The sequence below is a fragment of the Beta vulgaris genome, chromosome 9 (assembly GCF_026745355.1).
Source record: "Beta vulgaris subsp. vulgaris cultivar EL10 chromosome 9, EL10.2, whole genome shotgun sequence".
NCBI classification, from domain to species: Eukaryota; Viridiplantae; Streptophyta; class Magnoliopsida; order Caryophyllales; family Amaranthaceae; genus Beta; species Beta vulgaris.
This window is the reverse complement of record NC_079210.1, coordinates 54,486,098-54,624,634: the sequence shown is the minus strand read 5'-3', so window position 1 is coordinate 54,624,634 and position 138,537 is coordinate 54,486,098. Positions and strand designations below refer to the sequence as shown.

Here is a 138,537-nt window from a genome sequence, read left to right as displayed (position 1 = left end):
CGGAGCCAGGACTGGGACCCACTCGAAATCACCCATATAGTAAGGTACCCCTGTTTTTTAACCGAAACACCACCCATTCTGATGCAACCCGTTTTGCTCTTAATGATTCGGTATCGAAAGGACCAATTTTAGTGAAACCACTTTCCAAAAACCTAAATTTCTTCACCTTTAGACAACACACCAACTTACAAGATGATGTTTCCTCACTTTGTTAGATCCAAGTCAGATCCTCAATATCTAAATTTTAATACCTACAACAGCTAGAATTTTGAGTTTTGTACGAGGAAAAATAGTAGAGAAGGATCGTGGACAAACTTGATTGAGATAACGTTATCCTCCCACCAAGAGAAAAGTAGACCTTCATTTATCCATCAAGCCTCTTTGAGATCCTCAAAATAACTTTCCCAAAAAGAGTTTGGAGGTAGATTGCCCCCAAGAAGCAAACCCAAATAACTAAGAGGCCACCTCAAATCCACAACTTAGCACCTAACTATAGTTGCATACTTCCCAAGAACACGGGATCAAGATTATCCACTTTTGGGATATGTATCTAAGTATGTCAAGGGATTTTTAGTTTCTTAGTAAAGTCCTACTAGGAATATGTCAATGGAGATGTTACATGGATTCTATTCTATCTTAGGGTTAGTGTTAGCTTTAAATAGCTAGTAGGATTTGACATTCCTAGTTGTCTATAAATATATGCAATGAGAAGGGAATAGTAGTGTTGAATGTTTAGGTGAAACATGGGTTAAGAATCGAGTTAACAGGGTTCTTGAGTGATCAAGAGGATTGAGTTCTAAGGTGATTAGCGTACATCACGGAAGATCTTAGAAGCATTGTAAGTCACCGTGTCATAGACATTATCGAAAGTCCTTTTGCATTTTGTGGTGGTTTTTCTCTTGGAGTGCTAGTTCTCGAGTTCCCACGTTGAATCTCCGTGTGTTTTCTTTATTGTTGTTTCTGGTGTATGTTATTTTTTATTATTGCTTGCAAACACATTGACCACCCTTAACTTAAACGATATTTAGAGAAGTCGGTCTTCAGATATAAACATTTTTAAAATGTCAAAGATAACTCCCAAAAAATAAAAATCTTTTCCCTCCCCATTCTAAAACCTTCAAATTCACCCTTGAACACCCTCTTCTCCAACATTATCCAAAGTAAATCAACTATTGAAGTGAAAACAAAAGGAGAAAGAGGATCCTTCTACCACGACCCTCAAGACGAAGAGAATTACTTGGGAGAACCATCACTCATTGAAAAGTTAGCATTAGGCGAACATCCATGGATCCTACGCCTCCACCGACTATCGGACCCTTTACTCTCAAGTCTCAAGTGCAACGTCAAAAAATTCTAAACTTCAAGATACTTTCCTTCCCAATAGAGCTAAATCTCCTCCCTTAAATGAACTTCCCAATAGAGCAAAATAAACTCTACTATTCCTTTTCTCACTCCATCAGATCAACCTTCTTTTTGTCTTTCCCAACACTTTCTACTTAATTTATCTCTCTACCCATTTCCAAGTTATTAAGTTTTTGGTTATTAATTGTTCTAAATCTTCAAACCCATAATAAGTGTGAAACTTTTCTAGGAATGAAGGGAGTGATATGTATATGACAATACTCACATATAAAGCCACTAAAAGGACACTTAAACTAATGACAAATTGTGTGAAACATAAACAATTAGCAATAGATAGTCATTAAGATCGTTGATATTAGTGAAGAACTTTATTTTGAAGATATATGGATAACCTCTAACTCCTCTAACTCGAGATCAGGTTGCATCCCGGGATGACCAGAAATTGACAAACCAGCTTTGCTGATTTGATCCTTGAAAAACCTCAGTTTTCTTGACATTTCCGCACATCGTTTCACCTGCAATCATAACCCAATAATATGAAATTTTGATTTATGTTGATGACAAAATTTGACAAAATGAAAGCCCGTAAGCTATGTTAGTTCGACATGGGTACAAGTGCTAGGGTCCATGTAATGATATACATATTCAAGAGTTAGAAATTTTTCCATAGGTTTTTCCTCTTACGTATGCATATAGAAAAAGATGCACAAGTTTTTTGTGTTGTGGGTGAAATTTGTAGTGATGGGGAAGGATTCCCTACATTTGTTGGTGTGTTGAATCTCCAACATGAATATGTAGCTATTATGGAATTCAATTGATAACCAACCTCACATACTTTGAAGTCTTTTTTTTTACGGGCACGCGTTTATAAAAATCTACATAGGCAAACAAACAAATTGCCTCAAAACCACATAATTGCGCCTTCCTTTTTACATTTTCCCTCTATTTTGAAGATAATAGCGGTGTCTGGGTGAAAGCTGTAGGAATGCGGAAGGATTTTTACCCTTGTCAGTGTGTTGAGTACTTGAGTCTCTAACATTAATATGTAATTATTAGGAAATTCAATTGATAACCAACCTCACACACTTTTAAAAAAAAAAATTCAACAGGCACGATAAAGTTCTAGATAGACAAAAATAAACAAATTGCCTTACTCCTAGAGATCAGCCTGCCAAGAAATGCAGGTTACAGGATAAACAAATCTTTTCCCAAGCTGTGTCAAAACTCAAATGTCATCTTCTTTATCTACAACTTTCTCACTTCAAATAGGCTCAGTATCGGAAAAGTATGCAATAGAAAAAATTTTAAGGAAACCAGCCACATAGTACTATTCACATTTGAGTTTGGCCAGCATCTGGTGATTTATTGCTTATTTTTGTGGATGGTGATCTACCCTTGAACCAAAAAAATGTTTTTCTTTATACTCCCAAGTCCCCAATTTTTAAGGATGGTGAGTCAATTTTTAAGGTGGCCAATTAACATGCAACAAATCTTCCGAGTAATAAAGGAAGATTTAAGATGAATCAATGGGAAAAGAGCCAAGGAGTGTCTTCCGAAACTTCTTTTTGAAAGAAAGGGAAGAGAAGGCGCTAAAGCAAGTACCAATAGAAGCAGGATAATATACAATGACTTGAGAGGGATCCCTCTTAATCACTTAGAGCTCTTCTAGAATGGGAGAAGTGCTCCTTTCCTTTGTAGCTAGCACCCAACTCAGTTCTAGCTTTAGTTAAAGTAAGAAAAAATAATCAGGTCGCAAAATTGTGAAGAAAATTAGGAAATATGAATTCAGTTTCAGGCATCTACTATGATGGTCATCCCTGCAGAAATACTTCATAAAAGAATTTCATTCTTTACATGTCGGTTTCCTCTCACATTCTCTAGAAGGACTTCTTCTATTGTAACTTGTAATTATACTTCCCTTCTCTAATGACATTCTTTTTCTTAACCGGTTAGAGCGGTGGATTTTTCTCATTGTCGGTTATCTAATGCAACCCTTCTCTATCTAACATTTCCAAACTAAAATGAGGCATTGACATAAATAACATGGTGTATGGTTTTGTAATCGTATCACACAACATCGCCAACAACACATGTCAGCACACATATGCCATCACTTTGAAGTTTGAACTAAACACCAAAGAGAGTAATAAACCTCATATAATAGAGGATACCTTCTTCAAGAGGCCAAAATGCAACTCTTTGACTTTCATTGCATTGTGATGACCTATGTGTGCTGATAAGTTTTGTTTTGCAATGTTATGTGCTAAAGTTGCAAAATCATGCTAATTTTATTTCTGACATCATCTTCTTTTAGTTTGGAAATGTTAGAAAGAGAAAGGTTGCTCTTGAAAAACGTCCCCTCTATGTTATATGGTTTAAAACTCTCTTTGACATTTATTGTAATGTTATGGCCTATGTGTTCTGACAAGTTTTCTTTTGCAATGTTATGTGATATAGTTACAAAATCACTTAAGAGCTCTCTAAACTCAGCACCACGCAATAAACGTTCTTATCCTACTGTATTGAAACATTCATTCCTACAAATAGAGTCTTTTCTTATCCAATCAAGCTTTTTTCCTTCCGAAAAGGAAATAGATAAGTTCATATCAGACTGGCATGTAAACTATACAATAAATTTGGCCTCACATGGTCATGTTTTGGTAAGTACTATAGGAAAAAGTCATTTTTTTTAACTGTCAATTTCTAAAATAAGCTTAAAATGAAAAGGCCTTCAAGTAGGAATGCTCCGTGTTGCTTGCATCTTTTCACACCTTCAATATAGGCATTTCGTAATGGACATCTTCTAAAGTTCATACATAATAACAGAAGAACTACATAGGTCGAACTTTATTTTGAAATGAGGTACCTGATTCACGAATGTTCTCTGGAAAGGGCTCTTATCAGCATTTAGCTGCAAAATAGAAAGCAAATAACATCATTCTTAAACCACCACATAGTATGGAACTTCATCAGTTCAAACTAAAAAGTCAAAACTACTAGCTAAAGAACCATAAATTTGTCCAATTATTATGCATGTAATCTTTATGATGTACTATATCTCTTATTTATTAGTTGCTACCAAGTTGTTTGGCACACTTAGGGATGGCAATCCCCTCTAAAAAATAAGGGATGGCAATCTAGTCCGGATCCGATCCGATCCGATCCTGGTCCAATCCGATCCAAGGAAAAATACGATTCGACTTTGAATAAAATAATTCAAATTCGACACTGTTTAAAAAGTCGGGCTCCAATTTCGGAGAAGGCTCATAGTCAAATGAATCCCATAAAAAAATCTAACTTATTCGGTCCAACTCCGACTTTCAGGCCATTAATCTTTTTCTTCATATTAATGTATTATCAATTATGTATATATACTTTGACTTCGACTTTGAGGCAATTGCATTATAGATTTTTCTATCGAAAAAATGATTGCTAAAAAAATATTAATGATTAGATTATTTGTATTATATAAGATTTACATATGCATGTTAAAATAAATGCTAATGATTAGATTATTTGTATTATATGAGATTTTTCTATTAAATAAATGGGGCGAGGAAAAAAGGTCGGGTTGGTCAGAGTCAGATGTCGAAGTCGAATTTAAAATCCAATTTCTTGTAGGGTTAGAGTCAAGTCCGCCCAACTGCCATCCCTCGGCACATTATTAGAGGAATGTGATAACAAGGTAGATCGACAAATTAGTGAGAATAATTTAAACACACAATAATCTATCGCTCCTCTTATAAATGTTTAAATTATTTCAAATAATTTGTCCATTTACCTTGCTTATCATCCTCCTAAAACTACGTGCCAAACAACTTGGTTCCAACTAATAAATATGGAGGAAGTATGTCATTACTTCCACATATATCCTATCCTCAAAAGAAGTATTCACTCTTTTTCATAACTTCACAATGAATGCAAATTGTGAGCTAAATGCCTTAATCAGCTCATCATAGCCTCACAAACTTGTTTTTAGCAATTGTGATCCATAAACCATTCCTCTATAACACGCAAACATAGCGAGCACTTTAACCATGTCGCTTTCTTAAGCAGCACATCAGAACATCTATATACAAAAATTGCAATGAAGTGAAAATCCTCATGAAACTCCAATTCCATAATAATTGCAAACATCCCAAGCAAATGAATACTCTTTCTCCCTTCTACCACCCATCCTACAACCATCATATACAATTAGATAAAGAGAGCATGGGTGCCTCTCTTTGTATACCAAGTAATGTGCCCAAAAAGGTACAAATCCCAAGAATGTTTATCATATGAACCCCCTTCCCCCCCAAATGTATATGCACAGCATTAACACAAATGCTTTGTTCCACTCAGAGAGGTACTAAGCAATCCGATCTGAAGTAGGGAGAATGTCTATAAGGCTACCTCAGAATTTTAGAAAACTATGTGGAAGTGCCTTATATAGCATCTTAGATGTTCAGTTTGGCATAGCTATGTGTAGTAGTATGTGTTCTTTACATGGTTGCAGCAATTGTTATGTACGAACTTCAATACCTACCTAATTATTGCTGGTCACAAAGTCCTTTACGTAGGTATAACAAATTATTTATAGCTTCCCAATGACATTTGTATCTTGCATTTTGGTAACTAGGCAATCACGAACCCAATGAGTTGTATGCCTTCTGCTATCGAGAAATGCCATCATTGCATGTATATAATGGAAATGTTTTCTATTTAATACTCCCTCCATCCCATAATATAGTGGTTGTTTCAATTTTACAGTCTCCAATATATACCTTTGACCTCCAATATCTTCACTTTTGTATTAATAAAAACCATAAAATGTAATACTATGAAAGCACACATTCATGAATATTTATTTACGGGGACGGAGGAAGGGGTAGTATACAACTTATATTGTGTTGGAGTATACAGTTTTTAGTTATTGTAGTTAGTTAGGTTATTAGATGAAATTCTAGTATTAGTTTTATTACTAATTGTAATTAGTATAAATAAGATAGGTTGTAATATTTCTACTCACTTTTATCAAGATAATACAATGTAGTCTCTAATTTTTCTCTCTTATCCTTCTCTCTAATGTTTCTTCAGTTCCTTTCTCTAAACTCCATTAACGGAGTTCAACCACAAAAAGTAACATATTGTTAATACGAAGAAAAATTTGTTGATACCCGATATAAAGTGAGCGTCCAGGCAATTGGGTTCAGATCTAAACATTAAATATAACTAAAAAAATAGAACCGCATCAAATACAAGTTGGCAATGAATTAGAAGATGAATATAATTGGGATAAAAGCTTGATCTAACAAAGACAAAATAGATTTCATATTCAATGTGATATTGCGATGATTAAAAAAAGGCAATGTATGGATACCTCACGGAATTGGAGGAGGCCAAGTTCGCCGAGGTAAGAAATTGCGCGATGAGCTGATTCCACTGGAATAATTAACTGAACAAACGTCATTTTCTCTGATCTCATCAAATCCATCGCTGGTAGATTGTCTATGTACTCCATCTTCCTATTCACCACTCTTCCACCTTTATAGAAGAGAGACGAATTCGTGGGAAGTTTAGTGATACAATTTCAGAGATGACATATGAGGATTGAGGGAGAGAAGAAAGAGAGTCGGTTTTTTTTTGTTTGATCTAGGGGAGTTTCGGTTTTCATATGCAAGGCCAGGGATACATGAATTGATTTTATTTTTCGAAATGCATAACTATAATATAAGAGGTCGTTTGATTCAAGATATGAAGTGGAAAAAAAAAAGAAATATAGTGACTAGTGAGGGGATTAGATAGTAATGGAATTTTTTATTTTAAACACTTGTTTGTTTTGAAATTTTGGTGATGTAGGAATTGAATCATTGTCCTAGTTAGAGTTGTTAAATAGGTCGTGTCGTGTCTATTTCGTGTTTGTGTCAAAAAGAATTGACACGATTCTAACCTCTAACCTAACTTGTTTAACGAATCGTGTCGAAATCATTTGATAATAATTCAACTTGTGTTAATTAAAGTGGTTATCTGTATGGATCCATTTAACATTATTATTCAAAACCCTTAAAAGAATTTAACAAAAAATTATTGATGTAAAATATTTATCGATCCATGTTTATTTAGGTAAGAACTTCCAGGTATAATAGAAGGATTTTGAAAACTCATTATTATTGTTTTGCCAACTTATACCCTAAATGATGTTTTACATGTTGAATTTTCGTATATGTTTAAGTTAGAAGTGTAAAGTTGTGCCAGATTCGTGTTGAAAATCTCAACACTAGTCCAACCCTCATTTATTAAATGGGAAAATACTTGTTGATCCGTTTAGATAAAACGATTCGAAAAATGACACTAACCCGTTTTTTTCATGTCGTGTTCGTGTCTATTTTCATGTCGTGTCATGTCAACTTTTGACAGCTCTAATGACTAATCCTAGTAACTCCCTTTACTTCATGTTTGGTTGAACTTATTGATAGAATTATGTTTTGATGATATAACTCACTTCTATAAAATCAACATTAAAAATTTAACAAATAAGAAATTGTCAAAAATAAGCTAAACTTTTGGTCGATCTACTCAAAATTGATAATTCGATCTTGAGATTAATTTTAAATAATCAAAGCTGTTGGGTATCAGCTTTAAATGGGTTCAGTAAGTAAACAACATGTTTATTGCAAGTAATATGTCCACATATCTTTTCTATTGGTTTATATTTCCAATTTAAATTGTATTTAAATCCTAAATATTAATTACATTAAAAGAAACTAAAGAAAAACTCATCTTCCTCTCAAAAAAAAAAAAAAACATCTACCCTTCCCACCCAAAACTCTTGAACCCGACTTTATGACACCCAAAACCCCTCTCCACCCCCTCCCCCACCCTGCGACCACCTCTCCCCACACCCAGCGAACACCACCACTCATGAAACCACCTTTACGACCCCCTATGACCATCCCCAACCTGGAAAACAACTCTCCCGCTGCTCTCCTTCACCTTCGTTGACTCCTTGGTATGCTCTATCTCAGACTCGAACTCCGACTCCTTCATCGAGGTTAATGTTGGGTAGAGATGGCAGTGGGTAATGGACCCTACCCGGATTCGTGGATCCAGATCCATTTTTGACGGATCTGGATCCTCAAATTTTGGACCATATGGATCCGGGTAGGATCTGGATCATCCTTGAAAAAAATGGATCTGGACCGGGTCCTAAATTATTGCCCGGATCCAGATTCGTTTACCCGTTTTAATAATGTTATTATAATTTAAGATTATATTTTGATAATATTATAATATTAGTTATTACATGTAAAACGGATTTTCGCTTAAATTTCGGATTATCGTTATAATTAATGTGTGATTTTTGTGCGAATTTACATGATAATTAAGTTCGAAAATTGGGTTGATAACTAATCTACAGTTTGATAATTGAATAGTTGTAAGTAGTTGCAATGGTTATTTTTCAAAAATTAAATGTATTTTTTGGTTTTTATTATTTAAAATCTTTAATTATTGTGAAAATTAGGTTAGTTTGAAGACAATAAGCAAGGATCCATTTTGTATTCGTTTAGGACCCGGATCCATATGGATCTGGATCCTCATTCTTATTGCCCAATGGATCCGGGTAGGATATGGATCCTTGCCTAAAAAACGGATCTGGATCTGGATCCTAGAGGACCCTGTCCAGATCCTACCCATTGCCATCTCTAATGTTGGGTGGTGGCAGTGGCGGAGCTAGAAATTCAAAAATGGGGGTACGGAACAATGAGCAATTAGATTCATAAAATATATCATTTTTCCGTCCCTAATCTTTGGCTATATTTTATTTTTCGGAGCCAAATTTCGCTAACTTTAACCTAAAAATACCATTAATATATAAGAAAAAAATATCATATGATATAAATGCTCTGATACAAGATGTGGATAAAGGTAATGAATTTGAATTCCGAGGAAATTTTGAAAGATAAATTATTATAGAAGAATTCTTTAAAATTTGTTGTTGATATAAGTCACATAATCATGTTAATAGAATAAGGTGAAAAATGGTATTAGAAGATAAAATGATGACTTAATAAGTACATAGAAGTGAGATAATAATAAAAAAAACATAACCCGACAATTTTAATATAAGTTGGCAACTTTCTATAATTCATATTGGTGTATGTATAATAAGAATTGCATATTTAACTTCTACATAAATTATTCCTTTTATTTAGGAGGGCCTGAAAGAGTAAGAGGAAGAAAAAATGTTGCTGAAGAACATTTGGGAAAAAAAGAAAGAGTAAGAAAAAGAAAGAAAGATTCAAAGGTAGATTACAGGAATCAAACATGCAACCTCACACTCTTTTCAATTTCCTCTCCCTTACCACTGAAACAAACACTAGTTTTGTTAAAAGTCTGCATGTGCAAACTATATATATCTACTTTTCTAAATTAATGGGGGTACAGTTTATCCACTCTACCCTTGTGTATCCGCCCATGGGTGGTGGTGACTTAAGAAAGAGGGAGAAAGAGGTGGTGATGTTTTGCCAAAGAAGGAGAAATACTAAAGTAGGTGGTGATGCTGGGTGGTGGTGGTGGCGGCTCGCGAAGGAGGGAGAAAGAGGTGGAGACGTTGGGGTGGTGTAACTAGGTAATTTCGACTAAATTTTCAAGTTATTAGGTGGTAGTGCAGGGGATTTCGAATGGGTTTGAATTAGAGTTGTTCATGGATGGGACGACCTGCTAAGTCCTCCCAGTCCGACCCGCTAAAGATACGGGCTTGGACAACAAACTTTGAAAAAAAATTCTAAATGGGCGGGCCAAGCCCAACCTGCTACTATTAACGGGCGGATCTCAAATATATCGCGGGTCAGCCCGCTCGACCCGTTTATCATAATATTTATTTTCTGTGAAATTTAATTTTTTAATCTATACCAATTTAGTGTTGATTTATCTTTTAGAACATATAGTTTATTTGGACTAATATAGATTTGGATAACATATAATTATTGAAGTCTAATTATGCATAATCTAATCCAAGTCCGACCCGTTGCCATTCCTACTTATTCTAATAATCATATGAAAATCTTATATAGTACAAATAATCTAGATATTACTAATATTTTTAACAATCATTTTTTCAATGGAAAAATCATATGTAATATAATTGGCTGAAAGTCAAAGTCAGATTATACATAAATAATACATTAATATTAATAAGAAAAAAGGATTGATTGACTCAAAGTCGAAGTCGGATTATTTTATGAGATCCGACTCCGACCCCACTCCGACTCGGAGTCAAACTTTTTAAACGGAGTCGGATTACTTTTTTGTCGGAGTCGACTTAGATTTTTTTTTCTTTCGGATCAGAGCGGGTTAGGGTCAGATCCGGACTAAATTGTCATCCCTAGCTTGAAGGAAGGATTAGTGAGTTTTGGAGCGTCCAATTGATGCCTCATTGAAGAGTAAAAAAGAAGAGGGAGTAGAGTTCGTGACTACTGGGAAAATGTAGTACATCGGTAATTATTGATAACTAGTTTTCAGGCTTGGCTATTTTTCAGATAATTATAATTTTTATTTATTAATATTTTACTTTAAAATCATAACACCAAACATTACTTGGTTGGTTTAGTGGTCAAGACTTTAATATATAAATTTGAAGTCATAGGATCAAATCTTGTAATATATTAGTATAAATTCTCTAATTCAATTTGCACTAAAGAAAAGAGAAAACCTCTAATTGTACTGATGATGCTTCCAAGCTTAGTAACTGATAAGTGGACTTTAGGTTCACTTATTTGCATTTAGTTTAGGTCATTTAGATTCATTTTAGGCCATTTAGTTTCCTTTTTCTTTTCCTTTTCCATCATTTCTCATATTCTCATGTTTAGCATTTAGTTTTAGTTCATTTGCATATTATTAGGTTGCATATAGGTCATTTCATCTGCATGTGCATTCTACCCCCCTCCCCATCTAATATGTTCTTGGAGTGTTTTGAAGCAAAGATAAGCAAGGAAGAGGCTCCAAGCAGGGGAGCGGGCGCTCCTGAGGAAGAGGAGCGGGCGCTCCATATTAGACAGAGGCAAATGGCAGTAACATGGAGCGGCCCAAGAGCGACCAAGGAGCTGGCACTCCATGTTAGAAGGAGCGGGCGCTCCGTCGTCGAAGCCTTTCATTAATGGGCGGAAACATTGGAGCGGCCCTGGAGCGAGGCTGGAGCGGGCGCTCCAAGCCTGGAGCGGGCGCTCCATATTGGCAGGAGCGGGCGCTCCAACGCCCAGATATCCCGATTCTTTTTGTTTCGTGTTTTACAACTTTGCCCTTATTTCTACGGGGTATAAAACCAATTTTGTGATAATTCTCAAGTAGCTTTTAATTTCTGAATTAATTAGTCCTAATTAGAGAGAGAGTTCTTAGCTTAATCTAGTGAGAGAAAGTAAAGTTCTAGAGAGAGAAAGTAGATTTCCATGGTTTTGTAGCTTGGATTATGACAAAAATTATGGTTTTTATGCAAGATCTTCCTTTTTCTTCATGGTTTAAGTAATATCTCTCTTCATCTCTCTACTTTTTATACTTTTATCTTTTTATTTATTTAAGTTTTGTCTAAAATTAGTTTAACCCATGTTTAGATTTTATTTTTATCTTAATCTTGATTTAGTTGGTGTGTTGATTGTTTAGTTGTTTATGTTTGTTTCTCTTTCCCCTTTTACTAGTATTATTATGATTACTATGATGATTAGTGAGTAGTTAATTAGTTGGGGGTTGGGGTTAAAAACCCAACCATGATTGATTTTGATGTTTGAACAAGAAGTTAGGGGTTCTTTGGGTTTCTTAATCGATCAATAGCATAACTATTATCTACTTGCATTCTAGAATTAGGATGTTTGTTGATTGATGCTTTAGTCAAGTTGAGAGAGGAGACTAGAGTTGATGTTTATGTTATTTTCTCATTTAATTGCTCATGAGAGTGAGAATTGAGTGAGGGTTTGTTGCTTGATCCTTCCCCCTATATTTCGCATTTCTTACTTCCTAAATCATGATTGGATGGTGTTTATCCCCTTCTCCCAATGTTTTTATCAATCAATTTCTTGCCTAATCATTTAGCATTTTCTTAAGACCTTAGTTAATTACTTAATCTAGTTCTTAGTTTGACAAACCAAACCTTTTGCTAAATCTTCGTCTTAGCTTGCAACAATTAGCAACATTAGTGTTCTTCTTGCTATTCCCTGCGGATTTGACCCTTACTTATCACTTTGCTCAGTCTAGTGATCTAGTTAGGTTTGTTTGATTAGGAGGCTATTGACGACCTAGTTTTTCCTATATCAGTAACCTGAATTAAATGTTCATTAAGATGGCTGATTTCCATGGCAAAAAGAAGTTTCATCTTGATTGGTTAAACTCACTACCATTAGCAACATGAGGTATATTTAGTACTTGTTTGGTTGAATATAGGTAGTGTAAATTCTTTGATTTATTGGTTGAATAATAATTGTCAAGAATAATCAACCTTAATTTGGTCATCTTGCTCAAAACAAGTTATACTTTTGATCAACTCAAAATAATCAAAATTTATGGGGTTATTCGCTTTTAATAGGTTTATAAGATCAAGAGTTATTTGCGGGGATATACCATCTATATACCTCACTAAATTTCTTTTGTGGGGATATATTAACCTAATTTTAAGTTTGGTTAAAAGGTACCAAAAATACTATTCTCGGTGAGGAAGTCAAATTTTCGGCTTTTGAATTGCTCAATTACTCTTTATTAACATCATCTGTAACCCGGTTTAGTGACTATGATTGTAATATATAAACTTTAGTCAGAAAATCGAATCTTGTACATGACATTTTCTTATCTTTTTTATTATATCTTTGTATGTGACTATATGTTGTAAAGCACCTAAAAAAAGTACCAAGTGACCGTTCCACACTTCCATGTTTAAAAACACCTTTTAATATATTTGTATAGATAGATAGATGATGTATCACACCCTCCTATGAAAACTGGTATGTAAGTTAATACTATGTTCTATGTACAACAACTGTACAAGTTACTTTGGGATGGCGGTGTTATTATTTCCATCATACTACTAGCTCCACAAAATAAGCTACTTATAATTCATTCAATAGAGGGCTTTAAAATCTCATTGACATATTAAGAACAATAGTGGGAGGTTTAAACTTTTGCTAATGATAATTGGTGAAAGAAGTATGTATAATTACCAATGTAGTAAAATGACATGAAAATGAAAATAGATTGAAGGAATAAAGCACAACAAAATAATTGAAAGACAAAATTGAGTCATCTTTCATTGAGATTTGAGAGAGTATTGGGACAATTTTCCAAAAATTAAATAAGACTGAAAATAGTACTAATCTTAAAACATTATTTGAACTTTTTGGGTTATTTTCATGGGATTGTACTAGTCTTATCTTCTCTAAGAGCCATGGATGTTCTCCGAGCGAAATCTCTGTGGCTGGGTTTATTGCCGATGGAGTTTGCATCAAAAAAGTTATCCTCTTGCAAACTTATGTAAGAAAAAGGAACACAAGGACACCAATTTTTTTTGTTTTTGATCCATATGAGCCGCGAAGGCACAAGGACGCCAGTATAGCTAGCCTTTCCATATTTTTTTCTTATTTCTTCTACCGTGTCCATTTTGAGATGCTAGAGTAACGGAGTAGATACTCATCCTCATAACTTTATATGATCATTTTGTTTCTTAGACTGTGTAGTGCTGTTGGATAGTGTCGATGTCAAGATTCTTGAGCTTCACAACGGATTCGACATGTCCTTTGAGTGTGTGAAGTTCCCTTAACCTGATATATAACAAGGAATAACCATGATAAGATTATGACTTTATGAAGAGCAAGTAGAGAAGATAAGTTATTATGATAAACCAGCTCCATTGATTGATTGATACTTTATGTTTATTTTGTTTTGTGTCCCTCCTCATATTTTCAAGGGGAAGTTAAATGATCTTCCACTGCTTTCTGCATGAGTGACCTGATGACAGAAAGGTAAAGGAAGGATCATTTTTCTCCCCCTAGACATAAAAGTAATTTTGATTCTTCTTGTTAAGGATTATAGGCTATATATAAATGCAAGTATTTCTTCTTCACTTTGATTCGCAAGGATGTCTTACCTAGCAATCTCAGCGCGTCTCTTAGCCTGCTCAGCAATTTCAGACAACTCGCGATAGCTGTTCTTGTCAGCGAGCAAGTCTGAACTATTATCTGGGGCCTGCAGGCCATGGAGTGTACGTTGAGCAGCAGCCCATTGTGCTTCTCTTTCACCCTTTCCGTAATCCTTCTTGCTTGTAAATGCAGTCTATGAATATTAACAATGTAAGAGAACCAAAACAACACATTTCCAAAAGTTGCAATTTAAGAGTAGTACATATTGAACCCAAAAAAAAATGCATACCTTCCTTTCAAGCAGATTATCCCATGCCTTACCGGTCAAGGCATACCTAATTATATACTTTAAGACATCTAAGGGGAAGTAAGTGATGATACTGAAAAGCCAGATTACACCAGCCCATCCCCATCCAATGCCTTTAACACGTGCAAACCCCCAGCTCGCATAGACAGCAATAAGTGTGGCAATCTGAGAAACCACATATATAGAAGAAGTGAGTATCTCATTCTCCTCATTCTCAGCTCATCTGAGCCTGAGGACATTATAGAATAGTTGTACCAATGCAAGGAATAAGGATAGTACTAATGTTTTGTCTTACTCACCAGTTGCGCTAAGAAAAAGGCTCCAACAAGCATGAGACCAGGGCGTTCAATGAAGGAAAAGCTTCTTGAGCGCGTTACAAATATTAGGGCCTGACTTACTATACTCACTTGGAGGTACAAGGCAGCCATTAGCTCCTGCTCATTACCCCTGATTGATCTCACATGAAATGTGTTCTGTCATTTGTTAAGCATATGGAATTTTTATTAGTGATTATTTATTTAAGATAAGAATAAAATATAGGAATATAGCAATATTAATTATTATTAGAGATGCAAAGAATTCATTACAGAAAAGAAGTCGGTATCATTAACAGCCCAGAAGAATAGGACAGTCATGAGAGCAAGATAGCTGCCAAGGACAACCCCGGTGGCAAAAATCTCCTTGAGTTTCCAAGAGTCCGGTGTAGGAGAAGGCTTGACTCTATCCTTAGAGATGGTCATAATGGTGCCATCATTAAGTACAGCAATGATGAGAACCATGAAGGGAGCGAAATCAAACTTCCAAATGAGAGCGATCAGCAAGAAACCCAATACAATACGAATGGTTATGGAAACTGCATAGATGGTGTAATTTTTCATTCTTTGGAAAATGGCTCGGCTAGTCAAGACAGCACTAATAATCACACTTAGCCCTGGCTCAGTGAGCACAATGTCAGATGCACTTCTGGCTGCATCGGTTGCATCATCAACCGCTATACCAATGTCTGCCCTCTTCAAGGCTGGAGCATCGTTCACTCCATCTCCTGTCATACCACAAATGTGCTTCCTTTCTTGCAATTTCTTTACAATCTCATACTTGTGTTCTGCAAATTACCAATTATTATGTTACTGGTAAAAATTTATCATGAAAGCATATATAGTACAGTCACAGTGTAGTTTCTAGTACCAGGGAAGACACCAGCAAAACCATCTGCCTTCTCAATGAGCTCTTCAACAGGAATGCTGGCTATGCTCTCGTCTTTGTGCTGACCAAGTAAGGAAGATGAAGGGTACATGTTAGTTCCCATGCCAAGTCTACGACCTGTCTCCTTACCAATGGCCAATTGGTCACCAGTAATCATCTTCACATTGACTCCGAGACCTAGTGCACGCCTTATAGTCTCAGCACTATCGTGCCTTGGAGGATCAAAAAGAGGCAATAAGGCAACAAACTTCCATGGTCCTCCTGGGCTATCCTTACTCTTCTCAGGAACTGCCTATTAGAGAGAAAACAGAAAATATAAAAATTTTAATTCCTTAAAATAACATATCTATCATTCAATCTTTGACATACCATTATATTGATATTGATTGAAAGACTTGGGAGTGTACCTGTCTAGCAACACCAAGGGATCGAAGACCTCGATCAGCAAACTTATCAATAATGGCATGGGCTTTGCTCTTTGCATCATGACCAAGGTTGCAAAGATCAATTATCTACAATCATTTTCAAGGTCATAACATTGGAATTGGAATTAGAATTAGAATTTCAATTCATAAACATATATTTTCATCGACTAAGTGTATCATTTACCTGCTCCGGAGCACCCTTGCTAACCCTATGCCAATCCCCCTCTGTGTCAATATAAGTTATTGCTGTACGCTTTTCTACTGGATTGAACGGGAGGAAATGCACCTCTGTAATCCCTGCTCTTGCTTCCCTTGGATCAGCCAACATGCCTACAATGCAGGTATCTATAGCATCTTGGTTTTCAACACGAGAAGCTCTAGCTGCCAGCACGAGTGCAGTATCCTTGTCTATATCAGGGGCGAATATCTGGATCAAATAACAAACTTGTTCCGTCAATGCCTGCATCGTAATTTTAAGCCTTATTTAAAAAAAATCTGACAAAACAAACCTCAATCATGTTCTTGTCCACTGTAAGTTTGTTAAGTGTGAGAGTTCCTGTCTTATCACTACAAAGTACATCCATGCCAGCCATTTCCTCAATGGCTGTCATTCTCTTAGTAATTGCACCCTGCTGAGACAAACGGTGAGATCCAATTGCCATTGTCACTGACAACACCGTTGGCATAGCAATCGGAATACCACCAATGAGTAACACCAACAGATTGTCAATTCCATCTCTATACTTCCTGTCCTGGATCGCATACATCACTATTACCTCAATCAATATACCGAGGACAATGGATACTATGCAGAAGTTTCCAATGGCTGTCAAAACCTGCACCCAATAATTATTCATTAACTTTGTTCAAGAAAATGAACATCATATCATATATATATAGTCATTGTACTAGTATATATATAGTATTTGATTAATATGTTACTATGAGTTACCTTTTGGAAGTGACCAACTTGGTTAGTGCTGTCAACAAGGTGTGCAGCTTTGCCAAAGAAGGTGTGAACTCCAGTGGCTATAACAATAGCTTCGATCTCGCCTTGCTTGCAGGTTGATCCTGAGAATACTTCATCACCTGGACTCTTGTTTACAGGCAAAGATTCACCTGTCAGAGCAGACTGATCGATCTTCAGTGGATCTCCTTCTAATAGACGAGCATCAGCCGGAACAATATCTCCTAGTTTGATGCTGATTATGTCTCCTGGTACCAGAATTTCAGCTTCTTGTTCACCCCATTTCCTGTCTCTAAGGACCTACAAAACCCATTAATTCCACACCCCACATTTACATGTTACATATATATATGTATAATACTACCAAGTACTAACTAGCTAGTACAATATAATTGCATTCGCAAAAACATGAACAAAGTTAATTACCTTGGTCTTAGGAGCAAGTCCTGCCATAAGAGCTGCTGCAGCATTCCCAGCATTGTTTTCTTCGATGAAACTGATTGTGGAGTTGATGAAAAGCAATATAATGATTCCAACAAAATCTTGCCAATCTGGGGGCCTGCCCTGTATTTCATTAAAAATTCCAAAATTATATTTTTCGAAACACGAAATTAAATTTAGACTTAAAGCAATGAGTACAAGGAAGAAGTCATTACTCCTCCATTAGCCAACGCAATAGCCATGACTGCAGCAAATTCCATAACCCATGATAGAGGATTCCACATGAACCCCAAGAACTTAAGAAACTTACTTTCCTGTTGAAATATATTGATTAAAGGGAAAAACAACATTATATGATCAGTATTATTATCTTTTTTAATCATAAAAAATCTCTTAAGTGATAATTAATTTTGGGCTCAAAGAGATATATAGCTAGTTATTGCCTTCTTCTCTTCTAGTTTGTTATATCCAAATAGTACAAGCCTGCGTTTTCCTTCCTCTTCTGACAGTCCTTCTCTTGAACATTTAAGCTGCTCGAACACTTCTTCAACAGGAATGCTCTCCTGCAGTTTATATGCACCATATTCGTCATAAATAATTTCAACATATAAACTTCAAACAAAATTTACTGGCGTCATATTCTCACACATTTCTGTAGTCTAGTACTATAGAATCTAAACCATTCTTTAGTCTCCCATTTCTACCATGCATAAAAAACTTACCAACTCAATATATGAAACTAAAAACTAACTTTCATCTAGGTTGAAGTTGCATGTCAGAATGCGTTTAAGCCAGGTTGAACTCGTTTCATGCAATGCAGATGCATATAACGTATGTTCGTATGTGTACTACTCCTTACGTACTTTTGAAGTGCTTTCTTAATATATATATATATATATATATATATATAGCTCTAGATTTATTTGATTCCTTTTTTTTTCTTTTCAATGAGAAGGATTATTATTATTATTATTATTATTATTATTATTATTATTATTATTATTATTATTATTATTATTATTATTATTATTATTATTATTATTACGAGTAATAAATGAAGGAAACCACATTCTAATTTCACAAAATTTCATTTCGAATTAGAAACTAAGAGTGGAAAAACCAAGTGGACATGCACCATTTTTCTATTAAATAATATTTTTTTAAAAAAATTGGTAAGAAGAAATCCTATGAGCTGCCTCGCACATAGCCCCACCAGAGGCCCATTACAAGCCAGACACCCCAACCCCCTTCCCTCTTAAATCTGATAGAAATTGAACCCTAGACTTTTTTGGAGAAGATGGGAAAGCTCACCACTTCAACTAACCCTAATTCTTTTTTTCTATTAAATATCATGGATGCGTTGTCATATGTGATAATGTACTATGTACAGTTAATATGATCATTTACTACTCTGAATCCACACTTAGTTTGAACAAATAGGCACGGTTAAAACAGGCCTAAGGGCTGCGTTCCTGATATCTTCCAATTAAAAATAAATAATCAACACTTCCAAAAAATTATAAAGAAATAGATGTGATGATCTTACAAGGTCGACATTCTCGTTCTTGATATCTTGTAAGTTATCCATGACTTTTGGATTGGATTCAGTATTGGATCTTGTGACAAAATATTACTCGATGAAGAACAAAAGAGACATTAAAACAAAAAAAGAATTGTTAATGAAGAGAGAAAAGTGAGTAAGAAAGTATGTAAAGTAATCAGTGAATTGAACAAGATGAGTTAATGTGCTTAAGAATGAGTGAGGTGGTATAAGAATGGATTTCTGTTTGACAATAAGTGGTTGAGAGAAAATTTCTCATATTTTGTAACAAACAATGTGGTGAGAGTGTGACTGTGAGTAATGTGCTCCAAGATTAATCTTTAAGTTTAATCTTAGTTTTGAATGACATTTGTCATCAACACTTTGGGTCTCACTATAAATGGGGGGATTGACTTCCTGTTATGTGGCTTTCCATTATTTCAAATGGAACAATTATAGTAATATTCTAATTTTATCATGATATCACTTATCAGTTTCAGTTGCTACTAATTTATGCTTCGATTTACCCCTTCTTTTACTCACTCCTAAGTAAAAAAAAAAAAGTATATGTATATGTATATAGGGGTAAGATTACATGACACTGCTCCTTACATGAAAAATAAGAATAAATCTCAACTACACGATTGGATTAGAGTTACAACACTTTTTCATTAGAATTGTATCTCGCTAAAAGTTTTGAGCCCAAATAAAAAAAAAAAAATTGAATTTTTTTTCTAATATTTTTTTTTTTGAAGTTACATCACTTTTTCATTAGAGTTACATCACTTATTCATAAAAGTTATATCGCGTAAAGTTTATTGTCATGTATGTATGCATTCTCATATGAACTCATTATGTATGTGTGATTTTCTTAACCTATGTCTTGTGGTATAAGATAAAAATCCATATATATATATATATATATATATATATATATATATATATATATATTATAATATATTATTATATATATATATATATAATAAAACAATTGATCGAAAATTATAAAGGAAATATTATATTTTTCGATATTATCTAGTATTTTCTACATTGTGTCCTAATGTTTTTTTCTCACCTTCTAAGTTTTACCCTTAAACATTATACTCAAGTCTATATTTGTTGAATCCCTCCGTTAAGTTACCATAATATTTTATGTGAGTTCCTTACTTCCTTATATTCATTTATGAAGAATTAACATTATTAAAAAAAGAAGATTTCACGCTCTCAAAAAACCATTTCCCAATATTTGTGAATGACTTTGACATATTGTACGTCGAACCATGGGAACAAGGATCTACAAGGCTATCACCTTCTTCTAGCCCGATCTTCCAACCTCTTCAAATACGTGTTTGGATTCTCTAGAATTGTAAAATAATTTTACAATGTAGAGTTTGAGCAATATAAACCATTGAATAAAAAATCAATAGCTCATATATTCTTTTTCCCCTCAAAAAGAAAAAAAATTACCCCTTTCCTTTCGACCAATATGATCCCTTGATTTTAAAATGTGTGGCTCAAATACAACTATATTTTGTAGAGTTTTACTAAAACTCTAAAGGATTCATACTTCACGATTACATATTGTACCTCGAAATATCTTAAATTAAATGAAGAAGGGCTCATTATGCTTCTTAATTAAGCTATAGCGTAGTAGCTTGATTGTCGTTTTCAATTCGCTTCTCTCTCTCATCCGGTGAGTTTTGGAGAAATTCTTCGACGATGAAAGAGTTGGACACAATGGAGCAACAAGGTATAGAATTTGTAGTAAAATGTCGGCATAATGCTAGATGGAAAACTTAACGATAAGTTAATGCAGGGGTACAACATAAAACAAGTAAAAAGATTAGTGGTACAACTTAGAAGAAAAAAAAATTGGGGGTACAACATAGATTATGCTAGAACACATTAGTACCTTGTAGAAAAACTCTATATTTTTTTATAAGATGGAAATATAATAGAAGTGTAATATGTGAGTATATAATGGTGAAAACCATAATGAAAAGATTATAATTCTTGATAATAATATCACATACTTTCTACTATATCATATTCTTATTTACATGGAAATCAGGTGAGAGTCCAATGGTTGGAGCTCCCACCTTCAGGGGGCGGATATACAATTTTTTAGTGGGGTCAGTTGAACCCACTTAAATGTGAAAATTTTAAATTTTCGTTATGGCCTGTTTGGATTCTGGAATTTCATTTGAAATTCTGGAATTGGGCCAAATCACTTGTTTGGATCATCTAAGAATTTGGAATTGTATTTGGCCCAAATCCAAGACTCATAAGAAGTAAGCATAATTGGAGAATTTGAAATCCAACCAAAACACATGTCATTTCAAATCCAAAATAAGTGTTAGTTTATTTCTATCTCCTCTCTCATCACTCCCCCTTCTTCTCTCTCCCACCATTAACAATACCATTAGAAACAAGTTCAAATTATGCATTTGAAATTCCTAATTTTTCCCAAACAAATCATTTGGATTTGAATGTGGGGATTTACAATTCTAGAATTGAAATTCTAGAATTGAAATGAAATCCATGTTCCCAAACACAACCTTACATAATTTAAGATAATCGAAAAATTTTCTTGCAAATTGATTGTTTGAACCCACTAAAATACAATAATTTTATTTCGACCCCACTTAATATTCTAGATCCGCCATTGCCCACTGTCCACCTCCCAACCTCATGGTCGGGAGTTCGACTCTCATCAACCCCACACTTAGGGCGTTTGTGTGGATATTTGATTCTAGGTATAAACTCCCATTTCCAGTCTCTGAAAGTTTCTTTATGGGTTGGGAAAATGGGATATATACTGCTTAGCCTAATTTTCAAGAGTTATGAATCCTTAGGTTGTTACTAACTTGACTACGAGATTGAAGGAAAGTTCATGAACCGAGCTGGGAAACCTGATGAAGGAAAAAAAATCTGAGATCAAATGATCAAAGACGCAAGATAAGAATACCATCGAAGCAAGAAAGTTGTGGAAGTAGAAAGCAAGTATGGATCTCAAGATTCCTGTTGAATGCAAACCAAGCTGTGGTTCTTTTCAATCAACCAAGCAAGCCAATAGGCAAGGATTGATTGGAACCATCCGAGCACACCGAGCTTGTACAATTGTACACCTTGTTGAGTTGTTTGTATGAGTAGTGCATCAAATATTTTTAAATCAATTATGGGGAATATCATATAACCCCATTTGAATTCCGCAATATGCTTGGAGACTAATTAATATATTCGACCACATCTTGTGATTTAGCCCTAAACTCGTTAAGCAAGTGACATGAGACTTTGAATAGACAAACTCGTTGTACCATCATGATTCGTGGGATTGCTCTGGTATCATTTGTAACACCATGGTGAGTTATGTTCACGATGATAAAAACTTAGTCTCAAACATTCCATCAAAGCAAATAACTGTTTCCCTTTTTTTCCTACTAAGATTGGAAATCCTGTAATTTCTTGCTTTAACGGTAGTCCTTGCCCGAGCAACTGTTCATTATGTCTTTTCTTCATTTCCAAGCTTTTGCCCTTCCTTTGTTGTGGGTCGCACACTGCCTTACCAGTTTCCACAAGTATTAATGATATGAATGAGGTCACTATCACTCTCACTACTCCAAGTTAAACGTAAAAAAAAAAAACCTCTACCTACAACTCTCAATTTAGTTGTGACACTTTTAAAATCAAGGACTTCTAGGCAATTTTCAAAGGAGAGACTGAGAGAAAGAAAATAAAATAATCCTATATGATAGGAGATAGATAGAGAGAAATTATTACCCAAATAAAAGTGTCACAACTAAATTGAAACTTTCTAAAATATAAAGTGTCACAACTAAATTGAAATGGAAGAAGTATATTTTTTTTCATTTTTTTTTATTATTGTTAAATTTAGTTTAACAAAATTAATTTAAATTAAATTAACATTAAATCTATTCAATAAAATTAATTTTAATTCAGCTCAAAAAGCAACTTTACTTCTAAAATAGGAAGCTAAAAAGTAAATGGGGCCAACTCTTGTACCTTCAAAAAGAATAGAAAAAACTTGGGCACGCAATGAGGAAAATCACTACCAATTTTCTTAGAAGAAAACGAGCCAAAGTAATGGGTGACTTTAGGTATTGAATAAATCTTGGATCATGTCCAATCAATATCAATATCATTTTTCGAAATGGTTCGAGCTGATAGCAATAATTGTCGATTGAACACAGAACTACCCTCTTTCTAAAAATTAACAACTAGGACTCGGGGAGAGGATAACAGTTACGCATCACAAATAAATCTCAACCTTAAGCCAAAATACAATTTGTAATCGATTAAACCTCATTTACCCGTCGGTCAATTTTCAGACAAAATTATTTGGCTAAATTGCAATTGGCTACAACCATAGCCAAAAAAATGATGTTGCAGCTATTCTGCACCGTCACAAGACTTGCAATAAGTCGCATTCACCTCCTACTGTTGTTTGCTCGTGGCTTGGCTTTAACCTCAGAATCCTTAACACAGAGCAGTACAAGAAGAGAGAAGGGAAACAACAAAATCAGACATGAACGTTTAGTTTCCAGCAATAACACCAAATTTCTTGGAAAATAAACAGGGAAGGTAGAAAGTAGAAAGACACGAAACTACAAAAGTACCTGGGTTAGGTGCAGTAGAATGTAACTCTTGGCAGTTGTTGGGTTATGGTTTTCTGCGCCTTTACTCCAGTCATAACTCACCTGTAATCAGAGAGATGGAGGATTTCAGATTCAGAAACTTGCCATAAGCGTCACTTCACGGATGTCAAAATGTACGAAACCTTGAATGAGTAACTGCTAGCTGAATTGTTTCATTTGGGTTAAACAAAAGCAAAACCTGACTTTTTCAGTTGATAGACACAAAAGAACAGTTTACCATCACCATAAACAAATTCAGATGCATGCATATGAATGTCAGGCATAAATCACCGCCTGAAAATGTGCAAAGATACAGCACACTTCTGCTGGTCACTCAGAGTCAAACTAATTACTTCCAGCAAGCGACACCAATATATATCATCAAAACACACGTCGCACGGGCAAGAATTGCAAGCCACCACATGTCGCTCCCTCTCAAGCACTGACATGGTGCCACGTCACTTTGACATGCATTCTCTTTAGAGATTTGTTTTCACCTATATGAGGAATTCGAATCCGAACCCACTTGCTTATGAAATGATTGTCCAACTACCAAACTATAGTTTTCACTTGCCATAAAAACTCCAAATGCAAGCAATATATAATAAGCTTCCTTAAAAAATATTATTTGAAAAAGGTGAAACTCGATGCCATAGAGATAGGGGAGCGCAAAGTCAACAATGAAGTATATGTCAACTCATCTCCCCACTCCTCTCAACTACCATATGAGCTGATTATTATTTAAGCCTATGACTAGCATATATAGTTACCAATAGGGGTGAGCAGAAAGACTGGGTAGCCGGTTCCAAACCCAGAATCAGCTTGACCCAGTGGGTGTGGAACTGGAACTAGTCCTGCTCAGGACCCGGTTGCAATTGGTTCCAATTCTGGGCAGTAAAATTTTGGACCCGATACCCACTGGGTACCTGGTAAATATAGATACTTGACGAAACCAGGTCTCGGACTAAGTACCTAGTGGAATTTTTTATGTATGATGAATATTATAGTCTTAAAACTTATTAGCTCGTCAATAGAAGTTTGACCGAAATTATATCAAGAGATACTAATACATATATGATATGGTTCTTATTTTAGTCGTTATTAAGCTTAACATAACAATTTAGCTTTGGAATGTCATTGGGTACTGATACCCAATACTAAAATCGGTTCCTACCGATTCCAAGACCAATTCTAGGAAGTCACCTCCAGTCAAAATCGACATTACATCACACTTCCAGAGAACCGGGTACCCGGTGTTGGGACTGGTCCCAACTGGTTCCAAGCCAATTCTAGAAAACGAGGACCTGGTCCAACCAATTCCAATTTTGGTTTCAAATTTCAGGAATTGATTCTCACAAGGTTCAAGTCCAATTCCCAGAATTTTGACGAGGTACCCAGTTGTGCTCACCCCTAGTTACCAATCCAATTAATTTGTCCTTCGTCGGCCAACAATCAAGATAAAGAAGGCATATCTAAGCATTAATAAATCATATGGAATAGAACCAATAGTTGTCATGAATAGTTCAATACTGAAATTTAACACACGGAAATGACCTAGGACATCCTCTAGGACCAATGATAGTTATATTCTAATAATAGAGAAATTCTATATGTGGCTGATGTTAGGTGATGGAAACACAATGTGGGAGATCAAGAAAGGACAGACTTGTAATTTGTAAATAATCTCCCATGTGAATATTCAACTACCATTACAAGAATACCACAAAGTTGAACATGACATTGGCCTGCCAAGAAGTTTAATATGTTTACAGCTAGTCACAAAAGAATGTATTCCTTGTGCCCGTTAAAAATTATCCCACTTTCCATTGTAAATTGTCCCAAATGCATTCACTTCCATTTCAAGTAAACTTTACCTTTTCACTCTCCATCAGATCAGCCTTTAGCCTGTCTATATCATAACACTTCCTCTTTCATTTTGTTCTCTCTACCCACTACCCAATATTTTACTGTGATTTAACCACTATCCTTAATATTTGCGTCAAACCCAAATGTCGATGTTAATAAGGACAGAAGAAGTAGTCTGTAAGAACTTCCTTTTGACGCAAGTTAACTGTCCAGAACGAGACCAAAGCCCTACGCTCAAAAATTGGCCCTTGAATTAAACATTACGATACCCCTAATCAACCACTTCATACAATATATCTTGTCCAGGTCTACTGTCAGCTTTGTGCAAGTAATTAACTAGACTGTTGCGAAGTGCAGGTGCTGTGCATCCGATGTGAGGGTGCCACCAAAAGAGGAAAAGCTATTGGACAAAAAAAAAGAGACTAGGGGGTTGAAAGGAAAGTGCTTTCCTAGAAAACTGTTTTGGAGGGGGAAAATACGGTATGACCTTTATTTTTGAAGGGTGGAAAATAACTTTCCCTCGGGAGGCAGGGGAAGGTGCACTTTCCGTCATCGTCAAACGCTCCATCCATCTCACTTGACAAAATTCTTTTCTCTTTCTTCAATTATGGCGTGAAGATCTCACTCGTCTCCTGTGTTCCACTTATTTGGTTAGCTGTATCTTCTCTCCACACATTTTCCATACTTCCATTGCAACCAAACCAAGAAAAATCAATCTAGAATTGAGTTTTCCCATAGTTTTTATAGAAAACCACTTTCCATAAAATATGGTTTCTGTCTAACTAAGCACACCTAAACAATTATTGTTTAGAATTGACATTGCCATCGGAAACTGTCCCACCTATATTAATAGAATGGTGCTAACACATCCTCCCACGCTCCCACACATTTGCCTCACCTACAGCAAGAGGGCACCCAAGTAATTGCGAGGTTAAAGCAATAATTATGTTTTTCCTTGCTGGGATATGACTGTTGGATTTGATGACTCACTGGTACTTAGTGATAGTCAGAAAATGGGAATTGATTTAGAGAGAGAAAGGGAATCTTTTGTATTTAGTTCTATAAATAGATGGTCAGTAGGTGAGGGAGAGATTGTAGAAAGTTGAAGCTTGTAATTGGAGATATTCAGCCTCTCAAAAGTTGAAGGAAACTTACCCCTTTGTGGGATTATCAATACTACTCTAATTACTCTGCTTGTTTCTTCTCGGGTTACTTCCTATACAGTGAATCCATAATTGGATTTACTGCAAATCGATAGAGTATAGACAGGAATTCAATAGTACCATATTACAAAAAAATGGTGCAGAATTGAAATGGGCAATTCAAGTAGGAAAAGCTGCACTACTTTAATAATTACTAGAACTGAAGACAAACCGAATAAGCAAAGATTGAGCCATCATTGCTGAAAGCACTGCAAGGTATTGGCTGGTTGCACCTCGACATAGCCTGAAAAAAAAGTTAGGAGTAAAACAATCAGAAGAAATCACAGCGATGTCTGGAAATTGCATACTATCATGCATTGCAGAATTTAATCACAATTACAGACTTAGACATTGAGGAAACTTACAAGAATCTAAAAATATAATTCAGGGAAACAAAAAATTTAGACGATAAGTGTACAGAAGCGGCTCACAAACAAACAAAATTACAATGGACATATTTATCAGTAATTGCCATTACAGAAACTCTCAACCATATGTTCTCACTTTACCAGCAAACGAGTGACAGCCAGAAATTTGGGAAAAACCAAATACTGTTATTTGCCGAACTAATGATTCTCCTCCTCCGTTTCCTTTGCTCTACAATGGAATTTGTGAGTTTCTGCAGAAGTAAACTATACACTCTCATGATCTGAAAACGTCTCAACTCTCACAAGATCAAAAATAAATATCACGAGATTAATCTCACGACATACATTCTCAGGAGGTCAGAACTCGTGGAGATATAGTAGTAGTCTTTATATCAAGACAAGAGTAGTTGCACGACGAGAACACTCCGGAATCCAATATCCTGACTTTAATGAATCAAAAAACAGGAGCACTAATGCACGCTTGATACGTTTATTCATGTAGATTCCAGAGTGAAATGCCTAGTGTTCTTGTTTTTACTATCCAAGTCCGGATATTGATTACCAAATTAAAGGCAGATTCCAAAGCTAAGTAATATACTAATATACTTCGTACATCTTATGTGGTTTGGAGGGTCATCAGTTGGGTAACGAGTGCATGAGTCAACTTCGGAGAAACTTTGCTTATAAATTTAACCCAAAGGATTCAGAAAATGGGAGTCGGGGGAAGCCCCCGTTCTTGTGGATTCTGGATTGCTGGAAGTGGTCCAGATGGTAGCCACTTTGAGGTGCCAATCCAAACTGAATTAGTAATTCGGATTGGACTTGAACCATGTTCATATTGGATTTGGATAGAATTTTTCTAAGAATTAGATTTTCAGTTTGTATTCGGGTGATTGGATAACCAAATAGTAAATAAGCTTTGAATTGAATATTTGTATATTAGGGATTGGGCTTAAGTGTTTTGAATAAAATTTATGGATTTGTATGAGTTATTAGTTGTTATTACTGAATTTTTATGGGATGGTAAGAATTACTTTTATTATCGAACACTTCATTTCGATGTTCCTGCCTAAATTATTTCATCAAAAGAATAGAGTTTATAATTTTGGATATTTCATATTGGATCCAATCTAGTGTCTGAAAATTCGGATTGGATTAATTTGGACCAGATTGTAGCCAACTAGCCACTTTGACCTGCGTACTTAGGAATAGAATCATTTCTCAACTAAACTGATTGAGTTTTTCCCCATCCTTCAAATTCAATTCCCCAATTCCCAAGGCATGCGTGCATTAAATTTGGCTTCTGCCTTCTCTTGAAGTTTCTTTGGGAAAGAAGGCGGTATTTCCTATTTAACCTATAAATTCTAATCGAAGTCTGGTACACCAGCCATCTTTCCAAGCTAAGCTCGTCGTGAACATCCATCAGACGAGCTCAGAATATCTAAACTCGAGATCGATTGATTCACATCACCCCAAGTTTTCCATGGAGCAAAATAATGAATCCATGACTTGATGAGTAAAGAGCAACAAAATAAAGATATCATGGTTAGTATAAGATATAGAACTGTACGATAAAACCACGGTCCTCATTTCCAAGTGAAGCTTAATAGGAATAGTGCCAAAAAGAAAACTACAAAAAGAGTCTTATCTAGTGAATCATGTCAAGAGTGTCAAGATAAGCAACATGCATTTATGATTCTCATCAATTAGATCAATACCGGTTTACCACGGAGGTGTAGAGAGAGATAGTTGCCTATTACCGAACTATTACCCAAAAAATTGAGTAGTAATTTCTCCACGCCTCCCTTCTCGTCACATCCATCATTACCTCATTTCATCTATCACAACATCATTCTCTTCATTTTGTCACATATCATCCTCTCAATTGACTACCCCATTTCCAAGTGTGTGTCAATTATCAACTATAGTTCTTAAATCAACGTGCGATATGGTCAAATTTGGATTGCGCTCATACTTTTATTTCTTGAACCTTCACAAATTAAACCAACACAAAAACATCAAAAAATCTTCCAGTGCTTGGCATAGTATTTCCTGTTCTATTGTAATTCGCATCATATCGGAGTGGCACACAAATTAAGGAGCCTGTGTTATGAGGAAAGAGATCGAGTGAGAGATAAAAAGATTGACCCATGTGGTAGGAGAGATATATGAGAGAACCTATTACCAGATAGGTAATGTCGCGATTAACATGAAATTTCCCGAAATGGAAAAATGATGCAATAATAATGTAACGGAGGAAAATCTTCTGAAGACATTGATATCTTATAAATTATGTGGCGGACACAAGATCGAAGAAACTTAAATATGCTCTTCTAGGGCGAAAATGCAAACAAGGCAAAGCAATGCAACACAAAACAAAACCAAGCAATTATCCTCCTAGTGATTAATTATCTATGGCACACACTAGCCGCCATGAAATGACAACATTCAAGCACCACTAATTAAAAAAAAAAATGAATTCGTACATTGAAATAATACACCTACATACCTTGAGCCGTTGTTTGCTATCTTTGTCCCAAAAATTAAACGCACCATCAGATCCAGCTGTTGCAAACGTCTGATGCACCTGTAACACAAAAAAGGCACAAAACTAAAATAACCTAGAACAAGCTGCAATCTATATAGGAAATACAACGAAAGTACTAAACATAAGCGCCAGAATATTTAGAAGATATCAGAAAAGGGAGTATTATTACATTTAAAGCATACAGCACCAGTTTACTACAAAAGAAGTATATGGAGTAATGACAATTGTAATTAAGATATCAAACACAAACTTCGGTTGCTGAAAAATTAAGGGAATGGCAGAAAAATAGTTAAGGAAGAAAGGAACATATGCCATAGGCCAGAATTAGCAGATAATTTCCAAAGCTTTGATCCCAAAGATGAGGTCCACAGAAGAAGATCAGAAATTATCTCATCTGGTTGTCCACACTCCACAAAGATCACTTTCTCCATTTATTTCTAACAAGCACTCTATGCTACTTCTAATACCCTCATAATCCCAAGTTCCCACAAGAAAGGAACATATGCCATAGGCCAGAATTAGCAGATAATTTCCAAAGCTTTGATCCCAAAGATGAGGTCCACAGAAGAAAATCAGAAATTATCTCATTTGGTTGTCCACACTCCACAAAGATCACTTTCTCCATCTATTTCTAACAAGCACTCTATGCTACTTCTAATACCCTCATAATCCCAAGCACTCTATGCTACTTCTAATACCCTCATAATCCCAAGTTCCCACACTTTATTTTCCTTTTGTATGCATCTTGAGGTCAAAGTCAGAAGTTTCGGAACTAAATTAGAAATTTCAGCTAGATCTGGCAATTGGAAAGGGGAGCCCAATGGCTAAAGGGTTACGGTCAAATTTATAGGGATTTTAATGGACACCGCTTTAATGGACAGGATCATCTTGGTCATTCATGGACATTCTTGGACAGGGTCATTATAGTGCTGATAAAAAATCCCATTAATTTTGAAAAATATATTAGATATTGTAAAAATAATTACATGTATGAATCCCTGTTCAATTATACTCACTTCAATTGACCCGACGTGCTAGCGACCCCCTATGAAGTGACCTTTATGACCCGACCCGCGCCGACCCCGGACCGTCCAATGAGGCAATGACCAGGTCTAATTTCAGCTACCTCTTGTTAAAACGCTTGAGGCTCAGTGAGGCACAAGGTAAAGGTGTGCGCATCCCGTAGACGAGCCGCACCTTTGGTGCCAAAGACCTTAAAAATCATTTATAGGATATATTATCTATTCAAAACAACATAATAGTTTTTTGAAAAAAATTATTATGATTGAAAATACGATTTTCTCACCATGTACCCTCTAAGTTTAACACAATGCACCGGTTACCCTTCTTGTTTCAGAAATTGGCTCCATGAAGTTTTATGGATATGCACCAAATGTCATTACTGAATAACGACATCAGTTTGATGTTAGGATGTGCAAACGTTATGCACCAAATACTCTCAGAGTTTTAACAATAATGTACTTGTAACATCTAGTTTTCTCAAATTTCTGGAAAAGTAGTCGTTCAGGCATCATTTTGGCTGCTATTTAAACACCTCCATAATTTGCAGTCTTTTTACCTCTTTTTACCTCTTTTGCCTCTTATACCATCATCTTTTACCATTACTGTTTTTGGTTAAATGCTAGAATGATATACTATTTCTGACAATTTAGGTGCTTCAGTACATATACTATTAGTTTTCAATTACAAACAAAAGCATAACAGATATGACAATGCCTATTTTGATAGCCGCTTGCAAACACTTCTTTGTTGTTTGAATTCCTTCTTTAGTTGCTTTATTTCCTCCTTCATGGCATTTTTTTGCTTCTTATTCTTCTTTTTCAATGCTCCCATCCCTATCCCTATCCCTTACCTCAACGGTGCCAAGTAACCACCTAAATTTGTTGTATTCATCAAACTTATTGTACAATCGTTGGGATTCAGTGAAGATTCCGGGTTACTAATTGCGATTTTTTTTCCTACATTTGCAAGTTCTATTTGGGACTCTAACGTATGAGGACTTAAAATTTGAAGAGGATGTGTGAGATTGTGAGTTCATTAACATCTACTTTCAAAGATTATGGTATAAAAGCTAAAAGAAGTAAAGAAGTTGCAAAATATAATGTCAGAGGTGTTTATATAGCAGCTTGAATCATCGCCCAACGACCACTTTTTCAAATTTTTGAAAAAAATAGTCGATCCAAGTATTTCTTACATTATTGTGAAACCTCAGGGTATTAGGTGCATAACGTTTGCACCCCCTCACGCAAACTGACATTGTTACTTAGTAATGACATTTGGTACATATCTATAAAACATCAGGGGTATTTGGCAGTTCTGAAACAAGAGGGTACATGTTGCATTTTGTTAGTAATGGCATTTTGGTGCAAAAACCGTTAGAAATATATAAGGTGCTAATAATAAACCTACTTGTACCCCATTATCTACCTATGAAATAAATTTAGAGTAACAAATAGTATTTGTATTAGTGTAGCAACAAATCTACAATTCCTATATATTCAAGTATTTGTATAAGAAGAAAAGGATGGAAGAAGGTCAAAAAAAAAAAGATAAAAGGGAAAGAAAAAATGTGACTGCTTCTCACTCTTTGGAAGTGGCGTACAAGTCGAAGAGAGAGAAGGTGAAGAGAGGATCGAAAACGCAAAACGAAAGGAGAGGAGATCGAATAGAAGGAAGGATAGAACGACTAACCTAAAAGCTTGACCATTGTCGAATGCTGCCAATGTGGTGCCCGAAACAACCGCACATTATCATCGGGTACTTCTATCATCAGGTTACCAGCAATTTCCTAAATAGATTTTTAACCATACCCGAAATTTATTTTTTCACTATGTACCCTCGCACTTTTCCAATCTCACCATATACCCCTCCATATATTCAAAATTTATCGTGTGCCCTTGATGACTAATGACCATCATATTTTTGGTCATTAACCCCTAATTCCGTTGACAAACCTAAGTAAACCAAATTCAACCAGTTTACTCCAATATATCTACATTGATGTCGTTTTGTTTACTCTAACTGAACCACTTTTTTTGCTTTGTTTTTTTCATAAAGTCTAAACACATATCTCTTATTTCTCTTGCTTCTTAACCAAAGGTGATCCATGTGGTGCGCGTTGCTCCTTATGAAAGGCGGCCTCAGGCGCGCGTACCCCAGTTCTCATGGCTTGTTGTATGCGTTATGGCTCACGCCTCCAATCACTTGGCTCCTAGGCGCGCTTTTTAAAACTACACAAGTTTTCTCTCTTCATTTGCACCACCCAATCTAGATCTCATAAGTCACATCTTGGTCAACATGATAGTTCCTAAGAAAAGTCAGCCCACGGTACCTAAAACACTCACTTAGCAAGTAATTCATTGGCCCAAGGAACCTAAAACTCAGATTGGCTCAATTCACCGCAAAAAATAACTCTTGTTCAAACTTTTATTGGCCTACCATCATCCTAAGTTCCAACGTAGTTTACCTTTTACATAAGGAGGTGCAAAAGCTACATCTTGACCTATCTACACCAAAATAAGACGAAAAGAATGTATTAAAACAACTGACAAACAAAACATTGGACTTCGATAAGCAAATTCAATTAACACTCTATATTACTCCATCTTCTAGTTACACAAACATTTGGTAAGTCAGCTGTGTTAGCACATGTAATATTTCAAATCGAATGCATATTGTCACATAGTACACCACTACAAAAGAATCCATCAGTCTAATAATATGTGTAAATTTTAAAAGGGTAGATGGTAGCTAAAGGAGTCGGAACCAAAGCAAAATAAGACTGAGCAATATGGAGCTACAGCCACAAAATGCGCAAATCTCCTGTTTCTTTTTCTGATTAAAGACCAAAATAAATACTTACAAAAAACTAGAACATAAACGATTGCAGCTAAATATTTCTAGGACATCAAGCACAAATCATAATATTGAAAATGAGTTCATAAGCATGAAACATGCACAGATGGCCTTGATTACATTAGCATGAAAGCATCTGAACTTCTAGAGTGCTATTAATATAACGACACTATAGGCAGACAAGTAGATAGGTATTACTAAACACTTACAGGATGGAAGTTAACTGAATTGACTGAGTATATTTCATTTCCATCTCTATGACATTTGAAAGTAAAGTTCTTGCTCTGTTGTGCATCATCGAGATGATGTACACCAACCCTCCCTTCAATTGAGCCAACCTGAGAAAAAAAATCACTTTCTAAAACCAGCCATCGTCCACTGCCAATCATATCTCAGCCATACATCAACTAAGGCGACAGAACCGGCAAGTCGGCAACCCAATACCAGAACTTGCCCAATACAGTTAAGACCAGCATTTCCCCAAGCGGTACATCTGTAAACTTCAATTAGATGATCTTGGTGAACAGCAGAAAAATCACTAAATATCTTCGACCAGTATGTCAGGTATGTAACTAATGCATGTTTATCTAAAGGAAAGTTCTCAAAGTATTGGTTGCAATGAAATGAGACTAGCAAAATGAAGATAATTCCACTCATCGGAAATATTAGATGACATGACACATGAGGTCATCGCATGTATATCCCAAAAGGAAAGCTCTTAGAATATTGCCTGCAATAAAGTTAGACTAGAAAAACGGTAAGCAAAATACACTTCGTGCAAATGCTAAATGGTGCTATGAGATGAAAATAACTTCATGAAACAGCTCCATCACATTCATAGAAGAAAATCCAGTACATGAGCCGGTTATCAATGAATGCAAAGAGCATCAAACTTCACATAGCCCCATAGAATATACATAGGTAAGCTAGATCCAAAAACATGTCAAACTGTGTTTGCTTAAATATAGAGCAAACAGAATATTTGAGCTGGTAAAAGTAGACTCAACCTAAACCTAATCCGAAAGGGGTGGGCACCAATAACCCGTTTAATTATACGGGTTGACAATTCTAACCCCCAAAAGAACTGCTTTGAACCATTTAACTCATTATATAATAACATCCCTAATACTTATACAGGTCATAGGGAACTTCGTCAGAACATAAGAGGCTCTAAAGAAAATACCATAATTACTAGAAAGCTCTACCCCAGCAAACCTTTTTTGGTCAAAAATTTAATTTAAGTTCATTAAAAATGAGAAATTTAATGAAGTAATAATAATTGACTAAAAAAAGGGTGGTCATAAGGATAATCGGTTTGATAAGAAGATTAGGTTCGGGTTGTTTTCCAAAATAATTGGTTAGCCTACATGTTCAGGAGCTCTGCGAGATATAGATGAAAGATAAACACTTGGAAATAGTAAAAAAAAAAAGTAATAATTGTCCATACCAAGAAGCCTTGTTTATCAGGAAAGGCTGCAACACATCTCGTTTGATACTTCAAGGGTGACATGATCCTCTTGAACTCTGTCTGCAGATAGAAAATGATTAGGCAAGGGCAGGTTAAACAGTTGGAAGAAAAATTGTAACCAAATTGCACTTTATTTCAGATAAATGAGATTAGCATAGGAATACAAACATCTTAATAAGAAAAAAAAGAGCCAAGGAACTCAGACCTATTCTAGAGTTATTAGAGGATAAAACAATAAAAATGAGAACCACCAAACATATAGATAATACCTGAGGATTCTGCAAATTGAAAACAACAAGGTTTCTGTCCGCTGTACCCACAACCATTAATGGATGCAACACAGAAAGAGCGTAGCAACGATCAGGGAGTTGCTGTGTGTGCACTGGGTTTGACTGTCTGGTATCCCAGTACCTAGCCACAAAACCAAATAAGTTTTTTTGTGGAAAAGCAGAAGCATAAATAACTGAAAAGCATAAGCATTGAAAAACAAGTTCCAAGAATAACAACTGGGTATGGTTGAAAGAATGCAGAAGGAATGAAAGTCCATAAAATAAAAAAATATGGTCTATTGAGAAGTAGAGGTAATTAATATATTGAGTAATGACTTCTTTATCGGACTTGATTATTCCTGTCACTGTAAAAGCTACTCTCAGTCTCTGACTACTCTCATCTTGACTATGATCTCCTTGTTTGAGTGAGGCGAGCAAGAAGGAAGCATTGCTAGCGGAGGTATAAATCCGTAGAGGTTTTCAAGCATACTCAAAAAATCTGCAAAAAGACTTAAACGAATGAGCTAGGTTTTGGTAACTATTTCTTCCATTAGCATCGTTGCTAGTGGGAACATATCTATCCGAATTATGCGGCATGCCCAAAGGACAGAGCAGCAGTGGGACAGAAAAATTATACAGCCTTCTTTGAAGAAAGAAGTAAAAGTTACTTTAAGTAGTTATGTCCTACTTTGATGCAACTAGCACCCTTCTTCGGCAGCAACATTGCCAAAGCCATAATACCAAACGATGGAATCAGTTGCATGACACTAAAAACGTCTCTTGTGGAGGTCCAAAATGATCATCTTCCATTGATTTCTATCTGGTGTATATCATTTTAAAAAACCAAAATTGCATATCCTTTATAAAACCCTCCATCCAAGTCATATTTGGTCTTCCTCAACTCTTTCTAAATTCAATAATCCTAACTCTATAATTACCTTACCCGTGCATCTTATGGCCAACGCCTTACACAAACCAACATAGCCAATTCTCCCTTATCTTATCCTGCAACTCCAACTGGAGAGCATTGTTGCAAAGTCACTCATATGAGCCATACAGATTTTCCAGATAACAACAGTTTATTCACATGCATTGAGCACGTGAACATGGAATGTCATGTTCTCCGCAAGTAGCCATTAAATAAGCTGGGATACAGACTATTAAGCCCAGTATAAAAACATGTCCTTTAAGAAAGTGTTCTTTCACAATTGCAATAGATGAAAGGTTACTTTACAGTCTTGTCCCAGCTTCCTGTAGCTAAAAGATTCATCTCAGGAATCCATGCAACTTCTTTCACAGGTGCATCGTGCATGGCCACAGTCACCGGCTGGCCACCAGACAACAAAGGCCACATTTTGACTTGTTTGTCACATCCACCAGAAAAGACGGTGGTCCCATCATCTTTCCAAGTAGAACATAAAACCTTCAGAAAAAGATTGGTAGGAAAATAAAAAGGCAAATAAGTTATTAGCCTGAGCAAAAAAATAAATGAAACTAGTTTGTTCCAGTTTAATCAGGCAATTACCGGCTGATCATGTGAAATTGATGCTTTAGGGACACTGCCAGTAGTCATACCGTTTTTTGTTATTTCCCAACATCTTACCTACCAGATAAGTCCAACAACATACATCAAATGCAAGGAGAACGGCAAACATGAAAAAAGAAAAACAAAAGACTATATACACATAGTGGGAACCTCCATGGAATCAGTTCCAAAAAGGTCAGCATAAAATCTTGGGAGGTAACTTTTTAAATCTAGCGAGAAAGAAGGTACTCTGAAAACTCTCAAGATCAACAATCCTAGGAGATTCTAGAGGGGGGGGTGTATTTTCATGAACTGGGTTATCTATGTATAGGGCTGCTTTTCTTGGAAGGATGAAAATGAAATTGAAATTCTTGCATTAGATGTGTAAAGAAGGAGAATGAACACACAAAAGCGGGAAGGAAATTGTGCATTGACAGCTAAAGCCAGTAAACAAACCTGGTTATCCCAAGATGTAGCAACAAGAATATTGGCCTTGGGGCTAAAACAAAGACTTGAGACTGAATCCCCTGGAGGACTGATCACCTGCACAGAATCCATTGAAACAATTCCAATACGAACTTAGAACGGGAAAGTTTATCTGAACAGAACAACATCGGAGGACTTCAATCCTTCATTATATAATTACCAATTGCAATAACCCATATGCTTCATGATATAATTACCAATTGCAATAACTCGTATGCTTCATGATATATATAGCCTAAGGCAAAGTATATGAAAAAAGATAACAGGTTAGGTGAACAACTTAGACACTTACAATATAACCTCTGTATATTGAGAAAGGCAACCATAGATAATAGGCCAATTCATAGGGCCTTCAACACTTCTTCACACTTGTAATTGCAGCAATGAATGAATGCAACAAACATCATTTACATACTTTTATAAGCCCAATAATATAAAAATTTGTATACTAAGACAAGAATATATATATATATATATATATATATAATATATAATAATATAATATATAATATATAATATAATTAATATATATATATATATGCGATGAAAAATACCTCGACTGATTTATTAGGGTTATGACTGGTTGTAGAACCAGTAGCTGCCCCGAATGCAGACATTGTTTATTTTGTCCTCGCACCTATCTGTAAAGATATAGGGAATCGGCGAAATTTAAAATTTCAATGTCAAGGAATTGAATGAAGCAAGAGAGTGACTGAAAAGAGATATAATTTTGGTTCTTCTAAATTATGCACCTATGGTAGGTTAGCTATTGTTTTTAGCTTTATTAAGCCAAATGGATAAATACAGGATAGTTAATTAAGGATATTAATCACATAATTGATATCTAATTCCTATTATGAGAACATTAATTTCAATTAACTATGTCATATTATCAATTTTATTGAACAAAGCTAAAAACTAATAGCTCGACCTCGTACGTGACAGTTAATTAAAGATATTATTCTCATAATTGATATCTAATTCCCATTCTGAGAACATTATCTTTAATTAACTATGTCATATTTATCAATTTTCTTGAATACAGCTAAAAACAAATAGCTACACCTATGCACGAGGTGCATAGGTTACAAAGACACATATAGTTCTTTTATCAACCAATAACTTGCACCGGAAATTTGAATAAATCAATAGAATTATATCTCTAATATATATGGAAATTCTTGAGGATTTTGATGTTCACCTGTGATGCATCAACTGAATAGGCCTAACTTACTCACTTACAAGAGGAGAAAGGCTCAAGGGGCAAATCAGTAATTTCGGGAATATGGGAAACAAAATGATTCACTAGGTGACAAAAGTGGTTATGAGTGAGAGTGGGTGTACAGGAGGTATTCTAGAATAAAAGGGGAGTGGAGAGAGAATGTTGGGCAGCGGATCATTTGTGTAGGACTGGGAATTTGGGAGAGAGGAGCCTCTCGAATGCTCGCCATTTTGTAGTCATCTTCTACATATATCCAACATCATCTTCCTCTCATTTATATTTTTTCTTCGTCTTAAATCTTTGCTTATCTCTTGTGTGCTTTTGTTGTGGAATTGTTGTGCTCTGTTTTTGGAGTGGTTTGCTGGATAACAGGTGGAGGTGAACGGAGTTCATCTCAGGTGGTATCAGAGCGGTCGGAACTGGTGACGGAATGGCACCACCCACGTCAAACCAGAGGTTAGATGCCCTGGAAAACCAGATGGCGAATCTCCAGAACACCATCGCTGAGCAAATCTCCAACTCAGTGGGGTTAGCGATGGAAGCAGCCAAACTGACCATTGCTGAGCAAATCTCCTTGAGAATGGAAGAGACAATGCGGAAGAGCAAGGAGGATTTAGAGGTGGCTAATTATCGACTGGAGGGAAGGATTGATCGGACGCGCGAGAACCTTGAAGGAATGCTGACGGTGGCGCGTGGGGAGCAAAGCAAGTTTCAATCGGAGATGAGAGCCACCCTCGAGAAGTTCCGGTCAGTTCCCGTTACCGGGGGCGACCACCAAGGAAGTAGGGGAGTGGGAAATCGCGTGGTTGATCTGGAGAACAGGGGAGACGAATTAGAAGGGGCGAATTTGAGGGGAGAAAACGAGGTGTTTGACGGAGGAGGTAGTGGTGGAACCGGAGGTGGCGCGTGGAACAGAGGAGGAGGAAATTGGCGACATAGGAAGCTGGATATGCCCGCGTTTGATGGGTCAGATCCCGACGGGTGGATCTTGAGGGGAGAACGGTTTTTCACCTTCTATGGGTTGTCGGATTCGGAGAAAATGGAGGCTGCAGTTGTGGCCATGGAGGGTGACGCCTTGAAGTGGTACCAATGGGAAAACAAACGTCGACCCTTCCGTTCGTGGGAGAGTATGAAGAATTTCGTGTTGGCCCAGTTCCGACCACTCAACGCGGGGTCACTATATGAGCAGTGGCTTGCAATCACCCAGACCACCACCGTCTGGGATTATCGGAGGAAATTTATAGAGCTGGCAGCACCGTTGGAAGGTATAACAGAGGAAGTTCTCATGGGCAAATTCATACATGGGCTTCAAGCTGAATTGCAAACAGAGATCAGGGTGTTAAATCCTTATAACCTGGACCAGGCCATGGAGTTGGCTCTGAAGCTGGAAGAAAAGAACCGGGTCAATGGGCCTAGGAAGGTTGGGCCTCGTTCAGGGTCCTTCTCCATTTATAATCGAAGCCCAGGTACGAATTCTTCTTTTTATGGGTCTCAAGGGGGGTCTAACGTTAATACTAAACAATGGGCCTCTAATTCAAGTGTGTCACAAGCCTCGGTTAACAATGTGAAACCTGTAGCAACATTTACTAGGGGGTTTGGAGAGATGAGACGGCTATCTGAGAAGGAGTTGCAGGAGAAAAGGGCGAAGGGCCTATGTTTTAAATGTGACGAAAAATGGGGAATGGGACATAAGTGTCAAAGGAAGGAGCTCAGTGTATTATTCATGGAGGATTTGGAGGAGGAGGACATGGAGGGCACTCTCAGTGGAAGTGAAGCTCCACCTTCCCCCACCGAAGAAATTCCACCCGAGGTCTCCTTGAACTCAGTGATCGGGTTGACCAACCCGAAAACAATGAAGCTGTTGGGGAGAATTGGTGGAAGAGAGGTGGTAGTCATGATTGACCCCGGTGCCACTCATAATTTTCTTGCTCTTACAGCCATTGAGAAGTTGGCGATTCCGGTAACTGAATCAGCAGAATTTGGGGTATCCTTAGGGGATGGGCAGGCTGTACGAGGAGCAGGAGTTTGTAAGGGGGTGGAGCTGCATTTGGAGGGTGGGCTCGTGGTAGAGGAGGACTTTCTTCCATTGGGTCTGGGAAATTCGGATGTAATTTTGGGAATACAGTGGCTAGAGACACTTGGGACAATTGTAAGTAATTGGAAGACGCAAGAGATGAGATTCGTGGTGGATGGGGAGTCATATACCTTGAGGGGGGACCCTTCTTTAGCCCGCTCCAAGGTGTCCCTCAAAGCCATGTTGAGGACTCTTCGGAAGGAAGGGGGTGGTTTGTGGTTAGAGTTCAATCAAGTTGAGGTGCAGGGAACTAAGGAAAGAGAGGACAGTGGGGTTGAGGCTGCTGTCCCGGAGTTTCTGAAGGGAGTTATGGAGCGTTTCAGGGGACTGTTTGAGCCTCCAGTAGGTTTGCCACCTAAGAGAGGACATGAGCACTCCATTGTTTTGAAGGAGGGAAGTAATCCAGTGGGTGTCCGACCATACCGTTACCCACAATTTCAGAAAGATGAGATTGAAAGGTTGATAAAAGAGATGCTGGCAGCCGGGATTATACAACCATCCACTAGTCCTTTTTCGAGTCCGGTGATTTTGGTGAGAAAAAAAGATGGGTCATGGAGGTTTTGTGTCGATTACCGAGCTTTGAACAAGGAAACGGTTCCGGACAAATATCCTATTCCTGTCATTGATGAGTTGTTAGATGAATTGCATGGAGCTACAATTTTCTCGAAACTGGATTTACGAGCTGGGTATCATCAGATTCTGGTACGGCCCGAGGATGCACATAAGACAGCCTTCCGCACTCATGAGGGGCACTACGAATTTCTCGTCATGCCCTTTGGATTAACAAATGCACCGGCAACATTTCAGTCATTGATGAACGAGGTATTTAGACCTTATTTACGTCGATTTGTCTTGGTATTTTTCGATGATATTCTTGTTTATAGTAGTAATGAGGAGGAGCATAGGCATCATTTAGGGTTGGTTTTGGCACGATTGGAAGAAAATTCGTTGTATGTGAACAAGAAGAAATGTGAGTTTGGGAAGCGGGAAGTGGCATATTTGGGACATGTAATATCTAAGGAGGGAGTGGCCATGGATGGAGAGAAAGTCCAAGCGATTATTGAGTGGGAGATTCCTAAGAATCTTCGGGAATTAAGAGGCTTCCTAGGGCTCACCGGATATTACCGGAAATTTGTGGCGAATTATGCCCACATAGCAAGGCCAATGACGGAGCAACTTAAGAAGGACAACTTCAAATGGTCCACTGCTGCCATAGAGGCTTTCAATCACCTGAAAACGGCTATGGTTACGGCACCGGTGTTGGCAATGCCGGATTTTCAACGCACCTTTGTGCTGGAAACGGATGCCTCGGGGTATGGCATGGGAGCGGTATTAATGCAGGAGGGTAAACCTATTGCTTTTTACAGCAAGCTGTTGGGTATTCAAGCTCAGTCCAAGTCGGTTTATGAGAAAGAGTTGATGGCTATTTGCTTTGCGGTTCAAAAATGGCGTCACTACCTGCTGGGCCGTCATTTTGTGGTCCGAACAGATCAACAGAGCTTACGTTACATTACTCAGCAGAGAGAAATTGGAGCTGAATTTCAGAAGTGGATGAGTAAACTCATGGGCTACGATTTTGAGGTGCATTACAAACCGGGTAGCTCCAACCGGGTGGCGGATGCGTTGTCACGCAAAACAGTAGGAGAGGTAGTTTTGGGGGCTTTGGTGGCTGTACATGGTATTAACTGGGCTGACTTGGAGAAGGAAGTTGAGGGGGACAAGTTCCTCACGCAGGTGAAAGAAGAGTTGATGGCTGGCAAAGATCTTCCTTCGTTTTCATTGGTGAATGGTCGACTACTTTTCAAAGGGAGGTATGTGATTCCTCACACATCAGCCTTTATTCCTGTGCTGTTGCGCGAGTATCATGACTCGCCCATGGGGGGACATTCAGGGGATGTGAAGACATATCTGCGTATATCTGCGGAGTGGTATTGGCGGGGAATGCGCCAGGAGGTGGCGAGGTATGTACAGCGTTGCTTCACCTGCCAACAACAGAAGGCTTCACAACAACACCCAGGGGGACTACTTCAACCGTTGCCCCTCCCTTCTCTAGTATGGGAGGACCTCTCCCTTGATTTTATTGAGGGTTTACCACTATCCAAGGGAGTCGATACTATTCTGGTAGTCGTGGATCGTTTGTCTAAGTATGCGCACTTTCTTACTCTTCGTCACCCATTCACAGCACTCATGGTGGCAGAGTTATTTCTTAAAGAGATAGTACGCTTACATGGGTTTCCCGCGTCCATCGTTTCGGATAGGGACCGTATATTTTTGAGCACGTTTTGGAAGGAGCTACTCCGCCTTCATGGTACTACATTGAAGAAAAGTACCGCTTACCACCCACAAACGGATGGACAAACGGAGATAGTTAACAGAGCTTTGGAAACTTATTTACGTTGCTTTGTTGGGGGACAACCCAAGGGATGGGCGAAATGGTTGGCTTGGGCTGAGTTCTCTTATAACACCTCCCCTCACTCTTCGACCAAGATGTCCCCATTTAAGGTTGTGTATGGTCGAGATCCACCTCATGTGGTGCGGGCTCCAAAAGGGCAAACTTCAGTGGGAAGCTTAGAGGCAATGCTGCAGGAGAGGGATGCAATAATGGATGATCTGGTGGTCAATCTGGTTAGAGCTCAGCAGCGCATGAAGGCATATGCAGACACTGGACGGACAGATGTGGAGTTTGCAGTGGGAGATTTAGTGTTTCTTAAACTTCAGCCCTATAGGCAGAAGTCTTTGGCTAAACGGCCGTTTGAGAAGCTTGCTCCTCGTTTTTATGGCCCATTTACGGTGTTGCAGCGTATAGGAGCAGCAGCTTACAAGTTGCACTTGCCTGACTCGAGCAAGGTCCATCCAGTTTTTCATGTATCACAGCTCAAAAAAATGGTGGGCAATGTCCAGGTGCTACCCACTATTCCTCCACAAATTGGGGCTGATTTGGAGTTGGTTGTGGAACCAGAGGAATTATTGGATGTCAGGCAGGTTCGACAGGGTACTCAGTTGCACACAGAAGTCTTGATCAAGTGGAAGGGGTTGCCTACTTTTGAAGCCACATGGGAGGACATGCTTCCACTTCATCTTCGTTTTCCCTCCTTCCACCTTGAGGACAAGGTGAATCTTTGGGGGGCAGGTATTGTGATGCATCAACTGAATAGGCCTAACTTACTCACTTACAAGAGGAGAAAGGCTCAAGGGGCAAATCAGTAATTTCGGGAATATGGGAAACAAAATGATTCACTAGGTGACAAAAGTGGTTATGAGTGAGAGTGGGTGTACAGGAGGTATTCTAGAATAAAAGGGGAGTGGAGAGAGAATGTTGGGCAGCGGATCATTTGTGTAGGACTGGGAATTTGGGAGAGAGGGAGCCTCTCGAATGCTCGCCATTTTGTAGTCATCTTCTACATATATCCAACATCATCTTCCTCTCATTTATATTTTTTCTTCGTCTTAAATCTTTGCTTATCTCTTGTGTGCTTTTGTTGTGGAATTGCTGTGCTCTGTTTTTGGAGTGGTTTGCTGGATAACAGGTGGAGGTGAACGGAGTTCATCTCATCACCTCACTTCTCTTAAATACCAGTTTATGTATTTGTTATTCCAAGATACTTAATGAGGACAAAAGGTCATGGAAATCAAAAACAATAACTCTAATATAACAGCTAGATTTTTTTTTTTTTTGAGTTAATGTAACTTCCAGTAAGTAATGATTGAAATATTCTATTTAATTCTTATTCATTATCGATATAGTCATACCGTCTTATATGCACGTGATTCTTGCGAAATCAAATAAAAAAAGGTGGTAAAAGTTGTAAGTGCCGTTCTTCTATTCACTATATTTATTTTTCTTTTTAAAAAAACAAAAATTAGAGAAGTTATAGTTGGTTTTTATTTAGGGGTATAATAGGGAGGGTGGACACCAAGTCCTCAAGCCAAAGGGAGTTGACTTGCTTACTCAAGAGAGTAAGGGCAAAAATCCTTCCTTAAGCTTCGCATAAGCGACTTCATACCTGGCTTGCGGACTCTAAAAAGGTTGGAATTCTAAATTTCGAAAGCCTAGGAAAGCGCTTGAGCTACTAATCCTATAGATATAGATGAACACGAAAGAATAGAGAGTTCGCAAAGGGACGGAGGTCCTCAAATGGAGTCGCACACTTACTTAAACAGTGAGAGACAACTAAGAAATAGGTTAAGTAAACTCCATTCTAGAACAATAACACACAAAGCTTGACTTAATTAGATAGTGATTTTATTTTTCTTAGTGATTGGAAAGTATGGCTCCCATTGACTAGACGTCAATCTCCCTCCATCAAAGGGAAACTATTTTGAGTACTAGTTCTCATATATAGTAGATAAATCTAACGAGTAGGTTTTCATAAAAATTTACCAAGCCTACTTCACTCATTTCAACTGTCGTAGTGCCGATTGTTGTACGCTAGTGATGGTTACTTGTTTAGTGTTCTTTTCTCTTTCTTTCTAAAAGTTTCTTTCATTTCCTTTTCCATTTAATTTTGGTTGTTCAATTCAATCATAGACTAAGGAATTATAAATTTGTAGAATTTACATTGTGAAATTTTATGGCCTTATGATTGTGTAAGTTTATATGTTTCTAAATGTGGATTGGAACCTTACAAGTTTGTGAAGATTCTATATATATCTTTGTTTCCGCCAAAGAATCGTTGACGGTAGGAAGATACTAGGTGAGTGTATAAAAGTATTTGAGAATCGTGAAAAGAAAATCAAGAGAGATAACTTAACCTTTGTTTTAAAAGGGAAACCTAATGAAAATCAAGTGAATTCGAATCAAAATTTTCCTCCAAAAGCCAACAAACCGTTCTCCGTCAAGTATTATTCCTCCATCTCACATTCAGTGCAAACATATGGGAACTCATCATACAGAATTGTAATTTTCTTTTATTAAATTACTGTGAAGTTGTATATGGATTTTGTTACATTTTAAATTTAGTAGGTTTTTTTTGTTATTCGGTAACATCGCAAACCTACGCTACCCCTAATCAAAATTCCTGGCTCCGCCGCTCATCACACATACACGAATTTCTTACTAGTAATAACACTGATAATCAACAATAAAGCAATAATAATTAAGCAATGAATATCAAGCAAGAAATTACATGTATATATATATATATAGTAGATTTTATAATACCGTAGAAATGCAGCGAAGAAACTCGTGCGCTGGAACCGGTGGCCGGAACGGTTGGAGAGCTCGAGCGCTGAAACAGGCAGTCTGTTTTTCCGTGGAGAATTGAAGGGGATTGATTGTAGGGGAGTTAGGGTTTAGGGATTCAAGGAGAGGGAACTTGTGAGAACTGAGAAGAGAGTGAAATCAAGTTTGAAGAAGGTTAGACTGTTAGAGGCGATTAGAAATTAGAAGACACTTGGCTCTTTCTTTGGAACTCAATTAATGGAAATTCACTTCACTCCACCCCCACTCCCACTCCCACTCCCACTCCAAACAAATTAAATAATTCAATTCAGTTTGAGGGGGAAACGCGAGAATCGTTTTATCATATTAAATCACAAGTTTCACCAAAAATTATGATACCTCGGGAAAAAGAGTCTGTGTAAATGAGTTCGGAATTGAAATTAATATCCTATCTTATCACTGGGTGAGCAACGATATTTCTCGCCCTTTTAACATGACTACAATAAAAAGCATCAAAACCTTCAACAATGTTACATTTGAAATTAAAGAGAAAATGGGAGCATATTCCTTGTTCTTCCGATGGAGAGCCATAATGATAGTGAGTGCATCCCCTTCTAGCCGGACTTTGGTGAATCCCAACCTTCAATCAATTGTCACGCCAAACCGTGCAGTAGTAGCCTCGACCATTTGGGCCTCCCATGTCATGTTCAACCTAGTAGCAGCAGTCAGCAACCACCGACAAACCACCATGACAGTCACGTATAACGACACCCAATACAACCACTCTATTTACTCCTACATAAGCACCAATGTTTAATTATATGAAAACACAACCCTTAATCAATTTGAAAAAAGAAACCGAAAATTAAGGGTTGTGGTTATCCCAAAAAATCGCGACCCTTTCTTGGAGTTATATATCCACTAAAACTCCCTTCGCTCAATTCCCGCACTTGTCTCTTCGATCAAGAGTGATGGATAACCTAGTGGTTAAAGCTTCCCTGTTACAAGAGGTATTGGGATCGATTCTCAACCTAGGCAAATTGAGATCTCGTTATTTATTCAACTTGTCAAGGTTTATCCTCAGCTTATTTTTTCAAAATAGAAACTTGCCTCTTCAACCTCGCAGTCCTCTCATTTTCCCTTTCGAGAGGGGTGAAGGTTCGGTGTATGGTTTGAATTTAGGGGTAATCCAATACGATACGAACAAAATCTAAATTTTAATTTTCCAATGCAAATACAAACCAATTAGAGTTTGAGTCTAAAGCAATCCAGTTCAAATTTTCAATTGGAATCGGTTCGAATTATCCATTTTTTGTAGGTTCCGTTTTTTCAATGATATAAATTTGACGCGAGCATCAAAATAAAGTGTTCGATAATATAAATAATTCATAAAATCACATAAAAAATCATTAATAAACTAATAACAACTAATAATTCATTTCAAACTCATAATTCATCATAATAGAAGGTTCAACAACAACATAATAATAATATGTTCAATTACACAATAGGTTCAATTTTACAACAACAAGTGAAGATTTTAACTCTTAGGGGAAGAGAAGAGTTGCCAGACCATTTGAGTTTTTTTTTAAGAATTTGTTAAGCAAAATCATAAATATAAAATATAGGACCTAATTACTATTCGATTATTTTAGAATTTTAAATCCAATTATCCTCCATACCACCCAATTTAAAATATTAGTAATTTTTCAAAAAATCTCAATGCGAATCCAAATCAAACATAATAAAAGTCCAATTCGAATTAGATTGAATTTTGGGCTTTTATCCCAATAAAATTCACCCCCTACCCCTCTTCCCCACACTCATCACCGGCTCTCTCTCTTCGACCTCGCAAATTCTCCCTCCCACTCGCTCACCTCCTTCCAAACTCAACCACCGACGACACCAGCAATCCTAATTTCCGCTGCAACGCCTCCATCGAAAAAGAGAGTCAGTGAGAGAGTCGTCGAACCCATTTTCCACAATATATATCAGATATATCTGTAAGTATTATTTTTATCCTCTTTATTCATGTTTGTTTCTCATGTTTATCTTCATCAAGTATTCATCAATCAATTTAAAGAAAATCAAGAAAATTGTTGAATTTTTCTGAAACAAAATTAGGGTTTTTCTGATCTGATGTCATTTTCGTTCGTTGATGACTTGAAATTATGAGTGACCTGTTTTTAATTTCTAGATTAACTCGTTAACTTTTGTGTTTGAATTTTCATTTTATTTTATTTTCCCTGATTTTTCTGAATTTGGTATTTTCAGGAGGTGTTTGCCCGACGGAAACCTTGTGTAAGTGTGATTTATATTACAGTATATGTTATGAGTGTTGTAGCATGATTAACTAGTTTTGATGCATTGTGAATTGTGAACAACTTTCGTGTTTGCAAATCAATTTGAAGTATATAGTAGCTGATGTTGAGGACAGATTGAACTTTACTAGAAAAATGGAGAGATTATTTCAACCTTTTTTGTAAAATTGTGTGGTATATTTATTGTTGGCTGCTCCTTGTTCCGGGGTTGTTTTCTGTATTCTTGGGTGACATACACAGTTATGTGAAAGTTATTTATTTGATCATTCTGAGACATCATCCTCCTTTTTTGAAACTGTGTTACTTATAATTTGGTAGTCGTTTCGCTTGCCTGCATAACTGATTCTATCACACACTTTGTCCAATTTTAATGAAGCCCAAGATTTATGGCTCTTAAGCTTTTGGATGATTGGATTATGAAGAGCTAAATTTGAGATGCTTCATTAAGTTACATATCTTACTTTTGTGAAGTAGCAGATGGTCGTTTAACAGTGAATTATTGGTCAATTGGAACAACCTCAAAGGCTACTTATGCTTGACCCCCTTCCTCGTGCAGGTGGGAGCCCTTTTACAGGCATTAGAATATTGTTAGCTTAGCCTCTTTATCCACTTGAGGAGGAAAAGAAGAAAAAAGGGTTTGTCGTACTTTCCTTCCTCTCTTTTCTTGCCAACTCCTCGAAGGATGCCTCGCGCTTCATCAAAGAAAACGGGACAATCTAATTCCTCTGCCGTTAACGCCTCCGGTGATCTCTTCCGCTCCGGTACTTTTTCTCTAGATTTCCTTTTCTTTTATGATCCATTTTGTATAATTCTTTATGTTTTGACCAGAATTTCTTTTCTTTTAAATTGAAGTTTGATTTGAATTCTAATCGTGGGTTTTACTGACTGATTTGGAGTTCAACTTCTCGGTTTTGGTTGAATCTTTCTTTTTGTTATATTGGTGATTTCCATAGCGCAAGATTGTGTATTTCTTATGTGACTATCGTCTGTTTATCTTGTTATGTATCGTGTGAATTTGGAGAAGTCTAATTAGTTGCCGACTTAGGTCTTGGGGTTGTCTATATTACATAGAAGTATCATTGTTGCTCCTCGAATTGCTAATCATTAATTACCCTTCAATTTTCTCGTGCAGCTTCAAATAAAGCTAGTTCAAAGGAGCTGGAAAGAATTGATCAATTTTTCTATACATATGCTAATAAATCGTCGGGTATGATTGAGTAAGTGTGCTCTTAAAGTTCTTTATAATGATGCCGTTTTGTTTGCTCCACTTTGATCGCCGACTGTTTATTTTAAAATGAACATCATAGTCAGGTTTTTTACTTTAAATGGAGCTCCTGATTTTTTTCCTTCCCCCCCTTAGTGTTGATTTTTTACGATTATAGTTACAATTAACTAGCTGTAATATAAACCAAACCAGTCATCTACTGGATAAGTAGACTGGACCAAATTAGTCGCAAAATTCACCCAGATTTGTTATGATTTATGCTGTTTGTTCGGATTGCTTCTAATTAACCAGGATGTGAGTTGTCTTGTTTAGCTTTCTAGATTATTTAGTAATCTGTTTTGGTATTTTTGCACTCTGCCATTGAACGACATGAATATTTTTCTACTAGATCATATATGGTAATAATGATGTTATATGAACCGATGAAAAGGAAGTACATGTCTAATATCTTGATTGTGCCATTATATGATGTTCAACTGTACTTCTGCTTCTTGTTAATGCTAATAGCCTTGCACAATAATTTGTTTTTATCATATGATGATTGTAAGCCTTTTTCTGAATTTTGGCTGTTTGAGGGTTCTCTTCAATGTGTCCCAAGTTCTTGTCTTCCTCTTGTCTTTAAGTCAAACTTCGTATTAACTCCATAAGTATTTTTTTACACATGTAATTTGTAATGCAGTCCGGAAGGTATAGAGCTTTTGTGTTCAGACCTGGAAGTCGATCATACAGATGCTAGAGTATTAATGCTTGCTTGGTAAGGATTGCAACTATTTTTTCCTTCATTAATACTCCCTCTGTTATTTTTTGTTCTATCTGATTGGAAAGTCTCAGTAGTAGAGACAAAATTTAACTATGTATGATATATTAACACTAATATATGAGAAAAATATAAATTAACCGGGACCTTGTTAATTCATCCCAATATGTATCACCAAGATACCACTTTTGCGCAATCTTTACTGATATCCAAGTAACGATATTAATTGTAACTCTGCCTTGGAAACAGTGTAAAGCCAACCATAAAGAACAGAAAAATGGAGAGATTATTTTAACCTTTTTGCAAAATTGTCTTGTATATTCATTGTTGGCTGCTTCTTGTTTCAGGAAAATGATCGCTGAGAAACAGGGTTACTTCACTCTGGTAAGCATTTTTTTCTTCACATATCTTGCGCATCCTTGTGGAATTTTGTTCTTTCTAGGATTTTTTGTCTCAAACCACCTTTAACTTTTAAGTTTTTGCGATAAACTACCTTATTAAAAATTTGTTGTCCAAACTATTTTACTTTATCATTTTGTTGTTGACAGCGATCCTATGCCGATTTCCAGGCTGACTTTTTTTTTCCAATTTTATCAATGTCACGTAATATAACTTGAACCCTTCAAACCTTTTTTTTCATTTTCCCCACTCTATTTTCCCTATTTCCTTGTGCGCTCTCTATATATTATATCTATATCGACATTTTGTACCACCAATCCATCATTAAATTCTTCTTCTACTTAAACTAAAATTGAAACAATCACCCTCACAGTCTCCTCGAATCTCAAAAAATTTCCAAGGTTAACTTTGCTTTCTCCCACAATTTTTGAACTGAAACGCAAACCGGCATTAGGTAGTTGCCAACAACAAAATGGTAAAAATAAGGTAGTTTGGGACAACAAGTTTTTTATAAGGTAGTTTCTCGCAAAAACTTGAAAGTCAAAGATAGTTTGGGACAAAAAGTCTTTTTTTATGTACATTAGACCCAAACCCTTTTACGGGTCACTTTTCCTGTCTCAGTCATGAGACTCATGATGCAAGCCCTTGGATTTTTTCTGAACTCCCTTTCATCATCCTTAACGATGTAATTTTTTTTTTTCTGTGTGTGTGTGGGGGGGGGGGGGCTGTCACCATAAGGTCTTTTGTCTTCTTAGGAATTATTTCTTTCCCTTTTGTTCGATTTGAAGTTGCAAATTCTGTTTATTATTTATTTATTGTGACATTTTACTCAACCTGTATTTTTGGGTGACATATACAGTTATGTGAGTGTTTTTTATTTGAGCATTCTGAGACATCATCCTCTTTTTCTGAAGTTGTGCTGCTTGAAATTTGGTAGTCATTTTGCTTGCTTGCATTACTGATCCTATCACAGTTTTGTCCCTTTTCAATGAAGCCCAAGATTTATGGCTCTTTGGCTTTTGGATGATTGATTATGAAGAGCTAAATTTGAAAATGCTTCATTAAGTTGCATATCTTAATTTTGTGAAGTAGCAGATGGTCGTTGAACATTGAATGATTGGTCAACTGGAACAACCTCTTTGTCACCAGGAGGAGCAAAGGCTGTTTATGCTTGACCCCCTTCCTTGCACAGGTGGGAGGCCTTTTAGAGGCATTAGGATATTGTTGATGTTGCGGTCATTGGATTGGGATGAGATTACTTAGTTGGAGAAAAGATGGGTTGTCTGGCTAAGTTTTAATTTTTGTTGTCTTCTATGAACACTTTTGCATACTGCTTGTCTGCTGCTGACTGCTGTTGGTAATTGGTACTTGATTCCTGTAATTATAAACCACAGTTGATCAATTTGGAAAGGTTGTCATCTTATTTTGCATCAAACAACCCTCTTCCTTTTTGTATATCTTTTAATGTTACTTTTGCTGATGGTTGAAAATAATGTTTTCCACAGGAAGAGTGGCGGAGAGGCCTCAAGGCGTTGCGGGTTGATACAATTGCAAAATTGAAGAAGACACTCCCTGAGCTTGAGAAAGAGGTATGTTTATTTACTCTCACACACCACTGTGAAGGAGGGGGGAAGGGCAAAGAAGTGAGATATTGTGATTCTTGTGAACATAAGCTCACTTTTTTTTTCTTTTTGTTTTTATAAAAGGTTAGGAGGACATCAAATTTTGTAGACTTCTACCAGTATGCGTTCCGTTACTGTCTGACAGGTATGTGGACTGTCTTTCATTTGGTAGCCTGTCATATCTGCAAACACCATTGCCAAATTATATGGTCCCTTTTTTCCATTTTCCAGAGGAGAAGCAGAAGAGTATTGATATTGAAAGCATCTGTCAATTGTTGGATCTTGTATTAGGATCCCAATTCAGAGCCCAAGTTGACTACTTTATTGAATATTTGAAAGTAAGTAGTTGAATATGCTCTGAACATGTGGTTTGAAAACTCTTTAATTACTGCTTTTACAATATTTATACATCAAAAATGCAAAAGAAGATAATAATGGTTGAAATTTCCAAGTTAAAGTGGTTTTATCATACTGAGCTTATTTGGTATAACTGTATAAGCTACACTAATACTCGTAGCTTATCCAATTTTTCCAGAACTAGAAATTACCTATAGATCCAGATGCTGATTTTTCTTCTGCTGTTATGATTGTAGCTTAATTAGAAAGTAAAAATGATCAAATGGGAGAGGGAAAGGAATAATTAACTCAATTGTTTGTGCTTTAGGCTCAGACTGATTACAAGGTCATAAACATGGACCAGTGGATGGGATTTTACCGGTTCTGCAATGAGGTATAGTGATGATTCTCAAGCATTTGGGTCCAATTATTCTTTAATGTGATCGACATCGAGTCGGTTTCTTTTTGCATGTTTGTGAATTTTTTTTATCATATTCCGCTTGTTCTAATTGATCCTTGATCTCAAATGTAATGACCTTCTTCTGCTTCATAGTAAGAAGTGGAAACAGTTCAATTGAACCTTTTCTTTAAGCCCATATTAATCAGAAGCCTATGAGTAATGGCTTTTTTGGCTTCAGATGAAGTGGGCCAACAACTTTTGGCTTTAGCAGATTCTGACAATATTGCATGCGTCATGCAATGAAGCTCGGAATTTAAATTCATGACATTTATGTGATAATGGTGCTTTAGTTAAAGATAACTCAGTAAACATGATGATGCCTATAGAATGTGTTGCATTTCATGATGTAGAGAGAGATGTAAGTCACAATCTAAATGATGTATTGGTCTTATTTGCATTTATCAATGTATATCATCTCTTGAAAAAGAACATACTGCTAATGCTGTCCAGTATACCTGCACTGCAAAGGTTGTTTTGTCAGTTGGTCATTTTGCTGAACGTAGATTTGTAGATTTATAGTAACTCCTGCATCCTCACTATGAAAGATGTTGAAATTGAAGTGTCAGGTTCAATTCTTGCTGCTTATTTTATGAGCATCTGATGTGGAAAGATTAATGTATTGATCTTTATGTGCATCTGATGTGGAAATGTCTTAATTTATCTGATATAATCAAAATCAGATAAGTTTCCCAGACTTCAGCAACTATGATCCAGACCTTGCTTGGCCTTTGATTTTGGACAACTTCGTTGATTGGATGCAAGCAAAGCAACACTAAATCAATTTCTATTAGCAAATATCGCTGCTGTGAGAATCAACTATTACCGTCTCTCCCATGGAGGTACAAACGATTTCATTTATCCCAACAAAAGAAGCGTGATAGTAGACTGGTGTTTACTTTTGTAAAAGTGCTCATTTTTTTTTATTTGGATGTGGGAATGCAGGAAAGAACTTCGAAATGGTTATCATTATTAGACCACAGCTATAGAAACTTGGATTAATCTTTTTTCAATTTGCCTACCATCCAACTCATGAGAAGTTATAATTGCTGGATATATATTCTTGAATCTTGACGTGTAGTCATTTCATCTATAGTGCCTCATTTACTCCGAACATATGTTTCAAACTCATTTTTTATACGGTTGTTAATATTCATATTGCTACTCTTCGTTGAAAAGATTGCTTTTGCCAGTTTTGATTAGTTTACAGTAATTCCATGTGATGTGGGTGTGGTAAAACTAACCTCTTTATATAACTATGATAATGATACCATAGTTTGAATGTAAAGTTGGATTTGTTGCTTTGTTGGTGTCGCTTTATTCATATGACGCCTTTACATGATGACATGATCCACCTTTTAGACTTGCTGTCCCTTACTTTCCCGTCTTAGCTTGCATTTGCAGTTGTATTGAGCATCTTCATCGGATATTTTTATGGTGGTCATAATAAATATCACTATTATTATTGAAATCCAACAGATTAGCATGATTTTTGGCCTATGCCCTAAAATTCTAAATTGTTGTGCACTACAGTTTCGTATGTCTACCATATATCTGTTAATTCATTGCCAAATTAGGATGGAAAAATTCTCACATATTACAACAATCTATGGGTTTAACTTATCTGCCAAAAATATCTAAGCAACACTCAAATATGGAAATAAATTCTCGCTCAACTCTTACCTTGTGGAATTAACGCTCCTTCTAACATTATCTAATCTTAGAGATATTAAGCGTGATCTTACTAAATTTATCTTCTTACTATAGACCATCTTGAAACAAAGAAATGATATAGTGTTCAGTTCTAACTCATTCAAAAAGATTCCGTATTATCCATAAAGCTAAATTTGTCCATAACAAATGGACTCTTCGCAATAAGCTTGATTCTTGCCAACTCGCAGGTACCTTTTTCTCCATCTATAATCATCTCTCCAACCTACGTCCCGCTGCTTCCACTATTGTCGTTTGGTCCCCTCTGCCTCCAACATACTTTAAGTTAAATTTTGATGGTTCCTCGTCAACAACTTAACTGTTGCAGTGATTATTATCTGCAATCATTTGGGAAAATTAATTCATGCAAGTTTTAAATCTCGGTAATTCCTCTGTGTTTGTTGCCGAAGCCAAGAGGGAGCGCTCTATCCACTTGAGCTAACTCTTATTCTTATTTTGACATCTCACTATAATACGCCTGTAACAACTCGCATTTTGCTTCGCCTTTAAGTCTCTTTGAGCAACTTTTAAACCCATACTATCCGTGTAATATACTAAAATTGTCTCCCTCAGGCCATAGCTATCCTTTTTCATCTCATCATTACCTATATTGTGTCTTCCAATTCCAAATGTCCATTGTTTATAAAAGTAAGCATTACTGCTCTTTCATGCCTCAAAAATGGCGAAACCCAGTCCCCAGTGCTCGGCTTTAATTTGTTGCCCTTCTTTTCCTCGTTAAGTGAGCAACTTTGGTGCCCTTCTTCCCCAATGCGTAGATGGTGCACCAAGGTGTAGGATGAGCATCCTGCACCTTGTCCAAAACGCAAAGCAAGAAGAATAAAACGCACAATTTAACATGCAAAAAGTAATTGATTTGACAGCCAATGTACATTCCCCTTACATCCAATGTACAAAATCGAAAATTCAAAAAGTAAATGATTTGACATTTACTGTTCACCATTTAATAACTGATTTGATGTCCCCCCATATACTGTTCACCACTTCTCTCTTTTCCACACTCAACCTCCTTGTACATTCTTGGCTTCGTGGTTGTTCATTAACAAAATCAAAATGTACAATGACAGCCCCCCCGCTGAAAGTAACCCAATTCCTGAAGCTGATGTCAAGTGAGTAATTTGCAATCTTTGTACACTAGGTGTGTTGATGTTTGTTCACTAATGAAATTCAATATGTACAATTACAGTCTCATACCAAATTCACCACTTCTCTCTTTTCCACACTCAACCTCCTTGTACATCCTTGGCTTCATGGTTGTTCATTAATAAAATCAAAATGTACAATGACAATCCCCCAGCTGAAAGTAACCCAATTCATGAAGTTGATGTCAAGTGAGTAATTTGCAATCTTTGTACACTGGGTGTGTTGATGTTTGTTCAGTAATGAAATTCAATATGTACAATTACAGTCCCATACCGAAATATGTCAAGTGAGTAATTTCCATTCTTTGTACACTGGTGTGTTTGATGTTTGTTCACTAATGAAATTCAATATGTACAATTACATTCTCATACCGAAATTCAATAAAATCACAATGTACATTGATGGTCATTGCTTTGATCACTGAAAATCCCTAAATGTACACTCGTAGATTATTGTACACCAAACCATATGCATTTGTACATTAAAAAAATTGTTTCACGTGATGAGAGAGAAAGAGCTGGCCCACTTTCAAAAATATTGCCAAAAGTCAGCCACATGGGCAAGGTGTAGGATGCTCATCCTACACCTCGGTGCAGGATCTAATTTGCGCTTCTTCCCATCACATTCCTATCTTTTTAAGATTCTTTTCCAATCGTAAGTTTGAATTTTTCTCATGCTTATACTACCAATTGAGGGTGAGTTATGAGGGTGAGTTATATTCCTTTAATCTGGATTTATTATACTTCTTCTATTTTTTTTTTACTTGTAACATTTTTTTTTCATCAACTTCAATGCAAAATTTGGATAGAAGAGAGGTAGAGAGGAAAAAAAGAGAGAGTCTCATGTAATTAAAGAGATATAGAGAGAAAGGAAAAATAAAAGTAAAATTTTTTACAAGTAATTAATTATTTTCTTTTTAGAAAAATGTTGCAAGTAAAAAAAACGAAGAGAGTAACTTATTTAGCTATAGGTTTCCCTCGTTTTTTTAAATTCTTCTTGGTTTCCCCATTGAATGGTCTAGAAAGATCTTTCTCGGAGGATATTGCCTTACTTGGACAACAAATTATAAACTAGAAGTAATAGAAAGTAAGATTAGGCTTTCAAAAAGTAAAAGATAAATTGCAAAAAGTGGGATTTCCTTGGATTCTTGGAACTTAATTGGTTTTTGTATTTTCTAAAACTTAGTAGGTTTTTTCTTGTATGGTAAAGATAATGCATTTGGAATCTCATAATAGTATTGATTCAATGATTTGCATAGTTCAATTTTCCACTTGCTATTCTTTCATTGAGAAACAAACTCTCCCTCCATATAAATTTCAAATATCTTACTTTTGTTTTTCCAAGACGCAACATTTGATTATCTTAATCCACTCCCAAAAAAGAAAATGCTGGATTTTACTAAAACAAAGGAAGTACTACTTTGTAGTTTTCAGTATTACTTCGACACCTTCATTCACCTCAAAAACGGGATTTTGTGTCGGACACGACACTTTACTTGAATACTTCATTTTAAACTAAAAAGTTGACTATTTTCTACAAAATAACCCAGACACTTGAACACCCATATCCGAGTAGATACTCAATCTGTGGCTGAGTAACATAGGTAGTTTCTGCCTATGTGATAGCTTGTAATTTCTGAATGACTTGAAGGCCATCATTGGCAATTTGCAATTAGTTGCTAACAGTATAAATTGATTCAACTAGCTAATTGTGATAACTGATTTAAAGCAAGTGATTATTCCACTCATAGTAGGTTTATATAATTTATAATTAGTGAAACAAGCTAAAGCTTAAAACTTGAATTGTACAAACAACATGGCCTTTAAAGTTTAAAGTTGAAATTCGAATTGGTGATAAAGATTAAAGATAGGACGACACTGAATTTGTATTTGCATTGATGGATGGAAAAGAGGCATCCTCCCAATTCAAAAAACAAAAAGAAAAAAAAGGTTTGAATCTAAGAGTTACTGCTAGTAGAAGAAGGCAGTATCAAAGGTGAAGAAGGTGTGACTGATCTTCTCCTCCTGCTACTTTTAGTTGCAGTTTGGGCAGTTTCAGAAGGTGATGACGAAGAAGAAGATGAAGATGTATTAAACCTGTTTGAGTTTGATGCCACTTTCTTATCTTGTTCATCTTTAACAACATTGTCATTCTCTTCCTTTGTGTGATCCCGGCTTCGGATTTTCGTGGTTGTTATAGTTGCTGGAATCACACAGTTACATATGAATCCTGCATGGCAATTGAGATTTGATTATAAAGCTGATGCTAGCAAAGCAACAACATAAGATTTCGTATAACAAATGTTGTTTGTGTATGTAAAAACATTATTTGTTTTTCTTATAACAAATAAGATGAAAACAACGCCAAATAATACTCCTTCGTCCCATATTATAGTGCTTATTTCTCTTTTTTTACGAAAATTAAGGTAAGTGGAACATGAATGTAAACAACTTATGTTGTGGGAAAAAAGCTGATTTTAGGAGAGAGAATGGTGGTGAATAATGAGTGAAAGAGTATTAAATACATGACTTATTTAACCCTAAGGTTCAATAAACAAAGAAAAAAAACTATTTTCAAGGAGAAAATAAATGATGGTTGCATGGTCTTTTAGGCAAATCAAGGGAAATTGTGGAATTAAAAAATGGAAACAAGAACAACATTCGGGGACACCCAAAATGGAATGCAAGCACTATATTATGAGACGGAGGGAGTATATGTTATATACACAAACAATATTTATTACACGAAAATTTGTATCTAACACATCTAACTGTTACGAGCCAACAATCGAGGGACTAGGGAGAGTAGAGTAGAGGTTACCGATTCTGGCGAGGCGATTGACCCAAGTAGGGATAGGATTTCCAGTGAGTCTAATAGAAGCATCATTGCAAAAATGATTGCAATTCTTGGTGATTAAATTATAAGCATTTCCTTTATACTCAACAGCCAACTCCTCCATAAGCTTCCTTACTTCCTCTGACATAAACTCTGTCCATCCAACCAATATGGCCTTTCTAAACAGAAATCCTTGGCATTTCTTAGGTTCCCCTTCAAATATCCCGGTCGACGGAAACTCGTGTGCGCCAAATGCATACTCAACCCCGTGAACTAGGGACAACAATAATAACTAGTACTAAATAAGTAAATTAGGATGAAAACAAACATCAAAGATTGTAGTGCTGACTGTGTGAATGAATACAAAGTTTATTGTTTTTGGTGTTTACCTTGGATGCCAGAGTGGTAGACCCCAAGACCAAACCAATAAGCATAGCCATTGAATGGTGTGATATCGTAGACATTCAGGTATACTGGAATTGAACCACCAGCATCAACACATGACTTTTTCCTACACAACATTATCTTTTTCAATACACTCTTCTTCACTCTTCACCAGGATTTACTACTACTATACATACTACTACCAACTTTTTGATTGTTGCTCATAAATCATAGATGTAGCATAAAAAATATGATAACTTTAACTGTAAAGTAAACAAACTCTACCAAACATTCAAACTACAAGAGAGATAGAGAGACAGAGAAATCCTGTCATGCGGATCCCACTAGTGGCTATTAAGAGCCGCATTTCAGCATAGATAATAGATAAATAGATTCCAGATTTCTAGTGCCTGAGTATTTTTTTTTTGTTTTCCAGGTTGAAGGATGAGAATATGGGATTGGGTGGATTATTGGATCTGTAAAATTTTATTTAACTAAGGTGGGGGAGAGGATTTTTGTAGCGACAGGACAGACTACAGAGGGGGAGGGTTGGTTACAGCTTTTTGAGCTGTCTTCATCTTGAATTTTTAAATTTCGAATTACCATTTTGCATTTTATTTTGGGATCAAGTAACGTACAATCATACTGTCCCCAATGAGTTTTTTTTAATCCATAAAAGCTACGAGGACAGTATAAAGTACACAGAAAGGAAGGAGAGATTCGAATATGTAACTTATCGTTCACAGTATTTTAATCTTAACCATTAGGACAAGATATCCTTGGTCTCCTAGTGAGTTTTGTGATGAGTGATTAGCCTTATATGCATGTAATGTGTGTAAATTGTGTTTGTATTTTGCTTTTAAAAAAAATATTTAGTTTAAATGTGTCACTTTTTTTTCGTTTAAATAAATCATTTAGTTATCTCCTTTTCTTTTCTTTTTCTATTTTGATATCTTCATATATTGTTATATATAATAGAGTTTGGTGATGAGGGAGATGTGGTATCTCAGTGAAGTACCACCCCGAATTCCAGGACATTGTCTAGGGGTTTGAATCCTCATCCCAACAATATATTGAGACATTTACTTGTGGACTGTTTAGCTTTACCCAGCCCCTGAGCTAGTGTTCCATGCATGCTAGTAGCCTAGAAGGAGTTAGTATTTGAACCAATTATTTTTCCTAATCCAAAAGAAGAGATTAGTGATTACTATTAACATATATATAAAAGGAAATTTTCGAGACAAACCACCCAAGTTTGACGTTATTTTGAAAATATCAAATCAATTTTTTATATCCTTTCGAGATATCAATTTTTTGTAAATTTTACTAAAAAGTAATAAAAGATACTAGTAGCTATAATTGTGAATTGGATAGTGTGAAAACTCAATTGTTATAGTTAAAAGGAACGCATGAACTAGTAAAGTTGCGAAAATATTTTATTTAAAATTGAAAATACAAAAAAGTAGGTAAAAAAGTATAAATATGGACGGATGCGCTATGATCCTGTATTGGTCTTGAATCCGCAGGATCCATAACATTGGTTCTCGGGACCTATTTTCCATATATGTCAGATTCGATATATACCTGGATCCAATATATTGTTTCCTTCTATCAGTGGATCTAAACTTTAATGTATCTCTTATTATGAATTATGATTTTCAGATAATTAATTACAGTTTTCATGTTAATATATTTTTGAGTAAGTAGTTATTGTTTAAACGTAGTTGTAGTTTTCATGTTTGTAATTACAGTTTTCAAGATAAAATATGGTCTTGGATGGATAATAAATACTAGTAGTTATGATTTTCAGGTTAATAGTTATTGTTTTGAATTGTTAGTTATATGTTTAGATGAAAAGTTTTTGTTTTGGGTCATGATTAGATGGTTTGGTTGATGTTGTGGTTTTGAGTTGATAATTATGGTTTACTGGTTAATAGTTATGAATTTTAATTCATTAGTTAACATAATTTCATTAAAAGTTATTCTGTAAAGATAGGTGCACTTTTTTTGCAATTAGTTAACATTTTTTATAGTTTAGTTAAATTACATTGCTAGATCATAGTTAAACGCGTGTGAATGATCACATCTCAGATTAGTCTTAACGTGAAGCGGTTAACTTACTCTATCAACATTGACTAAATTTTGATAATTTTTAGTTGACAGGAAAGCAAAAATATGATTTCATCAGCCAAAGTTGTATCTAGTAATAGAGCTTACCACCTCATGTGGCGAGGTGTTATAAGGCGTCTCATAGTGAGATGCCAAAATGACATATCACAAAAAATTGGTACCAAAGTTAAGTTAAAGTGATACTAAAATAGAGTTACTTGGTACCAAAATGTAACCTTGGTACCAAACTGAAATTTGATACCAAAACAGAGTTGGTACCAAAGTATTCTATTTTGATACTACTTTGATTTAGCTTTGATATAAATTTTTTTATAAGATGTCATTTTGACATTTCACTCTGAGTTACCAATACTTTCTCTCATGTGGTCACCAGTTCACCACACTCATTTTTTTTTTAACAAGAACCACACTCTAACTTTGATGATTAGTATAGAGTGGGTGATATTTGTTTATGTGGAGTTGGAGAATTTGGTGGGAGGTTGTTGAATAATTTGGTGTTTAATATGGACAAGTATGCATAAATGGTCTGGGCTAAAGTCTAAAGTCTAAAGTCTGAAGTCTAAAGTCAAAAGTGAAAAGGGCGCTAGAAATTAGGGTGGCCCAAGGAATTAACTGCTCAAACTCTCTTCGTGGTGCGTGAGTGCGTGGTCGGTTAAAAACCCTAGCAAAAAATCCTCCGGCGTTCTTCTTCTGCCATATTCATATTCAAATGGCTCGCGCTTTTCAATCAATGCGAAAAGTATGCTTACTTGAGCATCATAGTATCCAGTTTCAGCACCATATCACACATCCCATCTTTCTCTTTCATCCATCGATAAATTCAGTTCAAAATCAAAATCAAAATCAAAATCAAAATCAAAATCAAAATCAAAATCAAACTCAAACACGCAGATTAAGTAGCTACCTGCGAAAGTCAGCCATTGACGGCAACATGTTGCGGCTACTCCGCAATGAGATTCGGTATGAGCTTGATCGTTCCCCTCCCCTTCCTCAACAGGTATCGCATTCGATTATGCAAATTTGTGATTCTTGTTATTTGTCCTTTGGAGATACACTCTATTTCTGCTTAGCTTCAGAATTCGACAATGTGGCCAAAGGATTCTAATTTTGATACTCCGGATTTATAGGACATGTCAATTCACAACTATCAATCTCTACAAAAATTGTTAGAAGAGACGGTCTAATTTTAGTATAAAAATAGACCTAATTACTAATAAATGGATTAAACTAGTCATCGAAAGAAATTAATCCAGCCATTAGGGCTAATGCTCTTTTTAATAGTGAGCTTACTATTGCCTAATTTTAATGTAAAAGTAGGCAGTCTTTTATACGACAAACTCCGATATCGTACATATAACTCAATCTCTTTTTACTCATGTAATCATCTTCTCTTCCAACTACATGAATCCCCATATAAGAGCTTTTGCCTCCTGCCTCATTGCTTAAGCATCCAGTTTCCCTTGGACACACATACCAATGCACTATCTAATTATCAATAAATAAAAATTATAAAAAGTTGATATTATGAAAATATACATTGATCGTATCTGAATATATTTTTCCTTAAGTACAAATCACAAAAGATATTCAAAGTTATTAGTGTCAAAAGTCGAAATGAGTCACCTAAAAAACGAGGGAAGTATGAATGATGATATAACCAACCCTTCAATTTAATAACACACCAATACCATTGAGATAACTAAAATCTTCAAGTGGAGTTCAATGCCTCATATGTTAGCCATAGCCTTTTAGCATGAACCAGAGTTCTGTTCCTCTATATTGTTCTTTAGCCTTTTAGCATGAACTAACATTATGCTCCCATTTACAGCTACCTGCTGAGATCAATGGATTTATGGTCGTCGAACGGCCTGGTGAAAAGTGGGTTAGCTTGGAAAAACAATTTGGAGAGAATGAAGAGATTAAAGTTGAAGTCACAATGTTTGATGGGTCAGTCCCTGTTCCTAGAGAGGGTGAGAAAAGTGGTTTGCCTGGGCAGGATGTTCAATTGCATATCTCCATGATCATTAGTGTATTTAAGATGAACTCTAACCAAGTTCTGGAGTTCATTTGCTCAGCTTGGCCTGACACTATAGCTATATCAAAACTTTTTGTGCGACCGCAAGCTAAGGTGCCACACCAGCCACCGTATACGGGACCTAAATTTAAGTAAGACTCACTCATCCATTTTACTTTTCTTGCATATTACATGAGATCAACGCATGATATTTCAGAACATTTAGTGAAGTAGAAAAAACACTCTTGTCGATGTAGCTTTCATACTATATAAAGGTAAATATCTCCATTGAAGGCATACTAGTTTCTATTACTAGGGCTTGGTACTCTTGAGTCAAAATAGATCTGGTGCATTTGCCGGGTTGCTTCTTTTCCTGCAAGAAAGCATTCTTTTATGACAGACTTGCTGTTAGGTTTGTGAGTGCGTAATGGAAGCAAATTAAAAATGTAGAGATTGTGCAAAATAATAGAGTGTGAAATGTATGGCAAGAAAAGTAATAAAAGATGGATACACAATAATTTAACGTGGAAAAAAAATCCTCAAATAGAAGCAAAAAACCTACGGATGACAAGTACCCAAAATCCACTATATGAAAATAGGAGAGTATAGGAACTTGAGTTAAGAGGGTGAGTAATACAATAACACTCTCACTATATAATAAATCACTAAAGAGTATTACAAAGAAGAATAGTGGATTAATTATACAAAGTGGGTTATAAACAAGGAGGGTTAATATGGTAGGAAGGCTTAGTATGTATGGCTTCTTGGATTTGTGGATGATCTCCATCAAGTATGCCCAACAGTTATTTATAGTTTGTATATGGCGGCAATATACCTCTGGAAATCTTGAGAACTTGCAGCAAATTCATGCTTCCAAAATGTGAAAGATTCCACGTTGCATCATCATGATTTCCCTAGAATTCATGATGTAATGCAAGATCTTCATAGATATTTCTATAGTGTGAATATGAAATGAGATGGAGCTAGATATTGGTTTGCACCATATCAACTTAGAAATTGGGCTTAGAGAATTTGGGCCACATATCCAACACTTGCAATTTGCAAATACATTTTCATTTTTCTGTCTGATATTCTCTTCGCAGTGGTTTTGCTGATTCTTTCATGCATCTGCATTTTGTGTTTTACAGGGAGTTGGATGATGAGCTGCAAGATTCACTCTATGAATTTTTGGAAGAAAGGGGTATAGATGATTCTCTTTGCGCTTACTTGCACAAATATGTAAATCATAAAGAGAAGGCTGAATACATTCGTTGGATGAACTCCGTAAAAGCAGTGATGGAAAAGTAGCATGTTTGCCTCAAAATGTATGTGCCTGATGGTGCAACTCTGGCAACTATCATGAATCCCCTATGTAGGACGGTCAATGGTGACTTGTGCTATGATATGACTGGTGAGATTTTGTAATCCCACCATTCTTCCGCAATATTGTCATCGTGCTCATATCAGTAGTATGGAGTTATATATGAAATGCTGACTTCCTACTGCACCATTTTTTGGTTCAGTGTACTGGATCCCTCATACACTACAGTCTACCAGACGAAGCTTGTAGTATTTATGAGATCAAGGTTTGCTATATAGAAGTATGATCTTTAGGCTAATTCAAATGTGGAGGTCTGTTCTTTGATATTGTCTTTCTTCTGTCCTTCAGAAATTATCGTATGGTTTTGAGCCAATGTTTAGCTTAGAACATGCGGCTAATTGTGTACGATCGTTCTGAAGAAGCTGCTTTGCTGATTTACTTGAAATATCGAGTAAGTATTTGCCTTTTGGTTGCCGTCAAAATAGCTAAGCACAACATATATACTCCCTCGGTCTTTTTTTATTTGCTACAAGCACTTTTTCACAAAGATCAAGGAGGGAGTGGGGACCATTGACATAAATGGAATTAACAAAAAAGTAAATAGGTAAATTGTGAGACTTATGTATTATATATGGAAACATTTACAAAATCAAGAAAGGAGTGATGGCAAATTTGTAAATAAAGTGTGGGACCTATGTACTATATATAGAAATATTTGCAAATGTAGCAAATAAATTGAAACACCCCTAAATGGCAAAATGTAGCAAATAAAAAAAGACGGAGGGAGTAATTCATTTTGCAATGTTTTTCTATCATGTCTTCTTGGGTGGTTGTTAAATATTTATATGATTCATATAAACTTCAAGGAAAATAACATAATCAAGGGGTCTTGTTAGATTCGTCTCAACGGAATGATTTAAATTATTAAATTTTTATAATTTTTTACTTATACGTAATTAGAGAAATTGGCGTTCAAAAAAATATTTCGGCAAACATGAAAAACAAAATGGTTCAATTAAAAAAAAAAAGAGAAAGTATATTTTTTTCACACTCTTTATAATAAGTTTTTTTTTTAAAAATATATGTATATTTTGTTAGATGACACTTTTTTCAATATATTTATTTTTGGCAGTAACTGGTGTTCAACGTTGGATAACAAATGTAATATATCCACACTTGATTCTTAAAGTACTCCATTCGTTTCCTAAAGATCTTCTCACTTACTGTTCCTACAGATACCAAGGAAAATCAAGTTGCGTGGGACATGGTGTGAGTAAAGTAGGAGAGAGAAAGGGGTTAAATAAATAAACAAATAAAAAGGGGTTAAAGTAGGAGAGAGAAATGGAGTAAAATTGAATTAATAATGTAATGATGGACCATATGATAGTGACATGAGAGGGTAAATAGGGAAATTTGTTTTGCCAAATAAGGAATAAAGCAAAAGAGAGAAGATCTTTTGGAAACACCCTTAAACGGAAAGAGGGAAGATCTTTAGGAAACGGAGGGAGTATAACCATTACTTCATTAAAAGAGAAACTCAACTTGGTGGTCTCATATGATTTTGAAAATTCTACATTGATGAAAAAATTCTACATTGATGAAACAAATTCATCTTTTAATGTGACCTATGTATAAAAATGTTTTGCTAACTCATATGCTTTTCGAATCGTAAGCACTAAATTAGTAACCTACCCTCAAATGACAACGTCGAACTTGTCAACCTTCCAGAAATAAGTGACTTCCTCATATTTGATGAGACCAAGCATAACATTGATGATTACAGATGAAAGAACAAGCGGAGTGTATAAAAAAAGTGGATTATACGCATCAACTTTATCGTCACTACTATTTTTGACATTATAATGTTGGACACTACTGTTTTACATCTTGCATTGAAATTCACTGCTAGCCTGAAAAATATATCCCAGCAACAAGTCTCCATCCATGCACCCCCCCCCCCCCCCTTGCAAGGCCAATCCAGTTCCTCCTGATCACCCTACGCCGTCATCTGACCCCGCCACGACACCATCCACCAACACCATCTGCGGTCTGTTCCCGCCAAATCTACCCCAGGCAACCACTTCTTCTCCTTCCTTCCCATCTTCATCAACAATATGAATAATGGAATTTCTACACATTCAAAACCCAGAAAAAAGCTTTTAATTGATTCTCGTCAGCAGTGAGAGCGAAAACGACTATGTATAGATGATCTTTTGAATCATGTTGCTACCTCTATCATCTTGAATTACATTTTTCAACGAGGGGAGTATATGATGATATAGGTATATAGTAGGAATGTAGGTTAGTAATTAAGTTGTTAAGGTTAGAAAATCAAATGGGTTAACCATTAATACATCAATGAGGTGACTATAATGATATGCATAATCAGATGGGTTAGCACTTAGGAATATGGATAACCACAAGGTCACTTTAGAAAATCAAAGATTTTTGTTCCTAGTAGTGGCGGAACCACGTAGTAAAAAGAGGTAGCATGTGCTATCACTTTTTTCGGGAAAAAATATATTTTTTTCGAAAAATGAAAATTTACCTAATCATTTACGCGTCTCTTCTCCGTCGCTCTTCTTCCACCTACTCTCTCGGCCTTTCTTTGTCTCGTCTCTCTTCTTCTCTTTCACGCTTCTTTACTGTTGCTCATTTATTCATGGTTTCCTTAGCTAAATCTTTGCTACTTTTTCTCGTCTCAACAAGGGATATTATCGTTTTTCTTCTTTCAGAGGTAGAGATTCCGCTTTAGATATGAGGTTTTTTCGTTTACTTTGATGGTTTAATTGGAAATTGGATATATGAATTTCAATTGTCAATGAATATTAAATCTGAATTGTTAGCTAATAAATTATTAGTGAGTTGATGTTTGTTTATTGTAATTGTGAAAATGAATTATTAGTGAATGGATTATAATGAATTGTTAGTGAATCAATTGTTAGTTTATTGCAAATGTGGGAATGTTATGTTAGAATGAATTATTCATGAATTGTTAATTTATTGTCATTGTGTGAATGATATATATGTTAGTAAATTGTTAGTTAATGAATTGTTAGTGAATAGATTGTTAGTTTATTGTAATTATGGGAATGAAATGTTAGTGAATTGTTAAGTTAATGAGTACAAGTAATTGAAGATGAATTATGTGATGATTTTAATTTTGAGATTGAATCGAGGATTGATATTGTTATCTTTGCGATATTGATTGTTTTTGTTATATCATAAGTTCTTAAATATTCTGTTTTTGAAGAATGATATAATATGCTTGCTAAATCATGAATGTTTTAAATCGTATTTTATGATGTGAATAATTAATATATAGTGAATGTTCTCTTTACTGTTGAATGGATGTTTGAAATGCATTAGGTAGTGCAATTTAGTAGATGATTTGCGATTATGAATCGAGTGATGATTTTTTAGACTCGATAGTATTGTAAAGTTACGCTACTTTTTTTTCGGAATCGTGGATCCGCCAGTGGTTTCTACAACATAGAATCTTCAAAACTAAGAGGCCATGCAAAATTTCCTATATTAAAATAATCTTTGTTTCTATAAAGGAAGATTTGATCATATGATTATCCCTTGAGATGCATGCAATATGCTTTGTTATTATATTTATATTGTTAAAAAAAATGTTATTGTTTTAGCGTAAACTAAAATTTTAAGCTATTTTCCTATCGATTATGTTTTTTTTACATCAATGTACATATTAAGTGGATATAGGACTTGAATACATAAGTAATAACTATAAATAAGATTAATTGTTAAAAGTAGTTTCTGATACAAATTTCATGGCACGATTTTGAAACTGTAGGTCTTGTGTCCATTTAATATGTATATGTGCCAACTTTTTATAAGAATCAAGGTTGAACTAGTTGGTTGGAGGTTCGATTCTTGTCTCCTGTAAAGTGAGATCTCCAAATTTCGCTCGACATGCAAGAGATTTTCATCTCACCTATTAAAAAACTAAAAAATTTTGTCAATTTTTTTTTTTTGGGTACCACTAGGGACCCTATGGTAAGATGAAAGCCTCTGCTAGATTGAAACCTCTCAAAGGTTAACCCGGCCTTGGTCTGCAGACTGCGGCCAGACATTTTGAGAGCAGGGGGATGGTAAGGCGAAACCCTCTTCCAAAGTGTCCCTAGTGGGAATCAAACCCCCAATCTTGAGATTAAAAGGTTCTTTCCTTACCACTAGACCAAACTTAACTTGGGTTAATTTAGCCAACTTTGTGACTGGTGAGTCTGGTTAATTTGAACTGCCTACATTCTGTTGTATTTAGAACACTTATCATTTCACCATCTCTTGAAATAATAAGTCAAAGTTTCAAATTTAAAAAAAGAGGTGAGGTTGAAGTTGACATGTAAAGTGAACGAAACTAAAGCATGGAATCAGTTTCTGCATGTCATCATAATCCGTCGACAACTTTCCTTAAAATTTGCCTGGTTTTGAGATAATGAAGTTAGCCTTTAATATAATCGTACTATAATTTATTCGAAGAAGTAATCTAAATAGTATATCACTATATCTTTGAAAGTTGAAAGTTATAGTATATGATAGTTTAGGTAAAAGTTTGAGAAGGCGGTGTTTGATTAATTTAATAATCATTTGATGAGTATACTTTTGAGTATGATCAGTCGGTATTTGTTTAATCGAGTAAATGTAAGATTAGTAGATAAATCCTTGTTATGAAAGCGATCGGATTGCCTGGTTCTTATAAATCGCAAATCACATTATCAATATATGGTCTTCAGACAATTAAGAACCAAATTATTACGTAAATCTTTTGCTTCTACATGATATCTTGGGTAAAATGACACCTAGATTTGTTAAGATCAAATTAATCACTACATTTTTGTTTTCTATGTTTATTTTAATAAGCAATCACTACTTTATAGATATAAATATGATTGGTCATTATTGAAGCTGAATTATGCAGTTCTTTACATAACAAGTGGAGGTTTAATTTAGATGTGACAAATGGTGGGCCGGGCCCGGGCCTAAAAAATTGTCCATTAGTTAGGTCAGGTCAAATTTCGGGATAAATTTTTGTGTACCCAAAGTCTGCTTTTTCGGGCCAAAATCGGACCGAGACAAAATTTGTATTGAAAAGTTATTTTTAGGTTGCCCAAAATCGACCCAAAAAAATATTCAGACTGGACCTGCCCAATCCTGGGAAGTTTTCGAGTGGCAGCTCACTTCGATCAAGTATAGTTTAATCTTTGAGACACGTACGAATCCTATTAACATTTCCTATACGAGCCACTTCATATATTATGGATTCTGTAAATTCTTTTGTCGAGGTTCTCGAGATATACACTATGTTCGGTTTATGGAGATGTTCAAGCAAGAAGCCAAAGAGGGTCGACGAAGACACACAAAAAAGTGCAGTAGCAGGGCCCGGGCGAGCGGTAAGTGTGGATCCTCGAGGCAGAAGGTTGGGGAGGCTCTCCCCTGGGTGAGATCCTGTCAAGCTCGGATGGGAAGCTCAGTCCGGGTGGCTTCCTCAATCCCGGACAAGCAGTTATTTGTGGCACCTTGGGCAGGAAGTTGGGGAACTTCGGACACGGGCAGACAAGCTTTTTGCCTAAGCGGCCGGGGGGGGGGGGGGGGGGGGGGGGTGTCTCCGACGGACGATTTTCAAGCTAGGTGGGCAAACCCAAATCTCCACTTGTCTTTTGCGATTTAAGTTTAAATCGTGGCTCTTAGATTGCTTTTATGCCTTGTAATATAAATTCCCTGTTTTTCGATTTTAGAGTAGCACACATTCTCATTGTTCAAACTTAGATATGATCTTTCTTAGGGTTTTATGATAGAGAGAGTTTGTGGGAGATTTATATGTTCACCATTGTTCTCCATTGATTCCATAATGCATCTTTGTGGGTTTTTCTCCCATAACTCAGTTTCCCATGTAAATTGGTGTTTTATTAATTGTTTTCTTTCTCTTTGCTTTACTTGATTGTTGTTTCAATTTCATGATTCTTTTTGATTGCACAAACTAGTTAGCACTTGTTTCTAAATCACAACAATTGGTATACGTCCCAAGTCCCACATCGGATGAATAAGAAGGAACTTAATTTATAAGAGTACACCAACTACATTAGTATGATGCCTTTTGGAAGAAACCCCAAAATAAATCTGTGCGGGATAGGCCAAAAGCGGATGGTATCATACTAGTGTGGAGTTGTAGATGACTCATGGGTCCTACAAATGGTATCAAAGCTCACAGTTCAGCATACAATGGTGGATTCCCATGTGTAGCTTGCTGGTGTACGTACGCAGGGTGTAGAGCGGTGTAGCTCTAGGGTGTGGGTGCAAGTCTTTGCCGGTATACTGTATGGTTCTCGAAGATGGGTGACTGAATTAATGCACATGTGGTTGTAGATCGAGTAGAAATATGTCAGGAGTGCAACCTAAAAGCATGGAGCAGATGCATGTTGGAGATGTAAGGAGTTACTTGGATTATAAGAATTTACCAACTATATTAGTATGAGGCCTTTTGAGAAGGAACTCAAAAATAAATCCGTACGGACTAGACCCAAAACGGACAATATCATACTAATATAGAGTTGTAGATGGACACTTGAGCCCTACACACTACTCACTCCTGTAACTCAAATATCTTCCTAATTTCCGTTTTCTCTTTCTTTATTCCTAATTTGTTATACATTTTTTTTTCTTTTTCATTCTATAATGTCTCATTTGTTGGCCCTACTTCATTCCACGATAACGCACATACACATCTGCTATCTTATTTAACAAACAACAAATGACCTATTTTTACTGTTTTACACTCTCTCTGTCCTCCCTGTCTTAGTTATTGTTTCGACAATAATAGGAGGAACAAAGAGATTACTGGAAAGAAAGTTTAGTAATAGTTTTTGAGGGAATTCTCAAGGAGCAATAGACTCCAAGTTTTAAATACAACTTGAAATTTTATCTATTAAGATAGTGGACAAGCTTCCCACGGCGTAATATAAACATGTGTGCTCTATCAAAATTAGTTGTTGCGATTGGGGATGTCGTGAGTTATTTGATAAGAATCTGTCATATAATTGTTTAAGTTGGTAATGGACATTTTGTCACAATTAGAAGTGGAAGCTTGATGGTAGGATAATAACTTGCACATTTTTTTTGACAACGGAGAAATTGTGCATTATTTTAAAAAACGTAAGTACAGTCTAACGCTAATATAACCAAGCAAACACAAAGAAAACAAAAGTGAGCGTTACTCGCTCTTACAAAACAATTACAAAAACAGAAATAACTTAAGCTATGATAAAACTGCTCAATCCGGAGGTCTGAGTTGATAGAGAATCGTAGTAAAACACTTCTTCTGGTGGATGACGATCGCCAGAACCCTAGCGAAAGGAATGGGAGGAGATGGCTAATTTCACAAGCAGGGAAGCAAAGTAACAACGAGATTAGGAATTCGCAATAGGACGAATCCTAGTGACCTTCTGTCATTATGTCACGTGGGATTATACGACTAGGTTTCCTGGGTGACTCGATACCCTTTTGGAAGGGTATTTTAGAATTCTTGCTCCTTTGATGAGAACCTCAAAAGAGTTGACGCGCTATAAACCCAATCGACAAATTGGAGAGCCGTCTTCATATATCGTTTTGTCAAGGCAATGATTGTGAAAATCATTACCAACCGGTATTAAAATCTAACTATTGTTAGATCTCGAAGAACCATCCAATTTTCAAAATCGGATAAAACATACCCCATCCATGAAATCTTTTGCCATGCAAACCCTAATTAATCACACAATCCAGATCCAACATCTTGAAGACAAATACAACCTCCAGTAGTTAACAAAAATATAGAGCAGGTTAAGATAACAAACAAGACCATACTAATACAACCAAGAACTAACAACGGAATGCGCACAACCACTGGAAATCGAAAGCGGGACACAACACTAACTGGGGAGGTGGGAAGGGGAAGCCCAAGCAAACTACCCGACACAACACTAAAAGGGGGGAGGGGGAGGGGGATTCCCTACAACGTGATCGACGGATCTTGGGGGAAGGAAACAAAGACCACGTGGGGGAAGGGGAAAAGGGACGCCCAAACCAACAAACAGATCATGAAACCGGGGAAGGGAAGCCCAAGACGAAACTAGGTGACTAACTCGTCGACGACCTCAAACACTAGGGGACGGGGGGGACTAACCGACAACGGAGCGGTGGTGCGATGCTACTAGTGGTGGGGAATAAGGAAGGAATACCAAAGACTGGCGAGGGGAGTGAAGAGAAGAAACACCCGAAAAAAGGAACAGACCTACTGACTTGCCGGTGCGTCGGTGACTAGGGAGGGGAACGATAGCCCTTGCTGGCGACGAGAACACCTTGACCAACTGTTTTTGCCGACGAAAACGAATGGACGACGATGGAAAACTCGATCGAGCAAATATGGGGACGACGAAGGAACGAAAAAGAAGCCGAAGCAGGCTCGCCCGAGCAAATATGGGGACGACGAAGGAACGAAATAGATGAATCTTGTTATTCGGTTTACCATTTAGTACCATGTTAAAGCTACCCACCTATTGTCGGAATTGGAAAAAATACATAATTTAATTTACACTAGTAGTCTGTTGAACGAAATATATAATTTATAATAATTATAAGTCACAAATCTATAACTATATTTTGATGAAATTTATTAAGAATAGACCCAAACAATCGAAGCACGCATCGCGTGCATAAAAGACTAGTACTAATATGTTAACAGATATTCTTAATTAAGGATCCGTCCCACATAGCGCTTTTTCTTAAGTTATTTTACTATTCATGATCTATTATATAATTAAAAAATTAGTAAATGTATTGAATAGAATTTGATCCCATGATCTTCAAATTTATATTCTAAAGTTTTAATAACTACACCAAATAATATTTAGTAATATCATTATAAAGTATATTATTAATAATGATAACTAGTATTGGAGGCAAAATCCAAACCTACAAACTAATCTATACTAATATATTAAAAGGCGTGCGTAAATCAGGAACGGTGCCACGTGGCGCTCTCCCTAGGGAGTTTTAGTTCATGCAATCCATGTACAATAAAAAAAATTACAAATTGCATAGTATAGGTTTTGATCCCGTGACCTCAAGTTCATGTACTAAAGTTTTAACCACTAGACCAAGTTGTATTTAGTGATATCATATCAAAGTACAATATTAATAAATGAAATTTTTCTTACCGGGGACATAGCCCGGACCTAATAACTAGTTTCTATATGACGTGAATTGAAGAGATGGTCGATAGGGACCTTCTAAACAATCAATAATCAATGTATGACCCACTAATTAGGGGGCCCCTATTTGGAGATCTCTTAGGTAGCACATCAATTACTAGTTAGATTTTGCTGTGTTCAAATGAAGAAATTATGTCATTCCCATATATTATATGAAAATCAGTATGTATTCTAGCTAGGATAAAACGATAAAAACAAGGAGTATTATATTTGCTTGCATTGAAGTTATATACAGTGATACACTGGACTCTGGAGTATGATACTGGAAAACATTCCAACTATCAATTTACTTATGGAGGTTTTAACTTAAGGGGTATTGTTTTATACGGGACCCGCATGAGATGAGGACATTACTTATAACTTTTATTCTTTGTAAAAGTAAGGAAAAAAATAATATTAGGTAATCCTCTGCACGAGGAGTAGACCTAATATATCGTTTACAATGATGAAGTGTAGCTTCAAATTTGTACAATTATAAATGTGAAAATGAGAGACAATTAGGTGTCCTTCGTTAGCCATATACTCCATATCCAATTGGCGGCTTTGTTTGCCTCTCTGAATTTTGTAAGGAGGTGGGTTTTAAGTAAAATCCAAACAAATCCGACCCGAACCAAATTATTACCAACACCTCAATCAATAGGTATAAAAGAACAATTATGTTTGTATTATTACAAAACAAGTAATGTAGTATATATAGTTATATTCTAAAACTTCGATTTATGTGATTGTAAGTGATACTATAATCTGAATTCGGCGGCTGGTGATAAGTCGGAGGAAGGTGAGGATGACAAGTCATCATGCCCCTTACGCCCTGAACGACACATGTGCTACAATGGTTGGGACTGGATCAGAAGCAAAATAATCCAACATAAAGTTGATATAAATTCCGAGACTAAACCCGATTCGAAAAAAATCGATAAAACTAGGTTTGATATAATAAAATCCGATTGGACCCGTTGTAATTTCTACTAGCAGGTAGAACCTTATTACTACAACGAATATATTTGTAATATATAGAGTAGCAACTGGATTACAATCTAGACTAATATATTAAAAGGTATTCAGAAGAAAGTTTGTGTGGCACGTGACACTCTCCTCTAAGACTAATACAAATGCGTTATTTTCAAGTAAAATCCTCAATTAAAAAAAATAATGTTGTACAAGATATCAAACACGTGACCTTTTGAAGCGAAAAGTTAAAACTTAACCATTAATCCACCATAATACCATTATTTAGTATTTTCAAAATAAAATATCATAAGGCCTTATAATTATATCTTACCTTCTTATGATAATAACAAGAGGCTATTATAAACATAAACTCTTATTCCAATTCCTTGTCGAAAGAATTAAGCTATTGCTTTCATCCCCAAACATTTAAGGGTTTATTTTTCAAAAATCATGGAATTACTTATCATGTCATCACGTCAATTTTTCCACACCTGACAAAAAGTTACGAAAAGTAATAACCCGGGGCATCACCCAGAACACTCACTAGTATGATTCTCAAAAAGCATATTGGAAAATGGAAATCAACGTAAGCCTATATAGTAGAATTCTCCTTTTTTTTTCATGATCTAGTGATTTCTTCTTAGCTTGTGTGTACAGTAATCAATACTTCGATTATTTCAACTCGACTAGGAAACATTTGTACCTAAAATGATTCCGGAAATCAATATTGAACTCAACCTATAAAGTTTGGTTGAATTCAAACAAAAATGAAGCAGGAATTAATCAATATTGACATATATTAAGGGGTAATAAATGAGCTTAAATATTTACCTATAATAAGTATATATATTTTTCAAAAAAAGTACTATAAAACGTATGAAAGAATTTCTAACCAAACAAAAGTTGATTAGAACAGCAAACGAAAAGAAAGATTATTTCTAGCTAAGACTTAAGCATCAAAGCTTGAGAGATAAGTCAAGCTTATGAAATTGATCATGATCTTGTTTATGACTACTATTGTTAAGAACATTGACACCATTGTTTCTTTGAAGAATAGTATTATCAAACCTTGCAACCTCCGCAACGATTGAAGATGACGATGATGTAGCTGAATTGGTTGCGAATTCGAGGCATCCGATAGCAGGTTGCTGATCTATAATGATAGCAGGAACCATTGGCCTTGACGCTCCATAATAAGATGGTTTATGTATCAAAGAGTGAGCTTGTAGTCCTAGAGGCTTACTATGACTATGTTTATGATATAAGCCATAAAGAGGCAAGCCAGAAATATTGATACTATTGTTATTAGTGTATGGAGATGAAGCTAATAACGATCTATTCTTATAAAAATGATTACCAAATCCAAATGTTGTACTACTGATACGGGTATTGATACTAGTTGATGAAGATGAAGCCATCTTTAGGCTGTGTTTCGCTAGTGTTCTTTCTCTTTTATGAGCGTTTTGATGGCCTCCAAGAGCTTGAGAGCTATAAAATTTCCTCTGACAATAGTTACATGAGAAAACTCTTGGTTCTTCACCTTCTTTGTTTGTATCTAACTGAAACTCAAGAGTTTTATCGGAATTTTGAATGGTGTATCCATCATTATCTTCGATAAAATTATCTTGTAGTACTCGTGAATTATATGTTTCTTCATCAAAATCATTGCTGCATAAGCTAAGATCCAAACTAAGATCTGATAGCTTGTTATTTCTCTGTTCTTGATATACTGCTAATTTTGTGGAAAATAGGACATCTCTCTTTTGAGCGTCTATGGAGTTTGATGGTTTAATCATGTTGCTGCTCTTTGAAGGTATAAAAAATGGAGGTTTTTCTTCATTTTTTGGTGCCTCCATTTTTTATCTGTTTGGTGTTTTGAGTGTATGGTTTATATATCACCAAGTTCTTGTAATAGTATATTTGCAGTAGTAAATTCCCCTGAAGTATAAGTAATTTGAGAAAAGTTTCAATTTTACAAAAGTGAAACTTAAATTGTTTCAGACTGATAAAGAAAGATGGAGAGATAGAGGAAGAAAGGGTCTAAATTTTATTTTGATTGAAACATATGACAGTATTATTATGTTCTTTTGAAGGGACTTAATCACGAAATGAAGACTTTGTGACCAAAGTGGACGTAGGTTTAGAAAACAATCATATTGTATTTTCTGTGAATGTTTTTTATAATAAATGAAGTATTATTGTCTTTGTATGGATTCAAAAAGTTATTGAAGGGGATGGGGATGGTGTGAGTTTCTCAATTATATTTAATAATTTGCTGATGTAATTTTCCATATTTCTTAAATTTCAACGTGTAATATTTTATCGAAACTAACTTATTTTGTGGAATTAGACTTAATTTTACTTTTTTTTTTAATGAGAAATTTCATTTCATTAATTAAGATCAACTCCTCCAAACCGCTTTTGAAAATTCTCTCTTTTATGAGTAAGGAGAAGGCGAAATCAATTGGTCCATCATCTTCAAATGCAAAAAAGGCGCGTCGCATGGATGAAGTTCTTGGAGTGGGAATGTTGAGGTTCAGAGTTCTGAATTCAGTGAGGAAGAAGGTGAGATTTATCTCCACGATCTTCATTGATTGCTTTGAAACAATAATCTACTGAAAAATAATTGTTTTCAGAACAGTTGAATATACTAAACAGTGGTGCAAAATCATCTAATTTTGTGCATAATAATCAATTGGATTTTGGGTTGAATAAGAGGGTTTCATGTGCAAAGGCAATTGAAGGAAATGTGAGAACTAATAATCATAATGACGGTCGAATATCTGATGAATAATTCATTGACAATAATCATGTGAATGAACCCATTGAAATTATGCAATTGAATGGTATGACATTCATATTGAAATTCAATTTTGGAATCTTCTTTTGTATGTTATATTTTGGGTGTCAATCCACCCCAATGCTAATTGGGGTGTTAAGCACATATGTAAATCTAAACAGGTGATTATAAGAACTTGTGGCATTGAATGGCTCTCTATAATACTGCAGAGTTTTATAGGAAGTTGCAGGATCCTGGAATTAAGCATGATTAGTGTAAGATTTGTGGGACTATCATAATGTCCCTAAACACGGTTTCGTTGGGTGGCTAGCTATGTTGAACAGGTTACAGACCAGAGCAAGATTGGCTAGTATTGGGGTATGACCTAGTAACCAGAGCCTTTTATGTATGCAAAGACATTCCTTCTCAAGAAGGAAAAATGCGGATATAATCAAATGGTCAAAATTTCTCTTTGCTAAGGAGAAGACGCGGGTTCGATTCCCGCTATCCGCTCAAGGGAAAGTCCATTACTATAAGACAATGAATTTATATCCTCGTCTTATATTCTAATTTCCGAGGTTCATACAATTCTAAGCATGATAGCTTAGCTGGTTGCCTGGTTCCAACAGAATATACACCATACTTCAGTCTCATTACTATAAGATAACTCGTCCTCAAACATATGCATAACTAATCTCTCTCCTCAGATATTACACCACATATTGAGTACATGAAAAATTGACCTTTCAATGTAGCAAAAAAATAAAAAGGAACGGCTTTCCGACGTGCAAGGTGGAATTCGATGTATGCGGTGATAAGTATTGCGATAAGTACAACCTATACCAACATGAAGTTCATACACAACTTTCTATACCGACTTTACATTTTTTTTCTATAAAAGAAGACCAGTAGAATCGCCCCCGACAAATGCTCTAATTGATCCCATCAACTTCGTCCCTAGTTCTAATGGCATGGCATGCGTTTTGGCTTGATCTTGTCCCCGCAAATTGCAGATTCTCAAGTGAGGAATTGCAAATGGAAGGCTTTCGATGATAAAGAAGAAGAAATCCCAGATCTCCACAAAGAATATTCAATCAACTTGCTCTACTTGGTAAGCCAATATATGAAAATTAAGAATGTGCATACAGATGCGACCAGCGAAAGTATGATAGTGTCCATCGACTTTTTCCTCTTTATGGATGCAAGAATTTGATTCACCTGCAGTATTATCACATACATTATAACCAGATCACAAGATGCAATAAATGGCGCTGTTAGTCGGCTTACATAGGGTCCCTAAAGGACCCACAACATGAGAACCATTTTCACTGGGTTTCCTATTGCTCATCTCTACTGATCCATTTTGTGTCTGATAGCTAAGCAGACTCCTATGAATCAACATCTAGCAACATTATGCAGCTTGAAACATAGGATTAACACCATTTACTAGCCTCAATTAAGCTTCTGATGCTAGTAACAAATTTTATCACTGAAAATAGAAACGACTTTCATCTATTTTAATATCTGACTAGTTGCAAGAAATTTGTTTAACGAGCAATTATCAGATTACGTACTGTTGGAAGACGGCTGCTGACATTGCTGATCTTCGAATTGATGCCCCCAAAAGTTGAACGCTGAAGTACAAGTGTGCCAAGGGTAGATTGTGCTTGAGAGATGACAGAATCCATCTGCAAGTCAGCAAAGTGATAATCAATCACTTCGAATCCGTGAAGCGCAAAGGAAAAAATATAGAGAAATTCAACCACAAAAAGTAAAGCATGATAATCAATATACCCAATATCTTAATCCACCTGGAGCAAGCTTAAGCTGTATGTCTTAGTCAAATGATAACTAAGGTCAATGAATTTGAACAGTGATATGCTTGGGACCTTCCCTTCTCAATCACCTCACCATTGACATTTATTTCGATAAATAAAAACTTGTTCTGTTTGCTTTGAAGGAATTGTCCTTTCCATTTCCGAATGTTTCATATTAATGTTCCTATTAATCATTATCTTTCTATAAATTGTAAATTCTTTTCCTTCTAGTTATTTTCAGCTATTCTTATCTTTGCAAGAAATCAACTAGGACAACCATTGGAGTCCTGGAAATGTATAATTCTCAACTTAGCTTCACTATCTTCTCGATAAATCTCAATAAATACATATAAAGGAGAAGATTAACTGGAGAATACAGCCCTCCACCTATGGGTTCCAACTTCTAAGTCACAAATTAAAAATTAGGTTTAACAATAAAAGCTTATAAAGACCCAAAATACATAGAGTAAAAGATAAAGAGGAAAATAATGTCTCGATTACTATATATTACAAAGACAATGCAGAGTAACTAGATTGCAACTTTTAATATACACTTTGATAATTTGAAATTTTTGCATCCTTAATTGCTTGAATAATACTTTAGAGCTTCATTTATTATATACTTAAAAAAAGTAAACTCAACTGATTCATTCAACAACCTGAAGATATTAGAGCTAATAGAACTTGAATGCAATAGATTTTGATCTAATAAAAAGAGCTTGATCTGGGCAGGACTTTTATTGTTTTAGAATATCATGAGGCCAATTCTTGTAACACTACTGTTTTCTTGAGATGATACCAATTCTCATAACCATGATGAGATTATATTAGTTTTAGCCCGTGCATTACACGGGTTTTAAAGCAAGTACACCAATAAATAAGAATGTGTTGCTGTTGAAAGATTCAAGATCAGAGTTTACACTCTTCTTGCAAGGTACAAATTTCAGCATAAAGTAGAACCAAGCTTGCATACTTAAGAAGCACGAACTTTACATGTTAACATGCTTATCACATACGTACCATTTGGAAGTAATGAATATAATACATGTAGTAGGAACTAAAAGAAGTAACAGTCAGAAAGTAACTTCCATGAGGCCACAGCCTACAGATAAGCCAGGTAAATTTAAGCTGTTAAGCTCAGGTAAATGGTAGCACTAGTAATGGCCCAATCAGAAAACTCTTGGTCAAAAGAGGTGCTCTAGGAGTGAGCTGTTTGACTGATTGTTGCTGAATCTCAAATCTCAAGTGCACTTATTCTGAGACAGAAGTGAGATAGTAGACAGGGAAAGAGTGATAATTCAAATTGCATTATTCAATGAAAGCTGTCTCACTTGGCCAGTTGGCTATAGACCATAATTTGAAGAACACTGTACCAGAGTCCGTAATAAGCAAGTTTTAAGAAATTCAAGTCCAAGATGGCAAACAAGAACAATAGCAGTTGTAGAAGGATAACAATGAGTCCAAATACAATGAAAGCTGAACTCATCCTAATCCAACAAACAAAAGTCCCATAACTTTACCTATGCCCTTCCCTAAGGGCTAAGTGACCCCAACATATAAGCTTATGGATATGAGGAGTGTTATAACTTACAATCAATAGATGCCTACAGGAGGGAAAAAACACATACTATGCAAAAGACTAAAAGTATACTTATAGTCGCATAACAGGGGTATTACTAGGCCAATACATGTCTGGTAGTAACTTGTAAGTCATAACTATAAACAGATAAAAAAGAGTATGGGAGGCTTGAGATGATTAGCAGCACATTCAAAGCCATCAATAAATTGCCCAAGAATGTAAGAAGGGATGTTATTGAAAGGGTGATGGCTCAGGAGAAAGCATAGGAGGGAGATTAAATGCACAACTTCACAAAAGAAGTCTTGAATAAAAACATGAAATTAGGCAAGTGAAGAGGATGTAAGCAAGGCACGGTCACAGGGTCTAATTTGTGAAAATATAGGGAGAAGAGGTGATGTGAATCAAGAATGCTTTCTCATAACTATCTTTATTGCTTTCCTGGGAACTACACAGTTTTACCATGACTCTTGAAGCGTGGGTTTTACGTATTGGAATTATTTATTTTAAGATATCTATTAGTTATGGGACCTTGGGTAACCAAAGGTGTCATATTTAATTAGTGGGCTATTTTAGTTCATTAGTTAAATAATAGGTTATTTTTATTTAGCTAGTTATTTAGTTTCCTTTTTCCTAGTTGGTGTACAAACAAATTTAGTTCCTACAAATATAGACCTAGGTTTGTATTTTTAAACAAGACGTTTTATGATATTATATTTGTTCAGCTTTTGTGCTAGAACATTAGGTTTGAGAATTCTCTTTGAGGTTCGAACTAGTTTTTAGCTAGGATTTTAGTGTCGTTCCATTAAGATCGACCTTAGAAGTCGTTGCCTTCTAAGTTACATCCATCCATCCACCAAGATCCATATAAAGAGGAGAGAAATGATATCTCAGAGAGGTTAATGGATAATACACCTTACACCCTGTAACGTATACATTCCTTAAATTTGTTGTAAGTGTCCCTTGGGTTAGGTACAGATTCTATTAGAGAGGTATGGATGGAAAATCATAAAGTAGCTAGCTAGAGTTAAGTGATTAGCAAAACATGAGATTGTGGTGTATAATCCAAAAGGGGAGGAAAATCCTTGTTTGATTCATTCAGAAATGTGAAGAGAGAGATATCTATAGGGAGATCTTCAACCTCTAGAATCTTGGCTAGGTTGTAATTGGTGATTTTCAATTTCCTTAACTTCCCTCCAATCTCAATTTCCTTCAACCTCTTCTTACTATTATTCCAAGGAAAAATTGATATGAATAATCCAAACTGTCACCAGTATTCTCAAAATAATCCCAACTTTCAATTATTTTAGAATAATCCCAAGTTTAGCGGATACCTTATCAAAATAATCCGAACTATTAATTTTCTATACATCTTAGACCTAAAACAGATTAGTATAGGCAAGAAAAGTGATAGTTTGGTTTATTTTGAGAAGATCCCCAGAGAATTTTTCACGAATTATTAGATAGAAACGAACTTGTCAGATTCCCCCTTTCCCCAATCGTCAGTTTCGAGTCTGAAGCCAATACAATCATAGAGAGAACCTGTATATTATTTGTATTTTAAAAATTTTCTATATAAATAAAAAAAAGAAATTCTCTAGTACTTTATTTCAATATTAATTGAAATTGCCTTGCTGTGTCAGAAGAAGGATATCCACTTATGAAAGGTCAAGGTGATACAATAGGCATTGCGATATCACACGTGCAAAATCTGAGAAAATACCACACGAATACTCGACCATATTAGGTATTCAAGAATCTGTACACGAAATTTTAACGAATTTGAAAGAAATAGTTTATTCTGGAATAATCCAAAGTTAAGATTATTTTGAGAAGACTGGTGAAAGTTGGGATTATTCATGTCAATTTTTCCTAATTCTTATTCTATTTCTAAATATGTTAAATCCTCTAATGATCGTGAGTGATTGTTCGAAAGATCAGGAAGACATCAAGAAAGAGGGATCTTCATCAGATTTCACGCACTCTCAATATTAACAAGCCTATGCAATCAATGATCCATTTCTTATTGATTCAATAAAGCTTTTCTTATTATATTATTGTGTAGTCGAATAAAAAATATCATTGATTTTAAAACAACTTACGTAGTACTCCTCTCCTATATTGATTTAAACACTTATAAGAGCACAAAGGTCTAAGAGATATAAAATAAATTGTTCTCAGGTAAATAAGATGTTATTTTAGTAGAAAAGTAGATATGATGGCCTAATAGGAGACAATGGGGTATTTATATGGTTTATTTATTGCTCAAGTGGATGTAAGTTTAGATAGTGAGTCCAAAAGTAGAGATGAAAATTTAAAATAATATATATAATGATGGGACCATGCATAAAAGGATGTGTTTTGAACTATTATACAAACCAAAGGGAAAAATAAAGTGCTGAAACTAATTTAGGATGGAGGGAATAGCTTTCATCGAGATTGCGTATTGTGTCAAGAGTGAAAATGGGTAGAACTCAAGCTTTTAAAGCTTATCTTTAACCCCTTCAATCCTTCTGAAGCTTAAGAGACCTATAGAAGAAAATCTATTTCATGAACTACTATAATAATAGCATAGATCTAGTTTATCCTACAAGATTTATGCATTCAGTCTCATTAAAGGTGTGTTCTCTTTCACTGATTTTCCTTAATCGATAGAATTTTGCTGATAGAGTGTCACCTTGACGTGTCATTTGTTCGAACATGATTATCCCTAAACCTAATGTCAATTTTTCTGATTTGACTTGCTCCCACGCCGTGATCGAATGAGAATGGATAAGAGGCTCATGGGATTCATGCAACATATCCAAAGCAACCTCCAGCTTACAGGCATTTTACCATAAACCATCTGAAGAAACTAATTAATCAAACGATATATCCCCACATTCTGCAAAAGGTCTACTATCGGCACTCTAAATCAACCTAATTATTTTGTGCGACCCAGAGAGAGTAACTATAGCGCTTTCCTGAGTGATACGAAAGATTCCTTCTATAACAGCAGTTTCAAAGACAACAATAAAAGATCATAAACTTCTTATAGTGTTATATATCTATAGAGGTTATGAAGCTATTTGCACATTGACTGGCGTAAAAGTATGCCTTCTGATGTAGGACATATGACAAGAAAGGATAGCTGAAGATATATCCACATCACCACCTCATAAGTGGAAATGCAGATTTAAGTAATGATGGTGAATGAAATCCCATCACTTTATAAAAAAAGAACAACAAATAAAAAAAAACGATATTTGTCTAATACCTGCAGTGTGCCCCTACTGATAGATGCATTCTCCTTCAGCAGAGCTCGCTCCTCTGTGTCTTCTCCTTCTTCTATGTCTACCCTGCTTCGATCGAATTCTCTGAAGTCTTGTAGCAGTGATGCATGTTCTTGCTTAGCTCTAAGGCTAGACCGGAGCCGATAAAACTCCTGCACTTCAGTCATGTCAAACATCAAGCCAGATCTCAAAAAGCAACAATGAACCTTAAAAGCATCAAGCATTCAAGCTACTGCAAATAGTGCAACAGTTTGTCAAGAATGTACGAAAAGTCTAAAATAAAACAAAACTTACCAGTAGTGACAGACTGACAGTACAGAACTCACAACTAACAGTAAACAGAAGAAGTTTTTCCTACTTGTTTGTAAATAGTGCGAAATCATTGACAATACACATGTAATCATAGGAAATTATGAAATATGATATGCAAGTTACAACAAGCAATCAAGCATATAAAATTCAAGTACCTATCATCCATGGAGACAAACATGGTTTCCACTGAAGAGTATTTTTCCATGAATGCCATCACTTGGAAACTTCAAAGGGTAAACTATGTAAGTTTCGGATGAATCCAAATTTCCTTTTCTATCTCACACTTTCACAAATGAATCACTTCCTCGAGGGCGTACGAACTCACAACTGTAACTAGGTGTACATTGAACCCACGATTGTTGTGCAAGATACAATCATTCGATCAATATGCACCTCAAACAGGATAATAAGCACAATAGTCAAGCTTTTGTAAGTACAATAGTGTCTTAAGAAGTGATGAAGCAAGTAAAACAGCCAATACAGAATCAATTGCTTACTCTGGTAACCAGCTCAAAATACAAATCTACAATTACCCAAACTCCATACAAATATCTCTAGAATTTAAAATACAGCCCCTAATCTTTTACTTTTATCGCCGACTACCTCTTCCGGAGGGGAGGAAATTTCTAATGTTAAATCATTAAAAAACAACGAATAAAAAAAGAAAAGAAAATTTGAAACAGCACAAGGAAGACCATGCATATACAACAGAGTAACTAGAATTAGCAATTCTGCTATGAAGATGTTAGACTCTGAAAAGAGGTGATGTGAGCATCCAGCCTACCTGAGTTAAATCTTGAAGGATCTCCTGGTGGCGGGTTAAGGTGTGAGATACCATCTCTGAGCCTCCAGATGACACCCATGCTCGCATCTGGTTGTTCACTTGATCAAGCTGCTTTAGTAGTTGCTCTATTCCAGACTCAAGATTGTTATCTATACCGTCAACTTTAGTAGCAACCAGTTTGCGGTAAGAATTCATCTGCTCATCCAGTTGTGCTTCAAGTTTTCTAGCCTAAATTTGTGAAAATCGCAAAAGTGATTAAGCATTTAACATTCCAAATCTTAAGAATTACGAAATAAGCAAATCAGTTATGCTTCATGGTTTTTGTTCACCTTGTGCCGCATTAGTTGTTGATAGTGCAATATTTATTATAAATGATTAAACATTAAGGTACGTCCGACAGTGCTGAGATTCGACAAGAGATGGACAAGTTAATGGTTCTAAGTTGTATGCCTTATGACTTAGATGACGTAACTTCCTAGCTGATACAATATGATGATGATCAAAGTGATGGCACACATGATAGTCATAGACTATACATGATGATCACCGATCTGCATCAATAGGAGTCTTTTCACGCCGTAGTATAAAACCCCGAAACACAGGTAGGTCTCAGCCTGCATCACACAGGTGGTTCTGACTTCTGAACCAACCTCAAGCTCATAATAAGATTGATATGAAGGAATTGATCAACCAATCTACCTATTTATGTAAATTGGGAGTTCGGAACAACCCTAAAATGGTTAAATCTCAAAATCACAAAATTGAAAAAGAAAAACAAGTTGAAAATGTAATATCCACAATTATCAGCAGCAATTAACACTCAGAAATACCTAATTACCGACATTAAGAAGCTAACCTGTTTTCGGAGAGCGTCCCAAGAGCTGGGAACATCCATGGTGGCAGAACAATCTGGAAGCTTCCAACTCAGTCAGCCGGCAGATCAATTCACGACAGAATAGCGATATCAGATATCAGATCGTCGCTCAATACTCAATAGAATCGGGTACCAAAATAAGTTATGAGTTTTGACTAATGCTTTATCCTTCATTTCCCCCCACTTGTTTACGACTAGTGCGTTTTAAGCAACTCCTAATATTTTTTCACTACTAACTGTTTTAAGCTATGGGCCAACCTCTTTTTCTTCTATGATCTCAACTCACAATCTCTCAAATAAAACAAATTACTTGATTGTTATGGTGATGACTAATGATTCATCTATCTATAGCTTAAGGAGGAATATTAGCTTCCAATTCACTAAGAGAATTGATTAAATTATATGTTAAACAAATAATCTTTTTCGATCTAAAGATGATTATACTACGAAACAATCATGATAGACTTTATACGTGAAACCAATTACTTATGACCTGTTGGTAACCAATTTGTGTCCTTATTCGATGGTAAAATTAAGATCATTTTAGATATATATCCCGACTTTGAATTATTTTCTTTATTTTCAAATCTATATATATCAAATTGACAACTTGATATTTAAGAGTAATTATCTCTCATTTCAAGCATAGTCAGTATAAGAGCCAATCTAGTCTAGTTTTTGTGAGATGTTTCATTGGATGAAGGTCTTGAACGAATCTAGGACTTGGTTGCATCATACTTTGGACTATCTCTACTTAATGAAAACCATTTTATGCAGAAGTAAAAAGAGACAGAAAGTGTTTTATGCAGCCCTTGCTACTACTGCATACCATGTTTTGTGGGATAATGTTGTATATAGGCCTGAACATGTTATTAAATGTATTAAGTATGATATCTGTAGTAGGGTTAAAAAGGAGGTTAAGCATCAATGGCTTGTTACTGATCAGGATTGGTTCCATAGCTTTTGTGAGTCGATTTAGGTCTGGTGTTTGTGCTGGGTTTTAGGTGGGTTGTTGTGTTGTTGGGTCTATAGTTTGGTGTTAAGTTTGTGTCTGTTGTATTTTTGTGTTGATGCTTGATTGAGCTTGGCAATATAATTTTTACATTTTACCCAAAAAAAACATTTTATCTAGTACTATGGAGCATAATTTTTATAAAAGGGTGTGAGTGCTTCGACGTTTCACATATAAATATAATTAGGGATTAGAGTACGTTTTTAGAATTGAAATCGTAAAATCCATCAAGTTATGTCATCAATATATGCTTTTTCATTGATTATTAATACAATGGTTTAGTATTTACATTTGAGTTCAAAACATGTTATTATTATGACCACTAATTACATACTACTAACTAATTAACTTTATGTCAATCTATTGAATAATGACAAATGACTGCAAGAACTCAAAAGTCCAAATAAATTTGTTTGCATGGAAAACTCCATTATTGTTGTATCATACTATCATATAAATCATCTCCTTATGAAGTATAGATGAATTAGTTTGATATGATAACAAATACATAATGAAAGGTTGAATTATTGATTTATTCTCCTTCCCATCCCATTTTATGAGCTCGTTGCTCCCACAGGAAAGCAAGCTTCATCTCTCTTCGTATAAGTGCCTCTGCATGTTCTCTAGCCTCTTCGCATGTTTCGATGGCAATAGTGCATTTTTCAGCTTCACGTTGATACTGAGAAGCTACTCTACGTGCCTCTCTATATGTTGCATTCATGTGACGAATATGTTCTTGTGCAACTACCTCTTGTAACTTCAACTCCTCCATTAATAACTCTGCGTATTGTTTTTCCATTTCGTTTTGTAGGTCGGGATCGCTTTTACCACAATCTATACAGAGTGAATTTATAAGAAAAATTGCAACGATTCTAAGGCTCCGTTTGGTAGGGCGTAAAATATTTTCAGTGTAAAATGATTTTCATGGAAAACAATTTACAATGGAAAACACAATTCCAAAATTAGTTTTCCGTTGTTTGGTTCGATGTAAAAAAAATAATGAAATGAAAGGAAAATGAAAGGGAAAGTAAGGAGATAGTGAGAGGAATGTACAAGAGAGAGAAGGAAAATAGTTTTCCCTTCATTTTGAAAGGAAAATGGTTTTCCATCATTGGGAGAGTAATTTTACCCCAAGGGAAAATGGTTTTACACTCTTTTGCCAACAAAACAATGTAAAACTGAAAATAGAGGAAAACAGTTTTCCGGGAAAACGTTTTACGCCCTACCAAACGGAGCCTAAGTGCAAGATAAAATGTGACCACATGCATCATTCATAACAATAAATGAGTGTGTATTGGGGTGTAAGTGTGTAATATGTTACCCATAACTTATCATGTAATGAAATCTTATATGTGCGAACTAATATAACTGTTTTATGTCATTATTGACATGTTTCATGTCATTTTGTAACGGTTTTATGTCATTTTTTAAATCTATTTCATGATATTTATAGAACTCTTTCATGTCAGTATTGATATGTTTCATATCAATTTAGAACTGTGTTATGTCATTTTAGAATAGACAATGGTATTAACTACTCGCTAATTACAAAATGGGCATCTGAGTGGGGTTTCTATGTGAGGGCAGCCCATAGGGATTCTTCTTACCATTACCAATTATTAATAAACGCAATAGACAATGAGTATCATCCAAATGACATCATGTGATAAATTAGTTTAAATACGAACAAAGATACAAGGAATATATATACTATGAACTATGAAAGTATAAATTAGGAATGGCAACGGGTCGGACTTGGACCGGATTATGCATAATCCGACTCCGACCCTACAGAAAGTCGGATTTTAAATCTGAGTCCGACTCCGACTCCGAGATCCGACTTTGAAAATCCGAATCCGACCCGACCTAAAATCCGAACATCCGACTCCGAGATCCGGCCCGACTTAAAATCCGGATATCCGACTTAAAATCCGAACATCCGACTCATAACCTGATCCGACTTATTTTTCTTCCAATTTTTTAATCATTTTTTCTGTGGGAAAATCCTATATAATACAACTGGCTGTAAGTCGAAGTCAGATTATACATAAATAATACATTACATAAATAAGAAAAAAGGATTGATTGACTCAAAGTCGGAGTCGGATTCGGATGTCGGATTATTTTATGAGATCCGACTCCGACCCTCCTCCGACTCGAAGTCGGATTTTTTAAACGGAGTCGGAGTCGGGTTACTTTTTTGTCGGAGTCAAGTCGGATTTTTTCCTTCGAATCGGAGCGGACTAGGGTCGGATTCGGATTGGATTGCCATCCCTAGTATAAATACATAATAGGTTCTTACCTTCAGTTGAAAGGTTGGCCAAGCCTGTGTAAGAGATAAAAAGAAAGATGTTCTCCACACATTAGAAACAATTTCACTATAAATAACAATGTAGGGAAAGTATTAAAGATGAGAAAGACTTTAAACGTATAAAAGAGCTTACCAGGAGCAATCTTAAGGATAGATAAAGGAGGTGGACAATCACAAATGCAAGGTGGACAAGAAGTAGAAGTATGATATCCCAACTTTGTACCCTTCTTCACCTTCCAATATAAAGCAGGTCCAAATATTGACAATATCAATGCAATAGCAAATCCACATAAACAATATCTCAGACAAATACCCGATTGACGTGATCCATTTGGCATCATCTCTTCTTTATCAAATCTATACCTTCAATTATATTGTTTCTCAACGATGTTTTGGGTGATCTACTTAAGTTTTGATCTTGAAATTGAAAGATTATAATCTAAGAACATGTTCCATGTTTTTGTTTAGCTTTTGTGATTGTCAAAATCAGTTTGTAAGCACCTAAAGATGTGGAGATAAATTGGTGTAGGTGGTTAAGTTTTTTATTTTTTCACTACTAGAGGCCACATATATCTTTCGCATGTGCAAAAATTATGGATAGACTTTTTCACTTAACTTGTATGCATCATCTTCTAGATGCATATTGTAATAGACTTTTTCACTTAACTTGTATGCATCATCTTTTAAGACGCATCGGCTAATTTTATTTAGAGAAACATGCTATTAAGTATTAACTACTCGCTAATTACAAAATCATCAAAATTTCACTTGTTTCCATTCTATGTACTTTGGATACGAAGCTCATAAAACACAATGATTTTAAGAAATACTCTTAGTAACTAGCGTGTACTCTTTCTATAATAATTAACTTTGTTTATAGAAAGTCATTTATTTGTTACACAATGAGAGCTTATGTGCAGTCTTATATATTCAAAGCATTGATCTAGTGGAACGGGTCTTGACAGTTTTATTATGGATGCATATTATTATGTTAGAACCAGACTGAGTTGGATTTCAAAACTCTTACTATCAAAACATTACATTCTTTCCAAAAAATCAATACTCCACATTTTACTTTGAGATGCTGATACCCTTTTTTGTTTTTTTTAAATCAATGCTATTAGTTTTTGCCATGTGGCCTTTTCTTTTCTCTATTTTTTTCCTTTTTTTTTCTGGTAATCAATGGCTTTTTTTTTACACTACCTATTATCTATTTTCTATCTTCATTCCTTATAAAAACAACCTTACATTATATATTTTATGTCCAACTCTTGTCGTTTATTTAATTAATCCTAAATATTTAAATGCGATATTGAAAAATATTTGTAACAATTAATATTAGTACGAGGATTTTGAAAAGAAAAAATTCATGCGTTGAAACTATATGTCGATTTATATGAACTCCCTCAAATTAATAATCCTAAATTCGCCTCTGCACATACTACCTCCGTTTCTTTTTAATTGTTACACTTACACTTTTCACGCATGCCGATGCACTACTTTGAGCCTTTATATCTCTAATTTTGTACTTGTAAAAAATATAAAAACTACATATTAATAAAATACATACTAATACGAATCTAACAAGATCCCACATGACTATGTTTTTACTCACGTATAAATCACAAACGAGGGTCAAAGTGCAATTTGTGAATAGTGTAAAATGTCAAAGTGTAACAATTAAAAAGAAACGGAGGTAGTATATATTTCTAGCCAAAGACACAACTTAATTTTTCCATAAATAGATAAAAATATAACTATTTTTAATTGATCTTTTTTGGTATAGAGAGAGCTACAAGAAAATTGATGTAAAGAGATCGGGTGTTGGACGCCACCTCCTATAACTTTTGGTTTACTTGAATAAATTTAAGGAAAATCAAAAATAATATTTTAAATACATATTTTTTGCAAGAAACAATATTTTTAAAAAAATCTGGCAAAAGAAAACCTTAAGAAGAAAACATTTTACGAGGAATAACCTCGACCTATATTCCGGCATTGACCAAGCATTTTTCAGTGTTGACTCGTTAAAACTTAAAACCAAACATGTGGAGTACACGTAAACTGCGTCTCTTATGTTTCAATCCTGTTTTTATCCATTTTTTCGACATTAACCAAATATTTTCCAATGTTGACTCATCAGTATATGAAGGGAAATCAAGTTGAAAAATAAGAAAAGTGGGTTATGTGCCTTCCCATGTTTAGTTTTAGTGAGTCGAAGCCGCAAAATGGTTGGTCAACACCCGAAAAATGGGTCAAGATTGTTCCTCGCAAAAAAATTAGTCATAAGGTCTTATTTTACTAGATTTTTTCTAGAAGGTTGTTTCTCGCAAAAACTTGTATTTAAAAGGTGGTTTCAGCCAAATTTTCTAGAGTTGATCAACTCAAGCCCGGCCCGACCCGATTTTTGGACGGGTCTGAGTAGAATTTTTTGGCTCACGATCGAACCCGGACCGAATTTTTTTTGCTTTGGGCAAGCCAAAAACGACTTTTCAGTCTTTTTTTTTTTGCCCGACTCGATTTGGCTTGAAAAGTCTAATCGACTCGGCCAGAATTAGCGGGTTTTAGGCAAAAAAATTGTTCCGGATTTTGGCCCAACCCGAACCCAAACCCAAACCCAAACCGGCCCATGATCACCTCCAAAATTTTCCTATTACTAATAATAATAAAAAAAAGTTAATGTTTTAAAGAGTTTAGGAAAGAAAAGAAAGGAACTAAAAACCCTAGATATTACGATGAGAATGAGACGGACATAATTCTGCAAAATAAAACCCTAGCTCCATCCCTCCATCTTCCTTCTCTTCTAGTCTCGGGTGGCGGTATCCGGTGCTACAGTTATTGTGCGTTTGATTAGATTGAAGAATGGCGGAAAAGGAGAATCAGCAGCTAAATTACATAGAGGAGACTGTGTTAAAGAAAAGGAAACACAGTGAGGAGTGGGCTATCAGAAGGAGGCAGCAATTGTTAGAGAGGCAATGGAAAATCAAAGAAAACAAGAAGCTTGCTTTTAAGAGACCTGAGGATTACATCAAGGAATACAGAAGTAAAGTAAGCTTTCTATATTTTGTTTTCTTTAGATTGTTTATGTTTCTCTACAGATTAGAGAAGATTGTATTTATGTTTCTTATGAATTATGATATGTTAGGGGGTTCTGTTTTAAGTTTTAGAGGGTGTTTGGTATATAAAAATTTGATGTAGGAAACGGATTCAAATAAGAGTTTTTATTTTTAATTGTTTGGTACTGAGTGTTATGTAACAAATAACGTTTTCGGAGGGATTTACAATCCTCCATTTGTTACAAATCACGTTTCTTTCTTCAATCATAAACCTCTCAGTTGTTTCTATTCTACTAGTATACCAAACAACTATTAGGGGTCGTTTGGTTCAATATATGAAATGGAAAGGGAATGGATACAAATACAGAAAGGGAATGGTAACAAAAATGGTTACCTTTATTGAATGTTTGGTTCAAGCCAAGTAACGGAAACTTCAAGTAATGGATTTTGTTACTGGAGGGGGGAGGGGGGAGGGGAAGGTAACAAATTAGGGGAATCCATTACCATCAATTAATGGTAAGGGATTGATGTGGGGTTGAACCAAACAAGAAGAAAGAGAATCATTAATTGATTCCATTTCTTGAAACCCAAAAATAATGAACCAAATGACCCCTTAAAATTAACAATTCCTTTCCATTTTGTTGCCATTAATCATACCAAACGCTCCCTTAAAGTAGTATTCTATACATGATTAGATGATGTTTTGATGAATTTTGATTTTAGGAACTGGATTTGGTCAAGATGAAACAGAGAGTAAAGAGGAGGAAAATATCCATGACACCGTCATCGCATTTACTGTTTGTTATCAGAATACAAGGGTATTCTTTTGTTGCTCATTTTACTTTTGTTCAATTTCTGCCATATACTTTTTATTTGTTAGTTATTTATTTCATTTCTTTGTTTCAGTAAAAAACCCCTTCACCCACAAATTCAGAAGATTTTGAAGTCCTTTGGGTTAAGGAGGATATGCAGCGGTGTTTTTCTAAAAGCAACACAAGGGACTTTAGAGATGCTGGAAAAGGTGGAGCCATATGTAACTTACGGGTAATAATTTCACCTGTGTGCAGTGTGCTGCATTCTTCTATCATCTTTTTTTATACCGTGTTTGTTGTTTTCTGAATGCTGTTTTGTCTTTTAATATGGATTTTTCTATCTGATTTCCATTTGTATACTAATTGAAATGAGAAGATACTGGTGGATTTTGCTTGCCTTTGTGCATTATTAGATTGAAATATGTTCAATACTCGAGGCATAATGTTCAAAAATTCTCTATTTATTAGATTGAAATTTGTTCGATACGTAATGCATAATGGTTCAAACAAATGCCTAGTTGGTAGTATTAGGTATATTGTTCGTAGAAACAAGGTATTCCATTCAATTAGTTAGCTCGTAGTCAGTCTTAACTTCAAAAGCAAGAAAACGAATGCGCGTTAGCCCTGCTGGAGGCTTTCGTGCAGCTCAATCATTCCCTTGCTTGTTCCCAAAATTCCCATGTCTTTCCTCTTGTTGAGGTGGGGGGAGCAGAGCAATTCAAATATGAACCCCAAGAAATGAGCTCTTTTCTGCGATCTATGCTTTTTGTAACTTCCATGAGTTTTGTTCCCTTCATGACTTTCTTAACTGCAGCCCCCCCCAATGCTCTTATTCCTACTTGCGGATTCTCTCCATCTAGGAAAGAAAGCCAACGCTTAATTAAGGTAGTTGACTTACTGAGTGCTTGCATTAAGGAACTTTCTTTCGGGCGATGATTCGATTCTTCTTAGCTTGGCCATTCGATGTTGGTTCTTTCGATCGAGAAAGAGAACTCTTATTCATTCGGAAGTGACTGGTTCGATAGGGCCAGGATGAAGAATGTTTGCCATCCTTCATGTTATATCGTTTACTACTCATTAAAGCTGTATTACCATTTGTAGGTATCCAAGTCTTAAGAATGTGAGGGACCTCATCTATAAGAAGGGTCTCGCGAAGTTGGAGAAGGAAAAGGTTCCGCTGACAGACAATAACATCATTGAGCAGGTAACCGAATCATAGACTACATCTTATTGCTATCAAGTTGCCATTTCCTTCTCTCCTCAATATTTTTACAGTACATGATAGATGTAAATTTTTCATGTTCAGGCACTGGGCAAGCATGGTATTCTATGTCTCGAGGATGTGGTTCACGAAATTTTCTCTGTTGGCCGACATTTCAAGGATGTAACTCGTTTTCTATGGCCCTTTTCCCTTGCCAAGCCCGAAGGTGGATTCCTAGGCAAGAAAAATTCATTTAAGAATGGGGGAGACTCAGGAAATCGCGAGGAACATATAAATGAGTTGATTGCTAAGATGACTTAGGCTTCCCATAGTATGCGTATTTAGAATTGAGAATTGTTGTAATAGCTAGCATGTACTAAACATTTTGTTTTTTGGAAATGGAGAGTTTTTGTTTGGAGAGTTTTGCATGTCTCATGATCATCAATGGAAGAACATATTTGATGGCAGTCTAAGGCCTCGTTTGGTTCATATGGAAAGTAATTCCCTATGAGAATTTACATTTCATGGGAAATTCTTTCCCTTGTTAATTTCCTAGGAATTAGACAAAATTGTTTGGTTCACACCATAAGAAATTACATTTCTTAGGAAATTACTCACCAAGGGGGGGCGTGGTGAGAGATTTTCCATGTTTCATGGGAAATTCTATTTCCCTTGGAATTTGTATTTCCAATGTTTCTTTCATTTCCCTCCAACCAAACACAACACCCATAATGTATTTCCTAGGAATTTGTATTTTCAAGGAAAATAGCTTCCAACCAAACAACACCTAAGTTGGCAATCACACTTTTGGAGATGCGGAAATATCTGTCGTGTGTTTGAGATGATACATCTAAGAAATGATCCTAAAATGACAAATGATGGGGCTAAAAATTTCCTACATTCTTATATACCTGCAATTGCAAGGTTGCAACACTAAATTATTTTGGTTTTTTTAATCTCTCTATTTATCTCTCAGCTACTAAATAGTACTACTTTCGTCATTTTTTTAGTTGCTATATTTTACCATTTTTTTAGCTGAATTGAGCTGTTAAATATTTCTAGTTTAGTTGCTAGATATTTCTTTGTTCAGTTCAATTTAGGGCCTGTTCTCCCCAGCTTATTTTCAGTTCAGTTCAGTTCAATTCAGTTCAGTTCAGATCAGTTCAGTTCAGTTCAGATCAGTTCAGTTCAGTTCAGACTAGTTCAGTTCAGACCAGTTCAGTTCAGTTCAGTTCAGTTCAGCTCAGCTCAGCTCTTGACAATACTTTTACTCTCACATATCACTATTCATTTCAATTCAGTTCAGTTCAATTCAGTTCAGTTCAGTTCAGATCAGTTCAGTTCAATTCAGTTCAGTTCAGTTCAGTTCAGTTCAGTTCAATTCAGTTCAGTTCAGTTCAGTTCAGCTGTTTTATGCCAAAGAGAACAGGCCCTTAGTCCAGTTGCAATTAAGTTCAATTCAGCTCAATTGCATTTCAGTTTAATTCTCAACTCCAACTATCATTTCTATTACCTCTTCCATTTCATAATACTCGCTACACTTTCCATTGTGGGAAATTTCACATTACTTGCTACACTTCCTTTTATGGGCAATAAACTATCTCTATCTCTCTCCTCTTACATGGGTTCCTTTTCTTTTTACTCTTTATCTCTCTGTTCTCCAAAAAAATGTCTAAGAGTCCGTGAATTGAGAAGTGTAGCGAGTAATATGAAACGGATGAAGTACTTATAATTTAATTCATTTCAGTTCAGTTCAATTGTAATAAGTTTAGTTCAGTTGTAATCATTTCAGTTTAATTCAATTCAATTCAGTTCATTTGTTTTATGTCGGAGAGAACAGACTCCTAGTATGTAGTATCCACATATTATTTAGCTTTTTACTTATTTTTGTTTTCATCATATAAAAAACAATTATTTTTTACTTTATTGCTTTATTTTCCCATAATCCCTACATATTTCCGTGGTATGTACGCTGAAATAAATGTAACAACTAAAAAGGACGGAGAAAGTAAATAATGGTGGGAGTAAAAAAAAAGAAGGAAATTGCATTAGTTAGAAGCAAAAAAGTTGTAGTTAACTGGAGAGAGGACGACATAAAGAATTAGGAAATGGAGGAGAGGCAGGACTTATGGAGATCACCGGACAAGGGATACCACGTCCTGCTCTGCTTCTCTCTCACTCTGTTATTCTCTCTCCTTCTCTCCCGATACCGATGCCAATTTTATCGCTCTTTCGTTCGCAAACACTCCCTCTTGTTAGCCTCCTTTCTCTCTCTCCTCGCCGGAGCCGCCAAAGAAGTCGCCGACCATTTCGGCTTCTTCCGTTCTTCCGGAGCCTCGTTTAAAGACGCTGCTGCCGATGTTGTTGGCGTCTTCATTGCTGCTTTTCTGCTCTCTCTCTACAATTACTACTTCTCTCATTCTTCCAAGTCAAAAATCGATGAAACTCATGCTGATACAGCAACATCTGCAGGACAAAGACTGGTGGCTCTTGTTTGATCTCATACTTTGTTCAGGTCTCAATTACTTGCTGTTAATCAGCTACTTACATTTCTAGGTCTATATTGTAATCGCAATTGCAATTTATAGAGTAATAGTCTTAATTTCGTCGGCTCACAATATTGTTGCCTAAGCATTTCAATATCACATACTCCGATAACAAAGATGTCTTGACATAGTGGTTAAGATTGAGGTGTTGTGTATGTTCGAATCCCCTCTTTTTTTTTTTTATTTTGTACTGTCTTCGTGGCTCATATGGATAAAAAAAATATAAAAAGTCACATACTTCAATAACTTGTCACTTGTGCCATGCTTCTACTTCCGTTTGACTTAGAATTCAAGCTCACCTACTCTATTCATTTTTATGTCCAGAATTGAAGTTTCCAAGGGCTCTTATTACACTTTATTATCACTTCCTTGTCCAGGTCAGTTTGCAACTGTTTTCTCAACCATCAGATCTTGCTTTTTTTTCAAAACAACTGTTATATTCGATTTTTGCTTGTTTACTTCTTCACTTCTTTTTTATATTATTTGTTGATTTTTAGGTGATAATGTCTCTTTAGATGAAAAATGAGAATGAATCTCAATCACACGATTGGATAGAGTTACAACACTTAGTTTATTAGAGTTATACCCTGGGAAAACTTTGAGCCCATTTTTTCGAATTTTTTTCCTAGTATTTCTTTTTGGAGTTACATCACTTGCTCATTAGAGTTATAACACGTAAAATTCATTCTCACACGTTAGATTCTCATTTCTCATGCAAGTATGCATTCTCATATGAACTCATATATATAGCTGACAATAGAAATGATGTTATATGACGGGGACTACTCTTGCATAAGAATCACAATTCATCATTGTTTCACCTTCCGTGAGGATCTTGACATTGCACTAACACAAATGTATAACCTTCCAATCAACTGTAGAAAGGTTATCTCCCATTCTACTAATTGTTCTCATTCTTTTGTAATTCACATTCTACCATCTACAATGCACACATTACAACAACTAGGTGCAAGTTGCAACCTTCTCAAAGAAAACCACCAGCTTTTGTTTTGAATAATTCACCTCCTGAAGCTCGCTGCTGCTGAAGGCTGCTTGAGGGCATCTTCGTCTTCCTCTGGCAGCTTGATAGCGGAATAGACACCAGCCCCACAAAGAGCTCCTAGGAATGGGGCAGTAAAGTAGATCCATATGCCTTTATAGTTGTTTGCAGCTATGGCTGGCCCTAGTGTCCTTACTGGGTTCATCGAACCTCCTGTAGCAGGTCTATAGGAGAAACCAAAGTTAAACTTTAATAACTTGCAGTTATATGCTCTGTGATCAGTTCTATATATTCAATGATCTGACTGCTCATTTATTGGATTCAATAGTCCTTTTATGTAACTAATACTTCCTCCATTTATTTTAGTTATACCATATCGACTTTTGATACTATTCATATATTCAACTTCCATCTCCTTCTATTATTAACACAAGGAAAAACATAGTCATGTAAGATCTTGTAAGATATTATTCATTATTTGGTTTCGTGAATCATAATATCAACTTTGACTTGTGGTACAACTAAATCAAAAGGGGAGGTAATATGTAATAGTCCTTCATGTGGAAATTTGACTTGTGGTTTTGCACATGTAATCTGTTATGTCAGTTCATCTTGACATTTGCTTCCCTGTTTATAATGGAAAGAAAATGTCACTACAGCTGATGGTGTGCAATGACATGGTTTCATCATGACATGCGTGAGCATAATTTATTCAGTATTCTCTATTTGCAACTTGTACATTCTAGTATGGATGTAAATGATGACATATGAAAGTTAAAACAATGTCTTTATATTGGCCTTCTCCTTATTCTGGAACTAAACAGTCCAAATGAATTTCATTCACTTACCGAGTCACTTCTAATTCTAAGTGAGTGTTTTTCTTTCCATTTCTGAAGTATCTCTGATTTTCCACAGAAGAAATGGTTTAGTTCTTGACACATACCTTTTACTTGGTTTGAGACTATGGTTTTACTTGGTTTCAACAAACATTAATACATGTCTTTTATCTTCTTCATTAATGATTCAATGTAGGCCTAAGGGATGTGCTTGAGAAGCTAAAATTAGAAGTATTGAACATTTAGTAGTACCACATGCTATTTTGTTATATATTCTCAATTCGATACTAATTCTGGAATTTTTAATGCTTATATATATCGCCGAGGGATATGGTTAGCATAACCCTTATGTTAAAACTAATAATACCATGTCTTGAAATTGTTTTAACCATTAAAAACAGAAAGAAGTATTTCCCTGTGACTTAAAGCTTCTTGAACTTTTTGAAGTTGTCTATTAGAAACTCCAGTAAAGCGGGAAGTGTGCATCAAGTTCAAAAATAGAAATATTTGTTATATCCACTTCAATATGTGTTCCTACTCCTCGTACTTCCGACGTTTGATTCAATTTAGGTATGATCTTTAAGGATCAAATTCAAACCTTCCTTACTTAGGATATCAATTCTCTGACTTCAATATCTTTTGAGATGGTAATCTGATAATTTGACTGTTTATTTGCTAAATATTTAAATGTATTGCTGCAAATGGACTAAGATTTGGAATGGTAGTGGCATACCCAGCTATGAGGATGTTGAGCATGACAGTTGCCCCTACTGCAATTCCAGCCAGTTCTCCCACCTGCACGACATCATAAATGTTTCAGTCTATTTTGGCTCACTTGTGTTATTAGATTACTCTTATTTTGGCTCTTTTATGTTGTTAAATTCCAGAAGACGCTCATTTCTTATGGTTCACTAGCATCAATTGGAACTCAATGATGTTTGTCAGTAATATGCAGGGAAATGAGTGACTGTAGTTTTCTGGGCTGTTGGTTAGCATACATGTGCTGGTATCACAATTATTGGCATCATTTTTTTTGTTGCTAGAAGTTATTTGCATTGTTGAATTTGCTTATATTCTTAGTTCTCTATTGTTGATTCCAGGGTGGCAATTGTAAACTTAGTTATCTGTTGTCCTTTCCTTATTGTGCTATTGACCTTAAAATTCTCTCTTTCCGTGCTTGTTTCAGTACGTTTATTTTAATTTGCTCTCTAGGAAGCAACTTAAGGTTCACTTTGCAATTTGCTCTGAAGTCTTTAAAATATTGGAGAGGCTAGATACAACTTCCTTGTCACGAGTGATTCGGTATGGACTCCTGGATATGTGCATCTAATGATTATTACTCTCTGTATCCCAGGGTAATGAATGTGTGGATGTAGAGGGAAAAGAAGAGTAAGAGAAAGGTATCATTATTACTCTCTGTATCCCAGGGTAATGAATGTGTGGATGTAGAGGGAAAAGAAGAGTAAGAGAAAGGTATCATTATTTAATTTAAATATTTTACTTTTTATCTAAAAAGCGGTGAACTGGTATTTCCTCCATCCCTTTTATTTATTTATTTCAAACTATTGTCATAAGTCTTCTCATAGAAAGCCTGTATTATATTTATCATGCTCCATAATTGCTAGTACATATACATTTGATTGTTAAATTCAGTATAAATTAAATATATTTCAGCCCAAAATACTAGTAGAAGCACCTAGAAATGTCCAGAAAGCAAAGATATAGGAATAGAATTGGTGACAATTCAAGCAAGATTATACTATTATACGCCTATATGACTTATGGTATTTTTCTAAATATACCTATTGTAGCTGTTTTGTTTTCCCAATACTAATTTGGCATAGGGTCCTACTTTTTTGGTACTAATCTGGTATATTTTTCTTGCACTCCTTTTAGACTTGTGTTAGTTAACTATGTAAACCATACCTAACTTCTTTTAGAATAGTATCAAGGAACTTCTTTGTGGGAAGGAGGGAGCTCCAAAGAGAAAAAATTCAGGGACGAAATGTCTGACTGATAGATAATTTTTAAAATGTGACAGTATGTGCAATTAAGCTAATAATTACTAATACTATATACAACTCCTGTTTTTGGGAAGTAGGCAAATGATTTGGAGCAAGAGGACTAGACAAGTAGTGTCTCGGAACTTGGTCTAGGCTGATGTGAGATCTATAACTCACGTTGTTTCTTGGGATTGTTGGCTTCATATCAGAAGAAAATTTGTTCTATTTTATTGTCATCATTATTGTAATATCAGAAGGGAAAGCCTGATCTTTGCAGAGGCCTAAAGTTAGAAACAAAAAAACTATAATGCTTAGTGCTTACAGCTCTTGTGTCGGTGGCTACTGCAGTGACGACAAACATGAGATTGAAGGCGATGATGAACTCTAGAGCAAAAGCTTGAACATAATTCACTGAAGGAACAGTTACTCCTCCACTCATAATGGGGTGGAAAACCCCCTTGAGAATAAATGATGCACATAAAGATGCTGATATCTGGGCTCCAATGTATATTGGCACCTATGAAATTAAATAAAGAAAATAGTTACACAGACTCACACATATACTTGTGAATTTCGTGAGTGTTTTGCTTAATGTAGTTTGAAGATCATAGTTTTTGAAGTTGTTTCTTACTTGGGTCCATGGAAAATGTCTCAGTGCAGCAAAGGCAATGGTGACGGATGGATTGAGGTGGGCACCGGAGATGTGACCCGTGGAGAGGATGATGATCATGACTGCGAGGCCACTGGAAGCAGCAAGGCCGATAAGTGTCTCTGATCCTTGCGTCTTCTGATTCACAATAGCAGTGGCTGCCCCAGCACAGACAAGTATTAGGGTACCAACGAACTCTGCCACCACCTGGTTAATTTGACAGTTATCAGTTAGATGGAAGATTGGAGGACAGCAAAGTGAAAACGAGGTTGAGTCAAATGAAGGTCCTATCTGTTATTCAATCTTTTTTTTTTTTAATCTCTGATCTTTTGATATACAATGGAATATATTTTCTGGATAACTCAATTCCCCTTATTTTTTTCTTGACAAGAAACAAAATTTTTGTGTTCTGTGTGGTATGTTATATTTTATTTCAGGTTTTGTTTGAAATTGCCCTCCTCCCTCGTTGTGTCTCCGCAAAAGACTAAAATTTGCGAGTAAAGTTGTCTGTGTTTCAGAGGTTCTGACCAAGGGTTAAGTAGAGTAAAGAAAATTACCTTCTTTGCCAGAGGGACAGGGGGAGGGGGCATTGTAATGCTGCAGGTGACAGCAGGCAAGCCCCCCTCCTCATTAGGCCAAGTATCAACACTAAAACAATTGGATCCCCTGCTAAGAAGGGACTTCTTTTTAGGTACTTCTGCCTCGAAAGCTCGAAAGAGGGGAGCCCCAGGAGTTGTGACTGGGGTAGAAGGCATTGAAACCTGATGACCCTCAGTATCCACTTTTTGCATAATGGAAAGAGAAGAGCTGCTTAGGTTTGCAAGTACTATGTATTTCTGCAGTGCTAATGGTTTGTCTAGATGCTGAAAATACTTTCTCGGAGTAATATTTATCTATCTATTTACCCAGTGTAGCAGTATCTTTATAGTAAGTATACTTTGTAAGGTTGATTAGGGGGAGTGGGGAATCTGTAGACTTGGAAAAGACTAGAGAGAAAAGAAGTTAGTGGATGAAATGGAAGGAGCCAAAAGAAGGAGTTGAAGCCTGATGAAGTAATGGGACAAGAATACAAAATGGTGGTGGGACTAGGACTGGGACATCTTCCTTCTTGAGATTTCTATTTAAAGGAGCTTTAAGCCTTAGGGGACACTAATCATGATGTTTATTTTCACTAATTTTTTTCCGATGTCTATGATTGCCCCTCCTATAAGGCTATAATTATGTAGCAGCCACTGGTTTAGCTCAATCAGTTGTCCCAGCAACTTTGTGACTTTTGTGGGTTTGGAATGTGTCAGAATTTAGAAAGGAAAGTAAAATGCGTGGCCATCCTCTCATAACACAGTAGGAAGGTGGAAGGCCATTGTTATCCTCATTGGTATCACTATTATTATCTCCTTTTTCTTATGGCATTTTACAAGAAGGTGAACACTTGCGATTATTCATTATTACCTATAAATTCTTTTACCATACTACTGTGTACGTTTACAATATGTTCTTTTTATGAATATGAACTGTATTTTCTTTTATAAATGAAGATGAGATGCGTTCTTTTTTTTTTTAACCGTGTAATCTTTTACTTTAAATTGTACATGCTTTTGGGAGTTTGATGCATGATGCACATCCTCGCGTCTGGAGAATCTAATTTGCGGTGATGGCCGGTGGCTCTAGCATGTTATTTGCTATAGATGGGATTTGATCTAAAACATCCTGCAAGAGTTGAACAAGCAAGCACCAAGCTAACTTTTGAGAAAAATGAAGTGTTAGGTGGACTGTTGAGCTGGTGTGTGGAGCTCAAAAAAATGTCAACCTCAACTCAAGTGTTGCATGATCCTTCTTTTTAAAGCAAGATCAATCTCAATAAAACACCACCATCCATATTCCATGCGGATGTTCTTTATTTGTCAAAAAGTAGTGTTTTTTTTGGTATCTTTTTCTTCTGCTAGTCAATGGTGCAGATATTACTAATTCTACAGCATAATGATCTTCCCATACTTCAAAGTTGTGGGTGAAACTTGCTAGCATTATTGGAATCTGTCTAAATATTTTCTCTTTGTTTTTCGTGACTTGCTAACACGTAACATTCAACTATTCAAGGTTCAATCTAACGTTCTACTCTTACTGCAATATTAATATTCTTGGAGTTTATTGGTGTTTAGCTCTCAATTTTCTTAGGCATGTATATGTTGTAGTTTCTTTTCTTTTTGACAGTGGAGTACATATGGTAGTTAATGTAGAAGATTCTCGAAGGACCTCTACTACAATTGTAAATTCCATTTTCATTGTGGTATTAACTAAAAAATTACTACATAGGAGTATTGCCGAAGGTTATATTGCTATATGGTGCAATCATTATGTGTCATAGATTTTTGGATTTTTTGTCTCAGATTATCTTTAACTTTCAAGTTTTGCGAGAAACTCCCTTATAAAAAAATGTGTCCAAACAACCTTTCATAATTTTGTTGTTGACAGCTACCTTATGCCGATTTTCAGTGTTGACTTTTGTGTTTTTCAATTCAAAATGGTGGGAAAAATAAAATTACCTTGTGGAAATTGCTTGAGATTCGAGGAGACTCGTAAGGTGATTGAGGAGGGTGATTGTTTCAATTTTAGTTTAAGTAGAAGAGGAATTTAATGGTGGATTGGTGGTACAAAGTTTCAAAGAGATATGAGAGATAGAGCGCGTGCAAACAGGGAAATGGGAAATTATGGTGGGGAAAATTAAAAAAGGGGTTGGAGATATCAAGTGATATAATGTGACATTAAAAATCCGGAAAAAACAAAAGTCAACGTTGGACTCTGTAGCTGTCAATAACAAAATGGTAAAAGTAAAATAGTTTGGTACAATAATCTTTTTATAAGGTAGTTTCTCGCAAAAAAACTTGAAACTAAAGATAGTTTTGGACAAAAAATTCTAGATTTTCAGCACTTTTGAGCTACCTTGTTTTTGTTTTTTTAGGGGAAAAAGGAGGTGACTTTATCTTTTGGTACTAGTAAACAATATTGGATCTAGAAAATACTCCAACTGAAACCTATATTTATAAGGATCAAATCATAATTTAAATTTGTTACTGGGGCCAAGCTATATTAACTTTATGAAAAAATTCCCCAAATTACAAAATTCATTGGAGGCAATGAGCTCCCCCTCCAAACATGGTAGATCTCATCTGGCCCCCAGACAAATAAATAAATGTTGGGAATGTTAGTAGGATGGCTCCATCCCCAGTAATATTTGTAATTTGTAACTCTCTAAAACAAAACATAGTCGAAATTGTATATACTTCATTCTTTCGGAAATAAGTGAAGCACTTCTCTTAGGACGGAGGAAGTATGAGATTGTTAATATGAGATGTTTATTGGTTGGTGAACTTTGGAAATGGAGTTCCTTTTGCACACGGAAACATCTGTTCTGTTTGACATCATCATTCTAGATGAAGTCAGTAGCAGAGTGCAAACCTTAAAGCTCTCAAAAACAAGCTTGAATTTAAAGTTGACTGTTTCACAAGTTAGCAAGATCTTTTAAAGTTGTGATCAATATGTGTCTGCTTGGAATAGGTCTTGTTTGTTCAGATAATTCAAAATAATACCACAGAATGGACTCATAGGGAATTAATTGGTCAACATATACATCCCCTCTAAACTTTCACCTCCACAGTTAAGTCAAACATGATGTCTCACTACTAAAACAAAAATGTTTTGACCTTAAAAGAAAGAACTAAAGCTTTGCATGTGCAAATCCTTTATCTTTATTTCCCTGATTCTTAAGGAACACATAATGATTTGCTTATCAGTAGTATTATGTCGATTCGTCTTAATGATGTGTCTAGCAGGAGCAGTTCTACCAGCATCAGCAGATCCTGAACCTGAAGGAAGCATACCAATAGCAAAGCCTGGGTGTATGGAAAGCTGTCAAAATTCAACTGTCAAAGTTCCATTTCCATTTGGCATTGGTGACAATTGTTACTCCGATCCATGGTATGAAATCGTTTGCAATACATCTTTGTCAGGTGCCGAAACCCCTATTCTGAGTTCTTTTGACGTGGAGGTGCTGAACATAACAACTTGTTCAGGTGGTAACTGTGATATTCCTGATTTAAGACTAGAAGTTGCAACTCCATGGCATAACGTATGTACTGCACAAAAAGTAGTGATATATGACATGGATAAAAGCCCTTTTAGGATGTCAACTTCAGGAAACCAATTAGTGGTGAAGGGCTGTCCAGGGGTTCCCATATTGATGAACCGAAAGAGTGAAACAGTTGCGGGATGTTCTACTGTTTGCCAAGGAGGTAACACGACAGATGAAGATAAGAGAAAAGGCAATATTAGTACACTGACTAGCTGTGATGGAATTGGGTGTTGTTTGATGTCAGTAGATCAGCAGTACTTGGGAGTCGATTTTTATCAGATAGCGTTAAGAAGTAGCTATGTTGACACCAGTCAAGTTTGCATGGAGTTTGCTTTAATGGAGAAGTTTGTAGACCCGGAGGAGAAGATTGCTGCTGCTGAAAGAATACTATTAACAGATGATCAAGTACCAACTGTATGGTACTGGATGCCTCCTGCATTACCTGAAGAAAACTTTACTAATAACCACCAAAATCCTAGAAGTTTTTCTTGCAGACCCTTTTGTGGTTATTATGATGAAGCTCAGTGTGCTCAGATCTGTACCTGCAATGAGGGTTATGAAGGAAATCCATACATTTCTGATGGTTGCCAAGGTAATAACTAATTAATTAGCATCATCATTATTTCCTTAATGTGCTCTTGTTTTAGTATCTGTCAGACACATCGACATCATTGCCATTGCTAATTTGATTGTTTTTACCTGTATGTGAAGATCCATGCAAATTTGGCACGAACCATTCTTCCCTTAAATGTAAAAAGAGGTCATCGGTAACTTCAGCAATAGTCCTAGGTAAGTAAGTATTCCAAGCATTAATTAAGCAATAATCAGCAGAACGATTTTGGGTTACTAATATACTCATGATGCAATTTTACAGGGCTCAGTATAGGTTTAGGGTCGGTAGTGTTACTTCTTTGCTGCTATGGCTCATACCGATTAGTAAGGAGATGGATACAGATCAAGAAAAGAGCTAAATTCTTTAAGAGAAATGGTGGTTTGATGTTAAAGCAGCAAATGGCATCTGAAGGTGCCGTTATTCAGAGTACAAGAGTCTTCACAGCTCGTGAATTGGAGAAGGCCACTGGAAATTTTAGCAGTAACAGAATTATTGGCCAAGGAGGTCAAGGTACAGTCTATAAAGGCATGTTGCTTGATGGAAGAGTGGTAGCCATCAAGAAGCCTAAGAAGGTAGATAAGAATCACTCGAATCATTTCATAAATGAGGTAGTTATTCTGTCCCAAATCAACCACAGAAATGTGGTCAAATTACTAGGATGTTGCTTAGAGACAGAAGTTCCTTTACTTGTGTATGAGTTTGTACCAAATGGAACGCTTGCAGAGCATATTCACAATCCTAACGAAGATTTCCAAATTACTTGGAGGATGCGCTTGCAAATTGCTGCTGAAACTGCAGGGGCTCTTGCATATCTGCACTCATCGTCTTCTACACCTATCTATCATAGAGATATCAAGTCCTCTAATATACTTTTGGATGACAAATATAGAGCAAAACTATCGGATTTTGGGACTTCAAGGACCATGATGATTGATCAAACACACTTCACAACTCGTATACAAGGCACGTTTGGATATCTAGATCCCGAGTACTTCCAATCAAACCAATTCACTGAAAAAAGTGATGTTTATAGTTTCGGAGTAGTTCTCGTTGAACTAATAACTGGTATAAAGCCAGTCTTAAAGACTGAATTGGGAGAATGGGTAGGTCTGGCAAAGGAGTTCCTATTCTATCTAGAAACCGGTCATTTACATGATATTCTAAATGCTCAAGTTGTAGAGGAAGCCAAGGAAGAAGAACTAATTGTCATTGCAGATCTGGCAAAGAGATGCTTAAATTTGAATGGTAAGCAAAGGCCTACAATGAAAGAAGTTGCAAATGCATTAGAAGGAATCAGATTATCCAATATCCCCACTGTAGTTGATGAGCAAAAAGCTTTTAAGGGAGGCGATCATTTGATTTTGGAAATCGAAAAGATGAATGATGGCTATGTGAGTTCAACCACATTCTTTTCAGCAAACAACATGATTAGCACTTCAGGCTCCTTTGATAACCGACCACTCGTGCACAACTCGATTTAATTTGCAGGTACTGATAGATTACTACATCTCATTGTATTGTGAATACAATTTCATGTCTAGAGATAGTTTTAGAGCTCCACTGTATAATTTCATTATTCTATCAAGTAGATCAAAAGATAAAGATGCTAAGAGTCATATTAGATACTTCTAGTTTTTATTAGTTGCAATGCTCTTATCTTTTACACCATTTTTGATTCATTAAAGTGGAAACACTTGGACAACTCTTGAGTACTAGTGACTACTAATTGGTTTTCTGAAGTTATCTTAAAAAGGCTTTTATCCAAGTCATTCATAACTTCTTTTTCTGAAGCACATATGCTGTTCCATGGATTTGCTACTTCTAGTATTAGATCAGGGATATAATTGTTACCTCTAGGACAGCTTCTCAGACTCAAAACCTCCACGCCGAAAGATTTTAGAATGGGATCGGACTTTCGAGACCTGAAAAAGAAGAAGATGATGACTTGCAAATGGTTTTGTACCATGGAATGTATTAGCAATTAGGATGAGCTAATGAAGATGCAAACTACTATCAGTTGTATTCCTAACCAAAATGTTGAGATGAACTGATACACTGATAATTTGGAAATTTTAGTTTCTAAAGGTTTGTAGATGCTTAGCTGGTAAGCTAATTCATACTGTTTTTTAATCTCTGTTTTTTTCTTCCCCTCTATAAGATGTTTTTCCATAGAAGGTGCTATTAAGGCAACGTTTTGTAACTACTTAAAACACACCTGTCTGATCTAAACAGTTAAAAATGATGTAACCGTGTTTATATAATATAAACACGGTCTAATAACAACATTTACAGCAGGATGATCATTATATGAACATGGCATATACTTTCTTTAGTTCACACTTCCGCTCGTTTTACCTCAAAAACGGGGTGTCGTGTCCGACATGACACTTGGATACTATTTCAAACTAAAAACTTGACTTTTTTTTCTACAAAATAGCGAGTCGGACACTTGGACACCTGTATCTGATTAGACACTCAATCTGTGTCTGAGTAACATAGATATATATCCCCGGACATGTGAGCGGGTGGATTACTGTTTGAAATTACAATTTAGAATTGAGATTAAAGTTCATATACTAGCAAAAGCGATTAATTGTTGCACCTCCCGTTTTCTAGATTACCCAGTTATGAGTTTTGCTAGTTCATATGAGATTTAGATATTAATCTGACCTAAATCTATGTGGACTATAAGATTGATATTCATTTTGTTTAGGAAAAAGTTGCTTTAGGTCAGATTGTTCCACATGTGCCTATCTATTATCAGTTTGCTCACATTATCACCAAGGGCAAGGGGTGTGATGTATAATATATGTAAAATTTTCTCTAAGTTTAGGATATTTTGCAATATAATTATCAATTTATTGTACTTTAACCAAGGATGTCTTCGCCTAGTTTAATTGTCCATATCATGTGGAGTTTATAATTAGCTAGTAATGCAGTAAAAACTCATTTGCTATTCCTCTTGTGGCCAGGCTTCAATAATATAAACTTTAATTTCAATTATGAGTCTTAACCCACTCAGAAATCTGTCTAAGCTATCTTAATATAATTAAGAAATGCAACTTTGAAAACAAAGCCACATAAGTCAAAAGTAGTGGAATGGTAGGTAAGCTGAGCTTTGTTTTCAAAAAGAAAAGAAAACCATCTGAAGTGTGAACTAAAGAACATACAATGATGACTTTGAATTTAATCCTCCTTCAAGTGTATTTTATGAAAAGTTTTTGTTTTTACTGTCTACATTAGATCATAAAAGTGTGCAGTACTAAGAGTTTTAGTGCCTTCTTGGAAGAACAAATTAAAGGAATGTTCCAGGTAATGAAAGAGGGGTGGAAGGAAGATAAGAGTATATATGAACATACCATCTACAAACCTCTTCATAAGCCTGAGAATACTATGGTTTCCATATTAGCATTGTATCAGTTAATTTCAACACTGTGGTTAGTAACAGCAGTAATTATAGTTGCATCTTCATCAGCTGATCTTAAAGGAGGCATACCAATAGCAAAGCCTGGGTGCCAAGAAAGCTGTCAAAATTCGACTGTCAAAATTCCGTTTCCATTTGGAATTGGTACTAGTTGCTACTATGATCCATCGTATGAAATTGTTTGCAATTCATCTTCTTCTTCTTCTACTTCTTCCTCAGGTGCTGAAAGACCGATACTGAACTCATTGGGCGTGGAGATTTTGAACATAAGAAGCTGTTCAAGTGGTAATTGTGATATCCCTGATCTGAGACTAGAAGTTGCAACTCCGTGGAAAAACATATGTACTTCACAAAAAGTAGTGCTGATGGACATGGATAGAAGTCCTTTTAGGATGTCGACTGCAAGGAACCAGTTGGTGGTCAAGGGTTGTCCAGGGGTTTCCATTTTAATGGATCGAAAGGGCCAAACAGTTGGAGGTTGTTCTTCAGTTTGCAAGGGAAATAACAATAGTTCTGCAGCAGAAGAGAGAAAGAGCAGGAGCAGTCGTTGTGATGGAGTTGGGTGTTGTTTAATATCAGTAGATCAACAGTACTTAGGGATTGATTTTTATCAGATGGCTCTAAGAAATAGTTTTATCAGCACAAATCAAACTTGTGTAGATGTCGCGTTGATGGAAAGGTTCTTAGAGCCACCAAAGGAGTTGGCTGCAGCTGAAAGACTCGCAAGAGATGATTTAGTGCCGACTATATTGCACTGGATGCCCCCAGCTTTACCTGAAGGAATTTCTGATAGCAATAACCAAAAGAATAGTGCTTACTCCTGTAAACCTTTTTGTGGTTATTATGATGAGGTTCAATGCGTTAATATATGTACCTGCAAAGATGGTTTTGAAGGAAATCCATACATTTTTAATGGTTGCCAAGGTAATTCATGAACTTCAATCTCTGAATCTCATATTTTGTTCATTTAGGTCTATCTGCTGGTTCATCATATGCATTGCTAAATAGATCTTTTTTTTTTTCATTTGTGTGTAAAGATCCATGCAAACTGGGAACAAACCATTCATCACTCGACTGCAAAAAGAGGCCATTGACGATAACTTCTGCACCGATTTTAGGTAAAGAACACCAACGTACGTAGTTATTATTCTTTAATTAGACTAGAAATGTTCGAAGATACTGAAAAGATTGGTGAATGGAACACATTTTTACAGGGCTTAACATAGCTTTGGGGTCAGTGGTGTTACTTCTTTTTTGCTACGGCTTGTACCATTTAGTTAAGAGATGGAGGCAAATCAAGCAAAGAACTATGTTCTTTAAACGAAATGGCGGTTTACTATTGAAACAACAGATGATCTCTGAAAGTGGTATTGTAGAAAGTACAAGAGTATACACAGCGCGTGAATTGGAGAAAGCCACTGACAATTTTAACTCAAACAGAGTTCTCGGGCATGGAGGTCATGGTACAGTCTACAAAGGCATGTTGCTTGACGGAAAAGTGGTGGCTATTAAGAAGCCTAAGAAGATCGATAAGAACCAATCGGAGCACTTCATAAATGAGGTAGTTATTCTATCCCAAATCAACCACAGGAATGTGGTTAAATTACTAGGCTGTTGCTTAGAAACAGAAGTTCCTTTACTTGTGTACGAGTTTATACCAAATGGAACGCTTGCTAAGCATATTCATAATCCTAACGAAGACTTCCAGATTACTTGGAAAATGCGTTTACAAATTGCTGCCGAAACAGCAGGTGCTCTTGCATATTTGCACTCATCATCATCTACACCTATCTATCATAGAGATATCAAAACTTCCAATATACTTTTAGACGAGAAATATAGAGCAAAGTTATCAGATTTTGGCACTTCAAGGGCGATGATGATTGATGAAACTCACTTGACTACGCGTGTGCAAGGCACGTTTGGGTATCTAGATCCCGAGTACTTTCAAACAAATCAATATACAGAAAAGAGTGATGTTTATAGTTTCGGTGTAGTTCTTGTTGAGCTACTAACAGGTGTAAAGCCGATCTCTAAGACAGAAACCGGAGGATGGAAAGCGTTGGCAAATGAGTTCCTTTCCCACTTTGAAACATCATATTCATGTTTACAAAGAATTCTAGATGCACAAGTTGTAGATGAAGCCAAGGAAGAAGAGGTAAAAATGGCTGCAAATCTTGCAAAACGTTGCTTGAATTTGAGTGGGAAGCAAAGGCCTACTATGAAAGAAGTTGCATGCGCATTAGAAGGAATCAGATCATCTAATGTGGCGTCTCTTTTTGCAGTTGAGCAAAATTATTCAAAGGGAAGTGATTTGTTTATGGAAATGGGAAAGAATAAGATGATTGATGAGTATGTAAGTTCAACCACTTTTTTTTCAGTAGATAATATTATTAGCACTTCTGGTTCCTTTGAAGTTCAACCAATTCATGTACATAATTCTGTATAATTTGTATAATTTGAGGTCTCATGTAATTCAATGAACATTTTGTAGTTATTTATGTTTGACAGTAATCATTTGTGCAACTAACTTTTGTTCTTGCGTATAGTTTTCTTTGACCTCCAAAATAATACAAGGATAAGTATCCTGTTTTAGTCACTAAACTTGCTGAGATGTCAATTACCCATTGGAGTACACTATCTTGAAAATAAATAATCTCTTTATCTAAAATAATTAACCGTAATGTTGATAGTGCAATTTGGAGATGTACTTCTAATTGAGATAGAAATCTCATAGCAAAACATAGTATTAATGGATATGATTATATGAAAAATCAATATATAAGACATCAATGGAGCTTAATAAACATAAATGCTAAATACTCCCTTCGTCAGCAAACTACTCCCTCCGTCCCAAAATATAGTTCATGTTTTTAATTACTTTGGGAGCAAATTTTAAAAACTTTGACCAAATATTCTTACTAATGTATAAAAAAACATATTTATGAGAGGTCTTGTTAGATTCATCTCAATGCGTAAATTCGTAATATCAACCATTTATATTTTTTACTAATAAGAAATGCTTTAAAGGTACGTCTTGGAGACTGTACAAAATGAAACATAAACTATATTTTGAGACGGAGAGAATAATATTTTAATTGATGGACTCATACCAAATAAGAAACGAATAATTTATTTAGTATATACATAAATGGAAGAATGGACATTCTATTTAAAAACGGAGGAAGTATAAAACTTAGTAAGGGCCAAGGGGTGGAAGAGGAAAGAAGTAGCAAATGGGTAATAATAAATTACTAAAAGGAAGGGTAGCTGGCAGTGTGGCAGTGCCACCCATATATATTTTGGAGGATGAGGACTGAGAAAAATCCATTGTTTAGTGACACCTGTTTTTCATTATTCATAACATTACCATATACTGAAAGAGAGACTCCATTGGACCGTTATGTTAAATCCACTATATGCTGATCAATACTATATGCCTATAATTTTTTGGTTAAAACAATTTTGAGTTAGTTCATCTTTGCCTAAGGTCTTCAGACAAGCAAAACTGAAAGAGGAACACCATCATATTGTAGTAGTAGTACTATCTAATCTGATTTAATGAAGGTATGCCAAGCTTTTAATTTATAATCACTCCCTTTTCTTTAATTTATTTATGGAATATGTATATTTCTGCTTTTTTGTGCCATCATACAGTAAATTATTAGTAGTATGCGTTAATGATATTTGAACATATTTTCCGAGCTAAACAATTCAATTAAAAGAAAACTCATATGCAGTTACATAATTCCTTAATCTCCCCGCGAAATTGCAAATAAAAAAAAGTAAATTATGAGCAGTTTTTGCCTATTTTCGGCCTACTTCGGGTGAACTACGAATTGAAAAAGTAAATTATGTAGCGAATTATGTTACACTGCTCGTATCATAACATTTCATATTTGTGTGCTTGTAATTTGTAGATAGCAGTAGTAGTTTAGTGTAGGGTCTCATGCAATATTACTTAGATACGGATTGAGTGTCTAATCAAATACGGGTATTCAGGTGTTCGACTCGGCTATATTGTAGAAAAAAGTTTAAGTTTTTTATTTAAAATGAAGTATCCAAGTAAAGTGTCGTGTCGTGTCGTTTTTGAGGTAAATGAAGGTGTCGAAGTAACACTGGTCTCATGCATAAATCATACTGATATAGGTGCACAAAAGACAGTCGACTTCAGAGGATCATGTTGATTCCTTCAAAGGAAAGGTACTACATAATATACCTGTCATCTCATCACCACTTATTCCTGTCTAAGTACCCAAAAAACAAGGGGGGGTGTGGGGGAGAGGACTATTATAAAATTTATACCTTTGTTTAACTACTTGCTGGTATCATTTCCCGCAGGCAATAGAGGAAGTCCTCGCAGAAATTAAGGTAACTACTCCTTCCATCTCAGATACTACAAAGAACAAAAAAAACATCCTAAGATTAGATACTGCTACTGAAGTATGTGGCAACTAGTTATAGATGCAAGATATGTTCATCACTACTAACCCTTGTTGCCATGGTGATTGCTGATTAGAAAAAGAAATCAAGCGCAGCCGATGATGTAGCTTCTGCTGGCTTTCAGGTATTTGTCTTCGTGCATCGAAGAATTTCTTAGCAAATACTTACTCTTAGAAATTGATTGCAGAGCTTTGAACAACTGCCTGATGGTGAGATTTCTCCAGAACAAGATGCAAAGGATGACGAAGAGGTTATAACATAATCAATTAGTACCAATCATTTTGTCGTCTAATCACTGTTCTTATTCAATCGTAGTTAGATGATTTACTCCCCTAAATATAGTTGTCAACAGAAACACTATATTTTACCAACACAAACGCTATATATGTATGTGTAGAATGCATCACTGTAAGATCTTTATAATCCCTCTAGACATCAAGCTCTGCTTTTTTCATGCAGAAGTTTCTATTTGTTTCCGGGCAATTCCCTGAACTGATAATTATAATGTGTTGGAGAAGCTTGTGTGGTTTCAAGTGGTAAAGTTTCTACCATCCGCATGTCTGGTCTTCAATCCTTCTCCCCCTGCCCTCACCCCTTCCCCTGGGGCTTCCCCCGTGTTTCCAACGATAGGAGCCCTGTGGGGCCCACTTTTCACCCAAAAGAAAAGGTATAAGGTGTTGCCATGGTGAGCACTTACTGTTAGTGGAACTTACGGTAGGATATGCTTAAGTTCCACAAATCTTGAGATTTGATATTGTATTGCAGGAGGAAGACGGTAAGACATTGTCAGTAGGCACCGAAAAGCATGAAGAGGGACGTAGTCCAAAGTGGCATATGACCTATGGATATCATATGGTCCGTGGAAAAATGGAGCATGGAATGGAAGACTATGTTGTTGCTAAGAAAAGGAACATTGGTGGCAAAGAATTAGGCTTGTATGCAATTTTTGATGGGCATGCTGGTCGTGATGTAGCTGAGTATTTGCAACAGAATCTCTTCAATAACATTCTGAGTCAGGTATCAATATCAGCTCATGTTCCCATTCTTATATATCCAATGGTTAGTGAGTTATCTATGCCATGATTGGTAGCCGGATTTCTGGGAACATCCAGAGGAAGCTGTGAAGAGAGCATACAAAGAAACAGATGAAGAGATCTTGGACAAAGTGGCAGAGTCACGAGGTGGATCGACAGCAGTCACGGCTATCTTGATCAACCGCGAGAGACTCATTGTTGCAAATGTTGGTGATTCGCGTGGAATATTATGCAAAAAACGGGATATAGAACAAATAACAGTTGATCATGAACCAGAAAGGGAAAAGGAGCTTGTTGAAGAGAGGGGTGGTTGTGTCTTCCAAAGACCAGGTTGTAGTAGTTGGAATTAAGGATTGCTTTAAGTTAATGAATGATTATATGTGCGATCAGCTGATACAGCTAACAAAGTAAATATGATTGAATTAGGAAACATTCCTCGTGTTGATGGAGTGCTTGCAATGACAAGGGCTTTTGGAGATGGGAGACTCAAAGAACATATATCTGCTAAGCCTGATGTAAAGATCGAGATGTTGGGTGCAGATGCAAAGTTCATTGTGCTGGCAAGCGATGGCCTCTGGAAGGTAGGTCAGAATTAACGGGTATTGTGGCATGTATAAATGGATGATGTAGATCTTAATTGTCTGAATGTGATCATATATTGATTGGTACAGGTCATGTCAAATGAAGAGGCTTGTGATTGTATCGAGGAGCTCGACGATGCCCAAGCAGCAGCAGAGCAGCTGGTCAAGGAGGCATTACAAAGAAAAAGTGCCGATGATATATCATGTGTTGTTGTTATGTTCCATGATTGACACTGTGTTATTTGCTCTAAGGCCCAAGCCCCAAGGGGTACTATGAAAAGTCCTTGTTGAGGCCTGAGGGGTTTGCTTTCTGTAATCTGGATGTTTCTGCCGTTTTTTCTCAGGCGTTCTATTTCCTTCTGCTATTTTATCCAACAATAAATTGTTTTTGTTTCATAATGCTAGCAAGGAAGAAAGTTTGTGTCTTTGTGAAAACAAAACAAAAATGCAGTAACTTTAGTAGCATTTGTAAAGATCTAGATGAGAAACAAAATCAGTGGATGAAGACTATTGTTCTAGCAATTGACGTAAACCTAGTAGTAAAGCCCAAGGAATGCAGGAAGAACATCATGAATGTAATTTCACAAGAATTTATAAACATACAGAAATTCTGCAACATCTGAACTATCAAGAAAGATTAACACATGTACTGTATTTACAATCTAAAGCTGATGGGGGGGGGGGGGGGGGGGGTAAAAGAATATGCGTATCTTTTTCTCGTCAGATTTGTCGTAGCTAGTGCAGTAGTGCTTGTGGGAGTTCTACCATATAGCCCATATACAAGGTTTGACATCATCATCCAAAAGATAAATTATGAATAATCTGAAGCTTTTCAGCATCTTCTGCTATTAATTCTCTGCAGCATCTGTGACTGTTATTCCGTCAATTCTGTTCAGATTCACAATAATATCAGCTTTGGCCTCTGGGGATTTGTTTGTGTGAATGTTTCCTATAAAATAGGGTAACATACAGCATATCCTCAGGAAAAGCAAGCAGAAGCGTCGATTCAATGTAAATCTCCTGGTGCAATCTTCGGAGCTGTGCCAGATAGTCTATGTGGTGCTTCAAATATACCAGCATAAACGGACGGTAGCGGAAGTGATGCGAAATTAAAACTAATGACTCAAACCAACAAATCATATTACCAATCTTCTTGCAAATTAAGTCACTGCATCTTATATGGAACCTTGAAAAAACTGAAATAACTAAGCATCAGGGTTTTCCTCCACGGATGATAGAGCTAGGGAAAAGCCTCATAACTCACAAGGAATTGTGACAAGTGAGCCATATGAACATCATCAACCTCATTGAGTAAGTTCGAGTTATTTGGCTCAAATTAATTCCCAGTTCCTGTTCTTCACAAGAATCTAGAATACTGCCTACTGCCTAGCATAAGTATTACTCCATCAAACAAAAAAGAGAAAGAATCGAACGGAGCTTCTATTACTCAACAGTGACGCAGCTATGAAGGTGAACCAGTCAACACCGGAAACAAAATTCCAGGCAGGCCCTTATAATCAGACTAGCTGGTTTTGCACCCTTGCTAGGCTCATTGGAAGGGCCCTGATCCTATTGATGGTGCTCAGACATTTTTCTTCTATAGAAGCTCATACATACAATAAGACATAGCGAGGAAGTCCATCTAAGCCGCCATCAGGCAAAATCAAGAATCATCCAATTAATGCTGAAAACATAGCAACATCAAAGCACATTATCCCTCAGTACAGTATGCTGTTTACAGATCTAAGCAAGACAATATGATATAGCATGGAATAAGATTGTTGACACTATAAGCAAGATTAAGAAAATTATACGCTAAATCATAAGACATGAATGGAGAGAATAAATGCCTTATACCAGCAATTGCATCCCAAAGAGCGGGGGCGAGGGAGAAATGAGGAAAGCACAAGTATGACAAATTACCATCAATCAAAAATTGATTATAACACTGCTTTTACCAAGAGTACACAGACATGGCTACATAACACAAAATTAGGAACTGCTCTCCATTGTACTTTTACAGTTTGCTTTGCTATATTTCAGTGACCACTTTGTCCATTATCAGAACCTAGTCCATACAAAACACCAGCATATTTCTCCATAGAACCGCTAAAGAAATTATCCTTCAACTTCCTGAAGGTACAAGATGTAAGCAAACTATCAGAACCAGCCTGGTGACTGACGCCAATCCTCTCGACCTCCAACAACTCAGCAAGCTTGTTCAACCCACCATGTAAGCTATTACAGAACTTCATCAAATGCTTAATATCATAAAGAGTAGGAAAATACATGTTAATGAGGTGAAAGAATTCTCGTTGCGTGTCCGGGAGGTTCTGGCATGTCAAGAGCTTAAGCAAGTATCCAAAATCATAACCACTATGGAAAGTTATCCAATGGACATTATCATTCAAAACAACCCCAGATGACATCAAAAGCTCCCCAAACCTAAGGGCATTAATGCCTCTATCGTTGTTCTTCTGAAAATCGATGCCACTTTGTCGAAGAAGCTGAATAGAATCATGGGCAAAAACATCCTCATTGAGGTTAAATTCACAAAAATTGAATTGCCAAATGCAAAATTGTTCAGTTCCACAAGTGGGTAAGTTTCCTTGTTCATCAGAAAACGTAAGACCTAACTGAATCAATTTCAACATGTCAACATTATCTTTGAGAGTTCTGTAATTAAAATCAGTGTTATTCTCAAATTCTCCAACAGCACGAAGAACAATACCAGGAAACTCAGTATCCATAGCAACAAAAGGGTATGCATCAACTATATCACGAATTAAACCAAATTCTTGCTCCAGATTTTCTTCCCAAACTTCTCTAATGTGAACTGAATCACTCTTCAGAACAACCGACATTTTTAACACCCAACAACTATCAAAATTTAAAAGATAAGCCCACCAAATTCCTCTAATTGCCAAGATTAACCAATGAATTACCCAGATGAAGGATAAAAGATAAAGAAAAACAAGATTAACACTTGTAACTTCTAAAAGATAAGATGACTTACCGAAAACAACAAGAGGATTACGGAATTGTTATCGTCTAGGGTTTGCAAAAAGAGATGGGCAATTTTATTTGTTCTAACTTTCTGGGTCCAAGATTTTGAATTAGAGGATAGAGAGATAGACAAGAAACCAGAAAGAAAGAGAGCCCTCTCCTGCAAACCTCCAAACCCAACTCCAGAGAGAGAGAGATGACCGCAAATACACCCAGAGACGTTGAAGATTCTCTCTGTTTTCTTTTTCTTACAACTATTTCTTTTTTACGAATTCATTTTCTAATAACATCTTATATAGACTGTAGTACGTATTCACATATTTTTTTTTTTGAGTTATGCTATATGCAGCACTTAGGGCTGCATATAAGACATAAATACACTGCTTAAAATGGAAATAAGTTGTGAATTTATGGAAAATTTTTGCATCAACCGATGTAATAAATAATTAATTAATGCAACTTATTTCTATTTTTAGCTTCTTATATACAGTCCTTGGGGCTGCATATAGATTTTCCTTTTTTTTATATGTAATTCTATTAGCTAAAAAATGATGACCAAAAACTCAAAACGAAGCATGTGGATTAGGAATAATAATTTAAAAAAAAAAATCAAGTTATTGCATATTTTTTGAAACGGAGGAATTAATTTGTGTTCTCCTTTTTCGTTTCGGCATTATCGTTTGGAGTGTGTACACGTCCAGGACCGAATCGGACTGGAACCGACTGGACAGAAATCCGGGATTTTCTTGGACAGGGACCGGACCGGAAAAATTCTCGTCCGGTCCTGAACTATTTTGACTAGAAAAGAATAATTAAATTTATTTTATTTAAATATATTTCTAAATTATTACATTAAAAATTAATAATTTCAATAACAATAATCCTAAAAGAATAAATACTAGGTTTTTAAGTTTCTAACCATCTACCTTTTAATTTTTTTTAACATGTAAACTTTTTTTTTTTTACTAAAATAATTAAAATTCTGATCCAACCGGTTCTGAAGGAATTTTCCGGGTTTGGATCGAACCGGATTGGCCGTACAATGTACCCAAAAAGACTTATTTTCTCATTTCTCATTTAAACTCTTCCAAATGAGCCTCAAATGATCAACATTTACTGGTATACGGTATACCTCTGATGTAAAGCAAGTACTAATTAAATAAGACTAGGGACTTAAAATTATGCTCGTTTTTAGAGTCTATTGCTAATCTAAACTTATTTGAATTTAGTGCTTACTAGTATTTATCTTAATGTTTTAAATCTTATTTACTTGTATCAAACTTTATTTTTACTTAATTGAACTTATCAAACCTTATTATTATTTTTTAAACTTTTTTCTTTTACTAAGAATTGAAAAGAAGGCAAATAAAGCAGCCCCTAATCTCATTTATGTACTACTCCATCATTCAACTGATCAAGACTCATGGCACATGCCGATGACTTCGTCTCCCCTCAAGTGGCCTTGTATTGTCACAACTCACAATACAAGTGACCAGGACAAAACTAATGCTGGTAAATAACTCAAGTGACCCACGATGCAGCACCTCAAGATCCATCAAGATGAGTTTTCTTTATGGTCATATTAGGACCAAATCATTATGACATGCAATTTGCAGTGAGTTTTGTCACTAGCTTTACAGCTGATGCTGAAACCATTGATTCAAAGAAACAATCGTAGGTTATTCTCACAAAATACCATTCAGTCACCACCAGCTTGTCAAGATCTCCGATGAGATAGGAAGGTATACGCCAGACGACCACTGTAAACCCAAATAGCATTGGTTTTTCTCGTAAAATTGTCAAACATTAGGAGGATGAAAGAACTTAGAATAGGCACATTCAAGCGATTATCAGATACTAGAAAGAGGTTGAAACAATAACTTGTGGCCTTCCTTGAAATGCATATAGAAATAAAGTACACCGGATCAGGCAACAGATGGAACTAGTCTAAAACACATACCATCAAAGAAAGAGCTTCAAAGTATATCTATATATAGATCACTCCTTCAACTCATCTATACTTGTCATACAACATATAGGACAATGATACTACAAGCAACTCAAAATTCACCTCAGTGCATCAGTAAGTATCTTCAGGATAAATCTAATGATGTTTAATTGGATGAACGAAAACTAAGATGACTCTGCCTTTCCATCACTAACTGGGAGGTAGACACCCTCTGCTGCAAGCCAAACATTGTCCCGGCCCTTCTCTTTAACACCACAAACCTGCAAAGCATAACTAAAGTGAGATATCACCAGAGCAGATTAAGGAGTCAGCTCAACTAGTGAGATGCTAACGAGGTCCAGTGGCGAGCCTATGTTGGAGCCTTAGAGGGCCATGGCCTGTGCAAGCCCCAACATAGCTTTGAAGAAAATCAATTGTAATTATAATAGTTGTATCTTGTTTTATTGGTAAATTCCCCCCCCCCCCCTCAACAATTATGTTCAGAATTCGTTGTTAATTTGGCCCCCCTCCACAACCAAGCGTGGCTTTACCCCTCCTGTGGCCAAACCCAAGGGATCCCATAGACAGGGATTAATTAGTTTGAATAACATGAATACATAATAGTGTATTTCTGATGTTGAGCCAGAAGTCAATTTTTGCATAGTGTATTTCTGAGATTCCACAATGATACTAAAAACACATAGTGGTAGCAGCACTATTACTATGATGAAGTCAGATAGAATGTGATATTAGAATAAGGTTCAATTAAAACATTATAACATGGAGCTTGAGGCAGATGATATATAGAAATAAGTCGAGTATAGACAATGTAGGATGAAGAGCAAAGACGAGGCAGGAAAAGAATAGGTGACCTCCTGCTGACCGCCGGCTATGCGCTGATATTTCTTGTCGTGGCTGTGCAGATAGGCTCCAGTGTCCACATGTTGAAGCCTAAATTTCTGATCTTGCCTCCAGATGTTGGCCTTACCCTCGATTTCAAGCCTAGCAAGACACATTTCATATGGAGACAGGAAATGAGGAAACACTTACACAAGTAGAGGAATTACTACTGATCAGGATAGATTTAGAATAAAAAGAAAAAGAATGGGGAGTCTCACTTCCAGTTATCTCCAGTATCAGATTGCGTCTCTCCTCCATAACAGCTTACCTACAGACACAAACAACGAGTAATGACAATGGTGGGATCATTGAGTTTAAAAACTAGAAATAAGATTAGCATTGGAAAAGAGAAAAGACCTCTAGGTTGCCAGAGATAGGCGATGCGTGGAGGTGACTGTGTAACCATTTACGAGTCTTCATGTGTTGTAAGCGGATAACAGTCCCGCTTTGGATGGTATCCCCTTGCTTCACAGATGTGTCAGCAACAGGGTGTACAACCTATATATTAGGCATTAGGCATTAGGCATTAGGCATTAGGGATTAGGGGTTTGGATCTTCTAGACAAAGTAGAATTTGAGCAATATCAACTAATTAATGGCTCATATATTCTCTTTCCAAAATCTCCCTATGTTTTCTCAAAAAAAGCCACCCCTAATTTTTCCCTCCCACCAATATGAACCCCTGATTTTAAAATGTATGGTTCAAATTTAACTCTACCTTATAGAATTTCACCAAAACTCTAAAGAATCCGAACTTCGCATTAGGCATTAGACAAAGAGTTAAGCAAGAAATATAGAGTTTCAATTTGACTTACCCAGTAGCTATTAGCATCATCAACATTAGGAAACCCTGTAACTGATTGCTGGCCACTTCCAGAGCCATAAGGCACATCATGTGAATGAAGCCTGAATTTAGTTTTCTCATGCATCAATTTTATCACAGACCCATATGTAACCTGTTATATCAATTATCATACGCAAATAAATTAAAACCCTAAAAAGAAAATTCAATCCATAGATGTGTTGCACACGACCGTATAGTAAGTAAGGTGCACACATGTACATTGCTAACAAATCAAATGTACATAAATAACAAGTATAGTATAAAACAATCGATTCCATCCAATTGAACCAAATGATAGATAAGAGAGACAATGGAACCTGGACGCCTGGAGAACCAGCAGCAGCAGATACAGAAGAAGTAAAGTAATCGGAATCAAGTGAGAGAAAGAGGAAGATAGCGAGGGAGAAGAAGGCCAACGCCATAAGAAGCAAGAGTACAATAAACCAAGTTTTCTGCCAAAATGGATAATCTTCTGAATTCGCCCCAAGTTTCTCTCGGTAAACGATTCTAGCTTTATTATTATTGTTGTTATGGTGTGATTGTGAATTTGATGAAACACTCACAGATGAACTTTTTCTCCTGCTCAGAGACTGAGACTGCGATGAATTGCTTGACGAAGCCACGGTGCTCCACTTTTAAAACTTAGAGAGCGAGAACTAGAGCTATATGCCTAAATTGGAGATGGTGGATTTCAAGTTGCAATACTTCTTTTCTTTCGATCCCCTTTCCATTAACTACCAAACAAATGAGAACATTTCCCCTTTTTTAAGGCCACGTAACATTACACTTTCTACCCAATGTTTGTATGACACTTGTTAAAGAATTTACCACGTGGACCAATCTTGCTAATTCCACCTTTTCCTTTTTTTTTTTGCAATCTCCTTCTGGACTCTAAATTCTAAACCGGGCTTTATACGGCATCAGTGCATCACCATTTACAGTCTCTACACTATCTAATCTACTAAATTAATTTACTTCTCCTCTCAATCTAAATATAATGCTTAAAGCTTCGTTTTTTTCACCTGATATCCCGACTTTTAAAAAAATCCACCATGTATCATTTATGTTTTCGAAATTCACTAAATATCACTCAAATTTATGTAAATACACTCAAATACCCTTAATGATTAACGGCGTCAATCCTCGTTAGTCATTAACCTTAGTTTTCGTTTTTAAAATCCTAATTGATACCTAATTTTAACCCTAAATCTTAAACCCTAACCATCCCAGCAACCCCCCTCCCCCCACCCTAGCAGCCCCTCCCTTATCCCCTATCACAAGCCCAGTCCCCCACCCCCCATCGCGAGCCCAGATTCTCTCCCCTACTCCCCGTCGCGAGCCCGGTACCCCACCCCCTATCGCGAGTCCAGATCTCCCTCCGCACTATCTCCGATTTTGTTTTGTAGTTCGATATAATGCAAGCTTATGGCGAACAACAAGAATTCGACAGGGGTAGGAATTGGGGGGAGGATTCGATAGGGGTAGGAATTGGAGAGGGAATTGACGGGGGTCGCGAAAGGGGGGCTACGGGGGTGGGGGAGAGGGGGTGTCTGCGTGTTAGGAGAGGGGGTTGGGATTGGATTAGAAGTTAGAGGTTAGGGTTAATTAGAAGTTACGTTTTAGGATTTAGTTGGGTTAATTAGGGTTTAGTTACGTTAAGTAGGATTTAATTAAGGGTTAATTACGGTTAAAACAAACTGTGGTTAACACCGTTAGTCATTAAGAGTATTTGAAAGTATTTACATAAAACTAAGGGGTACATGGTGAATTTTGAAAACATGAGGGGTACCTATAAATTTTTTGAAAACTTGGGGTATATGGTGGAAAAACTTTTAAATGTTAATACAACACAAGATCGACATTATAAGATCAAATATAGCATTAATAATATCACAATAATTTCATAAACGGCTTTGCATTCTCTCCGTTTTCTCAATTAATATTTTTTGAATTTGATAATTTTACTAGCTTAGCTCCTAGGCACCATAATCTTTAAATTGGACATAGATTACAAGAAATTCAAGCTACACGGTTAGGTCAAACTTATTGTATGATTTACGCTATATAGAATTTTTACAATTAAAATGTTGTTATTCTTATAATTTTATAACCAAAATACGGATCGAAAAACTTTACTGTAAATATAAACAAGGAATGAACTACCGACCTGCTACTCGTTTCATTAAAGTCTCAAGATGATTCCTGAACAACTAAAGTTAAGTATTGACCAAGTTTAATATGAGTTGGCCACAACCCACAAAGCTCAACTAAATGAGCACTCCCCTACTTCTGGATGTAAGCATGGACACCAACATGGGAAGATGATGTCCTTTCAATATTCTTTCCTCATTGCCACCTTAATATCAGCATAATAGACTGTGATGGCTTTCGTTGAAGCACATTTTTGGCTCAACCATCTCTTTGGGTCAAGATTTAATGAATTTCTACGAAAGCAGTAATACACATATTACCAAATTAAATACGCAGAATATAAATTCAACTGGAGATCTGGAACCACAAATAGGACCAAGTCTCTACAAGCTTGAACGTCACGTTCTTAATACAAATGACTAAAAATAGGTAAACGCCCTCCAAATTCATCAACTTGCTGGCACCATTAAGGATATTGCTCTGCCTTGTTGCCAAAAGACTGGATTGTTATTGTAAATTTGTAACCCATGTAAAGCGTTCTGTTGAACCCCTTTGCGCTAATCTTGCCAACTTCTCTCTCCAGAAGAACGAGTGGGCGTTTCACATCTCAGTACCCACTTGCCAAGTTCACTACTAGAAAGAGCAGTTACTCCCGGCTTGACGTTGGACCTTGATTAAATTGAAAGACTGACCAAACTTGGCTCGCCTTTACTCGTATCTAACCACCATCCACCAAATTGATGCACCAAACCACCATCCACCATATTGATGCACCGAACGACCATCCACCAACTCTTATCAATAACATCATCACTTTCCGTTTAATTTGGTCAAGTTGAATGCTCAAACTAGACATTAGTGTTGTTTACGAGTTACTGAACTAGCATTCAAGCACAGCGGAACAGAACCAACAAATTACAAAAAAAAAAAAACAGAGCTCCTATGGATAGAATACAGCCATATGCATACAATTTTAGAAGATAAATCGTAAGCATAAAAACAAGTGTAAGAAGTAAGGCAAAAGCTTTAAGATTAACCAGAACAAAAAACATGACAGAAGTGTCGTTTGTTCAAACTGTACGAGTACCAAAAGCAATCAAAATTTTTCATCAAGGGAGTCCCGACTTGAAAGCACACAATGCTCTAATACAGATCAAATCTAAAAGCCTAATATAGATAGGGATCTCATTTGTCTATTTTAGTGAGATTTGATATGCTGCTGAACGACGTGAAGCCCCTCTGTCTCCTCTCCGTAGTCCTACAACATCAACAAGGGAAAGGTGAGTCATCTTCGAAGAAATTGCATCTCTTTAAAAACTAACAATGACAAAAGGTAATTCACCTTAACAACCACACAAGAGCAGCCAACAACTTTCCTAGCTTTACCCTCTGAATCAATCTTGCACAACTGTGTTAAGATCACATGTTAGCATAATTATTACAAGCTACTCACTAATATAGTCCACAAATAGTACCATAAATGCCATAACAGGTTAACATCAGTAACTAAATATTTTATATGATTAGCTATGAACCAGCAAAAAAACAGATGTATTTCCAAACTAATTCACCAAATGAACCTTTAAAGCCTTAATGTCATCTCATTAGTTCATTAATACTTCTATAGAAGAATAAACAAGCAGGAAGTAATGAAACTTACACCAGCCCATTCACCCAAGGTTTTGGCACTTGGAACGGTGAGCAAGTCTACGTTGTGCTCAGCACAGAGAGCCTTGACCAATTTGACATAGTCAGGCTGGTCACAGTCCTCTGCCAACAAGCATAGCTGGGCAGCATGCTTCTCAATCACCTTGGCGCCTTCATGAAGGCCGCGAGAAAGACCACCATGTGCAAGAGATTTCTTTAGCACAAGCTGAAGGGCAGTCATCAGGTCCATGGTCTCCCCCAATGGAGCAGGGGTCTCAGGAACGGGAGCAGCGACAGCAACCTCCTCACTGAAAGGCCAATCAATAACCATAGGAAGCTTATTAGAACATTATCGAAGGGAGAAAAAGAAAAGTCAATTAAAACCCATCATATTCCGAACTTGATACACAAGCCCAAAGACACAAGAGTGTATCAGACCTTGGGCAAGAAAACAAGCAAACACATAGTGATTTACAGCAAAGATCAGAAGTGATTAAGTTGATAATGAAATTAAAAGTACTTAATCTTCAATAAGTTTCTAGGGAGTTCATGAGCAGCATGTACATACCCAGACATTGTGTATAAGTGGATGCAAAGCTTCTCTTATCCTGAAAAAAAAAAACAAGTGCGGTTAATAGAACTTCAAACATCATCATGAAAACCACAACACGTTCAATTATAGACAACACAATCACTGCTTATACACATATAACCTACTCAAAAAATCATTAACCATAGAACAGAAGTTAATTATCAACTTCAACTGATTCGAATCTCGTGATATACTTTGCCTTCTAAAAAGACATCTTACATATTCCTAAAATTGATCAGAAGCAAAATATAGCAGATCTGTAAATTCAGTAGTAAGCAAATAATAACCAAACATCTTTTCCAAGTTATTCTCTCACTTAAGCTGTATCCCTAAGTGTTACCTCTCTAATATCAATGATGAAACGTCCAATCTATGTCAATTTATTGCAATAATCATAAGAGAAACTACGATTATAAATTACTCTCAAAATACAAACTATGTATAAAAGTCTCTAATTTCTCAAACTAGGTATAAAAGTCTCAAATTTTTAGGTATTAATTGAAATATTCAAAGATTATCTAATGACAGCTACCATCACACATCTGAATACAACGCAAACTGAATATGCGCATGTACAAATTGTAACATATTCGTATCATAAGTTTATAACATGTAAATTATACCTAAAACATGAAATAACATGAGATAATTAAACAGAAGTCGAATTCATGGAACAAACAATAACAATTGCGCAAATTTGCATGAAAAATCACAAGGAAAAGATCTTAAAAATCGCAATAAATGAAATAGAAGTATTACATGAAGAAATCGCAAACAAAAGATCGTATAAACAAGTAGATTCTATCTAAGGGGGAAAAGAGAAGAGAACAAAACCTGGAACGAAGGTTGAAGATCAATTCGAGCCTCAGACGAATTCTGTATGAGTAAGTGAGGCTGAGAGGGTTCTAAAGTATAGGGTTTGGAGAATGTTCGTTTATATATTGGGTGTTTTAGGGTTTTTATGATACAAATGGGCCGGATATGATGGGTCAGCCGGTCAAGGCTTTGGTATATCTAATACTAACATCTCGTTTTTTTTTTAAACAATGGAACTAAATCAACTTAAACTAGTATTTGAGACGCACGTTGTTCCGAGTTGGTATTATTTTCTAAATTTGATACATATTTTTTTTCAATTCTTGTTAAAATATATATACTCACTCTGATCTTTATTGGTTTACCCGTTTCTTTAGTACAAAATTTTAGGAGAAACAATATTGTGGGACATAGAAGAAAAGATAAACTATTATTTTATGTTGATGATTTCAATAACTATGCTGTGCGGATTTATGGAGGAGGACGCCCCCTCGCGGCTCCTAGTCCTGGTCGATGGTATGCTCCCCCTGCTGGCGTTATTAAATTGAACACGGATGCGAGTTTGGCGGAGGAAGGTTGGGTGGGACTTGGAGTGGTAGCCCGTGATTCGGAAGGTAAGGTGTGCTTTGCTGCATCTAGACGTGTGCGTGCCTACTGGCCTCCCGAGGTAGCAGAATGTAAGGCCATTTATATGGCAACCCGCTTAGCCAAAGCTCATGGGTATGGTGATGTGGTCTTCGAGTCTGACTCCCTAGTAGCCACGAAAAGATTAACAAAAGCAGCAATATTTTTCTCTGATTTGGATGCAATACTTGGGGACATTCTTTCTCTATGTAATGGCTTTTCTTCTGTTTCTTTTTCTCATGTTAAAAGGGATGGGAATACTGTTGCCCATAACCTTGCTAGAGTAGTGCCTTTTGGTGTTGAGCAATGTTGGGAGCGTTACTGTCCTAATATTGTTACACCTTATGTACTTATGGACACCTTGTCCCTTTGATTAATGCACTTCTCTTTCCCCTCAAAAAAAAAAAATGTATATGTGATGAAAAGTTAATGGTACCATTCCAAAAATAGAAACAAAAGAAATGAGTAAACTAATAAGGGACATTCCAAAAAAGAATACGGAAATTAATAAAGATCGGAGGTAGTATTAAGGAACATTCAACATTTAAAAGATATAAATATAATAATGTGAATACTTAAGACATGATTAAAAGTCGGTTGAGATGGTAATTGTGTCATATATAATAACATGAGGTTCGGGGTCAAATCTTGTTGCAAACTAATTTTACTTTTGTTAGTTGACATGACAACATAGGTGTCACCTGATGTATATATATTGTCACGCTTGCTTTTTAATATATACTAGTTATTAGGCCCGGGCTATGCCCCGGGTAAGAAAAAATTTCATTTATTAATATAATACTTTAGGATAATAACACTAAATACAACTTAGCCTAGTGGTCAAAACTTTAGTATACGTACTGGATGTCTCGGGATCAAACCATATACTATGCAATTTCTTAATTTGTTTTATTGTACATCGATAACATGAACTAAAACTCCATAGGGAGAGCGCCACGTGGCACAGTTTATTCTTCTCGCGCGCCTTTTAATATATTAGTATAGATTTGTATAAATAGTGTTATTACAATATGAGATGTAAGCATTCATGTAAAAACTAGGAGGATGAGGAATACAATAAGTTACATTCATGCAAGTGATGTGTGCATTCTTTAATAGAAAATAACAAATACATACTTCTAAATTCTAACTTGTTTTCCCCTCAAAAAAATTCTAACTTGTTTGTGAGCTCAGCCGTATAGGGTGAGGTATAAAAGAGGCATAAGAAGATCATGGCTCCCGCTGAAATCTCAATTCTACTGATTTTAATAGGTTAAGAAGACTAGGAAAGTTAAAATAAAAGTTATTTTTATTGGTAAATTTGTCTCCTTTAACAACCATGTTTTTGTTATTAAATTGTCCCTCCTCCACAACCAAGTCTCGCTTCACCCTCGGGCTCAAGCAATAGCCCTATGCCCCTAACTACCCTAAAATCATATCTTTATAAATTGTAGTGATTGAATAATCGTTTTTTAAGCTCTACTTTACTGGCATTTAATAATATTGTACTCATACCAAATCTGGAAATGCAAAACCTATTTGGAACAGATGTAAATGGAAGAATAGAAACTCTATTTAGGTATAACTTTATTATTAGTAGTATGAAAATTTCGAGGTACCATAATTACATTGTAATAATGATAGATAATCAATATTTATGGGGAAAAAAAGTCAATCCATATTATGTACAAGTTAGTTGTACAATATAATAAATTATAAGAATATACTACAATAACACTAAAAAGGGAGTTATTGCTTTCTATATTAACACTACAAGTAATTAATGTACAAGGAAAATGTACTACACAATTTTGTTTGGTTAAAAATACTCCTAATGTAGTCAAATCGGTTATAATCGTTTTTTTCCTTTTCATTTTTTTAACTACATCCATTAAAAAGGGAGTTATTGCTTGTTTGATTGACATTATTTAATATAGAAAGTTAAAATTCTTAGAAATTGAAATTTTTCAATGTTGTTTGGTTGAAAAATTCATGAGAAATAGAAATTCCTAAAAAATTCCACTTTCCACAAAATGGAGCAAATTAATTAACTAGGAGGACCTAGGTAAGTAAAAATTCTCATGACAATTTTCATTTCCTATGAATAACCAAACAAAATTTACCAATTCCTAGAAGATACAATTACATAGGAAAAGTTCAAAAAATTTGCACTCTACATTCAACCAAACAAGCACTTAGTGGAGCAATCAAGTTGAGTTCCGAGTGTAACAAGTTCAAGTCTAGTCAAGCAATCGAGTTCTGAGTATAGCAGGACCGGGTAGGATTAACGAGGCCGAGTCGGGCACAATCCTACCCGCTCAATTAGCACTCCCTAGTCCTAGGAGTGAATTCCTTTGACATTACAGAGGTAAATACAGAAAAAAAAAATCTCAAAAGTTTTGAACCACAAGTGCAGCTTACTGGTCACCAGTGGCATGTCAGCGCAAAATGAACCACTAATTATACAATTAACTCAACTGATCGTAACCACAACTGACCTAGTAAGTATTCATACATACCTGGTTGAGAGTACTTAAAATTAGCATTGCTTGTATTCTATAAAATGTATGTTGACAAGAGAAAAGAAAATTACTAAGAGTACAGATTTTTGGGGAAAAGGAAACTCTACTGGTGGAATTCTAACAAAACCTATTTCCGTTCCCTCAATTTCACCAAAACTGTGACAAGGCCCTCAAAGCCCAAGGAATCCAAGTTCACTTGCTCTCTCCTTCTCAAATGTCTCAAAGTACTGGTAAATGATGGTTACTGCAAGTAAAATACCAGTTCCTGAGCCAATAGCACCCATGAAATCTGCCAAAACTGTCAGCGCACCAATGCAAATTCCTCCGAAGGCAGCAGCAGTGGGAATATAACGATTGAGTTCTTTCTGCAAGTTTGAATCACGATGTCCTGGCATAACCATTCCTTGCTCCTACAAAGTCGTAAGAATCAAATTGAGTTCAATCAATTTTTCTATGCTCGGCAGGGTCAGTAAGCGATCTCAACATGTACTCAGCAATGACTGCCAAATATGAGATCATCTTGTATCCAACCACGCAGATAAAAAGAAGGTGATATGAATATCTTGAGTGGACAAAACTCTATTTACAAAACCAGAATATCTTGGACATCTTCAAGTTGATGTCATTGTGCAGTGTAGAGGTGAAAGCATATATACTTGGAGTTTTCAGCTACCAACAGCAAACCACATTGAAACACTACCCTAACAGGATCTACTCTAGCATACAACTTCAATAAAAACTAGCAAGTTTGACTAGCATATTCTTCATCATGTAAAATCCATAACAAATAGTATTGTCTACAATTTACCCAGTAGGCAAAACTATTTCTTCTGCAGGAGAGGAAGCTTAGATTTGGTCCGAAGTTTATTTTGCTATATACCTGTTCTAGCCTCAGACTTGCCTTTAAAATCGGTCCAACTGCCCACCGCCTCCCCCACAAAGGACAAAAAAGAAAGGAAAAACTAGGTTGTCTACGGTCCAACAACTATACAATTAAGAATGACCATCAGACATGTCTACGAGGTACAAGTATAGTTGAATAGTGTTTACATCAAACTTAGATTTTAGAGATAAGCCTTAAACAAGAATAAGTCTAGAAATTTTTCTATAAAATACCTTAAGCTGCTTAGCCACATCCCTAGCAGATGATCCAGAAACCTCAATCCATGTCTTTGAGAATAGAGCACAAGCTGAAAGCATGAAAATTATATAAAACAGAGCATGGAAAGGATGTGCTGCCATGTCCGCCAAGCTGCATTTCCAAAACATAGGCATATAAGCAACTTTAATCAAGCTAATGGTGAAATAGAAACTACTTTAGCTAAACTGAAGATGTGCACACCTGGCTGGGGCAGTAACATAGTAAGCAAGACCACCAACTGGAATTGATTGACTGCCATATTCAGACTCCTTCCACTTGCCCAACAAATTCACAAAGAAGTTTCCGCTGTATTTCCTGTAAAGCAACTGCATAAAACCCCATACATCAGAAAATCCTACAGCTATATTATAAAATAAAGTTACAAGAAGTACAATTGCCAAATTTAGTACCTGTGAGATGAAGTACAGGTTGGACACAAGAGCAGATTGAAGGATGATGGGCATGTTGGAGGTGTAAAACAACTTAATGGGGTATGAGCCCTGTTGGCCACGGGCATTCTTTGATCGTACAGGCAATACAACACGGAAGCCTTGGAAATAGATAACGATCAAAAAGATCAACACCGTGGCAAGCAAGTTAGTTACATTTGGAAGGTTCTGCCGATAAAATGCCTCTCGAAGGGCACGAACTTTGTCAGTCCTCGTAATTAGGAGGTGGAACAAGGCAATAACAGCACCCTCAAACTCGGCTCCACGGCCAGCATTGATGGTGGTTGGGCTGAATGCTTTCCAGATGATGTTCTCACTGCAATCCAAGACATAAAAAATCATGGTTTAGCTAAAATACATCACACAATCATGGGATAAAATACACATCATATACCAGAACACAGTAAAGCCAGCAGCTCACCAGATGTTGGTAGCAATGAAAAGTGAAATTCCAGAACCTAAACCATATCCCTTCTGCAGAAGTTCATCGAGGCAGATCACAATAATTCCAGCAAAGCACAGTTGAAGAATAATAAGAATTGCGTTGCCAACACCAAGCTGGCCAACACTTCCATACATCCCAGATAGAACATATGCTACAGCCTCACCAACAGCAATCAGAATACCCAACAACTTCTGTGCACCATTTCTGAGACCAAATTGAAAAATGAAAAGATAGAAGTCAAATTCAAGCACAACTCAGATGATAAAAGAAACTTTTCAGCTGACATGCACTGGTCATGCAATCTACAATCAACATAAGGAAGCTCATATAGCTAAAGCATATATGCACCCAAATCCTTGCTATACTCTCTTGATCATTCAAAAAGTTAGCACCTTCCACACTTAGACAAACAAATACTCATTTTACAGATATTCCAGTCATCACCACCTCCAAGTAAAAAAAAAAATCAACAGCATAATTTGAGCTTCTCCAAACAACAAAGACATATTTCATCCAGATCATAGCAAAGAATATGAAAACCGGTAACGGAACTTACAAAAGTGCACGGTCCTCACGGACATTGTTGTCGACCTCAATGATCTTTGACCCAGCCAAGAGCTGCATCACCAGCCCAGACGTGACAATGGGGGTGATTCCGAGCTCCATGACAGTTCCACGGTTGGAAGCAAGGATAACACGCATCCAATAGAACGGATCAGCTCCCGTAGTGGAATGAATTCCATAAAGTGGAAGCTGACTGCACACCAGAAATATGAACAACGAGATAACAGTGTAGATGACCTTTTCCCTGAACGGTACCTTCCTGTCCGCACTTTGTACCTCAGGAAGGAATGACAAAAAAGGTCTGACCAAATGCAACACTCTAAATCCTCCTCCCATTCTGAAACTACTCAACTAATTCACAATTCCTATAACCTGTCAAAAACACATTCCATATATAAGTCACCATTACCTTAATACGAAATCAAATGCAACCCTAGATTTCCAGTCACAAAACTTCAAAAATTGATTTGATGAAACAAACAAGAACAATTGAACAATCGCATCATTCGCATAAATATAATCGCATGTACAAATCATAACATAAAAATTACTTTTATCTGATTCTATGAAACAAACATGAATTAAGAATTTATACCAAAAATTCGAATCATAAGCTTATAACATTCAATTTATCCTTGAAAAAAATTTGAATTCATGAAACAAACAACAAAAATAACATAAAATCAATCGCATGAATAATCACATGTAGATCTCAAAAATCGGATGAACAATCACATGTAGATCTCAAAAATCAAATGATGTAGATCTTAAAATTCAGAAGAAATAAAAAATCGCAATAAAAGATCATCAAAACAAGTAGTAGATTCTATCGAAGGGAAAGAAGAAAAAAACCTGGAACGAGGTTTGATGAAGATGAATTGAAGCCCTAGAAAGAATTCGGTATGAATGAGGAAGGCTGACTGCTGAAAAGAGGTTGTTTTTCTATGAGATACTTGTCTAGTCTCTAATATCTATGTGTAAAATTGTAAACTCCGTGTGAGTGGGGTCCACGAATTTGAAGAGAGTAGTGAGAAGTTAGTGGGATGGTATGCCACGGTGATTGATCCTATCAGAGTTTGACACCTAGGATTTAACCCACGTCGAACGTCTAAGTTTTGTGCCTTAACGTGACAATTTGGTTAGGGGATGCACAATTGTACTGTACCTTAATCTTGCCAAAATCATTATAATTCACAAGCAATAAGGTCAATTAGTGGTTCTTTCAAAAAAAAAAAAAAAGGTCAATTAGTGGTTGCCCAATATATTATAAAGATCAAGAGAAATAATCCACAAATCATATGATTACCTTCTTTTTAAACTCAAATTATAAAGTTATGAATCTGAGTGACACATATAGAGCTTATTCTCTTCATCTTATTTTCAGTTCAGTTGCAATCAGTTTAATTCAGTTCAATTGCAACCAATTTATTTCAATTCATTTTAGTTAACCTCCAATTATTATTTCTATTAGTTATAATTTAATTCATTTCAGTTCAATTTAGTTGCAATCAATTCAGTTGGATTCAGTTCAATTGTTTTATGTTGAAAAGAATAGGCTCGTAGTTTGTGTTTGCAAAATATCAAATTAAGAGACAAATAACACACTATTTTTTATATATAAAAGTTTTCTTAAATGCAACTAATTGTTAAATTTATATCATTTCTCAAAAAAGTTATATGCGATTTTCATGTTAAATTTTTTTGATTGGTAAAAAGCATAGCGCTTCATTGAATGATAACTCAACCAAATGAAAGCCTCTTAAAAATAAGACGGAAGGGTAAAAAAAAAAATCCTAAGTCAAAATATATTTCCTCCCTTTTAATAGGATTTTTCGCCAATTGCAGTCTTTTGTAGTTGCGAGTTTGTTAATTGCAGCCTATTCATTTCAAACTCTCCAATTGCAACCTCATAAATTCAAGGTACCTTTAAGTTGCAGCCCGATTTGGATTTGAGGCCAAAAATTCAAGGTACCTTTAAGTTGTCTCTTGTCTTCCATTAGCCTTAATATTACATTTCTCTGCCAATCTGTTGGGTCTTCCTCATCAATCCACTTAAAGTACTTGCATCCCCTTGTGTTAGTGTCAGCATCATAGTTTGGGCATGCATAAAACCTTCTCCCCGGATTGTCCTTAGTCCAAGCTCTTGTTTTGAAATGTAAACCCACAATTACACCTATTACCATCTTGACTCCAACATCTACCCTTCTTAAACTAATTCCTGCCACATAATTATCAAATCATGATTACAATTGTACTTATTTAGGTTTTGAAATCAAAAGCCCTAATTTTTGAGATCAACAAACCCTAATTGTTTTACCCAAAAATTTGAAATAAAAAACCCTAAAAATCCCGAACCAAAAAAATTGGGGAAAAAACCAAAAATTTAGTTGTACTAACCTTGTCTTATGATGCGCAATACTCCAAATCAACTGAAAATGCACTGAATTGAAGGAGATGAGAGAGAAAAATAATGTCAAATATGTTAATGGTTGAGAGAAGAAACTGAGAAAAAACGAGAAAAATAAACGTAAATAAACTGGAGGTCAGAGGAGAGAGAGATAAATCGAGGGTTTTGGAAAAGGGTTGAGACAAAAATTCTCGTCGAAGGTTAACCATGACATTATCTTTGGCCTCAAATCTAAATTGGGCGGCAACTTAAAGGTACCTTGAATTTATGAGGCTGTAATTGGAGAGTTTGAAATGAATAGGCTGCAATTAACAAACTCGCAACTACAAAAGGCTGCAATTGGCGAAAAATTTTATAAGATAATATAAGATTAAATAAGATAAGATAAGATAAGATAAGATAATGTAAGATAAGATAAGATGTTTTGTTCAACTTATTTTAACTTATTTCAAAAAAAAAAAAAGATAAGATGAGGGATTATTTAGCTACCATGTTCACATAAATAGTCATTGTAAACGGCCCGCAACAGTTGGGAAATATTCAAGTACCTAAAAGAGCTGGTTATATCCGAGTAATTATGTTGGAATTAAGTCGTAAGGAATAGCTTATTTCCAAGCTAAAGACTAAAAAACTTACGAATTTTGAAATGAACCAGAGGATAAGATAAGATACGATAATATAATATAAGATAAGATAAGATAAGATAAGATAAGATCGGATCAGATAAGATAAGACAAAATAAGTTGAATCAAACGAACCCTTAATCATCTTTCTTATATATTATTAACACATAAATATTCTCTCCTCTCCTCAAATAAATGCTCTCAAACAAATTGGATTCAGTAACACTAGGTTCGATCCTGGGTCTAAAAAACAAGACCGAGTTTTAACTGGATTTGCTTTTGGTAGTATTTTTCGATCTGATATTTGGTGGGTACCTGGTGGAATCGATTTTGGATTTGGGGGTACCCGATGGGACTGATTCATGAATAGCAGAATAGGGTATCGGCTATTAGGTAGCAGAATTGATATATTATGTTTATTTGGCTTATAAAAACAAAGCATTAATCTTCATATTGTCGCAAACCTAAAGCTATTCTTACTTAAAAAAATTAAATATAAATCAATGAGCGAACAAATAAACCGGATACACATTTTTGGCTCAGGTTCTGCCAAGAGCGTAGTCCATTTCAAATATGTTTGAACCGCAACTGTCACCCATGACCCACACGGGGCCCGGTTTCAGATCCAATAAAATTAATCGGTGCTCGGTCTTGCTTACCTTTAGTAATACAGCCATGAGAAGCAATGTAATTATATCCTCTACTTACTTCTCGATATATTCCCTCAAGTTTTTGTTTGCTTACCCACTTTTATTTTTGGATTGTGATCGGCTATTAGTTTATCCACTTTTTCCCCGTTTTTTAAAATGGTCCCGATTATTGTTTGATATTATCTTTATCTTCTCACTCTGTCCCAAAACAATAACTTTAATATAATATGTCACTAAATTAATTATTTTTCTATCCTTTTATGATCCACATACCTATTTTTTAAAAAATTATGTTTCCAAATATTTGAGTAAATTAATAAAAACTAGAGAAAATATATGGGGAAGGCAAACGGTGGAACACACCCACAGAATAGTAGAAACATCTAAGGGGTCGTTTGGTTCAACCTAAAAAATGGAAACGAAATGGAATAGAATATTAGGGGTGGAATGGATATTAGGGGTGGAATGGCAATGGAATATGTTACCTTTAACATTTGTTTGTTTTAACTCCGTAATGGAATCATTCTTCTAGAGATTCCTTTACTCATTGTTTTATTCATCTTATGAATGGATTCACATTTTTTAACTTTACTTTTATTATAAAATCAACAAAAAAATACTACCTCCGTTCTTTTTTAGTTGCAACGTTTGACAAATTGCACTATTCATGTTCTCTTATTTGACCACATTTATTGATTTATATGTTAAACAAAATATAGTCATGTGGGGTCTTGTTTGATTCGTTTCGATGTAAGCTTTCATAATATCAAATTTTTATAATTTTTACTTACATACAATTAGAGATAAAACGATTTGAAATTGTACATTGGCAAGCGTGAAAGTCAAAACGTTGCAACTAAATAAAAACAGAGGTAGTATATGAAAAAATTGTAATCTTAAATAATTTCATAAAAAACTCAAACATTATATTGAATTCAGAGAAATAGTAAAAAAATATTATTTTTCTACAGAAAGTTCCAGTAAAATTTTTAAAAAGTTATTGTAAATGCTAAAAATTCCTAAGAAATTCAATTAATATGAACAAACCAAAAGGTCCTATAAAATGCAGATTTGAAAAGTTTCGTAACAAATTTGAAGAATTTCGTAACAAATTGAAGGATTTCACAGCAATTTGAAGAATCTCGCAGCAAATTGAAAAGCGGATGGGTCAATCATAGCACAACTTAAATCTTG

General features: G+C 35.9%; 18 protein-coding genes across 39 annotated transcripts in view; 6 read left to right on the top strand and 12 right to left on the bottom strand.

Moving 5' to 3' along the window:
- Positions 1-7,057, bottom strand: part of LOC104904902 (V-type proton ATPase subunit a1) — a 23,789-nt gene extending 16,732 nt beyond the window's left edge. For 2 of the 5 annotated variants that reach the window (XM_048635791.2, XM_048635792.2), the window contains exon 1: positions 1,755-1,877. Coding sequence is in view for 3 of the 5 variants with exons in the window: in XM_048635793.2 (XP_048491750.1) it covers positions 1,755-1,877; positions 4,229-4,273; positions 6,725-6,865 (309 nt within the window). In the remaining 2 variants the exon portion in view is untranslated. Of the gene's footprint in view, positions 1-1,754; positions 1,878-4,228; positions 4,274-6,724 lie in introns of those variants that run through there. The other 3 variants (XM_048635793.2, XM_057391666.1, XM_010693323.4) reach the window with 3 other exon arrangements.
- Positions 7,058-13,605: 6,548 nt separating this feature from the next.
- On the bottom strand, positions 13,606-20,013 carry LOC104904901 (plasma membrane ATPase). The gene is made up of 14 exons (XM_010693320.4): positions 19,349-20,013; positions 18,246-18,365; positions 18,018-18,116; positions 17,788-17,925; positions 17,347-17,661; positions 16,904-17,230; positions 16,579-16,821; positions 16,377-16,481; positions 15,952-16,261; positions 15,354-15,868; positions 15,066-15,239; positions 14,749-14,931; positions 14,468-14,652; positions 13,606-14,141 (listed from the first exon to the last, which is right to left on the bottom strand). Exons 1-14 carry the CDS (start codon positions 19,388-19,390, stop codon positions 14,045-14,047), a joined length of 2,853 nt encoding a protein of 950 aa, XP_010691622.3. The 5' UTR covers positions 19,391-20,013; the 3' UTR covers positions 13,606-14,044.
- Positions 20,014-23,444: 3,431 nt separating this feature from the next.
- LOC104904900 (protein RAE1) lies at positions 23,445-46,354 on the bottom strand. 6 transcript variants are annotated; one of them, XM_010693319.4, is made up of 12 exons: positions 46,063-46,351; positions 38,160-38,246; positions 37,576-37,662; positions 37,120-37,197; positions 36,824-37,017; positions 35,595-35,736; positions 35,305-35,385; positions 34,067-34,195; positions 29,943-30,020; positions 27,238-27,309; positions 23,980-24,060; positions 23,445-23,838 (listed from the first exon to the last, which is right to left on the bottom strand). In XM_010693319.4, exons 2-12 carry the CDS (start codon positions 38,220-38,222, stop codon positions 23,791-23,793), a joined length of 1,053 nt encoding a protein of 350 aa, XP_010691621.1. In that variant the 5' UTR covers positions 38,223-38,246; positions 46,063-46,351; the 3' UTR covers positions 23,445-23,790. The 6 variants fall into 6 exon arrangements, 5 of the variants coding, with proteins under 5 accessions (XP_010691621.1, XP_048492414.1, XP_048492416.1 ...); XM_048636457.2 differs by lacking the exon at positions 46,063-46,351 and adding an exon at positions 37,898-37,973; XM_048636459.2 differs by lacking the exon at positions 46,063-46,351 and adding an exon at positions 37,898-37,973 and having other exon boundaries at positions 37,120-37,192.
- Positions 46,355-47,837: 1,483 nt separating this feature from the next.
- On the top strand, positions 47,838-54,357 carry LOC104904899 (uncharacterized). 2 transcript variants are annotated; one of them, XR_007269624.2, is made up of 12 exons: positions 47,838-48,065; positions 48,337-48,363; positions 48,940-49,144; positions 49,516-49,600; positions 50,288-50,362; positions 50,713-50,749; positions 52,270-52,353; positions 52,471-52,531; positions 52,618-52,724; positions 53,051-53,116; positions 53,863-54,021; positions 54,125-54,357. XR_007269624.2 is itself a non-coding variant. In XM_010693318.4 (11 exons), the coding sequence occupies exons 3-11, from the start codon at positions 49,066-49,068 to the stop codon at positions 53,956-53,958; spliced, it is 690 nt and encodes a 229-aa protein (XP_010691620.1). In that variant the 5' UTR covers positions 47,838-48,065; positions 48,337-48,363; positions 48,940-49,065; the 3' UTR covers positions 53,959-54,357. The 2 variants fall into 2 exon arrangements, 1 of the variants encoding a protein (XP_010691620.1); XM_010693318.4 differs by having other exon boundaries at positions 53,863-54,357.
- A 3,547-nt stretch (positions 54,358-57,904) lies between these two features.
- On the bottom strand, positions 57,905-59,890 carry LOC104904897 (deSI-like protein At4g17486). Of its 2 annotated transcripts, none has more exons than XM_010693316.4 (3): positions 59,275-59,890; positions 58,871-59,158; positions 57,905-58,279 (listed from the first exon to the last, which is right to left on the bottom strand). In XM_010693316.4, exons 1-3 carry the CDS (start codon positions 59,405-59,407, stop codon positions 58,008-58,010), a joined length of 693 nt encoding a protein of 230 aa, XP_010691618.1. In that variant the 5' UTR covers positions 59,408-59,890; the 3' UTR covers positions 57,905-58,007. The 2 variants fall into 2 exon arrangements, with proteins under 2 accessions (XP_010691618.1, XP_010691619.2); XM_010693317.4 differs by having other exon boundaries at positions 58,871-59,177; positions 59,275-59,412.
- A 2,064-nt stretch (positions 59,891-61,954) lies between these two features.
- LOC104904896 (uncharacterized protein At2g39795, mitochondrial) lies at positions 61,955-65,216 on the top strand. 4 transcript variants are annotated; one of them, XR_007269876.2, is made up of 5 exons: positions 61,955-62,396; positions 63,228-63,565; positions 64,562-64,824; positions 64,937-64,999; positions 65,083-65,216. XR_007269876.2 is itself a non-coding variant. In XM_010693315.4 (3 exons), exons 1-3 carry the CDS (start codon positions 62,109-62,111, stop codon positions 64,719-64,721), a joined length of 786 nt encoding a protein of 261 aa, XP_010691617.1. In that variant the 5' UTR covers positions 61,955-62,108; the 3' UTR covers positions 64,722-65,216. The 4 variants fall into 4 exon arrangements, 1 of the variants encoding a protein (XP_010691617.1); XR_791668.4 differs by having other exon boundaries at positions 64,937-65,216; XR_007269875.2 differs by having other exon boundaries at positions 64,562-64,999.
- A 10,517-nt stretch (positions 65,217-75,733) lies between these two features.
- LOC104904895 (zinc finger protein 1) lies at positions 75,734-77,128 on the bottom strand. Its single transcript, XM_010693314.4, has one exon. It carries the CDS (start codon positions 76,808-76,810, stop codon positions 75,911-75,913), a length of 900 nt encoding a protein of 299 aa, XP_010691616.1. The 5' UTR covers positions 76,811-77,128; the 3' UTR covers positions 75,734-75,910.
- Positions 77,129-78,366: 1,238 nt separating this feature from the next.
- On the bottom strand, positions 78,367-86,595 carry LOC104904894 (Golgi SNAP receptor complex member 1-1). Its single transcript, XM_010693313.3, has 5 exons — positions 86,351-86,595; positions 85,495-85,722; positions 84,383-84,550; positions 79,308-79,421; positions 78,367-78,951 (listed from the first exon to the last, which is right to left on the bottom strand). The coding sequence occupies exons 1-5, from the start codon at positions 86,387-86,389 to the stop codon at positions 78,838-78,840; spliced, it is 663 nt and encodes a 220-aa protein (XP_010691615.1). The 5' UTR covers positions 86,390-86,595; the 3' UTR covers positions 78,367-78,837.
- A 1,317-nt stretch (positions 86,596-87,912) lies between these two features.
- Positions 87,913-90,032, bottom strand: LOC104904893 (uncharacterized). The gene is made up of 3 exons (XM_010693312.3): positions 89,825-90,032; positions 89,683-89,706; positions 87,913-88,214 (listed from the first exon to the last, which is right to left on the bottom strand). The coding sequence occupies exons 1-3, from the start codon at positions 90,030-90,032 to the stop codon at positions 87,913-87,915; spliced, it is 534 nt and encodes a 177-aa protein (XP_010691614.2).
- A 2,367-nt stretch (positions 90,033-92,399) lies between these two features.
- LOC104904892 (60S ribosomal protein L7-2) lies at positions 92,400-95,180 on the top strand. Its single transcript, XM_010693311.4, has 5 exons — positions 92,400-92,739; positions 93,471-93,565; positions 93,654-93,791; positions 94,661-94,763; positions 94,866-95,180. The coding sequence occupies exons 1-5, from the start codon at positions 92,554-92,556 to the stop codon at positions 95,079-95,081; spliced, it is 738 nt and encodes a 245-aa protein (XP_010691613.1). The 5' UTR covers positions 92,400-92,553; the 3' UTR covers positions 95,082-95,180.
- Positions 95,181-98,053: 2,873 nt separating this feature from the next.
- On the bottom strand, positions 98,054-102,585 carry LOC104904889 (aquaporin NIP6-1). Its single transcript, XM_010693306.3, has 5 exons — positions 102,352-102,585; positions 101,777-102,001; positions 101,468-101,662; positions 99,876-99,937; positions 98,054-98,530 (listed from the first exon to the last, which is right to left on the bottom strand). The coding sequence occupies exons 1-5, from the start codon at positions 102,583-102,585 to the stop codon at positions 98,326-98,328; spliced, it is 921 nt and encodes a 306-aa protein (XP_010691608.1). The 3' UTR covers positions 98,054-98,325.
- Positions 102,586-105,518: 2,933 nt separating this feature from the next.
- Positions 105,519-108,449, top strand: LOC130590026 (wall-associated receptor kinase-like 6). Of its 2 annotated transcripts, XM_057391892.1 has the most exons (4): positions 105,519-106,512; positions 106,632-106,709; positions 106,795-108,021; positions 108,325-108,449. In XM_057391892.1, exons 1-3 carry the CDS (start codon positions 105,519-105,521, stop codon positions 108,012-108,014), a joined length of 2,292 nt encoding a protein of 763 aa, XP_057247875.1. In that variant the 3' UTR covers positions 108,015-108,021; positions 108,325-108,449. The 2 variants fall into 2 exon arrangements, with proteins under 2 accessions (XP_057247875.1, XP_057247874.1); XM_057391891.1 differs by lacking the exon at positions 108,325-108,449 and having other exon boundaries at positions 106,795-108,272.
- Positions 108,450-109,325: 876 nt separating this feature from the next.
- On the top strand, positions 109,326-112,505 carry LOC104904891 (wall-associated receptor kinase-like 6). Its single transcript, XM_010693309.4, has 3 exons — positions 109,326-110,881; positions 110,995-111,075; positions 111,172-112,505. Exons 1-3 carry the CDS (start codon positions 109,837-109,839, stop codon positions 112,404-112,406), a joined length of 2,361 nt encoding a protein of 786 aa, XP_010691611.1. The 5' UTR covers positions 109,326-109,836; the 3' UTR covers positions 112,407-112,505.
- An 836-nt stretch (positions 112,506-113,341) lies between these two features.
- On the top strand, positions 113,342-116,414 carry LOC104904887 (probable protein phosphatase 2C 28). Of its 7 annotated transcripts, none has more exons than XM_048636856.2 (9): positions 113,344-113,524; positions 114,107-114,160; positions 114,299-114,328; positions 114,483-114,524; positions 114,588-114,650; positions 115,166-115,417; positions 115,491-115,764; positions 115,861-116,015; positions 116,106-116,414. In XM_048636856.2, exons 1-9 carry the CDS (start codon positions 113,519-113,521, stop codon positions 116,244-116,246), a joined length of 1,017 nt encoding a protein of 338 aa, XP_048492813.1. In that variant the 5' UTR covers positions 113,344-113,518; the 3' UTR covers positions 116,247-116,414. The 7 variants fall into 7 exon arrangements, with proteins under 7 accessions (XP_048492818.1, XP_010691603.1, XP_048492813.1 ...); XM_010693300.4 differs by having other exon boundaries at positions 114,477-114,524; XM_048636861.2 differs by lacking the exon at positions 114,588-114,650 and having other exon boundaries at positions 113,342-113,524.
- A 1,513-nt stretch (positions 116,415-117,927) lies between these two features.
- On the bottom strand, positions 117,928-119,038 carry LOC104904886 (probable CCR4-associated factor 1 homolog 6). The gene has a single exon (XM_010693299.4). The coding sequence runs from the start codon at positions 118,877-118,879 to the stop codon at positions 118,055-118,057; it is 825 nt and encodes a 274-aa protein (XP_010691601.1). The 5' UTR covers positions 118,880-119,038; the 3' UTR covers positions 117,928-118,054.
- Positions 119,039-120,889: 1,851 nt separating this feature from the next.
- Positions 120,890-123,439, bottom strand: LOC104904885 (stromal cell-derived factor 2-like protein). Its single transcript, XM_010693298.3, has 6 exons — positions 123,030-123,439; positions 122,684-122,824; positions 122,227-122,367; positions 122,088-122,137; positions 121,842-121,971; positions 120,890-121,250 (listed from the first exon to the last, which is right to left on the bottom strand). Exons 1-6 carry the CDS (start codon positions 123,132-123,134, stop codon positions 121,155-121,157), a joined length of 663 nt encoding a protein of 220 aa, XP_010691600.1. The 5' UTR covers positions 123,135-123,439; the 3' UTR covers positions 120,890-121,154.
- A 2,437-nt stretch (positions 123,440-125,876) lies between these two features.
- On the bottom strand, positions 125,877-128,093 carry LOC104904883 (40S ribosomal protein S12). The gene is made up of 5 exons (XM_010693297.4): positions 127,937-128,093; positions 127,079-127,118; positions 126,524-126,818; positions 126,206-126,271; positions 125,877-126,121 (listed from the first exon to the last, which is right to left on the bottom strand). The coding sequence occupies exons 2-5, from the start codon at positions 127,084-127,086 to the stop codon at positions 126,062-126,064; spliced, it is 429 nt and encodes a 142-aa protein (XP_010691599.1). The 5' UTR covers positions 127,087-127,118; positions 127,937-128,093; the 3' UTR covers positions 125,877-126,061.
- Positions 128,094-130,980: 2,887 nt separating this feature from the next.
- Positions 130,981-134,663, bottom strand: LOC104904882 (uncharacterized). The gene is made up of 7 exons (XM_010693296.3): positions 134,516-134,663; positions 133,656-134,035; positions 133,076-133,303; positions 132,616-132,970; positions 132,407-132,531; positions 132,181-132,316; positions 130,981-131,474 (listed from the first exon to the last, which is right to left on the bottom strand). The coding sequence occupies exons 2-7, from the start codon at positions 133,997-133,999 to the stop codon at positions 131,235-131,237; spliced, it is 1,428 nt and encodes a 475-aa protein (XP_010691598.1). The 5' UTR covers positions 134,000-134,035; positions 134,516-134,663; the 3' UTR covers positions 130,981-131,234.
- Between the last annotated feature and the right edge of the window lie 3,874 nt (positions 134,664-138,537).

What these genes read in the sequence shown, in the direction of transcription:
- LOC104904901 (XM_010693320.4), bottom strand. Translation starts at nt 19,390, where the DNA reads ATGGATAACTTACAAGATATCAAGAACGAGAATGTCGACCTT. An exon ending in GACTTGCTCCTAAGACCAAG is followed by an intron (nt 17,662 to 17,787) that starts GTAATTAACTTT and finishes TGGGTTTTGTAG; the next exon opens with GTCCTTAGAGACAGGAAATG. An exon ending in ATAATCTGCTTGAAAGGAAG is followed by an intron (nt 14,653 to 14,748) that starts GTATGCATTTTT and finishes TAATATTCATAG; the next exon opens with ACTGCATTTACAAGCAAGAA.
- LOC104904900 (XM_010693319.4), bottom strand. Translation starts at nt 38,222, where the DNA reads ATGTCTGCATTCGGGGCAGCTACTGGTTCTACAACCAGTCATAACCCT. An exon ending in CTGATAAACAAGGCTTCTTG is followed by an intron (nt 34,196 to 35,304) that starts GTATGGACAATT and finishes TTTTTTTCTCAG; the next exon opens with GTTGGCTCAATTGAAGGGAG. An exon ending in ATTCAGTTAACTTCCATCCT is followed by an intron (nt 30,021 to 34,066) that starts GTAAGTGTTTAG and finishes TTTGTGTTACAG; the next exon opens with GTGCATCAGACGTTTGCAAC.
- LOC104904899 (XM_010693318.4), top strand. Translation starts at nt 49,066, where the DNA reads ATGCCTCGCGCTTCATCAAAGAAAACGGGACAATCTAATTCCTCTGCC. An exon ending in CGGTGATCTCTTCCGCTCCG is followed by an intron (nt 49,145 to 49,515) that starts GTACTTTTTCTC and finishes TTTCTCGTGCAG; the next exon opens with CTTCAAATAAAGCTAGTTCA. An exon ending in AGAGTATTAATGCTTGCTTG is followed by an intron (nt 50,363 to 50,712) that starts GTAAGGATTGCA and finishes TTCTTGTTTCAG; the next exon opens with GAAAATGATCGCTGAGAAAC.
- LOC104904897 (XM_010693316.4), bottom strand. Translation starts at nt 59,407, where the DNA reads ATGTTGTGTAGGAAAAAGTCATGTGTTGATGCTGGTGGTTCAATTCCA. An exon ending in CTACCACTCTGGCATCCAAG is followed by an intron (nt 59,159 to 59,274) that starts GTAAACACCAAA and finishes TGTTGTCCCTAG; the next exon opens with TTCACGGGGTTGAGTATGCA. An exon ending in CAATCGCCTCGCCAGAATCG is followed by an intron (nt 58,280 to 58,870) that starts GTAACCTCTACT and finishes ATTGCCATGCAG; the next exon opens with GATTCATATGTAACTGTGTG.
- LOC104904896 (XM_010693315.4), top strand. Translation starts at nt 62,109, where the DNA reads ATGGCTCGCGCTTTTCAATCAATGCGAAAAGTATGCTTACTTGAGCAT. An exon ending in CCCCTCCCCTTCCTCAACAG is followed by an intron (nt 62,397 to 63,227) that starts GTATCGCATTCG and finishes TCCCATTTACAG; the next exon opens with CTACCTGCTGAGATCAATGG. An exon ending in TATACGGGACCTAAATTTAA is followed by an intron (nt 63,566 to 64,561) that starts GTAAGACTCACT and finishes TGTGTTTTACAG; the next exon opens with GGAGTTGGATGATGAGCTGC.
- LOC104904895 (XM_010693314.4), bottom strand. Translation starts at nt 76,810, where the DNA reads ATGGAGGCACCAAAAAATGAAGAAAAACCTCCATTTTTTATACCTTCA.
- LOC104904894 (XM_010693313.3), bottom strand. Translation starts at nt 86,389, where the DNA reads ATGGATGTTCCCAGCTCTTGGGACGCTCTCCGAAAACAG. An exon ending in GGGACGCTCTCCGAAAACAG is followed by an intron (nt 85,723 to 86,350) that starts GTTAGCTTCTTA and finishes TCACAAATTTAG; the next exon opens with GCTAGAAAACTTGAAGCACA. An exon ending in TCAGCAGCCGTCTTCCAACA is followed by an intron (nt 78,952 to 79,307) that starts GTACGTAATCTG and finishes ATAATACTGCAG; the next exon opens with GTGAATCAAATTCTTGCATC.
- LOC104904893 (XM_010693312.3), bottom strand. Translation starts at nt 90,032, where the DNA reads ATGATGCCAAATGGATCACGTCAATCGGGTATTTGTCTGAGATATTGT. An exon ending in TATCCTTAAGATTGCTCCTG is followed by an intron (nt 89,707 to 89,824) that starts GTAAGCTCTTTT and finishes TCTCTTACACAG; the next exon opens with GCTTGGCCAACCTTTCAACT. An exon ending in GGCCAACCTTTCAACTGAAG is followed by an intron (nt 88,215 to 89,682) that starts GTAAGAACCTAT and finishes CACTCTGTATAG; the next exon opens with ATTGTGGTAAAAGCGATCCC.
- LOC104904892 (XM_010693311.4), top strand. Translation starts at nt 92,554, where the DNA reads ATGGCGGAAAAGGAGAATCAGCAGCTAAATTACATAGAGGAGACTGTG. An exon ending in GAGCCATATGTAACTTACGG is followed by an intron (nt 93,792 to 94,660) that starts GTAATAATTTCA and finishes TACCATTTGTAG; the next exon opens with GTATCCAAGTCTTAAGAATG. An exon ending in ACAATAACATCATTGAGCAG is followed by an intron (nt 94,764 to 94,865) that starts GTAACCGAATCA and finishes TTTCATGTTCAG; the next exon opens with GCACTGGGCAAGCATGGTAT.
- LOC104904889 (XM_010693306.3), bottom strand. Translation starts at nt 102,585, where the DNA reads ATGCAAAAAGTGGATACTGAGGGTCATCAGGTTTCAATGCCTTCTACC. An exon ending in CTGTCCCTCTGGCAAAGAAG is followed by an intron (nt 102,002 to 102,351) that starts GTAATTTTCTTT and finishes CAAATTAACCAG; the next exon opens with GTGGTGGCAGAGTTCGTTGG. An exon ending in TAGCCACCGACACAAGAGCT is followed by an intron (nt 99,938 to 101,467) that starts GTAAGCACTAAG and finishes GATGTCGTGCAG; the next exon opens with GTGGGAGAACTGGCTGGAAT.
- LOC130590026 (XM_057391892.1), top strand. Translation starts at nt 105,519, where the DNA reads ATGTGCAAATCCTTTATCTTTATTTCCCTGATTCTTAAGGAACACATA. An exon ending in CATTTCTGATGGTTGCCAAG is followed by an intron (nt 106,513 to 106,631) that starts GTAATAACTAAT and finishes CTGTATGTGAAG; the next exon opens with ATCCATGCAAATTTGGCACG. An exon ending in AACTTCAGCAATAGTCCTAG is followed by an intron (nt 106,710 to 106,794) that starts GTAAGTAAGTAT and finishes GCAATTTTACAG; the next exon opens with GGCTCAGTATAGGTTTAGGG.
- LOC104904891 (XM_010693309.4), top strand. Translation starts at nt 109,837, where the DNA reads ATGTTCCAGGTAATGAAAGAGGGGTGGAAGGAAGATAAGAGTATATAT. An exon ending in CATTTTTAATGGTTGCCAAG is followed by an intron (nt 110,882 to 110,994) that starts GTAATTCATGAA and finishes TTGTGTGTAAAG; the next exon opens with ATCCATGCAAACTGGGAACA. An exon ending in AACTTCTGCACCGATTTTAG is followed by an intron (nt 111,076 to 111,171) that starts GTAAAGAACACC and finishes ACATTTTTACAG; the next exon opens with GGCTTAACATAGCTTTGGGG.
- LOC104904887 (XM_010693300.4), top strand. An exon ending in AAGTCCTCGCAGAAATTAAG is followed by an intron (nt 114,329 to 114,476) that starts GTAACTACTCCT and finishes ATTGCTGATTAG; the next exon opens with AAAAAGAAATCAAGCGCAGC. An exon ending in CAAGCGATGGCCTCTGGAAG is followed by an intron (nt 116,016 to 116,105) that starts GTAGGTCAGAAT and finishes TGATTGGTACAG; the next exon opens with GTCATGTCAAATGAAGAGGC.
- LOC104904886 (XM_010693299.4), bottom strand. Translation starts at nt 118,879, where the DNA reads ATGTCGGTTGTTCTGAAGAGTGATTCAGTTCACATTAGAGAAGTTTGG.
- LOC104904885 (XM_010693298.3), bottom strand. Translation starts at nt 123,134, where the DNA reads ATGGCGTTGGCCTTCTTCTCCCTCGCTATCTTCCTCTTTCTCTCACTT. An exon ending in CTGGTTCTCCAGGCGTCCAG is followed by an intron (nt 122,825 to 123,029) that starts GTTCCATTGTCT and finishes TTGATATAACAG; the next exon opens with GTTACATATGGGTCTGTGAT. An exon ending in ATGATGCTAATAGCTACTGG is followed by an intron (nt 122,368 to 122,683) that starts GTAAGTCAAATT and finishes CCTAATATATAG; the next exon opens with GTTGTACACCCTGTTGCTGA.
- LOC104904883 (XM_010693297.4), bottom strand. An exon ending in CCTTGGGTGAATGGGCTGGT is followed by an intron (nt 126,272 to 126,523) that starts GTAAGTTTCATT and finishes ATCTTAACACAG; the next exon opens with TTGTGCAAGATTGATTCAGA. An exon ending in GCTCTTGTGTGGTTGTTAAG is followed by an intron (nt 126,122 to 126,205) that starts GTGAATTACCTT and finishes TTGATGTTGTAG; the next exon opens with GACTACGGAGAGGAGACAGA.
- LOC104904882 (XM_010693296.3), bottom strand. Translation starts at nt 133,999, where the DNA reads ATGGGAGGAGGATTTAGAGTGTTGCATTTGGTCAGACCTTTTTTGTCA. An exon ending in TTCATTGCTACCAACATCTG is followed by an intron (nt 132,971 to 133,075) that starts GTGAGCTGCTGG and finishes CTTGGATTGCAG; the next exon opens with TGAGAACATCATCTGGAAAG. An exon ending in ATGTGGCTAAGCAGCTTAAG is followed by an intron (nt 131,475 to 132,180) that starts GTATTTTATAGA and finishes ACGACTTTGTAG; the next exon opens with GAGCAAGGAATGGTTATGCC.